Raw genomic sequence first — 144,179 nt, 5'->3', positions numbered from 1 at the left:
CAATATGGCTGCATGGGGTAACACATCAAGCGCCATATAAATTACATTTATATAGTGGCCATAAAACATTGCAGTTATACAATATATGAAAGAACAGTGAAATATTTCCACAATAACAATGCAAAACACACTGCGGCATTGAAATAAATAAATGATATACACTGGGTAACATAGACAAAAAAAGAGGAACATAACATACATTATTAATCATTAACAAACGCGCTCTAAAGAGGTGAGTTGAACGTGTAGCACGGAAAAGGGAATATATATTGGTACATTCCTATTTGTACTCTGTAAATAGCTGTAAGCCTTCATTAACTTTACTTCAAGTTTCCGCCGTTTAAAAAAAATGAACACGTGAAGAACCGCCTAATGTTGAGAAGCAGTTAAAGAAGCAAGTGAGGCGTGTAGAATCTAAGCTCCATTATTAGTTAAGTCCCCGTGCTACTGCCGAGCGTTTCTGTGAGGAAATGCGAAAATTCTATATTATACCATGAACTACTCGTCGTGAGCAAACCTGTTTTAGCGGAATAAAATCAACGTAACTGCTGTAGAAGTCATATATAGCCATCTTTGTGACAAACTTGTTGCACCGCGGCAGGTATGGTATCATAACTGGATTCCTATAGGCTATGCTCTTGCGATTGTCTATCCGCGTATGAAAAACCCGCAATGGGCTGGTCTGCGTAGCTTCGGCTGGCACTGTAGCGTTGCCTTCGAGAGCTGCATTGTTGTCTAAGAAATTAGCTCTGTGAATAAATGTTCGCAAAGTAAGACGTCGTAAAAATATATTTGAGACGACCACCATAAGTATACAAGCAGAGAGAACGAGGGCGAACAAACGAAAACACCGCAGAAAGCGCCCGGACAACGCCCGAACTGTAGCAGACGACAGGCGCGAGTCCGTGCCCTGACGTCACGCGAGCGGCGCTCGCAGCGCCGCTCGTGTTCGTTCTCGGGGCTAATAGCGATTAGTAAGAGGCGATTGCAAGATGGGTGGAAGTAGGGAAACAACAAAGAACGGAAACGTGCAAAAAACAAAGTTCGCAATAGGGGGTCAGAAAATTTGGTAATGAGAATTCATCGTGCGTTTTCTTTTTCTTTTTTTTTCTTTTTTAATCTAGGCATGACATTTGGCAGTATTCGCAAATCAACATTAGGGGGCGCTGCGAAGCCTGACCCGGTCTGGCTACACTGTGCAGTATGGCGGCTTTACGGAGGTCCCCGCGTACGCTTTCCTTGGTGAAAACTTTAAGTTTGTTGCACTGCGATGTTAATTCGCGCTGTTTTGTGGGGGGAGAACGGGTAGTGGACGCCGAGCACCTCATTTTAGTCGGTACCAGTGCTACAAAGAGTAATTAAGTAGAAGTGGTCGCGCGTGTGTGCAAACCTCCGGCGTGACAGCGGACCCGCACGAGATTGTGGTGAGAATCGCCGACGCATTCCGGGACCCATCGATCGTGGAGGCAAAGTGTTCGTGCACTGCTGGATTGTCGCAAAAGTGCAAGCACATCTCGGCTGTTTCTCCTGGCACCTTATCCTGGAACATTTGGTGTAGTTGTCAGTCCCGTTAATGTTTCATCTCTACATTGCGTTTCAATGCTGTTCATATTGCAGAGATCGTAGTAAAGTGAAATGTTCATGTGCGTGCACCGTTGTAAGCAGAAGAGATCCTATTATGTGCCGAACTGCAACTTAGCTTCACCTTGTGCTGTGGCGCTTGGGGTTACCTATCACAATATATATCCTGCTTTTTTTCTTTTTTGCCGACATGACTGTTCGTTTCCTATGGCTCATACGTTATTGTTTCACAATTTGTGCTCGAGCAACTGCGTGATATCAGTGGCGACTCAGGCAGAACTCATGAAACCAACTTTTGTTGTCTTTGTTAGTGCCCTTCTTAAAGGGGCCCTGAAACTGGCATGCCGCATAATATAGATACCACGACCCCCACAAGCTCTGTTCGCAGGACGATCAGACAGCCGTGTGTATTTATTGGTCTCTGTAAGTGATGTAGCTCCAGGCGTCCATCTCGCGTTTAGAGAGTGCCACACATGCCTGAACCACAAGTAGCAATGTGTAAAAAAAAAAAAAACTTGACCAGGACCTTGCTACCTTGCCATGCACCGTGTAGCTTCCAGCACACTAGCTGAGGCGAAAGGAGAAAGCAATGTATCAGTGCAATAACTACTAATTCCCCTTACAGTTCAATGATTCGAAAAATTTTTGCAGCAGGCGGTGTCCTTTTGTAGTGAGGTAACTATGATCAGTCGGAAGTGTTTCAGTGCCCCTTTAAGTGTTTGTTAAGTGCTTTAAGTGCATGTTAAACTTTTATGTCACTTACTTTCCATTTATTGATATGTTGATAGTAAGGACAGCTCTATATGCTCTCTGGAGGTCAATAATTGTCATTCACTGATGTTAAGTCTGCACAAGTGTCTCCCCATGTTGTATTACCAGTGGTTTAGTTATGCTTCCCAGGACAGCCATTTGGACTGTATTCAACAAACTGGGAAGGAGCATAAATTATGGTACATATACCAGCTGGGGTCATTTGAATCAAACCATTCTTTCAGAGTACTATACTCTGGTGGCCAAACTTTTTAAATACTCATCGTATGCAGGTTTGGCACTGTTCCATGTTACTTCTCATGTTCTGTTTGGCCAGATATACCCTAATATGCTAAAAAGTGCAACAAAAATGGGCTTGAGTAAAACGTATGAGGCAAGTACAGTGAACAAAATATTGAGTGCATGTGGTTTATTTTGGGAAAAAATACAAGTACGGAAAGGGACAACAAACAGCCATTGAAGAATAACCACAACTCTATGCACACAGATCATAAGTGAACTGCAAATATCTTGGAATACCATAAGATGAAAACTTGCATCAGAATGCGTAGTGTAAATCAGCACTTCAATGAAGAATACAAGTTGCAAAAGAATGTGCATTGCTAATTTACAAAAAGTGTGTTGAAGTTGAAGTCTGCAGGTTTGGCCAACGCAAACAAGTGCAGCATGTAGATCACGTGGCAACAACCGTGTCTGAAAAGTATGAAGTGGCTGAGTGGCATAAAAAATGCTGGATTTCCAAACAGAAGACCGCACTTACTCTCAAGGCCGCCACGCTTTGATGGAGCCAAGGTCACACGCACAAATGCCTCTATGCAGTACAGGCTACTTGCAATATCGCCAGCCATGGCACGACTTCAGGTGAATCACCTAATGCCGAATATGCAAACGTGCCACTGGAATTCATCTTTTGCTGGCACAGCCACAGTTACTTTTAAAATTTCACACATCAACTGAGCAGTCTCTGCAATTATGTTGCTACATGTAGTTAGAGAACAGTTAAAAAGGTGACTCAAGAATGCAGTGGTAATATGCTTCAATTTCACCAATGTCAATGCAATTGTTTTTACACATAACTGGTGCCGTCCTGAAAGTGGATGAATTTTTGTGTAGCACGTCACACGAGCATTCAGAACATCGAATGATGGCAGGCCTGTGAATGTATTTACGTTGCTACTATTTATCGTGTTCACAAACTTCTGTGGAAAAGTACCCGATGTCACTTGGGCAGCCTTGCTTTCTGTAAGCCTTGTCCGTGAAGCCATTTCTAGTAGGAAATTTGCCACGTCTTTTTCTTCTCTTGAGTACTCTGCCATTAATGTCCAGAGGCCAGGTTGGCAAGCACATTCCTGTCACAAAACAAAAGCAAGAGTTGTAATGTCTGACATATCTGACGCGAAATGCAGCTTCTTTTTGTCATTCCAATAATGCACGTCAATGTATTAAATTCAATGTTGGAAGTAGGAAAGCCAGGCTTTTTGCATCAGTTAATTTGCACCCATCACACACCACAATCCTTTCTCGAAGTTAATCCAGAAAACATGCTGCCGGCTAGGTAAAGACAGCTACCACATCACAAATATATAGAAAAAATAAATTGCCATATTTTCTATGTCCTTGTCCCTTATGGTGTTTGCAAGGCTTTGGTCCATGCTGTTAGGGGATGGGAAATCGTCCTGCAATGTCAGATAGAGTTCAGTTCTAGAAACCAGTGGTTAAGCAATGTGTGCACAAGTTGCAATTAATGTGCACCCATCACACACCACGTGCTACAATGCTTTTACGATGTAAATCCAGAAAGCATGCCACCGTCTAGGTAAAGACAGCTACCACAACACATACATATACAAAAAGAAATTACCATATTTCCTTTGTCACTAATTTGGTCCATGCTGTTGCGGTCAGGGGATGGGAGATCGTCCTGCAATGTCAGAGTTTAATCCCAAGGAATTAGTGGTGAAGCAATGTGTGCACAAGTTGCAGGCAGCCAATTTACCATGGTGGTTGTGCTGACAGGTGCATGGGGCAACACATTTGCTTCTAATGGAGAGGCAACAGTTTCTTTGCTTGATTCATTCTGTAATGCATTAAAAGGTGTTGACATCTATTGCATGCTTGTAGACATGGTGTATGTACCATAAGCATATAAGTGCTGCACCATGTAGTCAAATTAACTTACTCTGGCTGACCGATACACACGTCGGCGAAGTCTTGCCAGTGAAAGCTCTTTCATATGAGCATCCTTGTTCTCATCATAACATGACGTCCTTGGCAGGTTTTCAGTTGGTACTGCATTTTTTTCAGCCGCTGTCTTTGACATGCTACATCTGAAAAAATTAATGAATTGTTTATGCTTTATTGTGCCTCAATATGGGCTACACCCAGAATTTTTTTTCTTTTTACCTCAGAAACAAGGCCACAATATTTATAAAAAAACATTTGCAAGGAAATGAAGCACGGTTTGAGTGTGCAAGGCTATGCAACGTTGTACACCGAATGTAGCATCTGCAAAACGTAGTTGAAAGCTGCTCATAACGCAAAGTACACAGGTGCAAACACCACCACATGACCGGAGTAGTTTTGCCACTGACTTGGGGATGATTTAATAACACAGATAAAGCTAGCTTAGGTACTAATACTGCACATACATATGCGACACGTCAGTAGACGGCGGACGCCGTAAATTTTCCTCGAAACTAGCAAACGCGTGTAAAATTGACATGTGGCTGTCGCGTAAGTGGCAAACTTCTGCAATGAACGTGATAGGCTCGCCGTCGGTGCGAAATACCAGTGTCATATGGCCACTCTTGAGCACGTCGGAGATTCTAAAGTGCAAGTGGCAAATTCGTAATCAGTCGCGCTGGGAAGTGCCCGCGTGCAGTGCGCCTGTGCTGCAAGTTCATCCGCACCACGCATGATATTTATTCCGCTTTAGCATGCCACATACGTGGCACGTTTACACTCAACACTTCCCGAACTTGCTAGTACATCATTCGTAAACATTTGAATCTCCGACGCCCGTATAAGTTGCGCGAGACGTGCTGGGCATCAAAAGCCTCCCGAGTTACAGCCGGGTGTAGCCAACGAGCGCAGAGGTGACGTTGCTCGCAGAAACCGCTGTGAAGCGTCGAACATGAGCTCTAATTACAGCCATTGTGGTTAACGAGTGCAGAAGAGACGTTCCTCGGAGAAACCGCTGTGACAGGTCTCGAACCTGTGCTCGAATTTCGCGTTGCGGCTAACATATGCAGCAAATAATGCATAGCCCAATCGCCAGTGCCCGCAATGCGAAACGTGTTTACATAAGGTGACACAGCGACATGTATAATGGCCACGCACAATGGTCATGCATTAGGGTCGAGTTCACAAGTTCACAATAGTGTCTCACCTGGTAAGGAGAAATTATCCCGTGCAAAATGCCGTGAGCAAACAGTCACTGTAAGCGTCACAGCCTTGCCGATGCGGAGGTTAGCGATCCACCTGGTTCTCCGGATTCAGCCTTTCCACTCGGAGGGAAGTGCGTGAACGGAAACATCGCTGTCCTTCCATCTCGCTGGCACGCACCGAGGAACACAGCAGAACTGCTTGGCCGTTCGCTTTTTCTTTGCTAGCAGCTTCGTTCTTCCATCCGCGACAGCAGCCTCTACGGCACACACGGCGACTGGACCTCCGTATTTCGTTTCTTTCTACTGCCGCTAGGTGTCGCATGAATTGCTGGAGTTGCGAATAATGCCAAGAGCTTGTTGGCGCAACCCACCGCCCGTTCCAGAGAGGACGCTATAACATCCATCCCATCCATCCGTCGTGGCACATTCTCCTCTCTTGTTTACATTTCTTATGGTCCGTAGAATACTTACTAGTTTGTGTCCGCCGACCTGAGCGAGGGCTGTTTCCGAAGGACGGAGGCGCTGCGAGCAGTCCTCGTGCTACAGCACGGCCACCCGCTTGCGTGTTGGCGAAGCGCGCGCGTGTTCGGCGTAGTTTAGCCATTCCTTTCTTTAATTATTATTTTCAGCTGCGTGTACTTAAGCCGTTTTAGAGCAGTAGTTCTTACTGGTGTCATGAGAGGTTTGAGCTGCGTAAAGTGGTATTCGTTCTGGAAGTCTTTTTTTCGCTGAGCCGTATGAAGCGTGGTATGAAGCATGCCTTAGGAGTGGGGATAGGGCTCAGAACACAAAGCAATTTGCGCAGCCTGGAATAGGTTGAGCACAGAATTTATTGAATGCGAAGCATTTCTTGGCGAACATTTGCCCCTTTGGCAGTATCTATCCAGCCGCCTACGTCTTGGTGCTCTCATGGACGTTTCGTTAGCTTGTTGTGTGCCGAAATTGGCATAGTATGACAAGAGTATATGACGAACGTAAATGATAGATCGTGACATGAATGTCATGACATGCGTGTCATGTAGGTCGCAAAATGGCCGCCTACGTCTTTGTGGTCTCATGGTCGTTTCGCTAATTTGGTAGGCTCCCCGCACACTGCTTCGCATAACATCGTTTCCCACCGGGCGCGGGATCTGCCCGTTTTCTGTAATTCTGGAATCGAACGCATAATTTTACATAACGCGGTTTCTGATAAAGCACGTAAGTTGTCACTTGTTAATTTCCGCCTATTAAGTACATTTGGGAGACAGAAACGAAGAGTTTGAAGTCCATAATTAGTACGAGGACATGGCACATACCAATAGACGTCTCCCTGCTTGAAAACAGTGTGACGTCACTGCGAGTGCCCCTCCCATCTGCCGCAGCAGCGAAGTGGGCGCTGGTTGAAAAAAAAAAGTTCAATATACTTGTTCTCTAATGCATAAGAGCGCTGCTTGTGTATCAGCGGCTGCGATCGTCATTCCGGCTTATTGCTATTTTTTGCAATAAGCCGGACTATACTTCCAAGCCGGATTATACTTTCCATATACTTTCTATACTTTTTTATACTTTCTAATAAGCCGGATTATACTTTCCAAGCCACTGTGCTTGAAAAGTATAACCGTCCCCATTTTACCGGCGCAACAACGTGGCGTTGTTGTCGACTGCATGGTTCCCTTAAGTCAGCACGTAGCTATGTCGTAAGGGTGTGCCTCGTCCCTATATCAAACAGCCAGAATAATTTATTACTCTTCGAAAGCGAACATTTCATCTCAGAAGCTAGATGCACATTTTCACGGTGCAGGAATGATACTTCGCCTAAATGACTGGTTTTCGGACAAAAATTTGCATTGCGTTGTCGTGAAGGTACTCACTCGCGCCCCATTTACACTGTAGTGTTGCACAATATACAACATCAACTTCGTCTACAGCTATCAGCCATACCCATCACGGTAGCTCTGTGGAGCCGTACCAAGTAATGCCGCCGAAATTCAGATGACCGAGGAATGCAGAAACACTTGTTGCTATGCTTTAGGAGCACGGTAAGAGACTCTAGGTGGTGAAAATTAATCCGGAGCCTTTCTTTACAGTGCCCCCCATAAACCGATGTGCAGCTTAGGGATGTTAAGTACCATCATTTATTTTAATTATTCGTCATGGTCATGTGAATGCACAAAGTAAAAGCGTACATAAGTACATAATCCGTTACGCGGTAACTTCGCTATGCCTGATGCCTCCAAAGTGTCTGCCGCCTCCCTTTGCTGCTCTCAACTTTGAAAGACCCTTTTTTTTTCATGTTAGGTCCACCATCACAACACGAAGTCCGTGCCGTGAAGGTGAGTATAACGATAAAAAAATTAAAGTTCAATTTTACTTAAAACCCACGAGATCTGCGTTGAAACGCGATAATTTCAATGATTTGCCTTTTGTGCATTCCCCGTGGTGAGACGTACACACGCAGCTTCGGCAGTGGTCAAAACATGCTGGGAGCTCATTACCAGTCATACTTTTTAGTCGATAGATTATGCTCAGACGAAGATTTTTTTTCTTTTTTTTTACACACAGCGCAGAAGGCACCCAGATACATTCGCTAACTAATCATCGCGTCTCATTCATTCTCACCTATTCAATAGTTATAGGTTCTGAAGTTCAATCTGCGCCTGATCACTACGACTGGCCTTATTACACTCAACACGCGTCTGCAGCCTCGCAAGCGAGATGTATTGCCAATCGTATTGTACACCACGCACACACATAATGCGGTTCGTTTCCCTAACTAAAGATGAGCTGATATCGTCGCTGTTTTTCGCCGCACACTTTACCACAAGGAACGTAGCTCACTTCCAGGAAAACGCCAACATTCTTCAACCCACAATCCATCACAGACCACCACGTGGTTCACGTTCGTAAGTAAAGAAAGGCCAGAGTCGCCAGATTTTCGTCACGCAGTTTACCACACATCGACGTAATTAATATAATAAACATAAATAAAACAACTTTCCATAGGTGCTGTGCAGTTTACAATTGCAGTAACCGACGTAGCGTGGAGAGCTCGTACTTTTACTTGTCAAGCAGTCCAGCAGCTGTACGCCGTCCTGAAAATCGCAGGGTGGACTGCGATATAAGTTTAACTGGTTGGCCTGACGGAGAGGTTAGAAGGTTGCTTCGCCATTTTACTTTTGAATTGAGACAGTCTAGCGATTAATGCGATGCAGGAGATGTTAACGAATAAGCATACCTTTCAGAGGAAAAATTCGCGGGTCAGTTGGGTGCGGAAGGCCATCTGTGGCGACCCCAGAATAATTTTATGTATTAAAAAAGTCCGATGTATGCTCTCTATGATCGCACAGTTCATCATTCGCACTATTTTTAGAATTCAGGAAAGTTTTAGTAGGCACGAAAGTAGGCCAGCGGTGACATATTTTTTAAGAAAATAAACATTCGCTTTAATGCAGCTTTCAAATAAATACACATGCCAAATGGCCTTGGCCGCAGGTGGTTTGCTTCGTCAACGCTGAGTGGGACCCTTTGGCTTTGTACCTGAGAAGAGACGAGAAGGAAACACGGTTAGATCATGTGCATGTTCCTCTCATATATTGCATCTTTCGGGCTCAACACACCGCTATGGCTGTGGTGTTGGGCTGCTAAGCACAAGGTAGCGGGATGGAAACGCGGCCATGGTGGCCGCATTTCGATGTGGGCGAAATGCGAAAACGCCCGTGTACTTAGATTTAGGTTCACGTTAAAGAACCCCAGGTGGTCCAAATTTCCGGAGTCCCCTACTACGTCGTGCATCATAATCAGATCCTGGTTTTTGCCCGTTAAACCCCATAATTTTTAGCACAGCACTGGGGCGGTACAACATATACATTTTGACTCCCGCTGTTTTTGGTTAATTAGTGTTGAAAGCACTGCGAATAGACTGGTGCATCACACATAATGCTTGCATACGTTATTAGTCAGCTGTAAGGAGAAATACTCTTGGAGCAGGCCTGCATAAAAAGCAATACATGGAGCGAAAAAGGCACCAGAGTCTCAATGAAGTTTTGATATCAGAGTCCATAGCATAAAAAGAAAACTTATTTTAGCGTAGAGACAAGGCAGTCGTGGAATGAGCTGGCTTGCTGACAAGTGAAACTGATGATAATTAATGCACATTTAGTCGCTCTTCCCCCCGTCCCCTCCCATCCGCAAGAAACAAGGAAAGGAACAAAGTATCTTGGCACAGCCTGCACTTAACTAAATCAATGGTCTATGTCTACAATGGGTTCTGCATTGGTCATCATGATCATGAGGGAAGTTAAGAACTCTGTGCACCGCGTGTTGTGACTGAAAATATTTCTGGTGTTGAACGCTTCATTAACGTACATTGTAAGTCTTGTCGAGGAAGCAGTTTACCGTTAGAAAATGTTGGCTTGTTCTAGGTTGCTTCAACCGTGGTAGCCTTTGCCTCCCAGAAAACCACCGCCATAGCCTCCACCGTAGCCTCCGCCGTATCCGCCTCCATAGCCACCGCCGTAGCCTCCGTAACCACCGCCGTAGCCGCCTAAACCTCCGCCGTAGCCTCCGTAGCCGCCGCCGTAGCCTCCAGTGCTGACGAGAGCGTGGCTTACAGTCACCACAGGCTGGACTGTGTGCGAAACGGTGGCTACGGGCTGTTTCACGTAGCTCACCACGGGTTTGGTCACATAGCCAACACTGACGACAGGTTTCTTCACGTAAGAGACCGTCTTGACGGGAACGGCAACAGCGTGGCCACCGCCATGCCCGCCTCCGTATCCACCTCCATATCCACCTCCATATCCACCGCCGTAACCGCCCCCGACAAAGGCGAGGCCTCCTCCGTAACCGTGACCACCGTAGCCACCACCGTAGCCACCACCGTAGCCACCTCCATAGCCTCCACCGTAGCCACCGTATCCGCCAGCGTAGGCACACGCGACAAGTGTAGCGAGGACAACCTGCACATCAGCACATTTGATGTTATGTAGCGATCGACGTATTGGTGCAACAATTTTTTCCCACCTCGCAACGCCTCGCTGACACCACAAGTAAAAGGCAAATTGTCTGAGCACTCCCATAATTCCTTGCTAAGCCCTATCGAGTCTACCACACCTATATTTACGGCTGCAACTATGCGACAGCAAAAATAAAATTTTGCTGCACCGTGTGGTTGCGACAAATCAATACAGTAATAGCTACATTTTGCGTACATTTCTCTACGTGGGAAGCTTTCGTGGGCACCACACTGGAAATTACGAATAGAAAAGCATGAACTTTCATGTTATGTAAGTACTCCCAAAGCCTGCTAACGAAATTTATTACCCATCTTGAATTCCTTCCAGGTAGTCTATATAGGCTGCTTGAAGGGAACTTCTTAATGCTTTGATCCGTGAATCTTTAAACGTTTCGAAAATGATTCAAGATTACATACTTCGTTAAAAACATGATGTAGAGATTCGTCAAGAACAATAAGGTGCTTGTCAACTATATATAGTCGAATAAAATTCATTACTACAAATACGCAGAGGTTCGGTAAAGAGAGCTCCAGCAAATTGAGCGTGGTGTTCCAGGTCTTCATTGACTAAATATTTGAAAAACATTTTCTTCTGCCACGCACTGTGTATTCGACCAAATACAGTGGAAAAGAAAAGTGACTAAGCTCTCCTCCTACCCCCGCAACTTGGAGAATGCGATTCCCTCGTCCAGATTTGATTACTTCCCTTCAAAATCTGAATCCTGGGTAACCTTGGGCGTTTGGGTGTTGTCATTGCGGGATTTTGAGTGCATGAATAGCGTATTCATCTGTCCTGCAAGGCAGGTTGGCATAGCACCGTCATGGAAGTCACTGTTGCAAATGCGAGAACGGTGATTTGTTGGCGCTTTGATACGGAGCAGTGTGAAAGGAACACTTGAGAGCACAAATAAAATGCGATCGAGAGCGCATAATGAACCCTTCTTGTTGCGGATACTTTGCTCGTGTTTCGCCCAAAATAAAACTCTGAAGGCGAATCAAACAAGCAATGGTACTTAGGCTGTGATCTCGTTCTCAGCATATTTGAATACAAGATTCGCGAGTAATCGTTGCTTAAAAACAAACTCGTTCTCAGCAGACGGAGGCTTGCCTCCATCTACTGGGAAGGAGTTTGTTTTTAAGCATTGATTACTCGCGAATCTTGTATTGGAATTGGACATGCTAATATAAAACAAGTAGCCTTCGCCTTGCACCTGCGCTCTCGTGCAATAGTTTTACGCGGGACAAAATGTGTTTAGCCACTACGGTCCCTTCAAAGAAACTTGTACGTTCCGTTTTATAATTGCTCGAGGGGGTGCAGTGACTTGCTTGCAAGCCGCGTCAGCCACTTGCACGCGATCACCCTGCTATGGTGCATACGACATTCCAGGGCTGGTATAACAGAATGGTGACTTTGCCTGCTTCTATTCCTTCTTGCCAGCTGCAAAGTCAAATGTTTGATTCACTGCGACTTCTTTTTCCTTCGTATTTTTCTTTTCCACTTCCTCGCGAGTAGGCTAGCCAAGCGGGCGACAACTTGGTTACCCTCCCTACTTTTCTTTCTCTCTCTCTCTGGGGTTAATGGTAGCGACGCATATCTCGAGGAAATTACGAAGGTCAAAGTAACTTTGGGCTAGAACGGTCTAGAAGGGCGAACGAAGTGCTCTGGGCCTTCGGCGCACTCTTGGTTCAGGAAGTTCCAATAATTCTGCTTCGGGACAGTTGTAGCCCGTTGGTGAAGAGGCGGCAAATTGGCAAAAATCACCATCTGGTTATAAGTTCTGTTTTAGCAGTTACAAGGTGACAGATATGGTGGTACCTTGGAAAATTAAATAAATTCTCCATGCGTGAAGCACTGCATCAACTAGCGATTGTGCATATCCGTGAAAACACGAAAATAGCCAATTAACTTATAATAATATCCTACACACTCTTTGTTGCAACGGACTTGCTTTCTTAATACCTACATATAGTGTCCCAGTTAACGTTAGCCAAGCTGTTCAATGAAAGAAGTAACAATACAAATAACATGGTGCGATATATGATCTTAAAACCTATAGTGTTTGGTCGTCAGAGCACTGACGATCGAACACATTAGGTTTTATAATTTTATTTTGCACCCTGTTTCTCTAATACTTTTTTTCCGCTGAACAGCTTGGCTAACGTTAGCTGGGACGCACGTATATGTATATAAATGAAGGCGTCCCCGTTCTTTAAAATACATTAAGTAAAAACAAGCTTGGCAGTTATTTTTTTAAATTTTGATGGTGAATAATGGTTCTGTTTTAAACTGAAACAATTTGCCCACTTTTGTGCAACGCATATGTCCACTAAGTGTTCTCTTGTTGCCCTTGGCTGTTGAAGCGTCGGCTTTTGCACATTCGTGCGCTTCATAAAGTAAGGGTGTTGCTTGCCGGGGCAAGAGATGAAAGTCCCCACACAGAGGTAAAGATACGTTTCCGTAACAGGAGCTTGTTATGACCCTTGTGCAGGGAGGCAGAGAGCAAAATTACTTGGATTACTGGAGAGGTTTCCCAAGGCATACACATAACATGGGCCGTTAGGTAGTGATCGAATTGCACTTCGCTGTCATATGTTTCGCAATTGTCTACGTAGGTTGGCATGAAGTGCGAGCTAGGTACGCAACGTACAACATTTTCGTATATTTTCCTATTGGTTCAATGTGCTCGAAGAGAAGCACAAAGTATTGTGCCACCAACACAATACTTCGAGAGCAGTCAGTTCACTCTGATAATTGAATATGCATGCAATATGAGCCGTAACCTCATGGCCAAGGGTGTTTCTTGATTGGCAGAGTTCACTGAGAAACACGGACAAGGAAAGTCCACGGAGGTGTTATGAAACAGCTTCTTGGGCTTTCCTCGGAGAAATTGACTAACATCTCGCGGCTTCTACGATTCAACATCACCTCATGGTGCGGTGCATATTGTCTATACTCAGGGACTCACGGCGAGGTTCGGAGCTCAACTTCCTTCCCGAATCAAGCACACGACCGCATGGTGCGCATGCAGATGCGTCATTGCCGCATACTCGTCTTCCAATACGTAGCGAGAGCCGCACGTCGAAACGCGCAAGTCCGCACTTACGAGAACGTTCATGGTGATGGTATTCCTTGTGTCTTCGGTGCAAAGGAGAGAACCGGTGGGGCGTGTGGCACAGTGGAGGTGGACGCCGCAGTTTTATAGAGACAGGCAGAAATGGCGGGCGAAAGTTGACCCAGTATCCGGGGGATCACGCACCCCCCCCCCCTACTCCTCCCACAGTTTACCCCCCCCCTCCCCCCAGCCCCAGCCTTCAGCCACACGATGAAAGGAGGCTCACGTGCAACGCCTCCGGGACGGAGGGTTTCTGCGGTCTTCGCCTTTTTTTTTCTACTTTGCCTTCGGAAGACGGAAGTCCCGGTAAAAAATCATGCACGCGCACGTTACGGGCAAGGGACGCCTTATTACATCGCGCTCGCGCGCGCTCTGCACCACTTCGCGCTTTCAGAACCGAACCACGCGCTGAGGCCTGGAATCTGCGCGAGAAGCAAACCAAAGCGAGCTTCCTGCCAAAGACATACCCGCCAGTGGGACTCCGGGCGATCGCAGGAGCAATCGTGCCAATTGTTTCGTTATTGCCGCTTGCGGTCTGGTGCAGGACGCTAGGGGAGAGGCGATCCCCTCCGCGACCCCCCCCCCCCCCCCCCGCCCACTTCTCTATCCATTTCTCGCCCTATTTTGACGGTATACGGGGGCCCCGCTGGGAAAGACCCGGATTGTGACCGGTGTGTATTGAACTAGGCTAAAACAACCCTCCCTGCTCGCGGACGGCATGAATACCGTGGCGTGCGTATACAAATAAAGAAAAGAAGGAGAGCCTTTAGTTGCTCGTGGACCGTCGACTTGGAACAAAACCAGAGCACATATACCGCGCTCTCGCGTAATTCGAGAGCGCAAGAGGGCTGCGTTCATACAGAGCCAGTGACAGGCGCCACAATATCTTAAGTGCTTGATCGAATCTCTCTGTTTCAGTCCGTTTTGTAAAGCACCCGTACTCAGCGAAGTTCTTAAAGTATGTTGCAGGTGTACACAAGGAAGCGACTTGTCTTCTGGAGGACTCCATTTTTGGAACTTCAGAGTGGTTGTCGGGCCTCACGCCAACAAAGAAGTCGAGCAAAATCAGGGCCCCAATTAAACGTTTGAGATAAGTTTTCTCACTCGGGCGTGTTTTTTTTTCCCTGCTATTGAGGAGGGGGGCATCTGCACCGTTGATTGTTTTCTGTTCCCTTGCCCTGCACATCGCTGCGATTTCGTGACAGATTTTGTGGTAAAGGTAGTTAAAATTCGTAGCAGCTTATTTAAAGTAAAATCAACTATTCGTGTCTTTACCCAGGCGAGTCTTGGCAATTCTTCAGTCTTTCTTGTCTGAGTTGCATTTGATTTAGCTTTCGGGCAGTATTTAGAAGAGCCGACAAGCGTATGTGAATTGAGCGACAGGAGCTCTTTTTTTTTTTTTTAACACAGCACAGATAAATTTCGAAACATAAAAAATAGGCAAAACGTCGCCCGACTTTATTACAGCTATTATGTTCGGCAAAGTAACCCATTTATGTTCATCAGCTGAATGGTGCATGCAGGTAAGAAATGATTACAATTTGGGGGAAATGGCCCGCAACTATCTGTCTAGTAGGATGCAGAACGTAGAGATAAACGGTACATGATCTAACATTTTAAACGTGAGTTTAGGGTAACCACAGGTATCTGTTTAAGGCTCTGTATTGTTTCTGGTATGCATTAACGGTGGATCCTCCAGTATTAATGAGGACACCACTGTGCAATTATTCACAGATGATTGTTTACTTTGCCGGGAAATTAAAGATGAGAAAGACTAAAAGTGCTAACTGATGCTCTTCTTGCCATTGAAGATTGGTGTAAAGCTTATAAAATGGAGCTAAATGAAGAGCAAACAGTTGCTTTTCGCGTTACGAACAAGACAGAGCATATAGTTGTGCATAATTATATCATAAACTCCAAAGAACTTTCTTCAGTCGACTCACCTGAGTACCTAGGCATGGCAATGATGCAATATTTTAGCTGGAAGTCCTATGTAGCAAAGACTAAAACTGGCTTCTCAATGTGTGAAATTAACCGCGTTCCTAACTTATGTGAGACCATCTTTAGAGTATGCCGGCGCCATGTAGGATCCGTTTCAATTTGGATTAGTGAGCGAGTTGGAGAGGGTTCAAATGAGGGCAGTGCGGTCAATCTTTTCTAGATATTCATCCATGGAATCAGTAAATGCAGTTCTGAAGTTACTTCGATTACCGACTATCGTGGAGCGTCGACGAGCGGCTCGGTTGAAATACTTATTCTCACTTCCTAAACACTATTTTCACATTAACACTGCTGCCTACTTAACTCCTCAGCAAAGCAGTAGCTTAAGACGAAAGCATGGCATATTGTTGAAAGTTCACTAGCCAAGTTCAACACATATATTAATTAATTTCTTCTGAGAACTATAAAAAAGTGGAACGCCTTGTCGTTTTCTGGTCTGCAAGAACAACAGGAAATAGGGCAAAACTACAACTGGTACTTTATTGGAACAAGCAACACATATATAGGCTTAAGCAGCCAGTGGGAAGGCTAAGAAAGCCAAACACACAAAAAAAAATGGTAAGAAGAAATCGGACTCTCATCACATCGCCCTCTGTCCTTTACAAAACGTCATCCAGATAGTCGATTTCCTTTTTGAGAGCGTCACTGAAGGCGTGCTTACATTATTTCTTTTTATTTTTTTGGTGTTTGGCTTTGTTAGCCTTCCCATTGGCTGCTTCAGCCTATATATATGTTGCTTCCTCCAATAAAGCGCCAGTTGTCGTTTAGTGCTGTGCCCTGTTGTTCTTCTCTCCGTCGCCGTCCGTGTGCGCTGTTAACAAACTAGCCCCCCAGGTCATCCTTGTTAATGCTATTTGTAATTAAAGAAAATTGTTTTAAATTCATAAGATTGTATTGTCAGTGAAGTGACCTATAATGCTAATAGCAATAAGAACGTGGCTGTGGCGTAGAAGTTCTACAGGGCTCGAAATGCAATTTCGTTGGTTTGGTCCTATAGGTCAGATATACTGTGTGTTTCCACGACGACTGTCCGCAATTAATAAAAATATGGATTCGAGACACGATAATGCTTTTGGAAAGACAAGATTTGCAACAAGGGCGTACAGAAGAAAACTCCTCGTAGAATCACCGCGTATAATTAACTCTAACGTTCACTAATTAACTTTTTAATTAAGTTAGATCGCCAATGCCAACTGGACATTTGTAGCTAATGGCGAGCTCATAACAAATCGGCTTTTGAAATGGAGCGAAATTTCTTATTTAGAGCACGCTCACTTTAAACATTAAATATATTTAGACAGACACTCAACTAGGGCACAGCACGGGTAGTTTCTTTTTCTGGGCCGGACTCAGCCGGAGACCTAAATTGTCATGCGTTGACCCGCCTAAACTCGGCCCATTGGTTTCAAACTTGGCCCGTACCCGGTCCGGGCACGTAAGATTCGGGCACGGCCTCTACCAGTTTGGTCCGTTAGCCCTTGAGCCTAAACGAAGCATGGCACAATACTCAGTTACCAGTCACACAGAAATTCTTTTCTAGGAACAGAGTTCACTGCCATGTTTTCTCCTGAATTTGTTGCTGACAAATGAACAAGCAAAAGAGAAAGAAAAAATTGCACCCTCTGTTCATTATGCTCGTACATTACGGTGGGATATGCATGAACACCCGTACAACATTTGACAAATAGCTGTACAGCAATATATCTCGAAGAAATTGAATAAAATTGTTTGGAATGTAAACCTAAATACACTGTTCTATTGTCGTTCCAAATTCCGCAATCCACTGCCGATAGAAGCTCTTGTAGCTCCATATGAAGAGGTGACACACGAGAGCAACGCTCATGTGCGACAATATTGTCATGTGGAGGAAAAGAGCGTTATTGGTTCATTCGCTTTCATTTTGATGTTGTTATGTCGTGTTCAATGTCTTCATCTCGCGGGAGGGCAACCGGAGACTAGAAAGAAGAGAGAGGAAAGCGGTGATTGTGTGCACGTGCATGGATAGCACCGTCGAGTTAAAGGCGCTCACACAAACCAGTCGTTTTCAAAAAGCACAAAAGTGCATTCACTGCCTTCTGGGCCGGTGATCGGTGGGGAGGGTATTCCAGTAGCGCCTGTACGCGCAGGGGACAATCATCTATTCGCCTGAATGCATTGGACATTGATTGTTTTTAGAAGTTGCAAATGTGCTAACCGGGTCTATTAAAAGTCCGACTGAACCCTGAGCCAGACATGAGCCCGAGACCAGCCCAGCTCCACACCTTTCTTAGCCGGCCAGAGCCCGGGCTGCACCAGCCCAGTCATTTGTGTAAGCCCGAGCCTGTACCGTGCCCTAGTTCTGACTCACATGTTCATTACGAAACAAAAACGTACCGTTTAATTTCTACTAAGCGATTTCCTTTTCAAAACAGAAACGTACGCTCCTTGAAATTGCTTCAAACTTCACTTATTCCTTGGTTCCCTGAACTCATTTACTGTGAACAGAAATATCAAGGCCCCGGCTTTTAAGAAGCTTAACTCCCCCTTCACAGACTCCGTAACTTCTGCAAGTCACGGAGAGAAGGAGAGAGAGAGAAATCACTATTTTTATACGATGAAGAAGTTGCATCAATGCCCTCAGTCCAGGGCGTCGCTTCAGCGAGAGAACTCCAGTACCGCGGAAAGAACCCTTAAAGACTGGACAACCATTGAGGTATACCTGACAGTTTTCGTGCTTGATAATTGTTGCGGGGTTTTGCGCGCCGCGATGACTTTAAGAGTGCATCAATCTGTGCATCTATTCGGAGAAGCCAGCAGACGAAGACGACGTTGTTCTGTGCACATTGCGGAGAAGAAATTGTGCTTGATAACATGAAGACATGTTATCCTTGTGCAAGGGTAAGCCCTTGTGAAAACCTTCTGCTGTCGCAGCGAGTGAACTCGGGGCCCAAGCAATCGATGAAGTCTGTCGATATTTTTGCTTGCGTGCGTGCGTGTGTGTGTGTTCACTCGTCTCCAAAGTTATGCGTCCACGCTTTGTTATTGAGCGTAAGCCGGCTTTTCCTGCCGTCTGTCTTTCCGAAGGAAATAATATAGTAATGGTGTGTCAGACGCGAAACGCAAGTAACACGAATCATTGCGTGGAATTATTTCGTGAGACGCTGTGAGCTAAATGTCACGGGAGGAGACGCAAGAATAAAGAAACGAGAAAAAGCGCCAGAATCACAGCGTGCCTCAGGCGTGCCGTGATTGTTACTACAGGAGCACAGGTTTTGTTTTTTTGCTCAGCATTCAAACGACGCCAACACTGCTCGGAACACACGCAAAAAATGAATTAGCCTCAAACAGCAATGCTTCCGGCATTCTTCGTTCATTTTAATGTGTGGCCTTGTGGAATAAGTAGGCCACATGACTGAAAATGCACGGTGGGTTCGCATTGGTTCTTAGTTTTTCCTCTTTGCTGCAGTCTCGACTTAGGAGTAGTCTAACAAGCAAAAAAAAAAAAAAGGAAGAAACACACAGGAAGGCACGATAGTGTAGTAAAAGTACTTCACGCCGGGAAAACCATTTTAACGTGCTGATTGCAGTAATATATTGTTGTGTTTGACCTCCAGGCTCTGATTGCTACAATTAAGTGTTAATTTTTCTACTTTTTGTTTTCATGTTACTACTCCAGCTCTTGCAGGTACATAGCAAAAAAAGAAAAGAAAGACGCAGCTCTTTATTTCTTTAAGGCGACTTAGAAAGCGTGCAAGACTGCCGCAGTAAATGGAATACCGGTAAGTGGAATACGTATGAGTTTCCCTGTTCCCCTACGCAAAAACATGAAAGCAGTTTTTTAAATTTTATTGCGTTCTGTAGAGTATTACAGTTACGTTGACGTTAACATTGTACAAGGCTACAACTGATACTATTATGTCGGAATGAGGGCGTTTGACATGTGGTTAATAACAAATTAAGTCGTAAGTTTCTATTAGTGACAAGTTTGCCTAAATTATGTGAAACTTGATTGAGGACATTAACAAATGATTGAGCACCTTAACCGAGAAAGTGCAAGAGAGGGGTTGGAGATGCACATGTAGAAGACGGAGGTAATGCTCAATAGCCTTGCAAGGAAACAAGAATTCATGATCGCCAGTTGGCCTTTAGAGTCTGTACAGGAGTACGTTTATCTAGGTCATTTACTCGCAGGGGACCCAGACCATGAGAAGGAAATTACAGAAGAATAAAAATGGGTAGGAGTGCATACAGCAGACGTCACCAAATCCTGACGGGGAGTTCACCTCTGTCGATGAAAGTAACAGTGTACAATCATTGCATTGTACCGGTACCGAGCCAGAAAAAAAACTTGGAGGTTAACAAAGAGGCTTGTGAACAAGTTAAGGACCGCGCAAGGAGTGATGGAACGAAGAATATTAAGCGTAACATTAAGAGACAGAAAGAGCGGTGTGGATCAGAAAGGAAACGGGGTAGCCGATATTCTGGCTGACATTAAAAGCAAAAAATGGAGCTGAGCAGCCCGTGTGATGCATAGGGCAGATAATCGGTGGACCAATAGGGTTGCAGATTGGGCGCCAAGACATGGGGAGTGCAGTAGAGGACGGCAAAAAATTAGGTGGGTTGATCAAATGAGGTAATTTGCAGGTGCAAGTTTGAATCAGCTAACGCCAGCCAGGGTTAATTACAGATCGCATAATTGCAGTGGACATAAACATAGGCCGCTATTGTTGTTGTTGATGACGATGATCATGGTGGTGGTGGTGATGGTGAGGGGAAACTTGCAGCGCTTGTAGTATTTATCATTTTTCAACTTGCATATCTTAGCCATTCAATATCCTATGACGTTGGACTTGATGCGGTTCCTGTAAATGCATAAACTAAAGTGGACGAGAGTGACAAGGGCGTCGCAATGTGGACTTCTTCGTATGACATCGCAAAGTGTTGTGGCAGTTCAAGAAGTAACACGGACAAAAAGAAATGCATTGATTGCATATGCGAATTTGTCTGTTCTTGTGTGCGTGTTTCTTGCTTGCGCTACTAGAACGCTTTAGAGGATAAAATAAATTTTATCGTTCAGTCCTTTGGAGTTCGATTACTTAGGAGATCGATATTTAGAGGTGTCACTTTGTATAGTGGTAGTCACATGTGTCACTTCACCGTAAAGGAAAGCTTCTGTGAATTTCATTCATGCTCTGATATTTTCTTTCACCCTTCTTCACCAATCCTCAGGCCTACTCTTGCCTACCTCATCTTTTTCCTATTAAACTCCCCGGGGCATATTTTAAATTGGATGTCCTCTTGGATATCCATGCTTCCCATGTCCACATGGGGCTGACGGGAATGACACATTATGAAAACATGTTTGAGCTTTTTTGTTGGCTGGCATACAGCAGCGGCAAATATGGTCTTCATTGTCAAAATAAGGCACGAACAAAGAAAAACGCATTTTTTATGACAAAGCACCTCTTTTCGCCAATAACTAAGCCCTAGAGGCAAGTAACAGTAAATATGCCAATCAAGTAGATATTACTTACTTTGTGTTCGTTGGGGGGTGGTGGTTGGGGGGGGGGGCATACATTCTCCTAAATAAAATTGCATGACAGCTAAGGAAACTGTCGAAATTTCGATGCTCTTTAGTACAGAGAAAAATAATATTTGTGAGGAAACTACGCTGGATCGCTTAGAATATTCTAATGAATTGCCAATGCTCAAACGTTCCACTTTCCGCTCATAACAGAGGTTCCCGGAAAGACCTGAAAAGTGATCGCAAAAGAACTATTTCGTAAGCAAAATCAAACGCACAATTAGGTGTAAATCTGCTCGCCAGCCGACGAGCTCGTTAAGGTCGTGCCTTGCCTCAATTTCAGTTCGCCGATGTTTCGCGCACGAGGATCGTCGTCACGGTTGAGTCATCACGGGACTTTTAGAATAATAAAGGCAACAGTGCGGCGGTTGGTGACGGAGCAGCCAAGCATGACTCTAACTTCTCTAATTTTAATGATTATTGCCAGAATAATAAGCCTAGGAGCGTTACAATAATTGACCGAAATGGCTCCGCAAAGACAGCTGACTGCCACTAGACACAGCAGTTAACTTTTATCTGAATAACAATGAAAAAAAAATATGTCTTGAAGGCCTTTCACCAGGATTGCGCATTTCAAACAGACATTCTCAATGTACAAATCACGCGCTGACGATCGTGTATGTAATGTATTGCGCCGCGAAAACAGCTGATAATTCGCACGAAAGGCCGCGCCCGCCTTCCTCAGAGTAGGAACTCGCCCCTCCAGAGACTCTACGCGAATACATCGCCTGCAGCGCGCAAATAGCCGTGGCAGCAGCGCGAACGACTCGGGGAATCCCGTGAAACTCAAAGCGCGGAAAACCGCCTCCGGAAATGGGCCGCATAGCGAGAAAAATGAAAGAGGGGGAAAACGAAAGTATGGCGCATATTTTTACGTAAACGCCTTGTGGGTCTCAAGTTCTATATATGGGAGAAGGCAAGGGTGGAATTCCTCTTTGCGGGCGCTGGTCGAGACAAGGGAAGAGAGATTTTCTGCGGCGAGAAGCGTAGGCCGCCGAACATTTCGTTTGCCTCTGCGGTCTGCTGTTACCGAACCACGTGAATAATTATTGCAGTCAAATGCTCCCTCGGGGGCGCGTTGCAACCAAACTTTCCACGCAGGCTGGTGAGGGACACTTTAATGTCTGAACTATGCCCTTGTTGTATTATGGTGGAAGTCATTGTTTTTTTTTTATGTTCACAAAAATTGCTGCAGAGTGAAAATAATAATAATAATGATAACTGAGCTAATTGCAGTCTACACGCCAAGTATAGCGGCGGCTACATTTCGATGGGGGCGAAATGCAATAACACACGTCTACTTAGCATTAGGTGCAGGAACCCAGGATGGTCAAACGTAAGTCGGAGTATCCCACTACGGCGTGACCTAATTATGATATCGCGTTCTGGCACCTAAAACCCCAGAATTTATTTCTAACGCCCTCAAGTATCTCCGTGAAACAATTCCCTGGTATTAAATAATGTTAAGCTTGAGGAATAAGGTGCATAATCTGTGAAAACGACCAAAAGCTGTAAATAGGAAAAAATTAACTGAAACTTTGCAACCATGGTAATATTTTGTGGAAACAATCGGAAGATCAATGTGCATGTAATGTGACCAGAAGTAAGACCTGGGTGTCCAAAATAAACTGAAAACTTTAAATTTATTCTTCCGCGTAATTTAACCATTGAGACTGCTTGCGAGATGTCACTGCTGGATCTTTATGATTTATGATATTTATGATTCTCTGACAGCCCGAAAGGCGTGGTTGGAAATTCGTTTTCAAATACAACAGCTCAAATCTTGCTTTTTGAAGGACCCTGCAGATTCCCGGGAATTCCGAGTTTCTAGGCCTGAGAAATAGTCAGGATTGGAGAGCGAGCTGGTGGCAGGCCGCTTAAAGCTACTGCATGTTTGTGTTGGCACCAGGTGAACAAACCGCCCGGTGAAAAGTTTTCTTATTGCTGGCGTCACCGTTGGAGCAATAATAGAAAAACGATGCCGATGAAGTGCGGTACATCGCCAGCACACTGCTCCTATTGCTAGTATAACAGATAATCTGGAAGTAACTTCACCTCTCAGTAGCTTCATCCTACAGCTCTTCACCATATGACGTCTTCGGCACCTGAAAGGCAGTGTCAAATCGTTTCGCCAGTATCTCTCTCTCTCTCTCCATACATATATATATATATATATATATATATATATATATATATATATATATATATATATATATATATATATATATATATATATAGGCAACGTTCCCGCACACGTTCAGCGCTCAGCCATTTAAACGCTATATTCGGATCGCGTGGCGGCTGGAAATTTTTTTGCGCCACAGGTGAGCTGCGGACACCGATATGGTGCATTTTTCCATCAAATGAGAGCGAGTGCCTTGCTGGTAGATGGTGATGGACTGCATTCTGGACTCATCGACCACCCAGCGTTCACCGGTGGCGTACGAAGGAAAGGCCGCCATCCGGTCTAAGTATCAGATTTATTTTGCTGAGAACTGCGGTGTAATGCATTACCATTGCCATCACTGAAGAAGGTTTTCAGTGCGAAGAAGTGGATTTATTTACGTATTTGATTGGAAAGTGCAAATGTTGAGGCCTATTCTTTGTGGAGAAGCGGGCGATGCAACAAATTGTTCAATGGTTAAACGGGCGATAACGTGAGGTGATATGAAAAACAGTTCCCGCAAAACACATTTCATGGACGTGCCCAGACAGTCAATACAAAGAGAACGCAGCAATACGACACGTCCTGCAGTTTACGCATTTAGACACAAGTCAACAGGAGAGCTATAACGTAAACCTGGTTGCCATGAAGCAGAGCTATTTCAAATCATTTTTACTGTATGCATACAATGAACGCTCCACAATTGGTCAAAAATGTTTTCGGGCTATCCCCGCTTCGCCTGTCTGTCAGGCGACGTCACGAAAGCCGCGAAAACTTCCCATTTTATATGACGTGTGCACACTGATTATTCATGATTATACCGAACGAAAGAAAAAACATTTATTTCTCATTCAAAACCTTTTTTTGCCATTAGCCTTCCGCTATTAGTGAAAAGTTTTCGGGCTTAGCTCACATCGCCTTTCTGTCGCCCCTCATCACAAAACCGCGAAACCATACCACGTCAAAGTGGCGTCTATGCATTAAAGATGCGCATTATTATGGTGAACAAAACTGAGCTTTTTTTCAGAACAGCCAGAGATTGGCCACGTACCGAAAGGAATAGAAAACGTCTGCCTACCGATCGCTTTGGCACTGGCTGCTTGGAGCTGCTGGGCAGAACGGATTTTTTTGCGTATAACGAAAATTTTTACGTGGCAGTATAGCGTTGTCGAGCCCTTTGGGAACGTATACGACATCACTCTGCCAACTCTTCCTCGCTGACGATTCATTTTAGGACTTTTTAACCTTCCGCTGCACGCCGTCGCTATTTTCAACTAGCCACTGCAAGCTAGTCAAAGGGTCTCAGACGCCGGCAGCACCCTTCTGATCCGGTTGTTTACTTTCACTGCACTGGCCAGACCCCACTGAAACCCTCTCCACTTGAGCGTGCTCCTCGACCCTTGTCAGCCAATTAGATGAGAAAGACCTGCAAAGTAGGCAATGCTATTAGCTTTGAAAGCAAACAAAAGGGACCACCTATACACGAGGAGAGCGTTTGATTGGGCGGTTCAAACAACGCGGCGGGTCACCGCTCGATGCTTGCGCCGGTGGTGACGTAAATTTGACGTCATTAAGATTGGAACAGATGAGGAAGGCAGATAAGCGAACAAGAACAGCAAATCTGGTTTGCTACCCTAAACTAAGGGAGGGAAAAGGGGTCGCAGAAAGATAACGCGTACACAAGCACCCAAACGTATTAACATACGCCAGTAAACTGTAGCCATAATAAAGATGTCTGTGTCGGTCACGGCCCCTGTAACGTCAGTCTATTCCAATATCTGTTTATTTACTTAGTGAGCGTTGTCTTTCCACGACGCGTCAACGACAAGTTGTCAGAACTCTTTTCTTATAAACAAGGCACAACGCTGTCACGGGTGGGGCGCTCTAGATAAAGAGCCAGATCTGCCACTAACTGCTATGAAGTCATATCATCAGAAGCCAACAAACACTGACACCAAGACAACGTAGGCGAAATTACTTGTGCTTAATAAATGAAATAAAGAAACGATAAATTAATGGAAATGAAAGTGGTTGAAAAAACTTGCCACAAGTGGGGAACGACCCCCCAACCTTCGCATGCGAAGGTTGCGGGATCGTTCCTTACTTGCAGCAAGTCGTTTTCTCACCCACTTTCATTTCCATTAATTTATGGTTTCTTTATTTCATTTATTAAGCACAAGTAATTTCGCCTACGTTGTCCTTGGTGTCAGTGTTGGTTGGCCTCTTTTGACTAATAAAATCGGGCCCCTTGGTTAACCCCCTTTCTTCTCGTTTAACTGCTATGGAGGTTGTTTGAGGGCACTAATTTTTTATGCGGGTGGAGGGTTAGTCATGTGATATCCATTTTTACCCTGGCTTTCTTTATCAGTCGGAAACAATAAACGAGCAAAAAATACCTGACTGAAGACATGCCAGCTTTAAGTTTGTTTCAATTTCTCACATGGTCTCCATTGACAGTACGGCATTCAGAGCAGTAATTAAAAAAAGATAGGCAATTGCAGTTAATTAATAAATTGAACAGCATCGATGAAAAATTACTGGCGGCTACTCTACTCGCCTGTGAAGAATATGCACTTGGTTATCTTTGTGTAGAATGGGCCGTCTTTTTTTAAGAACATTACGCATAATAGCTGGAGTACCCTGTAGACCTTACCTTATACGACCAAAGGACAAGTCTATAAGAAGATAAATTAGTATACTATAAGAAGTCTACGAAAAATGCACGTGCTGTCGGCTCTCAACGTAATGTCGGCTCACAGAGTTTACCATAGCACACCGATTTCTTAATAGAATGGTGAACTATACTTTACGGATTTCTTCTTTAACTTTATTTTTTTGTTTTAGTCATTCAGTAAGTACTAGCGAGGAATGAGCTCGTTCTTGGTCAATCCTCCAGGATGGGTATCTACCGTTGGGATACAAGATGCACAGAATCACATAATGCTGCTTGAATGCGTCGTATTTGTATGTGAGTTCTCATGTCATCACCATTCTTCCCTCAACAAGCACCACACAGCGCCTTCGTCCTTGAAACTTCGCTTGGTGTATACGTCTTGCACTGCGCATCCTCCGCATTTGGAGTTTGCATTTCGGCGTAGCTTGAGAGGGCTGTTGCATAAACATAAGAAATTGCATGACACAAAAGTTTTCACGTTTGCGGCGGACAAACATAAACACTCACGAAATTGCACGGTGCATAGGATGGAAGTATTCAAAATGCTACTTAGCGCCGTTTGTTGTAAACCATTTCTTAACAGTTTTACTAAGGCCTCGCTTCACGAAGATTGCAACAAGCGTGTTGGATGTGGATTTTTTTTTATATTGCGGGACACCGTAGAGGCATGCTGCCATTAAGTGTATCAGCAAGAGGGAGGGAACTATGGCGTTTTGTCGCTCGTATCGCCGCAGGGCTTAGAAGTGCGTACTCGACCGCCGCGGTGGCTTAGCGGCTGTGCACGGTGTTGCGCTGCTAAGCACGAAGTCGCGGCATGAAATCCCTGACGCGGTGGACGCATTTCGATGGGGGCGAATTGCAAAACCACCCGTGTTCCGTGCATTGGGGGAAGGTTAAAGATACCCTAGTGGTCAAAATTATTCTGGAGTCCCCCACTACGGCGTGTCTCCTAATGAAATTGTTGTTTTGGAACGTAAAACCCCAGAATCCAATTCAATACGAAATGCGTACTTCGGTGAAGTTACACGCTAATCATTTCATGGATCTAGTGCGTTTTTGCTTTAGTAGCTTTAGGATTAAAAAGAACAAGAATATCTTGGCTTCATTTTGGCATTATGCGAAGTCCTTGCTGCTCGCTAGAATTTTTATTTTTTTCTCACAGCTCTTATCTTACAATAGAGGCATCTATGGACATTTTTTGAATTCTACAAAACTTTCTTGCAAAGGGCGCTGGTTTATTCCAACAAAACACAGCATCCCGACACACATCAGACTGCTTGTGAAGACTTCGGAACAGAAAGGACAACTGGCATAGAAACACACAACAGGGAATAGATGCGTGAATCATGGCAGGTTTTTATTTGTTCACAATAAATACACAAGTAGCGGGATGCTGCAAGCGTGGACTTTTTCGTGAATTTCGCCACCGATGTGCTCGCACCTGAAACAATAAAAAGAGTCATTTTTGTTCCCCCAAATCAATGTCACAGGTCCAGTGCGAGGGCACAGAGAGCCTTATCTTCTTAATTGTGTACAGTACTCAGTAGCAGTCCACAACTTTTGCCTAGTTAACTTCACCAAATTGCCGTTGGTGAAGTTAACTAGGCAAATTGCCATGGTGCTAAGCAAGAATGAGTAGTCTCGAGTACTCGAGGAAATACGTTTTTAAATCGAGCTGTTGCATGTCTAGTGACTTCTTATTTGATGGGTAAAATGCTTCACTCTGTTCTGGTGGTGTACTTACCTGTCAACTGGCCTGTGGGAAAGTTTTCGGTTTTCTAGCTTGCTTTGTGAGTGTGCGTGCGTGATTGATATTCCCCTTTTTCTTATCTTTCCATATTTCTTCTCTCTCTTTTACTGTCGTACAGCAAATTATATATTTTATTCTAGGCAGTCTCTAGTCTATTCCTCTTTTACTCCATTCTCTCCCCACGCCCAATTTTCTATTCTCTGTTTGTAACTTTGTGATTCAAGGCTATTTGGAGCGTGTGAATGATGAAATGAACTCAACAGTGCAAATGGTCCAAGAAACGGCACTCACCGCAGGTACAAGCAAGGTAGCTGTCGTAGTTTACGCCAGAATTTAGTGGTATCCGTAGCCTCCCTTGAGGTAAGCGCCGTGGCCGTAGCCGAGACCGCCATATCCACCATGGCCGTAGCCGCCATAGCCGGCGCCGGCAAGACCGCCGTAGCCAGCACCGTATCCGCCGTATCCTCCATATCCGCCGGCGGAGACGATGGCGTGGCTGACAGACACGACGGGCTGGACGGTGTGGGAGACGGTGGCAACAGGCTGCTTGACGTAGGTCACGACGGGCTTGGTGACGTAGCCGACGCTGACGACGGGCTTCTTCACGTAGGAGACGGTCTTGACGGGAACGGCGACAGCGTGGTGGCCGTGGCCGTAGCCGTGGCCGTATCCGCCATAGCCGCCATAGCCGTATCCGGCAAAGCCAGCGCTGGCGGCGGCGATGAGGGCGGCGAAAACGATCTGCGCGCGCCAGAACGAAAACCATCGTGAGTGCACACCTGAATTCTGGGTGATTTCTGTTTAACACGAACGGACGGTTGTGCACAAAAACGTCTTTCTATTGGTAGTAATCTTTAGGCATGCCTAATGGCTGCGCCATTGATGCTAGTTGATTTAGCGTAAATCAATAGGATATAATTTGTGAGCTTAATACCAAAAACAAGAATCGCCATGTTTTATGATTACTTTATACTCGAGAAAAGGCACACCTGTACCTCTGATACAGCTGTCGGGATCCTACTTGAACGCATGGTCTATTTACTCTAAAAATGGATAACATGACATCTGTATTATGCGATCACGAGGCGCCACAAAGGGATGAAGTTCACGAAAGAAGCAACCCGTATTTACCTCAACCATGCGCCTTTCGCTACTGACCACAATCTGTGCTTCCATCAACGCGTCTTGCTGAGCAGATATCCTACCAAGGTTCTACCGTACACTCAGCACACTTTTTTGGACGCAAGACTCGATTCACAGATTGAGGCCGCCACCATTGAACAATGATTTACTTCGCACGCGGCACCTCCATGTTTATTCTCGGGGTTATTCGCTCACTCTGACCTGAGTGGTCGTTATAGTGTTATAAAAGTAGCATTTAAAAATGCGCATTCGTGTATGTAACGGCATCTCGCTAATGTCCACTACACAGCGAAACGGAAACTAAAAACAGTCGCGCGCGCAACAGCCACGAAAAGTCTGCCAACCCCCACGCATTTTAGCTCTCCGGTCACGTCCCTTACGATGCAAATCTCGCATGGTGTGGACTCTTAAATGCAGGAAGCGGGGCTGTAAAACGCCTACTCGCTTCAGATACGATCTGAGTCAACACCTATTTGGCTCCCTTCTCCTTTTCCGTTACACGAGTCGATGTGCGATCAATGGGTTGCGATATGAAGGGGCGATCGCGGTTCGTCGTCTCAGTAGTGAGCACGCTTTTCGTTCAGCGGCACCGCAAACATTAGCGCTCGCTTGTGTCTGCAGGAAAGGAGCTGCGGTGTTTGTAGTGCTTGCTAAGCTGGTAACAATTGTATCTGCTTAGTGAACAACGCGGGAAAAAGAAGGATAGCTACAAAAGAGCTACAGGTTATTTGTTGGCTAGAAGCGCCCTGCTTAGTGGTGGCCATATTTGCGGTGAAGATAGGCAAGGTGTAAATCCGTTTGGAAGCAATGCGGCGGAGCCACCAACTACTGATGCAATATTTGGTGGCCCCACACACTGTCAACGACTTGTGAAGCTTACAATGGACAAAGTGGTGGTAAACGTTACACAATAGCAATTTCCCAGGGAACCTCCAAGTATGTAAACATACACGCCCCGTGCTAAGCACAGTATCACCAGTGCCCATGCAGGCATGAATTAGATGAGGGCAATGGTCAAAGAATTGAGCGTCGCGGTTTAAATGTCACATCTGAGGTCATTAGGAATTACGAGATAAGCATGACAAAGTCCAGATGCCAGCCATCAAGGCAAGGAACTTGTTTAGGAGCAGCGTCACGCTTGTGTCCGCCTTGGTGGCCGGTGCGATGCATGAATGCCGTTGGAGGAAAGGTTAGAAACGCAGCAGATGCACTGCGGTGTTGCCTCCACCAACACCTCAGGAGAAACGAATCCAACTCACGAGGGTGTTCATGGTGCTGGTATTCCTCAGGAGGTTCTGGCGAAACTCTGATGGCTACCTTTGCGGCGGGGGCAACTTATATACCCAGGCGACACCAAGGGCAAAATTGTGCCGGCCAACAGAGCTCGCGGAAAGGGTTGAAAAAGTAAAGCAAGAAAAGGTCCAGCCGGAGGGGAACGGGTGTCCACGCCTCTGCTCCCACTCTCTTTAGTTGCCCTCCGACGACAGAACCTCCCCTCCCCCCCCTCTCCCGCCAACCCTTTCACCGGAAATCAGATATATACAAGAGATAAGAAGCAGCAAATATTCCACAGCCTCACATTCCGCACCACGCGAAACCCACTTCGTCCACTGCGAAAAAAGACACAAAAAATACACAGAACAAGTGGCCGCCAAAATTCTCGCGCATGTGTGGCCGCAGTTGTTCTCCGACGGGAACGCCTCTAGCTGCGATCGCGGCGGTCGCGGCGGCGCTGAGTTACATGTGCAAGTCGAAACTTTCCAAATCGGTAGTTGCGCTAATTGAGGGTATACGTTCATCGTGTAGACAGCAGTGATGTCAAGTAAGAAAGCCGATTTTCATTTTGGCAGCCACGCAGTGCCGAAACAATCCCCGTTGATGGCGTTGTCGGCCATTTCGAACCAAAATCGGAGTCGTAGTCTCACCATATGATTTGAAGCTCCAGCTGGTGAATGTTCGGGGAGAAGTACTTTTTCTTTTGTATTTTCCAGCTACGGCAGCAAACTGCCGATGGTGTCATCTGTCGATGAGATTAAGCTTGCCCTACCTCTCTACAAGAAAGTTGTGACGTATACCGCGTGATATTTAAAATGATGGACCCAAAGGTAGGCACTCGCCCTAACCCACTCCCACTTTTTTTTAGTGAAATCTACAGAATGTACTTATGCAGCCTTATTAAAATTAAATGCAGCCTTATTAAATTAATAAATTATTATGCAGCCTTATTAAAATTATTAAAATTAAAAGAAGAAGAGGAAGTCTACTGGAGATATCCTTCGGTCACTGAGTCCGGATGACAGACACTGACTCAATCCAGTAGCTTTCAAATATCGCAGCAGCGCTTTTGTGGCCTTTTGTAGCTGCGTTATGCGAGGCCATGGTCCCAAGACCTTGTTCAAGGTGAACGGTGTTCTATCTAGCTGATTGAGAGCTGTGCAGAAGTCATGTCTTTCGTTTTCAAAAGATGGGCAGTAGCACAGTAGATGTTCTGTGGTTTCCTCGACACCGCAGGCATTGCGTCTCGGCGCTAACAGCCATTCCAATCAAAAGGGTATATGCATTGGTGAATGCGACGCCCAAGTGTAAGCGGCACAGCATTGTTTCCTCATTACGCGGAGGCGCTGGTAACAGCCGCAGTTGCATAGAGTGGTCGAGGGAATGCAATCGATCTTGGGTGAATTGAGGTGTGCCACTTCTCTGATGTCATACGGTGTGCTAGCTTGCTTAGGTGTTGGGCTGCGTCGGTCCGTGATAAAGGTACAGAAACAAGGGTTGCTCCTTCGTGTGCTTTTTTAGCAGCTTCGTCAGCGAGGTCGTTGCCGGAGATACCGCAGTGGCCAGGCAGTCACTGAAACATGACGTCGTGTCCTTTCGCTATCATACGATGGTGCATTTCTCGTAACTCCGACACGAGTTGCTCACAGGACCCGCGAGGAAGAGATGATAGAAGACATCGTAAGGCCGCCTTCGAATCGCAGAATATTGCTGCAAGACGGGAATCACCATCGACAAGATGATGGAAGCAGTCGGTCTGAGCGCTGAATGACTCTGTAAATTAGAGCAATAAAGTGTGTCCTATTCCTGCTTGCTTGTGTAAATTAGAGCAATAAAGTGTGTCCTATTCCTGCTTGCTTGCTTGCTCCTTATTTCAAGGCGCTTACCCACTGCGGAGGATTGACCAAGATTCGGGTGCTCAAAGGGAAGATGGAGAGACAAATTTTAACGCGAAAGTAAGTCAAGGTAACGTATAATTTTTTTTTAATTAGGAAAGAGACTTACTTGGCAGAGACAGAATGAAAATTAATTTTAATTATATAGAATAATTTCGAACACACCATCAGTGATTTTATGAACTATCCAATTTTTGATTCAGGTAATTAACATGGTATCCTCGTTGCGAACGCCTTCTTTCCTTCTGTTTCTTTCCCCTACAAGACCCAGTTACTATATCCCTTTCATACCGTCACTGCACTATCCCACAAGTGGAAAAGGTCAAGTACCTTGGAATTATTTATGATGGTAATCTTCATTGGCGTCAGCATATTGAACATATAACTTCAAAAGCTTCTCGTGCAATGGGGATATTACGAATGATAAGTAATTATCGATGGGGCATGCGCAGAGACACACTCATAATGATTTACCGCATGTATATTCGACCTATACTAGAGTTCGGTTGTGTGTTATTCTCCGGCGCCGCGGCTTACAAGCTACGCCCACTAGTTTTGCTGGAACGGGTAGCGCTTCGCTTATGTCTGGGGCTACCAAAGTTTGTAGCCAACGCTGTGCTCTACAAGGAAGCACGATTACCTCCCCTTGAAATGAGATTTAAAATACTTACCGTTCAAACATTTATAAGGCTCTATGAATCCCCACTAAGAAGATCCCAGTCCATCTTCATCAAACAACGAGACTAATTTTTTGGAGTCAGATGGCCACGGTTTCACACGCCACAAGTCATTGTATCGCAATCGTTATTGAATCCATTAGACGTAAATATAAATGATATAATCACGGAAAACAGCCTCTCAAATTCACTAGTTATTACTTATGATGACCTATACCCAAATAATGCAAAGCAGCTTCCCTCGCATATTCTTAACGGCTTACTCCAGGATCACTTGAATCAACTCCACACTAACGTAATTATAGCAACGGATGCTTCGCATAGTGAAGAAAAAGCAGGAGTTGGAATCTTCTCATCATCATTGGACTGGTCTTTTTCTATTTGGCTTCCCGACTTCACTCCAATATACCTTGCGGAATGCCTAGCTGTTGTCCTAGCTTTACGAAAGCTACTGTCTTCCAGGTCAACGGCGGTAATAATCACAGATTCTTTGTCGCTGTGCACCTCACTTACTGCTCCCGGCGAGACACACATATTGAAAACTTTGTACTCACTGGCTCCAAGTCATTTGAGAAGTTTACGATTAATATGGGTACCTTGGCACAGAGGCACATTTATGAATGAGGTGGCAGACAGCTTGGCCAAGGCTTCTATCAGCGGCCCAGTGCTTCCCCTTTTTTTAACGATGGGCTTTATCACGTCGGCCAGTTTCACAAGATACATCCTTTTAACATCTCAATCGAACCTCAAATCATCCTTGGAACTACGCCACTTACAATTCCCTTGGAGCAGGAAGTTTTGCAAAAGAAGACAAACGGAAGTTACATTAACGAGACTACGTTGTCGAGTTCCATCTCTAAATTTTTACATGCACCGATCTGGTCTGGCAATATCCCCATTGTGCCATTTTCGCAATGCATTAGAGACGATTGAGCACTACGTACTGGAATGCCGGCGTTTCTCCACCATGAGGAAAATGAGTTTAGAAATTCCAGTGCGACAGCTTGGCCTACCATTGAACACTCCGGTACTACTGTCTTTCGGAGCGTCTGAGCTTGGGCACTCACACAGGAATGTGTGCTTCGCCTTAGAAAAATTTATTATTGAATCAGACCGATTTCATTGTTGACCGTATTATTGTATTCATTCCTCCTCTATTGCCTCATTGATATATTATAGACAATTATTTTTTCTTTTCCTTTACGTAGCATGACAATCTACTGAACCGTTTCGATTTTCCCTCGCCTAAGTTCATGTAACAAAATTATAGATTTTTACCTCCATTTTCTCAACACATAAGCAAAGTCTGCCTGAATCTTCTCCAATCCCCGCGAGTGGGTAAGCGCCACACTCATCAAGGACATCATCATCATCATCATCATCTTTTCGTCTTCCTTTCTCGCGCCCGCTGCGCGACTGCCCGAGGCCAAGTGCTGTTCGTCTTTTTGCTCGACCACGCTGCCAGTTTCCGGTGCGGATCGCAACCACGCAACTTAGCATGAACTCAACTTGTCCAGGGAAGGACATCCCCATTGGTGACACGTCCAGCGTTTCTGTGGTAGGCGGCACTGACTGTTGCGCGCTGGTCGCACAACTTGCGGGCGATTATCCCGTCGCAGTGGGAACGTACGGCAGGATATCCTGTATATTGAACAGTATATCCTATATATTGCTCAGCCATCGCATGCGTGTTGCCGCTGACTGATGGAAATTCTCCGACGCTCTCGAATCGGCAGATGTCAATGAAATACCAGCTGATGCTGAGTCATCCTTTTTCAAAGGTGGAAGAAGGGCCAGCTGCTACGAAACCGATGATCTCTTGCGGGTCTGGTCTCTTGCGTGCCATTTGCGTGCTTGAGCGGGGCTCGAACCTGTGTCGAATGAATTAGTTTTCGCTTTCAGTTCGGGCTTTCCCAAATCCAACATGGAAATAAATTCAATTCAAGTCTATTTTGCATCTTGCGCGTCTTGGCAGGTCTTCGATGTTGATGACCTCAGCCGCGTTGGTCGCCATCGCTTCCTTGCATTAACGAGGCCTCACTCATCGCAGGGCGAACTTCTCTGCATTCGGCCAATGACTGGGCTAAAACCAGAGGACGTGGCTCCGATGGGCCAGAAAGCACCTCCTTGCGGGTATCCGCAGAGAGGTCAGGTTTCCTGAGTGGTAGCGCGTCAAATAATAGAGGAGACAGCGTGTCCATGTGCCCATGCGTTGATGACTTTGAGAGCCGCTTTTCTGACTGCAGTGGACGGTAAGAGGTCCCGGGCGCTCTGGAAGTGATGATGTGGTGTCGGATGCCGACCAAGTGTACGAGATCCGCGGCGGAAAAAAAAATTACCGACGATTACGTTACTTCCTAATGCGAAATTTGAGCGCAGCAAATGCGAGCCTTTGTTTGCGTTTGGCCTCGGCCTCGGCCGCGCGAACGGTAGAGTCTTCTCTGCGACGGCGATGAGCTTCTGCTTCAGCCTCGCTTACTGCTGGTTGCTCTCGACGGCGGCGATGAGCCTCCGCTTCGGCGGTGCGAACGGCAGGGTCTTCTCGGCGGCGGCGATGAGCTTCTGCTTCAGCCTCGCTTACTGCTGGTTGCTCTCGACGGCGGCGATGAGCCTCCGCTACGGCGGCGCGAACGGCAGGGTCTTCTCGGCGGCGGCGCTTAGCCTCTGCTTCGGCGACGCGTACTCCTGGATCATCTCGACGGCGGCGACGGTAAGCTTCTGCTTCGGCGGCACGCACCTCTGGATTCTGACGGCGACGGCGCTGGGCCTCTGCTCTGGCAGCTCGTTTAGCAGCAGCAGCAGCAGCAGCAGCAGCAGCAGCAGACGGAGGACTTCCATCGGTCGTCTCGCTCATGGCTCAGAAAGAACTGGCAGATAATTTCGCAGTGGCGAACGGCAGCGGCGATTTCGGCTCGGGCGGTGCACATATACAGATCCGCCGCCACCGATCTGGCTCTCTGATTGCCACCGCACAGGGCGAACGGCAGCGGCAATTTCGGCTCGGGCGGTGCACATATACAGATCCGCCGCCACCGATCTGGCTCTCTGATTGCCACCGCACAGGGCTTCCATTGGAGGAGGAGCGAAGAAAGGAATTAAGTTCGAGCCGGCGCTTTGACAACCGGAGACTCGCAGGAAGAGGGGGGAGGGGGGCGGCGTGTACACCCAGCGGCTAACGATGGGGGCAGAAGCGCGCGCAGCAAGCGGACAACACGATAAAGGGAGGAGGGAAGAGATAGCAGCGACTGACTGATGCCGCTGACGCCGATAGTGAGTCAACCCCAGCTGCGGAGTTGGTTTCAGGGACAACGCCGCCGATGCCGACACAAACAATATGATACCCTCGCTTCCGCAGCGCTAAGAACCAGGTCTAGCCGTGGGAAGGTGGTCACGTATTCGTCGACGTGCCGGGGCCTACGTGAAATAACCGGCGCGTCGGCAACTGAAGAGCACCCTATCCGCCACACAAGAACAGGGGGGGGGGGGACCCTTTCCTCCTCTTTCTGCATGGCGGCGACGGTGTTCTATGCAGTCACGTTATCTTGACTCTCTAGCGGCGTCAGCGGCATCCAGCGGTATCAGTCGGTCGCTGCTAGCGCTGGGGGGATGAAAGGGGGGCGGAGCTGGTTACGAGGCCGACAACAACGCCGACGACGACGCGAAACCCAGGAACGGACGCCAAAGAGCTGCGCTCTAAAAAATAGCTCGCAGCCGGGGTCTACAGCGGGCAAGCCCTCCTCGCAAGACCTTTCCGGGTGCAGCTGCAGCATCGAAATGGTGCTGCTCCCTAGCTTCGGTGGGTTGGCTAGAGCGGTAGCTCGGTTGGTATACACTCATGTCGAAGTCGCAGCGGGGGTCCACGGCGTGTTTATGGGTTGTGGCGTAAGCGATGAGGTCGGTTTGCGCTGCGCGGCCCGGTGGTGGGTGGAAGCGAGAGCGATGGTCGCCGTGACCTTCCCAACGTCTGGGGTGGAGCCGACGGCCTCTACGGTGGGGCAGTCTGCAGACCTCTTTGTCGGGGTGTTGCTGGACACGACTGCCGCGTCAAGGCGGTGCGCCTCACGAGCCCCAGTGGCGGAAGAGTGCTGGTCGGGTTCGTCGCAGGCATACGCTATCGTGCAGAAAAGAGCCACCGAAGCTGTGCTCCATTCTGCCTAGGACGGGTACCTGGGACCTGCGTAGTTGTCCCATGCCTTGGTGCCACTTCAACGCCACCCCGCTACAACCAGCCATGTCTTATTGTACGGCCAGGCATGGGCGAGTGCACAGCGCGTTGGCTAATAGCCCCCACAAAATACATTCATTCCATGGAACTCCGGTAGTTCCGAGACAGACAGCGATGGTAAGGTTGTAGGCGGGAAAGCACAGGTAGCCGAACTGGTTTAGTCCAGCTGCTGCGACAGCAGCAAGATGGTTCGCATGATGTCCGTCAAGCTGCCGGCTGAGCAGCCTGTTGAGCCAGGGGCGGAATCCGCGCTTAATTAAGCAGCCGCGGCTGCGGTACTCGCTGGAGCCGGAACCATGGCCAAGGAAGCATGAAAAGCATGCCTCAGAGGTTGATTATGTCTTGGGGAGGACATTCACGGCCAAGGAAGCGTGGAAGGCGTTCCTAGGCGACAATAAGCACACACGACGATGTATTTCCACAAGGACTGCCCTCTAAAGGTGGGCCGCTTTAGGCATCGTTTTCGTTGACTGCGCCATTTTCAAGGAAAAAGGAGACCAGAGGATGTAGATCCAGGCAAAGGACTTGCGCCGCCTGCAAACTAACACATACCCACACTTGTATCGTCTACACGCAATCTACCCAGACAGTTATACGTCCCGAACATGTCCCTGGTGTAGCAACCAACAGCGACACTCGCGCACATAACACATGAATGCACCGACCGTCCGGGCGACGCAATTTCGCCACGAGTCAAAACACACACACTCATTACGTGGTCTTGGGAGGCGAGACTCTCCGAACTGGACCTGGGAAGCCAACTGGCGACCCTTGACCAGGCCCGGCGAGCCGCGATCGCCAGTGGAGCCCTGTCAGAGGGAACCACCGAGGAATAAACCGCGCAACGGTTTCTGCAATAATAAAGTTTCTCCTCCTCCTCCTCTGAATGTAAATCCTTAGAAATACTTGCACGAGCCCACTCTGGGGGATTGACCAAGGTTCACAATGGAAACATAATGTAGGTCTCTGGTTCCCCTTGACTTAGTAGTCGGTACTACATATATGTTTAAATAATAATGGTTATAAATATCTTTGCTCATGTTGAAGTGATCACGCCAATTGTTGACGAAGCCGCTAGACTATGAAAAAAAAAATTACCGACGATTACGTTACTTCCTAATGCGGAATTTGAGCGCAGCAAATAAGCTGTTTCACCTTTTCGATAGATCGGGCGGTGCACATATACAGATCCGCCGCCACCGATCTGGCTCTCTGATTGCCACCGCACAGGGCGAACGGCAGCGGCAATTTCGGCTCGGGTGGTGCACATATAAAGATCCGCCGCCACCGATCTGGCTCTCTGATTGCCACCGCACAGGGGTTGCATTGGAGGAGGAGCGAAGAAAGGAATTAAGTTCGAGCCGGCGCTTTGACAACCGGAAACTCGCAGGAAGAGGGGGGAGGGGGGCGGCGTGTACACCCAGCGGCAAACGATGGGGGCAGAAGCGCGCGCAGCAAGCGGACAACACGATAAAGGGAGGAGGGAAGAGATAGCAGCGACTGACTGATGCCGCTGACGCCGATAGTGAGTCAACCCCAGCTGCGGAGTTGGTTTCAGGGACAACGCCGCCGATGCCGACACAAACAATATGATACCCTCGCTTCCGCAGCGCTAAGAACCAGGTCTAGCCGTGGGAAGGTGGTCACGTATTCGTCGACGTGCCGGGGCCTACGTGAAATAACCGGCGCGTCGGCAACTGAAGAGCACCCTATCCGCCACACAAGAACAGGGGGGGGGGGGGACCCTTTCCTCCTCTTTCTGCATGGCGGCGACGGTGTTCTATGCAGTCACGTTATCTTGACTCTCTAGCGGCGTCAGCGGCATCCAGCGGTATCAGTCGGTCGCTGCTAGCGCTGGGGGGATGAAAGGGGGCGGAGCTGGTTACGAGGCCGACGACAACGCCGACGACGACGCGAAACCCAGGAACGGATGCCAAAGAGCTGCGCTCTAAAAAACGTGAACTAATGTTAATAATGAGGAAAAGGTGTATAACGTAACAGTCTTCCTGCAGCAATGACGTACTTATGCACAATCTGACACAATTTGTTGCGGGCTTCACCTAGCGTACTTGCACCAAAACGTAAAATAATAAGCTATGAGAGAGGAAGGCCCATACGCGATAGGGATTGCTCTAAATAGGCCTTTCTTTCCGAATTGTAATTTCAGCAGTAGAAGAGGGAATGGTCCCCACATGTCCCCACATGACACACAAGGGTTCCATGGTGCGAACCCACACTTACTCATGTACAGATTTAATTGCGTTATTCGACAACGTAATAGGGTAATTGAAACTTCGCATTGCTGAGAGGGACACAGCCGGACATTTCATGGTCAGATAAATTTCTGTAGTTAGGTGCAGCGAGAAGGGAGCATTTTATCGACTGATGAATTGTTGTCAACGGAATGTTGTCACCGCCAGCAGTGTAAGTTTAGGTATAAAGAAACCTACTGGCCCATGAAGCGCTGTCTTTGCTAAGTTGTCTGCAATCCCATTAAGTGTTGGTCCACAATGTCCAGTTATCAAAAAAAAAACGGAATTACTTTAACATGAGGTGGAATGAAAAAGTATATAGCGACTGATGCAGTAGATATGTGCTTTCTAACAATATATGAACTGATAGTCTGCGAGCATTATTACGTTTGATTGTTGGAAATTTTGCGTGGGGCCAAGCGAACGACCGTGAATTCTGCCACAAGGATTTGAGTATAATCCAGAAGACGTATAGCAGTGCTCCATGATAGTGTTTAAGAGCAAATTCACATTGCCGATTTCTCATCTTTCCGTGAGGCTGAGGCGTCCGTGGACAATAACTTGTATAAGGGAAAACCTTTCAGATACTTATTCAAGACTCCGACTTGCGTCCGTGTATCTATGAACTTTGCATTCTTTGGAAAGACGTAACAAAACTTACTACACCCTTTTATTGAAATGATGCATTGAAGTGATCGTAGGTTAACGTTTATTTTTGGTAAAGGACTTTGCGTAAACACTACTGGATGAAGCTTGAATTTTGGACACACAAAACCAAAAATAGTGGCGGTTGTGAGACAAACACTGGGTCAATCGTCCTGGGAACATCTTCCTATGCTCTAAGTATGTCACGTCTCTGTCTTTTTGAACTGCGCTAAAGGTTTTACCATTATAAGTAAACCGTACCAACTAGCCCAAGAATCAGTCTTGTTGCTCTAAGAAAAGTTTTCTGTTTTAGTAGCTGTAAGCTCGGCCTTAAATCTGGAATGTTTGCTTCTAGATAAAGAACAGAATTAGCAACATACTTAGGGACAACAAGACACTGGCTTCGGTTGCGTCTCTCTATAATAAATAAAGGTTGCAACTTATAATTTGGGGTGCCAGGTATCAACGCACAACCGAATTCAATAACGAGCCGTACATAGGCACAATACATGTAGAGTAGATTGTCCCTTACGCATACCAAACCTCCTATTGTTTTTTTTTCGTCAATTGGCGCAGAGAAATTTCAGAGCAACCTTTTCTCACAATGTTTCATAGATGAGGACGGCACTCTAGGCTAGAGTCGGAAGTGACTTCCAGCTACCTAATAGTGCCTACCTGCGGAATCAGCTGATTGTGATTCAAGAGTGAGAAGGAAACCGATTGATGCGATGGGAATACAAGAAGGGCTCCTTTGGTAAAGTTCAGGACCAATCGAAAATTATACGCCCAAACCAGAAATACAATTAAAAATTTGAAGGACGCCTATGCTTCACCTTTACGAGTGGAACACGATAGCCTTCAATGATCCCTGACTGTTTCTCACTCTTCCCGGCAAGTGCAGCGTATGTAACCGTAATGTTTACCGGGAAACGTTGGCGGCGAACGCTATGCACGAAGGCGGGCTATCTGGTAGAAACACGGCCTCTCGCGTGGGCCGCGATGCGCTCGATGCGATGCACCGGAACCGAGAGCCATCTGGAGGTGTTGCAAGGAACCGGGCGCGCCGGTCCCTGGCCTCCAAGATTTGCTTGCGCCGGCGCGCGCAAATGGCGGACGCCCTGGCCGGTTTATGTTGGTAGAAACGCGGGAAAATGGGTTTGTTTGAGTTGTCGCGTAACATAATTAGGTTTTCTCTTATATTCAAATTAAAATCCGACACTATCATGTCTGTATGTTGTGTGTAAGTCGTACTTTAGGATTTTGCTACGTATTTTAGCTCGAGAAATTCAATTAGTTGAGCAACTTTCTTGCGCCACATGGAGGGCCTAGTGGAGGGCCTGGTGGTTCGAAATTCTTTCCGTCGTAACGACGTGCGAGGCTAGACGCCGGGCGCCGACGCGGAATACCGACGTCGGATTTTCTCTGACACAGGGCCCTTAACGCTAACGCGTTAAAGGTAGCTGGAACGCCAGTGCAATTCTCCGCGAGGTTCGGCAATTAATATCTCGAAACTGGTGTCACCCTGAGAATTCGTTCCCTGTGGATCTGCCTTGCGAACTCCGCGGCTAAAATTTGTAAATTGCAGCATGGGTCATAAGGTAATTAAGAACGTAATTAGCGAAATTTTGTTTACTAGTCCAATATTCGTTTCAAATATTTGAGCAAGTAATGTCCGCCTCTTCGAGTAGACCACCTCATAAACTAGAAATATTTATGAGCTGTTTATGGCTATCTGTCACAGGTAACCTTTGAAACGTTTTGAAAGTGTTCGCTAAAACACTCTGTATTAAATGTTAGTGGGGAAGCACTGAACCCTGAGGTGCACCTCTGGTCTATGTGAACCACTCAAAATGATGCCTTTCATCTGTGCAGCAAGATTTTTTTTCGTGCAAGAAATCCCCGATCCAAGCAGTGATATACGATGGAGGGTTTAAGGTCGCCAGTTTGTTCAGTAGAATGCAATACTCTACGCTTTCATAAGCTTTCGCGACATCTACAGTTACGAGGGCCGCAACTTCCACGTTTTGCTTAGCTATCGTATTCTTCTTTCTAAATCGAGATGCGTGGATCAAATAAAACAAACACTCGAAAGCCAATCGAAGTGATTAATGCAATAATTTTAGAAATCTGCCCTGATAGACGATTATAAATGAACCTTTCAATTAATTTTACCATGTTAGAAGTTACAGCAATTTGCCTAATGTTGTCGAAATCAAAGCCCCCTTCCGGCGTTCTTTATAAACAAGATTATTTTAGCTATATTCCACTCGTTAGGAGGCCATGTTTTCGCAAGGGAAATATTCCCAATATTTAACAATTGCCTGGTAAAGTTATGTGCCAAGAATCTGAGTATGGTAAGAGATATCCTATCGTAGCCCGGAGCTGCCGACCTCATATAAGCTACGACAGATGAAAGTTCCGGTGAGTTGACATCTTCAAAATCATTGCACTGAGGCGGAATTCTGAAAACTACTGATCAATGTGCCTGAAATCGCAACGCAAGGACGCATGCTATGCATTAAAGATTATGTTTTAGCGTCCACTTGGATCAGTACAACAGAGCTAAAAATGTGGCTGACAGAAGATTTCTTGTTGTGCGCCATGAACCTGTGTAGGGCTTTCCTATTTTTTCGGTCAGATAAGTAAGCGTTTACGTTAGCGTTACAATCATCCTTAGCATTGGCAGTTGTCCACCTAAATGATGCGGCATAAAATTTGTAGTTAAAGCAATTTAGGTGTCTCTGATTAGGAAAAAGGCTCTTCCACGCAGCATTCCTAAAGCGACATGCCCTTTCACATTCTTCAGCCGACCACGGGGAAGCTCTTTTGTTTTTAGTAGAAACTCATATAGTAAGTGAGCGCTACTCTGTTGTATCAGTGAAACATTTTAGAACTTGCTCCGCGCACTCAGGGTTATCAGGCGAACTTAAAGAGGTAATAGCAGAATGAACAATACTTTTATATGTATCACTGTTGGGATATCTGATACTTTTATCGTTGACTCTCTGCGGGGAACACATGATAGAAAAAAAGGTACAGGGAAATGGTCACTGGAAGTCCCACTATCTGGAGACGTTCTTGACGAGACATTAACTACAGCAGCTGCCACAGTTTGGTCAATCACGGAACTTGCATTTCAGCGCATTAATAAGTGTTACAACCCGGCTATTGTAGCAGCGCACATTTTTTTTATGTAAGCCATGACCACAGGGGCTCACCACTCGCGTCTGAGCAGGAACCCCGCGTGATGTGCTGGAATTTAACGTCACCTGCATTGACGACTCTGTCCGCTTTTCTCAATAAACCATCAAAAATATTCAGTTCTACGGACGCCGTAGGAAAGTTCTTGCGTGCTTTGCTTCTGTGTCTTCTTCTGGTCCTCCTATCTCGCGCCGCCGTGCGAGCACCTGAAGCCCACTATCTAGGGATGTCGGAAGCTACCGTCATTGGGGTACCGCGCGTGCCGCACCTGCAGTTCGACTTTACAATATACATAAATACATCCACATACGTATCTACACCTAATCATCATTTGTTTTTCCTTAAAGACCCCGATGGGACATTACATAAAGGGAGGGGGGGTCAGCATGATATATTACGGCGCGTGATATGACATAAATGACCAGAGTGAAGAAAAAATACGGAATTAAAAGACATAATGGATAATGTGGAAGACACGGGGAAGGCGGGACATGAAAATTCAAGGAAGGATGGAAGACCTTGAAAAAGACAAGTCCACTTGTCGAAACGTTGGCTCCTGCTTTTACCTTGTTTCGTTTTGCTTGTAATATACAATATATCATGAACCATACACGGAAAATGCATCGTTAAGGGAAGGACAAAAAGCACAGGAAATTAGTTCGATAATAACAAGATACTCGGACCGTGGCCACACCCGTCACTTGCACGAAAAGCGAATCGTGCATTACTGCAATACTTGAGGTACACCGGTTTAAGAGACCCTTTATAGTGTCCCTGTGCATAGTGTCGCGCCCACACGTACTCAGTGCTCACTCTCTCCCTTTCTCCTTTTTCTATTCCCCTTTCCACCACCCCCAGTGTAGGGTAGCAAATCGGATACTTTTCTGGTTGACCTCCCTGCCTTTCCTGTCCTTGCTTTCTCTATCTCTCTCTTCTATTATTGACAATAGACACGAGAATTTCGTTCCAATCTTCAATAGTGTTTTTCTCAGCGTGAAAGAAGCCCGCAAATGCACTCAAAATTGGCGCGCAACTGGTCAATCAAGGCACTTTTCGCGTATTCGCGGGCCTCTTTCACGCTCGGAAAAACTTTTATGTAACACGTATTGAGCACCAGAGAGCTGTATACGGAGTTTTTCATGTCGCTCTGCAATTTTCTCATTGACACACTTAATTTAAATATAATATTTGAGAAGTTCAATAATTAATTAAGACTAATTATGTAATTAGACAGAATGAGCAAATGATCTGAGTATCTCCAAGCGACGGCGAACAACATCACCTTGGTTCTGTCCAGCTACGTGGCGTTCTCAAATCTTTAATGTGTGGCTGAAGTTACGTGGGACACCCTGTATATTGACATGTTGTTGCGGATAGAGTGGCGTTCAGGGCATGGGATCCACCAAGCCCATCGACTGCTACGTCAGGTTGTAGAAAATGAAGGAAAATGGTTTATTAGCTTAGTTACACGGCTCCAGTACGGAAGCCAACTTCATGCAGGAGCAAGCTAAACGTCCAAGTTCATATCAGGACCCTCTGTCCTCACACTCGAAAAGTCTCCGCTTTTAATACCATCGTCTTCCCTAGGTGAGTTGACTAGAGAATCTGAAGACCGTCCAGCAGCAAATCACCATCTTTGACTCGGTTGCGATACCCCGCCCATGCTCGCAATAACCCTCAGTAACTCCGCCTCCGGAGAGACTGGTTTGGAATATGTGGCAAGAAAGCAATTTGCGCCTCTCAGGCCGTCGACCGTTGTTCCCCTCCTTTTCGTCCTTCACTCAGGCTGAGAGGTAAAGGGCGGGGTGTGGGCCTTTAGTGGGACCCGTCAAGAGTTGGCGTCCACGCGGTGTTGACCTCTGGATAGGCGCTGATGGATGGGTGGTGATTTGACTTGTGTTAAACGTCCAATTAACGCCTTTGTGGTGTTGAGACGTAACAATGTGTAATTTACTTTTCTCGGGTGAACGTTTCTTCACCGGCTTACACAGGTTAAACGTTATCGCTCAGCGCAGGACGCGCCTGAATATATCGGAAGTTTCTCCAGTGTTATCAACGGTTCTATCTCTTGTCTGTTGTCACCGGACATTGTGTAATATCTGATTGTATATGCGGCGCGACTCGTGCGGTACTTTCTGCAAGACACGCCGGCGCCATCAGTTATTCTGTAACCTTCGATGACTCATGAATAAAAGCCGCCACGCTTTCCCCGCAGATGAGATTTCGACGATCGCCGATTGTGTTCGCCGCTATCGTTGGGCTTTGAGTATAACTTGCTTGTTGTTACGACTTTGCACCGCTGCACCACTATTACGACTTTGTGGTCCCGTAGCGCTCGTCACCCGTTTCGTGACAGAGCGTTGGTAGCGAAGACTCCGAGCCAGGCGTCGATGAGAATAACAAAAGGGACTTTATGCACTATATACAGGTCATCATACAGGACATGAACGGGTCGGCACTGGGGCCGAGATCTCACAGCAAACGCGACTGTTCCCGCACGGCGACGTCCGGCGAAAACGCGTGACACATCTCACCCCAGTCGAGAGCGGCACTGTCTCCCGGTGGGTCGGCGGATCCTGTTTTTCAGGCGGCGCGTCGCGGCTTTTATAATCCCCGAGGAACCATTGTCACTCAAACGGCCCAATACAAAGTTAGCACTCGGCGGTCGTCCGAGAGGTCCAACCAGCGACCGCGCTGGCCACCCGGTTCAAAGTTCGCGCGCGCGGTGACCTCCATGCAAAAGGAGGTGCGGCGCCGGGCTGTCTGGCACTCGCTGACACGTCTGAACATGCTGCTCGCCGAGGCTTCTCCGCAGAACACCACTGCCTGACGGCTCAGCATCTTGACTTGTCAAGGGAGAATTTGGGCGCTCGCAGGATAAATTCTGCATCTTGCAGATTCGGAATCCGGGCTTGTGGTAATGGCACAACATTGTGCAGGCAGGCACAAGTTCGCCCAATAAAAAGTTAGTTTCGTCATTCACAGTTTTGCGACTTTTCATCGTCACTACAACGTCACAGTATATATATATATATATATATATATATATATATATATATATATATATATATATATATATATATATATATATATATATATATATATATATATATATATATATATATATATATATCCTCTGTGTGCAACAAAAGGACGTCCTTCATAAAACCTGAACACATAATGTAGGCTTACAGGCATCTTCAAAGAATACCAATCTATTAATGACATGAAGAAATATTTTTAACGCACTGATTTACTTTACTTTTTGATTTCGTCACTGAGTATGTGCCACATGGTGTGTGCCCATTCTTCGCCGGTCTTCCAGAATCGGTATGTCCCACCGTGATTCCTACGTGACACCTGTGGGAGCGCCTTCCAATTATTTCAAGAGCAGCCTCGTGTGTTTATCACGTGATGCGTAGGAAGTACGGAGAAGGCACATTCACAGCTCCCACTCCTTTTCGTGCCTTGCCGCAGCTACCGCAGCCAAGACGCCCAGTTCCCTCCGTGACCCCCCCCCCCCTTTTTTTTTGATTTGTGGCGGCTCCCTCACCACATAGCAGCTCGGTGCGAAACGTGCTTCATCCGTGGCCTTTCTGTCTTTTGCCTGAAGAGTGGGTGACCAGCCGCATCTCAACTCAACCGCGAAGAACGCCACCCGCCGTCGCCCCTGCAGCGCCCCGGCTTTTGTGTGCGCGGGTCCACGCTATGTGATCTGAACTATCATCAGCCTGTGGATGTATCATCAGCCAGCTGAACTAGCATCAGCCGGTTTACGCCCCAGCCGTGCGGGACGCTCGGTCGCTATGGTTTCTGTGTTTTCACCTGTTATTGTTACGTGTCATTGTGCAATTGAGGTGACCAATAAGCACAGTCAGTCAAAAACTCGTCCTGCTTCTTTGAACTGAGCCCGCCGTGGTCGCGACTCACCACATAACGTGGGTTACGGGTCACAGCTCTGACTGCTATAGGACTGCTGCCAAATTGATAGCGAGTGACTGCCGCTCTGATAGCGTGGTCTAATACAGATAAAGGTCAATTCCGCGCGTACTAAATTAAATAATACCTCAAGGAACATGAACATATTATACCTTCTCAGGGATCTCTCTAAAGGTGGCCAACCTGCTAACAGAATTGTGTGTTATCTTTGACAAATTCTTTGATTTGCTTCATCTTCTTTGATTTCGCCATTCGGCATATACCCATTCTTAGTCAATCCTCCAGAAAGAGTTTATCTCCCTGTGATACAAGAGGTGCAGGACCCCTCAAGGTTGCTTGATTGGTGTCGTATTTTTCTGTGCATACACCTTTCTTCACCATTCTTCTGTCAACAAGCATCATACATCGCCTTAGTCATTGTGACTTCACCGCGTATACATACCATAGTTTGCATTTCGGCTTAACTTGTGGGCGATATAGCGCATAAACGTAAAAATTGCATGAGAATAAAAGAATATTTTTTTATTACTTTTACGCTAGGCCGTAGAAGCACGCCGCTATTAACTGTTTTAGTAAGGAGGAGTGAACAACTTCGTAGTTACAGCGGCCAGAAATGCGCATTTCAATGAAGTTAGATGCTATTGATTGCATAAAGGTGCTGCGTCCTCGCTTTACTACCGAAGTATCCGGCTCACATTTCTGCCTAGCTAATAGTTTATAGACAAAAAAAAAACAAAAACAAAAATCAAAAGATTTGTTTATGCTTCTTTCTTTTATTATGCCAACTCCTTGCTGCTCGGTGCAATGTTTTTTTTTCACTGCCCCTATCTTGCAATATAGGCATCCATAGACATTTCTTTCATTGTTCGAAACTGTTCCTCGGAATGGGCGCTGGTTCACTGAAATAAAAACAAACCATCCCAAAACATAACAGCTTGCTTGCAAATGCTTCGAAGCAGAAAGGACATCTGTCAAGGAAACATACAACGGGAGATGCATGCGTCAATCATGGCAGCTTTTATTTGTACACAATAAATACACGAGTAGCGAGATGCTACAAGCGTGGACTTTTTCGTCGATTCCGCCACCGATGTGTTCGCACCTGAAACAACAAAAAGATACATTTTTGTTCCCCCCACACAATCTCGCAGGTTGAATCCGAGAGTACGGATTAGGAAGTAAAGTAGTTGCACAAGCAGATTCCACTCTTGTGCTCATGTTGTCACTGCTATGTAGGGAGTTTTTCGTTTTTTTCATGATTATACTTAATGCGTGTGCACCTCCTGCTGCAAGAGATAGCCTAAATTATCCACTTTCAATATTATTAGTCCAGAATTTTCCCCCCGACTTTACATTTATCAAAGCGCCGTTCTCGTACGCTACGAAATCATAAATTAGTCGCGAGAACTCGACAAAATGCAGTTTTAAATCCAGCTGTCAGACTTCCCTGTCAACTGGCCTTTTGACAGCCTTCGGTTCTTTAGCTTGCTTTGTGAGTGTACGTGCATGTTTTATCTTCTCTCTTCCTTATGTTTTCATATTCCTTCTCTCTTTTTTACTGTAGGACAGCAAATGATATATTTTATACTAGGCTGTCTCCAATCTTTTCCCTTTTTACTACATTCTCTCCCCACGCACAATTTTGTATTCTGAATCAGTAAATTTGTGACTCGGGGCCCTTTGGAGCTAGTGAACGATGAAATGAGCTCTAGGGTGAAACAAAGTACAAATGAGCCAAGAATCGACCGGCACTCACCTGAGGCACAACCAAAGTAGCTGTCCGAGTTTACGCCAGAATTTAGTGGTATCCGTAGCCTCCCTTGAGGTAAGCGCCGTGGCCGTAGCCGAGACCGCCATATCCACCATGGCCGTAGCCGCCATAGCCGGCGACGGCAAGACCGCCGTAGCCAGCACCGTATCCTCCGTATCCTCCGTATCCGCCGGCGGAGACGATGGCGTGGCTGACAGACACGACGGGCTGGACGGTGTGGGAGACGGTGGCAACGGGCTGCTTGACGTAGGTCACGACTGGCTTGGTGACGTAGCCGACGCTGACGACGGGCTTCTTCACGTAGGAAACGGTCTTGACGGGAACGGCGACAGCGTGGTGGCCGTGGCCGTAGCCGTGGCCGTATCCGCCATAGCCGTATCCGGCAAAGCCAGCGCTGGCGGCGGCGATGAGGGCGGCGAAAACGATCTGCGCGCGCCAAAACGAAAGCCATCGTGAGTGCATCCCTCAATTCCGGGTGATTTCTGTTTAACACGAACAGAGAGTCGTGCACATCACGTCTTTCTATTGGTAGTAACCTTTAGGCATGCCTAATGGCTGCGCCACTGATGCTAGCTGATTTAGCGTAAATCAATATGATAGAATTTGCGAGCTTAACACCAAAAACAAGAATCGCCATGTTTTATTATTATTTTATACTCGTCAGAAAGCACACCTGTACCGCTCTTACAGCTGTCTGGAGCTTACTTGAATGCATGGTCTATTTACTCTAAAAATGGATAAGATGACATCTGTATTTTGCGATCACGAGGCGTCACAAAGGGATGAAGTTCCCGAAAGAGGCAACCCGTATTTACCTCAACCATGCGCCTTCCGCTACTGACCACAATCTGTGTGCTTCCATCAATGCGTCTTGCTGAGCAGATATCCTACCCAGCTTTTACCGTACACTCAGCACACTTTTTTGGACGCAAGAGTCGATCCGCAGATTGAGGCCGTCACCGTTGAACAATGAATTACTTCGCGTGGGGCTCCTCCATGTTTATTCTCGGAGTTATTCACTCACTCTGTGCTGAGTGGCCGTTATAGTGTTATAAAAGTAGCATTTAAAAATGCGCATTCGTGTATGTAACGGTGTCTCGCTAATGTTTAACACCGAGCCTCTTAAAGCTGTCCACTGCACAGGGAAACAAAAACTAAAAACAGCCGCGCACGCGACAGCCACGACAAGTCTGCCAGCCCCCGCGCATTTTAGCTCTCCGGTCACGTCCCTTACGATGCAAATCTCGCATGGTGTGGACTCTTAAATGCAGGAAGCGGGGCTGTAAAACGCCTACTCGCTTCAGATACGATCTGAGTCAACACCAATTTGGCTCCCTTCTCCTTTTCCGTTACACGAGTCGATGTGCGATCAATGTGTTGCGATATGAATTGGCGATCGCGGTTCGTCGTATCAGTAGTGAGCACGCTTTTCGTTCAGTGGCACCGCAAACATTAGCTCTCGCTTGTGTCTGCAGGAAAGGAGCTGCGGTGTTTGTAGTGCTTGCTAAGCTGGTAACAATTGTATCTGCTTAGTGAACAACGCGGGAATTGAAGGATAGCTACAAAAGAGCTACACGTTGTTTGTTGGCTAGAAGCGCCCTGCTTAGTGGCGACCATGTTTGCGGTGAAGATAGATAGGCAAGGTGTGAACCCGTTCGGAAGCAACGTGACGGAGCCACCAGCTACTGATGCAATATTTGGTGACTCCACACACTGTCAACGACTTGTGAAGCTTAGAATGAACAAAGGGGTGGTAAACGTTACACAATAGCAATTTCCCCGGGAACCTCCCAGTATGTAAACATACACGCCCCATGGAAAGCACAGAATCACCAGTGACCCATGCAGACATGAATGAGATGACGGCAATGGTCAAAGAAGTGAGCATCGCGGTTTAAATATCATGTCTGAGGCCATTAGGAATCACGAGAAAAGCATGACAAAGTCCAGATGCCAGCTATCAAGGCAAGGGACCTGTTTAGGAGCAGCGTCACGCTTGTGTCCGCCTTGGTGACCGGCTCATGGTGCGATGCATGAATGCCGTTGGAGGAACGCTTAGAAACGAGGCAGACGCACTGCGCGCATGCCTCCGCCGACACCCCAGGAGAAACGAATGCAACTCACGAGGGTGTTCATGGTGCTGGTATTCCTCAGGAGGTTCTGGCGAAACTCTGATGGCTACCTTTGCGGCGGGGGCAACTTATATACCCAGGCGACACCAAGGGCAAAATTGTGCCGGCCAACAGAGCTCGCGGAAAGGGTTGAAAAAGTAAAGCAAGAAAAGGTCCAGCCGGAGGGGAACGGGTGTCCACGCCTCTGCTCCCACTCTCTTCATTTGCCCTCCGACGACAGAACCTCCCCCTCTCCCAACCCTTTCACCGGAAGTCAGATGTATACAGGAGATATGAAGCAGCAAATATTCCACAGCCTCACATTCCACCCTCCGCGCAACCCCCGCTGTCCACTGCGAGATTAAAGAAAAGGTACACAGAATAAGTGGCCGCCAAAATTCTCGCGCATATGTGGCCGCAGTTTCTTTTCCGACGCGACGCCTCCAGGTGCGGTCGCACCGGCGCTGATTTGAATGCATTAATTAATTCTACGGTTTTACTTACCAAAGCCAGTATTTCTTTGTTAGACACGCCGTAGGGAAGGACTCCGGATTAATTTTCACCACCAGGGGTGATTTAACGTGTCCTCAAAGCACGGGACCACGGGCGGTTTTGTATTTCACCCCTATCGAAGTGCGGCCGCCACGGTCGGGGTTCGATTCCGCGACCTCATGGTTAGCAGCGCAACACCATAGCCGTGAAGTCACCGCGGCGGGTCAGCGCAGAGTTAGATGTGCAGGACGGAACTTTAGAAAGAACTAGTTGCACTCATTGACAGTATTCATCGTGTGGCCAGCAGAGAAGTCAAGTACGAAAGCTGGTTTTCATTTTGGTAGCTACGCAATGCCGAAAGAATGCACCTTCACGGCAGCGCTGTTCCAAACCACTGGAGGAGTCGCAGTCGCAGTACATGATTTAAAGCCCTGGCAGGTGGGGGAGGACTACTTTTTTGTATTCCCCAGCAACGACACCCAACTGCGTATGGTGCCGTTAAGCTTGCTCTACCTGTCCATACGATTTAGGCGCACGTTAAGGAACTCCAGGTGGTTTAAATTTCTGGAGCCCTCCACTACAGCGTGCCTATATATATATAGATAGATAGATATTTGCACCAACATCGGTGTAGCCTCCACGCCGCACCTACATCCGCATCGCAGCCGGGTGTCGTACGTTTCCTTCTCTCGCATGTACCAGATAATGCGTGACATGCACTAACTGAAGCTTTAATACGAAACATTCCTGCCTCTTACTATACTACACACTTCGGAGTCGGTAGGAACCTGTTCGCCTCATTGGGGGTTTTTCCTTTAAGGAAACATGCCAGGAAGGGGGAATGGGTTTTGAACCAGGGTCGCCGAGCGCAGCAGCCCAAATGCTCTACCCATTATGCTACAGACACGCTTGGCACGAGAGAAGAGCCTTACCACACTCTTTACAACGGGCAAGCTAGCCGTGTTCGAGGCAATTGGAGCCTGCGTCGCCCCCTTTTCGAGGGCACATCAGATTCTCCCATCTTTCTCTCTTGAGAATTACTGCTTTTAGACGCGGTGAAATTGCGCCGCCTTTTGGAACGCCCTATAGAATAACGTTTTGTTGCCGTAGTGCAATAAATGAATCGTCTTGCCATCGTCATCATGGCGTCACCTTGTCGTTGTCACAGGCACACACGCAGTTCCTACCCTCCCCCCCCCCCCCCTTGCGGTGGCATGTTGTGCCATCTGGCAATGATTTGTGACGCCTTGAACGATCCTAGATGGTTTGTCCCTCTCCCATAGCGCATGGGATATGTATTAATCTTCTCACCCTATGAAAATGGGAGCGCGTACGTACATGTGCTCGAAAACGTTCCCGCAGGAAAGCCTTGAGCTCGAGTAAATGCCAAGTTGTGTAGAACATGCGTATATTGTGCCTAGCGATTCAAACTCGAGAATGGGACCGCTTGGAGGTTGGCGCTTTTTACATTGCCGGTGTGTGCTTGGTCATCGAAGGGGGGGGGGGGGGGCAAATGCTATCACAATGCATCACAAAGACTCTCGTTTTCATCGTATATATCTACCGCCCAACAGGTAAAAAAAAAAACGCTGGCAACCATTCACTCCAAGTATCGCGTTTGAATCACTGAGCACTCTGCTGAAATCACTATGCCAGAAAAATAATCCAACATAGTTTACATACAACCTCATGCTTTTGCAAATCAAATTTTACAGAAGTGCTTTATTCACATGCCCTTACTTAGGTTTAATAATTGCGAAGAAACCCGCTCGTCAATGCAGACAGATTCACTTGGGATCTCATGATGTGCATAGAGTCAAACTCTCTTATATGGTATAATCTCAAGCATTCTAAAATAAACGAAACTACAGGTGATGGAGACTCACTTGTGTTCACTTAGACTAAACAAAAGCTCCGTTTCACAGGAACTCACGGTGACTCAGACAAATGCACCTACTTCAGTTCACTTTGACTCGCTCGCTTCCACGACCACTCAGGCTCAGTTCGACTCATTCAGGCTCAGGCTCGCGGATGGCGCTGATCGTAAGTGTGTCAACTCATGAGAGAGTTCGCCGACTATGGTCCGAATCTCTGAGCACAGGCACACTGGGCCCGGGTGTCTGGGAATCCTACCCAGCGACCTCGCGCTCACCACCAGAACGCCACAACCAGTTTGTCACCGTGGACGATATGCACGTGTTTGCTCCAAAACATTGGCAATATAAGCGGAAAATTTGTCCTTTCTCTGTCTATCCAACCACGAAACCGTGATGGCTGTTTTAAGGCGAAGCTTCCTTTGCCTACTTTACCGGGATTTTCATTGCGGGCTGGCCAATGGGTGCTGGTTGGTGGGTCCTACCTCGGCATATATATTTGTGAATATATATGCGTATAGGTACAAAGATTAAACGGGCGCCGAATGAAAGCACCAGCGAACTGGCTTATATAACCATTGGACCAAGTATGCGCACTTTTGTTCTGCGCAACAAAAGATAACTTCCTACATAAAACCTGAACACGTAATGTGGGCTCACAGTCATCTCTAAAGAACACCAGCAGCCTGTTATTGAATCAATGAAATATATTTCACAGATTCTTTTATTAGTTTCTATCCTTTGAGTTAGCCAGGCGGCATGCGCAACCGGGTATGTGCCCATTCTTGGACAATCCTCGAGGATGAGTATGCACCATAGTGACGCAAGAGGTACAGAATCCATAAATCATCATCATCATCAGCCTGGTTACGCCTACTGCAGGACAAAGGCCTCTCCCATATTTCTCCAACTACCCCAGTCATGTGCTATTTGCCACCATGTTGTTCCTGCAAACTTCTTAATCTCATCCGCCCACCTAACTTTCTGCCGCCCCCTGCTACGCTTCCATTCCATTGGTCCCCAGTCCATGAACCTTAATGACCATCGGTTATCTTCCCTCCTCATTACAAGTCCTGTCCATGCCCATTTCTTTTTCTTGATTTCAACTAAAGTGTCATTAACTCGCGTTTGTTCCCTCACCCAATCTGCAATTTCTTATACCTTAACGTTAAACCCATCATTCTTCTTTCCATAGCTCGTTGCGTCGTCCTCAATTTAAGTAGAACCGTTTTCGTAAGCCTCCAGGTTTCTGCCCCGTACGTGAGTACTCGTAAGACACAGCTGTTATACAGTTTTCTCTTGAGGTTTCTCTTGAGATCTTGAACCTGCTGTTCATGATCTGAGAATGCCTGCCAATCCATAAGTACTGTTTGATTTATGTCGTATTTTTTTCTGTGCATACTCCTGTCCTCACCATTCTTTCCTCAATAAGCATCATAGATCGCCTTCGTCATCAGGCGGTGCATCAGTCTGATTTGAGTTTGCATTTGGACGTAGCTTCAGAGTGGGGTAGTGCATAAAATAAAGATTGCGTGATAATATAATGTTTTGACTTTGCATTCCTCGAGATTACACGTTGTATGAGATGGATGTATACAAAATTGTATGCATCTCCATTATTTCTATTCCAACATGTGCGTTGGATGTGCATGCTTTTTTTTCTTTCATTTTGGGGGACATCGTAGAGGCTCACCGCCTCTAACTACATCAGTAAGGGGGAGGGAACAACTTCGGCGTTCTGTCGCGCACGTTGTCACAGTGGTCAGAAATGCGTACTCAGTGAACTTGAACGCCATGGATTACATAGAGCTACTGCGCCCTTGCTTTTCTTCCGATCTATCGAGCTCGTATTTCTGCCTATTCTAATAGCTTACGCATTAAAAAGAAAAAGAAAAGCTTTGTGTGCCAACTTTAAAAAGCTTTTGTGACAACATCTTGCTGCTCGCTAGAACTTTTTTTTTTATTTTCCCTGCTCTGGCTTCCTATAACGTGTTTTTATTCCAATCTCCTGACGTTAAACTTACGAAACTGCCGACTCAAGCATCGGGCGGTGACCTGCAGCGTTGCCTGAACAGCCCTATGAAACGCTCTCCTCGTTTATAGGAGGTTAGTTTTGTTTGCTTTCAAAACGAATAACATTGCCTACATTGAACGGTTTTTCTTATCTAATTAGCTGACAAGAGGTGGGGGCACGCTCAAGGGGAGAGGGTTTCGATGGGGCCGAGCCAGCACTCTGAAAATAGATAACCGGGTGAAGAGGGAGGTGCCAGCGTCTGCGGTTTGTCCGCTTTCCCTTACTTAGCTTGTGGTGGCTTGTCTAAAGTCGCGGCGGCGTACAACGGACAGTCAAGAATGCCGCTAAAACGGATACTTAGCAAAGGTGCGTTGGCAGAAAAATGTCGTAAACGCACCGAAAGTTCTCAAAAACGTTACGCGGCCACGCCAAAAGTTCGATTGTACGCAAATAAACCCATGCTCTTGTGCAGGTGCGAGTAGCCAGTGCCTGAGTGATCGGCGGCAGCCATCTTCTATTCCTTTCGGAACGGGGCAGTCTCCGGCTATTAAAAAAAAATGAAATCCAGTTTTATTCGGCGTATTAGTGCGTCTTTAACGCGTACACGTCACTTTGACGCAATGAGTTTTCGCGGTTTTGTGGCGTCGAGTGACAGGCAGGAGAAGAGCGTGCAGCCTGAAACCTATTGACGAATAGCAGATGCTTAATGGCGAAAAGGCGTCGAATCAGAAATAATTATTTTTCTTTTGTTCGGTCGAATGATACATAATCAGTGTGTACACGCCATGTCACATTGGGAGCTATCGCAGTTTTCTTGACGTCGCATGACAGACAGGCGAAGTGGGGGTGGCCCAAAAAGTTCTTGACCAATTGCGGAGGGATGACTGCAGAATTGGAAGAGAAAAGTTTCGAACACCTTTGCGTTTAGCACCTCTGATCTTGCAATATAGCCATCCGTAGACATTTCTTTCATTGTTCGAAACTGTTCCTCGGAATGGGCGCTGGTTCACTGAAATAAAGACAAACCATCCCAAAACATAACAGCTTGCTTTCAAATGCTTCGAGGCAAAAAGGACAACTGTCAAGGAAACATACAACGGGAGATGCATGCGTCAATCATGGCAGCTTTTATTTGTACACAATAAATACACGAGTAGCGGGATGCTACAAGCGTGGACTTTTTCGTCGATTCAGCCACCGATGTGTTCGCACCTGAAACAACAAAAAGATACACTTTTGTTCAACCCACACAATCTCACAGGTTCAATCCGAGCGTATTGATCAGGAAGCGATATAGTTAAACCTGCGGCTTCCACTCTACTGTTCATGCTTGTAAAGCTATTGACAGGCAGCTTTGCGGCTTAGTAATTACATTAGAAGCTTGCTGTTGCAACAGAGAGCTGTAACTTCTTGCCCGCGTACGGTATTCAGTAGTTGTCCACAATTTTCGCCCACACATTACATTTACCAAAATGTCATTCTCCTACGCTACGCAAGAATACAGTAGTCTTGAGTACTCAAGGAAGTACTTTCTTAAATTGAGCTAGTGCCGATCTACTGACTTCTTATTTGATGAGTATATTGCTTCACTTTGTTCTGGCTGTGTACTTCCCTGTCAACTGGCCTGTGGGATAACCTTCGTTTCTCTAGCTTGCTTTGTGAGTGTGTGCGTGATTTCTACTTCTCTTTTTCTTATCTTTCCATATTCCTTCTTTCTCTTTTACTCTAGGACAGCAAATTGTATATTTTATTCTAGGCTGTCTCCAATCTTTGCCTTTTTTACTCCATTCTCTCTCCATGCCTAATTTTCCATTCTCTACGTGTAACTTTGTGATTCAAGGCTTTTTGGAGCGTGTGAATGATGAAATGAACTCAACAATGCAAATGGTCCAAGAAACGACACTCACCGGAGGTACAAGCAAGGCAGCTATCATAGTTTACGCCAGAATTTAGTGGTATCCGTATCCGTAACCTCCCTTGAGGACAACACCGTGACCGTAGCCGAGACCGCCATAGCCGCCATAGCCACCATAGCCGCCATAGCCGGCGACGGCAAGACCGCCGTAGCCACCACCGTATCCGCCGTAGCCACCACCGTATCCGCCGGTGGAGACGATGGCGTGGCTGACAGACACGACGGGCTGGACGGTGTGGGAGACGGTGGCAACGGGCTGCTTGACGTAGGTCACGACGGGCTTGGTGACGTAGCCGACGCTGACGACGGGCTTCTTCACGTAGGAGACGGTCTTGACGGGAACGGCGACAGCGTGGTGGCCGTGGCCGTAGCCGTGGCCGTATCCGCCATAGCCGCCATAGCCGTAGCCGGCAAAGCCAGCGCTGGCGGCGGCGATGAGAGCGGCGAAGACGATCTGCGCGCGCCAAAGTGAAATCTGTCATGAGTGCATACCTAATTTCTGGGTGATCTGTGTTTCAAACGAATGGATGGTTGTGCGCGACAAATCATTTATGAGCATCAATTTTTTGGCATGCCTATTCTCCCCATTGATGCTAATTGGGGTAGTGTAAATCAATAGAAAGAAATTTGCGAGTTTATATAGTAAACGCAAAACGCCGTATTTTATTACCACTTTATATTCGCAAGAAGGCGCACGTGTACCTCACTTTTAGCCGTCGGGATCCACCTTAAACGCAAGGCCTATTTATTCCTAGAACAGACTTCATGACATCGGTTTCATACGATCACGAGAGGTCTCGAATCGACGAACGTCACTAAAGAAGAGGCCCGTATTTATACGAACGACGTGCCTTTGGCTGTTGACCATAATCTGTGTTTTTCTATCAAATCGCCTTGTTGAGTAGATATCCTACCAAAGTTGACCTCAGCAGACGTCTTCGGGCACGGAATCGATTCGCAGAGTCACGCTGTCGCTGTTGAACAGTGATTAACTTTGTGCACGGCTCCTCTATTCCTATTCTCGTAGTTATTTGTTTACTTTGTCCTAAGTGGCTGTTTTAATGTTAAAACCTTATCATTAAGAAATGCCGAATCTTGAGTGTGACAGTGCATTGCCAATATTTCACATCCAGCCTATTAAAGCTGTGTAGTAGACAGCGTAATCAAAACGTAAAACTGCCGCGTTCGCGACAGCCACGAGAAGTCCGCCAGCCTCCGCGCTTTTCTTTCGGTCACATTCCTCTCGATGCAAATGTCGCATGTGTGGACGCTTAAACACAGGAGGCGGGGCTTTCAAGCGCTTACTCGCTTCATATACGATTGGAGTCAACAAGTTTTTGGCTTTCTTCTTCTTTTTGATTGTGAGGGTCAATGTGCGATCACTTAGTTACAAGATGAATGGTTCGTCTTTTGAATCGCGGTTCTTCTGAATGCCGTACACGCGTTTTGTTGAGCGGCACCGCGAACATTAGCGCTCGCTTCTGTCTGCAAGAAAAAAACGCCGGTTTTGTAGTGCTTGCTGAGCTGGTAATGATGCTTTCTGTTTTGTTCATGCAACATATACAAAAGAAGGAAAGATGCAAGAAGAGCTGTACCCTCCGTGGTTGCTTAGTGGCTATGGTGTCGGGCTGCTAAGCACGAGGTCGCGGGATGGAATTCCGGCCACGGCGGCCGCATTTCCATGGGGGCGAAATGCGAGAACACCCGTGCACTTAGGTTTAGGTGCACGTTAAAGAGCCCTAGGTGACCGAAATTTCCGAAGCCCCCCACTACGGCGCGCTTCATAATCAGAAAGTGGTTTTGGCATGTAAAACCCCATAATTAATTTTAAATAATTAACGAGAGCTGCATGTTTCTCGTTATAGGGCCTACTTGTTCAGCCCTTACTGGGTTTGTGGTGAGGATAGACGGCCGAGGTGTGAATTCTTTCGTTAACAACACGGCAGAGCCACCAACTACTGAGGCAATATTTGGTGACTCCGCACACTGCCAGCAACTTGTGAAGCTCAGAACAAGCAGATGGTTTCTGTTATAGAGCAGGAAATTCACAAGAAACGTCCCAGTAGGTAAAAATACACGCCGCATGGTAAGCACAGAAGCACCGGTGGTACATGCAGAAGTGAATACAATGAGCGTAATTGTCAAAGAAGTGAGCATCATGGTTTAAATGTCATATGTGAGGTGATTAGAAGTAACGAGAGAAGCGCGGCAAAGTCCAGATGCCAGCCATCAAGGCAAGGGAGCTGCTTAAAAGCAGCGTCGCGCCTGTGTCCGCCTTGATGACCGGCTCATGGTGCGATGCGAGCACGCCGTTGGAGGAAAGGTTAGAAACGCAGCAGATGCACTGCGGTGTTGCTTCCACCAACACCTCAGGAGAAATGAATGCAACTCACGAGGGTGTTCATGGTGCTGGTATTCCTCAGGAGGTTCTGGCGAAACTCTGATGCTTGCCGTCTTGGTGGGCTCAACTTATATACCCCTGTGACACCGAGGGCAAAGTCGTGCGGCCTGACCCAGCGCGAACAAAGTGTTGAAAAAAAGCAAGAAAAGGTCCAGCCTCCTGAGGAGAAGGGGTGTCCACGCCTTTGCTCCCTCTCTTCATTTGCCCTCCGACGACTGAACACCCCACCACCGGAAGTCAGATGTAAGCGATAAGAAGCAGCAAATATTCCACAGTCTTGCGTTCTACCGCGCCTGCAGCCCACGCTGTCCACTGCGAGTGTAAAGGGGGAAAAAAAAGAAAAGAAAAAGCATGCACAGAATAAATGGCCGCCAACATTCTCGCGGATATTTGGCCGGAGTTTGTCTCGAGGCACCTGTAGGAGAGTGGCTCGATTATGTACCTTTCTAGGTTTTCCGATATGGGACTCGCGCTCAAGGTTACATCGTATTTTTTTTCTTCTTTTCTCCCCTCTCCCCTTTCTCTTTCTTTTTCCCTACCCGTTTTCTCCATACGCACAGTGCGGGTGCCGTATTCTATGCCGTGTGTTTCTAGGCTCATTTTCTGGTTGCTCATTTGTGTTTAATTTGCTTGTCCCTTGGGCGATTTAGCTGCGCCTCTCTTTTTTTTTGCTCGCCCCCTGTGCGGCCGCCTCAGCCAACGCTCACCCCGTTAGCGTAAGCGTGCGCCGTTGGCCTGCATCTTGTCATGAATCGCGTTTCACTTCGAGACCCCCCCCCTGAGTGACATGTTTCGCGTTCCTTTCTTTACGTATTATTTTAATGTCCGCCTTGTTTCTTCACCTGTCCATAGACCGGAGATCGTAAAAGTGGAAGGGGGTCGCAATTAGGCGGCCCCGGTCTTTCACAACGCAACCTCGCCGTGGCAACGTTCTCGCACGCCGACGGCCACTCCTTGTTTCCTGGCACCTTTTCTTTTTTTTTCCTCCCCCCCCCCCCCCTCTGTTTTCGTGTGTTCGGTTAATCGTGTGAAATTGCCGCTCGCCAGTATATTACAATACGTGGTTTTTCGACCGGCCCTCTTTCTCGCGAGATCCGAATGCGAGGACCGCCGGGAAAGCGCTGCTGGCGGGCGCGTGCGTGCGTGTATGCAGGCACGCGGTGTAATTGCCCTCGACAGCGAAGCGGGCGCAAGAAAACGAAGCCAAGCTGGACGAGCGTGTCCGCAGTGTGATTGGATTTGTGTTTCCTTCCTGCGGCTCATTACGTTATGATGTGTACTTTCTTTTTTTACTCGCTCGCTTTGCGACACTTGCGGGCTGCAGGGACTGCGGGCCGCTGTCATCGTGTGCCGGCGCGAAGCGAATATCGCCGCTTAAAGGACAGGCCAGTGTAATTTATTCAAGGCCAGCGCGAACAGTAAGCGACGCGACGCCTTTTCTTGTTGCTGTCGTTGCCGTTTCTTTGAGATGGAAAACGTGAGCGGCCAATGAAGGGTGGGCAGAAAAAATTGGGCCCGGACTTTGGAACGCGCGCCTTGCCGTACGGGCCACTGGCTTCCAATGTTTGTCAATGAGCGGCAGTGTGTGCGGCGAGCCGGTCGCTGCGAAGTACGACCAACGCCCAGGCTGGCGTCGCGGGGGCTGGCCTCGCCGCTGTTGCTCGCCGATTATGGACGCCACACACGCGAAGTTCGCATACAGTTTCTGCGCTCCGGTCGCCAGCCTCCGGCGTCGTTGCATGCTAGGAAACTCGCGGGTTGGCGTGATGTCGGTCGACAAGTAATCGGATGGTGCACGTTGTTTCGCATTTCGATGGGGACGCAATGCAGAAACACTCGTGACCCGTGCACTGGGGCCACGTTAAAGATCCCCAAGTTGTCAAAATTAATCTGGAGTCCCCCACTACGGCGTCGTTCGTGGTTTTGTCACGTAAAACCCTAGAATACAGAGCACGTTGTCTCTAAATGGGAATGAGTGCCAAAGACCTGCCGACCAAGATAGGACAGATCGTATGTTCTTCAATGATAGTTATTATAATAGGTCACATGCATGCTTTACAAACGACTCTTTCGGTATATCTGTTGTTACCGAAAGTAAACTAAAGCAACGAACGTGCGGCCTGCGTCACGCGTATTCAGTTCGGCTTACCAATAAAAGGAAAAGCGTGTTCTTATTTAAACCAGTTTGGAATGCTTTTGTTTACGTCTGCTTTTCACTTATCGTAGAAGCCTTTCTTTTGTTTATATCAAATCCCGACCGCGGCGGCCGCATTTCTATTGAGGCGAAATGCAAGAAGAAAATAAAAAAACGCCCCTCTACGTAGATTTACGTCCATGTTAAAGATCTTCAGGTGGTCGAAAGTCCCCCCCCCTCCCCCCCCTATGGCGTGTCTCATAATCAGATTGTGGTTTTGGCACGTGAAACCCCATAATTTAATTTTTGTTTCATTTTTCTTAATCGCGCACGCAATTAGGTGAAGGTTAGAAAACAGAAGCCACGAACCAAAGCTGCTTTCATTTTTCCTAGCGGCTACTCGGAGAGAAATCCTGCGACCGCCGAGCGCTTACGTTCACATGCTCGTGCGAGTTACATTTTCCTCGTTCTTTTGCTTTGGTTGCTTGTCTTTCGCTTTAACTAAGCGCACCTTTTCCGCTTCCGGGCGTGCTTACCAAGGCTTATCGTGCGTAATGGCTGCGGTTATAATTACCGGCTACGCTCCTTGAGTCCGGCTTGCATTGTTCACCCATTTTACTCTGTTTATTTTTCCACTTTGTTATGTTTCCAGGCTTCTCGCTTATATGCGTCACCTTGAAGTACACGGGTTTGAGCTGGAAAGCAATCTTATTTCCCTGCGGCTGGCGTTTCTGCTTAATAAAGAAAACGAAACCTTACTGTTCACTGTCGCAATGTTTATTTCCTGCTTTTATGTTACTAAACGACCTTGACATTTGAATACGTCGGCTTGCATGCGTGTTGGAATTGCAGGTGCGCCGTTAGAGTAACGACGTAAGAGCAACAGCTTACGTTCAAGTGTTTCTCCGAGTAGCAGAGTCGGGTTGCGTGAAATCATACGTATGGCAGAGTTAGTCGTCTGCGATTATATTGCCGCATTTAATTTTCTGGTAGCTTGAATTATTAATCGCGGCTCTTCGCAAAGCATCCTTTCGCAAGGCTTTTTCGGTACGCCAGAAATGTTTCAGATAGCATGTGCAGTCACGTGCAATATGACCTGCAACGTGTTCGTGGTCGAAGGGGCTCCAAGACTGTACGGCTGCGCAGACACAGGATAAGTTCCAGACCTAAACACAGCTTCAATTAGTGGTATTTACTAAACCGTTATTTCGCATGTCAGAGCCACCGCGCAGCCCTGGAGCCCCTTCGGCCACGAACAAGGGTGTTTCAAGACATATTGCACGCGGCTGTACGTGTGTCTGTGCTGGATTTGCCGATGCAGAAGCGGTTTGTTTGTTTCGCTGTCATTTAGCTTCGTTTCTTTTAAAGCGAAGCTTTCTTTGCGAACACTCCTGACCGTAGCTATACTGCTCTCTTGCCGAAGAGCTCACACCCAAAGAGAAACACTGAATTACGTGCTCGACGGTGGGATTGAATTAAGCTACCTTGTCCCCCAGCACTGCATCCCGATGCTAAGGGCTCTACGCAAGTTCTTTAGGGCTCGTGAAATGTGCGACCGACTTTGAAAATTGTGGCGCGTAGCATCACTTTATTGTGCGAGTTTTTCTGACTTTATTTTTTATTGTTCCTCCTCTCACCTGTTATTCGCTTTACCCCTTTCCGCAGCACAGGGGAGGCAGCCGATACTTACACTGGCTAACCTCGCTGCCTTTGCTTCCCTTTTGTCTCCCTCTCTTTCCAACCATGAGGCCACAATTGCACGTATACTTCTCGTACCAACGCGAACTAGCTCTTCGAGATGATCGCCGCGCGCGTCACATTGCGTAGCGCCGCTATGCGAGCGTGCACATGCGCGCTTGCCTGCATTGTTTTACGCCAACGACGCAGGAATGAAAGGGGAAGATTTATAGCATTTGATTTGTCGCTTCTCTTCACAAGTTTCGAACATCCGAGTTGGATCTGCATAGTGTTTGTAGGTGGAAGGTTTTTTTTCTTCTTTTATTAATTTATTTTTCGGCGCAGTTTCCGGCTTGTTGGGTTCAGCGATGCCAGACACTTGTTCTAAATGGATTTGTGATCGTGGCTTGGTGTAGGAGGACTTACGCACCTACTTTTAAGGTAGAACTGACACAATTTTTCGCTGACATTTTTTTTTCTCGTAGATAGCCCGCGCCTCCCGAATCATTGTATGAAGCCTGAATTCCTCGAACATACAACAACTCATGAACCATAACAAACTTTAATGTGACAAGTTCAAGCAGTGTGAGCCAAATTTCTTGGCGCAGGGTTTGTTTACAAGGCATTTCTGCACGTCACGTAAAGGAAGCAGAGGGGGGGGGGGGGAGAGCACGTGGTCTCACTGATGCGTGGGTCGGTGCAGTAGTCGAAGCTGCATTGTGACAGCCTTGCCTAATGTTTTAGACAACGGGATATTAGGGAAGGGATGGACGACAGGTTCTGTGCGTTCTGACAGAAGCGACATCAGGGGACCAGGCTCAATTTCTCTTGTGGAATGCGAAGAAACGCAGAATGAAAGAGCAAATATTCGTTTATAAGGCGCGCGTAAACCTTTCGGCGAGACACGGTCCGTGGGCGGCTTGCGAACACTTGTACAGGCTGACCGGGGCGTGCTTGAGTGGTTTGTGACCACCACCACCTCCGATTGTCGTGTTGAACACAGATGCTTTGTAAACAAACCCTACGCCAAGGTGCCTCGCTCTATTGGCGCGCATTTAAATATGGTCGCCTTAAAATACGGTATAATTGCGATTTTTCGCATGGTCAAGAATTATGCGGGCGACAGCTGTTTGTTAAAAAGGGGAGGAGGGCGGGGGATAGAGAAAATTGGGATGCATTTTTTTTTTCATTAGTACCTCTCTAGGCAATAAATCTGTTCTAGTAACATCTATAATTGTTGTGGAGAGATTCTCTACATGATCACAACACTAAAGAATATTTTCTCAACTTTTAGAGATCCAATCCCCCGCGTCATTCACCGCAAATTTTTTCAGCGCTCTCACTGACCGTTGTTTATCCTGTTCAAAGCGCATCGCCACGTTTAAATGGACACTGAAACAAAACACGAAAGTGATCAAATTCTGGGGTTTTACGTGCCAAAACTACAATCTGATTATGAGTCACGGCGTAGTGGAGGTCTCCAGAGTTATTTTGGCCACCTGGGGTTCCAAAACGGGCAGCTAAATCAATTAAACGAGCTTTCTTTCTTTTTCTCTTTTTTTTTTGCATTTCGCCCCCATAGAAATGTTGTACTGCGGCCGCCACGGCCGGGAGCGAACCTGCGACCCAACTATGCCAGAACCCACGACCTTGAGCTCGGCAGCGCAACACCGATGCCACGTCATGGCTTGCATGCGGGGCGTTAGCACTATATTAGTTTAGGCTGAGAAACTGATATTTCGAAACATTATTTCCTCTGATCTCGCAGTGAGAGGTTAATTACTAAGAGAGAAAAATGAAGGCCAAAGTACCATTATTTGTTTTAAATTTCGACCCGACACTCTTGTACGTCAATGTGACGTCACGAATTTCGAAGCATCCCATATATGAGCCGTTGTAGGGCCGTAAATGGTCTCGAAACTATCTAAGTTTTTGCCTTGGGTACAATGTAGAACACAGTGTAGTTCATCTTTACCGATAAAAAGATAACTAGGCCCGAGCAGACGCCATCAAAATCTAGGACGTCATGGAGAGCCTGCGCGCGGCAGCTTGAAGGCGGCGTCGCCGCTCGCCCTTCGTTTCAGCATCTTTTCTGGCCAATCAAGCCTCCTCTCTCGATAACAGCACATTTTCTTTGTATGTGTTGTAGACCTGTAATTTACTAATGCAGCTAAATTTATTCGTCTTTTTGATGCCACTTTCAGGCACTTACCTTGCGAAATTACTTTGTTCGTGAAAAACATGTTCTGAAGATACACCATTCCGAACTACTAGCTATATACCAGGTCCTTTCTGTTGATTACGTTCTATCTCGCCTGCTACTGCTATCGACCTTGAAAACCAGTACTGATTGCTTCAGTTGAAAGTGGTTGGAATATCTTTGGACTGTTGACTTCACATCTATGCCATCCCCTGTTGTCGGTAAATGTACTATTTGCAGTCGTTCAAAGACCTTCAACAGCCGAACTCTGTCGAGTGAGGCTAGCTTAGCAGGACTCTTTGAGGAGCTATCAGGCATTGTTTGGGACATCATCGGCCTTAGTTAGATTAGAAGAACTGGTGAGGCTTATACATTGCTAAATAACGGCCATGTCCTCTGCTATAGAGGTCTCCCAGGTAAGAAGCAATACGGGGCGGGATTCCTAATCCATAAGCACATACCGGGCAACATTGACGAATTCTACAGCTTTAATGAAAGGGTAGCAGTGGTCGCAATAAAACTTAATAAGAGGTATAGACTAAAGGTAGTACAAGCCTACGCTCCTACATCCATTCACGATGATGAGGAAGTAGAAAAGTTTTATCAAGATGTTGAATTAGCGATGAAAAAAGTGCAAACTCAGTAAGCTGTAGTAATCAGCGACTTCAATGCAAAAGTGGGTAAAAAGCAGGCTGGTGAACAAGCAATTGGCAACTACGGTGTCGATTCTAGGAACGCTAGAGGAGAGATGCTGGTAGAGTTCCCAGAAATGAATAAGCTAAGAATAATGAACACCTTTTTCAAGAAGCTGAGCAACGTAAAGTGGACCAAGAAAAGCCCTAATGGTGAAACAAGAAATGAAATTGATTTCGTACTTTCTGCCGATCCCAGCATAGTGCAAGATGTAGAAGTGATAGACAGGGTAAAGTGCAGTGATCATAGGTTAGTGAGGGCTAGGATTCACCTCAATTTGAAGAGAGAAAGAGTAAAATTGGTTAAGAAGAAACAGGTCAACCTAGATGCAGTAAGCGCAAAAGCAGACAAATAAAGGTTGGTACTTGCAAACAAATATGCAGCCTTACAACAGAGAGATGAAGATGACATAGAGGTAATGAATGAAACCGTAACTAAGCTGGCTTCAGAGGCAGCAACTGAAGTGAGAGGCAAGGCCCCAAGGCAACCAGTAGGCAAGCTCTCCCAAGTAACAAAGGACCTAATAAGGAAACGACAAAGAATGAAAGTCTCTAACTCAGGAGATAGAATTCGCGGAGCTGTCAAAATTGATCAACAAGGCGAAAATAAGTGATATTCGAAATTATATCGTGAGAAAGACTGAAGAAGCCGTAAGAAATGGGCGCAGCCTGAAATCAATGACAAAGAATGTTGGCATAGGACAAACCAAGATGTATGCACTGAAAGATAAGCAGGGTAAAATCATCAGCAATTTCGAAGGTATAGCAAAAGCAGTGGAAGAATTCTACACCGACCTGTACAGTATCTAGAGGGCTCAGGGTAACTTCATTCGAAAGAGTAATGAACAGGATACAGAAACACCTCCTATAACTAGCGATGAGCTCAGAAGGGCCTTGCAAGCGATGGAACGGGGAACAGCGGCAGGAGAAGATGGAATAACAGTCGATTTAATCAAAGATAGAGGAGACAGACTGCTTGGAAAACTGGCGGCTCTTTATACGAAATGTATATCGGCGGCAAGGTCCCGGAAAACTGGAAGAATGCAAACGTTATCCTAATCCACAAAAACGGAGACGGTAAAGAATTGAAAAATGATAAGCGTATTAGCTTACTCCCAGTATTATATAAGATATTCACCAAGATAATCGCCGATAGAATAAGGGCAACACTGGACTTTAGTCAACCAAGGAAACAGGCAGGTTTCAGGAAGGGATACTCTACCATGGATCACATCCATGTCATCAATCAGGTAATCGAGAAATCCGCAGAGTACAATCAGCCTCTATACATGGCTTTCATGTATTACGAAAAGGCATTTGATTCAGTAGAGATACCAGCAGTCTTAGCGGCATTACGTAATCAAGGAATACAGACCGCTTACGTAAATATGCTGGTAAATATCTAGAGAAATTCGACAGCTACCTTAATTCTCCACAAGAAAAGTAGGAAGATACCTATAAAGAAAGGGGTCAGACAAGAAAACACAATCTCTCCCATGCTATTCACTGCGAGCTTGGAAGAAATATTCAAGCTATTAAACTGGGAAGGCTTAGGAGTAGGGATCGACGGCAAATACCTCAGCAACCTTCGTTTTGCCGATGACATTGCTCTATTCAGCAACACTACAGACGAATTACAACAAATGATTGAGGACCTTAAGAGAGATAGTATAAAAGTGAGGTTGAAGATTAATATGCGGAAAACAAAGATAATTATGAATAACCGGGCAAAGGAACAAGAGTTCAGGATCAGCAGTCAGCCTCTAGAGCCTTTGAAGGTGTACGTTTGCCTAAGTCAATTACTCACAGGGGACCCTGATCATGAGAAGGAAATTTACAGAATAATAAAAATGGTTTGGATCGCACACGGCAGACATTGTCAGTTCCTGACAGGAAGCTTACCAATATCATTAAAAAGAAAGTTGTACAGTCAATGCATTCTACCGGTGCTGACATATGGAGCAGAAACTTGGCGAGTGACAAAGAACCTGGTGAACAAGTTACGGACCGCACAAAGAGCGATGGAACGAAGAATGCTAGGCATAACCTTGAGAGACAGAAAGAGAGAGGTTTGGATCAGTTAGTAAACTGGTATAGCCGATATTCTAATTGACATTAAGAGAAGAAAATGGCACTGGGGAGGTCATGTAATGCGCAGGTTAGATAACCGCTGGACCATTACTGCTACAGAATTGGTACCAAGAGAATTGAAGTGCAATAGAGGAAGGCAGAAGACTAGGTGGTGTGATGAAATTAGGAAATTCGCGGGTGCTAGTTGGAATCGGTTGGCGCATGACAGGGGTAATTGGAGATCGCAGGGAGAGGCCTTCGTCCGGCAGTGGACATAAAAGAGGCTGATGATATGATGATGATGGAGCGCGTGGTTTTTTTGTGCAGCCCAGCTAAAATCAAAGGCCGTGGAGATGACCGATCAACTGCCATATGCGAGAAGCGGAGTCTGCGATACTTCATAGTTACTGACACCAATGCATAAAAACATCTCATAAGCATCTTCTTCAGCATGAGTTAAATGCTTTTAGAGACAACGTAAAAAAGTGAGGCATATTGATTTCTCACGCCCAGTCAGTGGTTCTGCTGCTCACAAGAAAGTAAGCGAAGAACTTAAATCCTTTCGTAGACGACCAGAGGGAGGCATTGAAGTCGCACGCAAGCATCGCTTCCATGGTATGACAGTAGACTGGCAGCTTAGATGCACCCAACACGTATCTGCTCTTGGAAGCCAAACCAACGCAACCATAAATGTTCTTCGCCGCATTTCGGGTGCGAAGTTGGATGGAATATTTTTGTTACCATCCAACGACCACTGCGCCCTCACTATTTCTTCGCAACATATCTCAGATTTCACTTCACTGAGTTTAACTGCTAAAAGCGCGCAGTCTGCATATATGCATGGGAATTACAAAGCAACATCAAGTATGAGAACTTCTCTCCCCCCCACCCCCCTTTGCTGATCCAAAACGTGGAGCCACGTCGCCAGCTTTTTCGACTAGTCACCCAGCTCTCTCCACAGCCACTCGTTTCCATAATGAGAATCGTCCTAGAACACAGTTAGAAGGTGTCTCCCAACAGTACGTTGGGACACTTCCTAGGTCGACTTTCTGACATCCTGATTTGAACGATGCTTCCTGGCGTCTGGAACTGCCGACAACTGAAACATCAATACAAGGCCTTCGCAGTAAAAATGAAGTACGAGCCGTCGCAACGATGTAGTTGGCTTCACATCATCTGTTTGAAAGATATGAAGACTTCATTCATGTGTAAACTGCTGGCTCTGGCGATACCACGGAAAGTTCCACATCGGCATTTGACATTCCATAGTTACGCGAAGAATATGCATGTCGGTTGGGTCATACTTCGTCTTCAAAGTAATCAAAGCTTGTATCAAAGCTTGTAATCAAACCTGTCGAAGACGCGAAGAAAATGGATCGTCATAACTGATTATTTGGCTGCTTTTACGTGCGTTGAAAATATCACTCTGAGATAAAAAAAACGCACGTGAGCCCTACGCTCGCTTGAAAGAACATACTCAAACTGCAGGGTTAAAATAATATGAGGAGGTATTCCAATGGGTTTCAAGTCACTTCGGAATCAAAGGAAATGAAATGGCGGATACGCGGGCAAGTGTTGCTCATGAAAATTCGGAAACCCGCCTTATTCCGATGTCCTTATCTGACATACTGCGAATATTACAAGCCTCATGAGAGAACTTGAATGTGTAATGTATAGTAATGTATAATGTTCCCGCTCCTGCTATAGCCATATATTGGGCTGCAGTATAAATAAATAAATAAATAAATAAATAAATAAATAAATAAATAAACTGTGTGCGTCGAATTGGTTCACAGCGAAAACAAAGAAATCGGTGTTATATATGCAATTGACTCCCATCTTGAGAACCCTCAGTTTCCAAGACGCATCGACACACTTTGCCTCGGAACTGCTTCAGGCACAATTAAGCTTGTGTCCCCTCCAACATGTTCAGGTGGCCACGATGAAGAGGACGTATACCAGCTCGACTGTCCCAGACACATTAGACATAGACAACGTCTCGAACAAGAACTCCGTTTAGTTGATTCCCATCGAACCTTTTCACTGGCCAAAGTGTAAGGTCCATGGCCAACAAAACTACCGCTTTGCAAAGCGATGAAAGCACTTCAATGCTTCTTTTGTGACGAATGTGGACTCCACCATATCGTAGGCAATTGTGTCTCATGCGTCTATCTGGAACTTGTGTACCCCAGACATTGGCGGACTTCGTTTCAAAGAAAAACTTCCAGGAAGACCTTCGCTCAGTGTTATTACATGTTCTGTTTTATTGAAGCATTGCCTAAAGAAAGAATCTGGCTTATTTATATGTTTTATTGTATGTTGTTAACCAAGTGAAAAGAGGTAGCCCGACATACAACGACAACTTATCTGTTTGTTTTTATCTCAATTAAAAAAACTTGCAGTTCAACCAGAAAGGCGACGCATCGAATGCCGTAGCAAATTAGTGGACAGCTATACAAGCATGACAGTTTTTTCGTCCGCATAAACTTGAAAACATAAGCATTCTAACTAAATTAACAAACATGATGTCACCCGCGCACAAGCAAGCATGAACACATCTCACTCGATGACCGGGGAAGCTCGCTGTCGAAACGCTGGAGAGAGGAAGCGCGGCAGCAGCAGCGAGCAAATAGACCTTCGTGCTGCGTCTCGCGTCAACGCGAACTTAGCCGCGGAAACAGCGCGCGGCGGACTCTGCCCCCGTCGCAGATGACTTACAAGATACGGCGGCCCGGGCGGGCGCGCGCGGCCACCTGGGCCGCCCGAAGTAGAACGCGCTCCCCCCCCCCCCCCCCCCTCCTTCCCTGCGCTACCCCCGGAGCCTCGCGCTCGACGGAAGACGGCGCGCTTGCTTCCCGCCCTCGCACGCGCGAGATTGAGCCGCGATCGCCGGCTCACCTCGCGCGCTTTCATTCGCACATGCAGGATACGGCGCGCGGCGATGATGTTATGGCCGTTGGACTTTATGCGAAACTTAAGGGGCGGTGGTGACGCCGACCGCAGAAGTGTGCCGAGAGTGTTCATATAGTTGCTATCGCAATAAAAAAAAAAAACGCTTCGAACCCGAACAAACAGTGCCACAGACTTGAGCGAACGCAGTACTGGGAATTATGAAGTATTTTTAATAAATGTGGCAGACTTAATCTTCACTTGTAAAATAATGTTCCAGTCAACCTTGAAAGACTATTGCGTTTAGTTGGTCATTCCGCGGTGTTCTGGCGTGCAGTGGTGGCAATATATCAGAAATTCTACAAGAGGTTGCGTGGGATCGCGTGACTGCGGAAACAATATTAAGTGGTCTCATTGGGACCAATTTGGGCAGGGGTGTTTACAACAAATGGGAGGCATGCAGCAGAAAGGAAAACCCGCTGCGGTAGCCCAGCGGCTAAGGCGTTGCGCTTATGAGCGCGGGGTCGCGGGTTAGAATCCCAACCGCGCCGGCCACATTTCGATGGTTGCGAAATGCGAAAGTGCTCCTTTATTTAGATTTAAGTGCACGTCAGAGAAGCCCGGTTGGTCCCTGTTAATTCGGAGTGCCACACTACGCCGTGCCTCATATACAGATCGTGGTTTTGGCACGTAAAACGCCAGAAGTTAATTTAAATAATAACATGATGACGAAACCACGGATGTTTATGCCGCATCGGTATAGCAGCGGTAGTGACAACGACCGCAAACTCTTGCTCCAGGCAACCCCCAAGGCGACAAGACGAGCGTAACTGGGTCGCCGCCATCATTCGTTCGTGTTCCACAAGGCCTGGATCGCTATGCGGGTATGTACTTCTGCAGCTGCGAGCGGACTTCTAAGGACCCGGCGAACTATGGCGTGCGTGCATTTATGCATATATTCTGGTCTACTGACAAACGTAATGCTTTTGCTCGTAACCTTTTTAGTGCTGCTGTGCGCTCGTTAGCGCAGTCCTCTGGTCAGTTGTACGCAAATAAGCGACCTGTGTTTACTGTACTGGTACGATTTGTGGGAGCAGAGAGGGCTTTTCATTTTCTATGTCTTTTTTTGCTACCGCGTATCTTTCGAACGTGGCCTGTGGCGTTGTTGTGTAGAACGGCACGGCTAAGTACTGCACGTGATCATTTCAACAGTCTACACGGTAATGCAAATTTTGACTAGGGGCTGGCATCCACCGAAGCCATGCGAGTTTTCTGGGTTAGGTTGAAACTCGAGCAGAGCATTCACGCGACGGTATGCGTTGTTCAATAAGAAAGCAAAATCCCAAACTCGGAACTACTTGCACAAAACACTTTTTATTTCGATTTAAGCGTGTGTCCTGTCCAACATGTTCATGCGGCCACGACGACGAGTACGTATGTCAGCTCTTTCACAAACTGCCTGAAAAAGTGTGAGTTATGCAGGGTGTTCCCAACGATCATGAACCAAGATATCATCATCATCATCATCATCAGCCTGGTTACGCCCACTGCAGGGCAAAGGCCTCTCCCATACTTCTCCAACAACCCCGGTCATGTACTAATTGTGGCCATGCCGTCCCTGCAAATTTCTTAATCTCATCCGCCCACCTAACTTTCTGCCGTCCCCTGCTACGCTTCCCTTCCCTTGGAATCCAGTCCGTAACCCTTAATGACCATCGGTTATCTTCCCTCCTCATTACATGTCCTGCCCATGCCCATTTCTTTTTCTTGATTTCAACTAAGATGTCATTAACTCGCGTTTGTTCCCTCACCCAATCTGCTATTTTCTTATCCCTTAACGTTACACCTATCATTCTTCTTTCCATAGCTCGTTGCGTCGTCCTCAATTTGAGTAGAACCCTTTTCGTAAGCCTCCAGGTTTCTGCCCCGTAGGTGAGTACTGGTAAGACGCAGCTATTATACACTTTCCTCTTGAGGGATAATGGCAACCTGCTGTTCATGATCTGAGAATGCCTGCCAAACGCACCCCAGCCCATTTTTATTCTTCTGATTATTTCTGGCTCATGATCCGGATCTGCCGTCACTACCTGCCCTAAGTAGATGTATTCCCTTACTACTTCCAGTGCCTCGCTGCCTATTGTAAATTGCTGTTCTCTTCCGAGACTGTTCAACATTACTTTAGTTTTCTGCAGATTAATATTTAAACCCACTCTTCTGCTTTGCATCTCCAGAAGAGCAGGATTGGCCACCCTGGTGCAGTACTTGGCCACAACCTCCTATATGAACACAACAATCGAACCAAGATATAAAAATATACAAATGCCACGTAGCTGGGCAGAACCAAGGTAGTTTTGTATGTCGTCGCTTGGAGATAGATTACTTTCTGCGTTCCGCCTAATTACATGATTAGTATTAATTAATTAATCAACTTCTCAAATATTATTGCCGCGAGACCGGTCGCTCGAGGCACTTCGCATGTATTCACGGGCTTTTTTCATGCTCGGAAAAACACTGTTATATAACACTTATTGAGCAACAGAAAGCTGTATCGGGAGTTTTTCATGTTGCTCTACCATTTCCTCATTGACACTTGCCGTATGATCATAATATTTGAGAGGTTGATTAATTAACACTAAATATGTAATTAGGCGGAATGCAAAAAAAGTAATCTGAGTAACTCCAAGTGACGGCAAACGACTATACTTTGGTTCTGCACCGCCACGTGCCATTTGCATATTTCTTAATCTTGGTGCGTGATAGTTGGGAGAGCCTGTATATTATACGCTAGCGCACAGTAAAGCACGCGAGTGAAAGACATGCCAAAAGCGGTTTCCTCTGAGCTAGTTGTGGCTTACTGCAGCTATACAGCCGACGATAACGGACGAGACAGAAAGGAGTGGAGGGAAAGCTCTTGCACCTTAGCTGTATTACAAGTTATCATGGGTTGTACGATGCAGTAGACGGACAGCCGACTCTTGACAGTCGACCTTTCCTTTGTCTGCGGAACTCTTATTGGGCATTCAGCGGGGCTCTAATTGTATCTTGCGAGCCAAGGGTACTTAGAGGCACAAAGCAGACTGAAAGCTATAATTAAGCATGTCTCGTCTCATGCTCCCATCTCTGTCCTCATCGTGTCTATACCGTACATGCCTACTTATATTTCATCTCTCCTCTTTTCCCTTCTTTCAAGGCATATGCTTGCGGGCTGAGTATTCTGCCTCAGGGCAGATTGCTCTGGACCTGACCTTCAGCTGAATATCAAGCTGCTGGAAGAATGCTCGGCTCTGAAGCCGAAGTCTCTCTATGAACATTATCGCTTTATCTCTTTCATTGCGAATTAACCTTTTCTCTTCCTGAACACTAGCGTTTAGCGAGTACAACAATCCTGAGATCGTCCTTAGGCTATATACAATATTTATTGTTGCGTCTTACGCACAATACTTAATTTGAAAGCATTCCACATACTTTACCGTTTATCGATCGCTGTTCGTGCCGTTCGTGGTGGCATCCGTAACTGTTCGGTGTACTTTTGAATTATGTATTTTGTTTAGGCGAAATTTCTGATCCCTATAGTCATGTCTCGTGTGCATATGAAGCGACACACATTCGCGCGACGCAGTCTTCTTGCAGCTTCCTACGTCATCCGCTCATTCTTTCCACCCGCATGCACCCTTCATACCATGGAGTTCACGGTACATTTCGGTGTGTCTTTTATGGGTGTGGATACACCGAAGTGTTGCTTGCCTTTTCTTCTTTATTACTGTGAACTTGCCATGACTCACAGCAATCAGGACGCGGAACTCGCCAACGCGCAATAATCCATTCGTAACAGGGCTTCTTTTTTTTTTTCCTTTTTTCTGCATTGCCGTTAGGGCTGCCGGTATCGTCTGATGTAGTGAGATTGGCGCGAGCGTTACGTCAAAGGGAGGCGGCAACAACTGTACAGCGCTGGCAAAAGGACCCGGACGATGGATGCGATGCGGTTCGCAGCTGTTATCCCGCATTGACAAGTTGGGCCCGCCAAGATGGAACCGTCGCGTGGGTGAGCGTTGGCAGGTCAGTCGTCGAGCGCACCGACTGCCGGAGCGCCGGTGCAAGATGGGCGTGGCGGCCTTCTTACGCAGCTGGAGCCCGTCAACGATGAGGGGTAGGCGGCCAGTTGCCAGCGCAGTCGGTTACCAATTTGGCTGGCCCGAGGCGAGACGGCCCGCCGCCAGCGTGACGACGAGCACGCTGCCGCGTGCGAGCCCCCCGCGGGCAGCCGACCCACCCCACCGTTGGGGGGGGGAGTAGTGGATTACGCAATGGTCCTCGCGTGCGTCGCGCGCCGACCGAACGAGGCCAGGCATTCCGACTCGTGGAGCGTGCGATCACAACCGCCTTCCGCATATCAGCACCCGCGGCTACCTCTAGCAGCACGCGCGCGGCCGCTGCTCGGTCGTCGCCGCGCCTCTGTGCGGAACGTGGCACAGTAGAGAGAGCGGTGCCGTTCACGGCGACTACGCGGCGTCCGCGCGCGCACGAGCGCGTTTCCCTTTTGTTGTCGCCCTCACACCCGCCGGCGCGTCGCGGGTCGTTTTGGTCTCTCGGTAGCCCGCCGCTTTCACGCCGACGAAGGAGTATCACGTTCGCTCTCCGTTGTCCGGTATAACGAGCGTGAAAAACTCACGAAGCCGCGTAGGTCTTCGCGTTATTTCCTTGTTCGCGCTCTCCTTTACTCTCTATATTTCGTAATGTTATCTCTGTCATTCGAAAATAAATCTTCGGCAAGAAAAGTAAAGTGGCTAGGAAGAAAAGAAAAAAAAAAACTGGAGCCTGCCAAGAGCCAGAACGCGCCTTCGCATCGTGCGTTAGTCGTTAATGCACGTGCCTCTTGCCGTTCGTAGATACAAGCATTTCGTAGCTTTCTTGTCTGCATCGGCGATGCGAAATGTATTCGTACCAAGAAGGTTTCGTCTAAACTATGCGGCCTTGCAAGTCATAGCTAGCGGCATTCAAGATGCCCGAATGATAGTACGCAATGCTGCACTACTGGCAGTGTTGTTTTCAGTAGGCCTTCTAGGGGTTATATTTGCAGTTATTTACTTGCACATTTAACGTTTATTTTTTTGCGTGATTGTATACGTAAGTCTTGCTAAGCACCCTTGTTTCAATGCCATGCTAAGGGTCACTGCGACATATTATTAAATAAAGAAAATATTTTCACCTTGCGGTTGAATAGCGCCCACTTAATAAGTGAACCACCTCTAAAGGTTTTTAGTTGGTCGATCAGATAACGTACGTCGCTTTTTGTAGTAGTCTACAGTGCATATGCTTGTCTCAGAGTGTTATGCCAGACCACAGCACAAAAGGCTTCATTTATTGCTCGGCGAGATCACGCATAACTGAATCTTGTACAGTGATCTACATATGTCTGTCACAGGGTGCGACGTCTGGCAACAAAACACATGTTTCATTTATGGATCGATCAGATCACGTTCGCAGCACTTTGTAATAGTCTATGTATGTTTGGTGCAGCGTGCGACGTCAGACAAAAGAACAAAGGCTCCATTTATTACTAGGTCAGATTGCGCTCACGGCCTCATTATAACAGTCACTATAAGCTTGGTAAAGGCTGCACATTAGACAACAGAACAAAAGGTTTAATTTATTGCTCTGCGAGATCCCGTTCACCTCGTTTTAAGCAAATGTCTACATGCCTGCATAGGGTGCGTTGTCAGAAAGTAGAATGGTTCACGTCCGTAATTCACAACACGAGTTGCCGGAACAATGCATCGCCGGAGGTGCCTGCTCAAGTCGCCGTGCACTTACTCTGCTGCTGCGACGCTGTAACTGCTCTCCGCTTTGCCACATGCCGTCACTCACAGCGGTGTCCAGTACGCCTGGTTTTAACGCGCGACAGCGTTAAGGGCCCCGTGTCGCATAAAATCTGGTGTCGGCGCCTTGCGTCGGACGTTGTTTAGCGAAAAGTCATTCCGAACCACAACTACCAAGGCCCTCCGCGTGGCGCAGAGGCGTTACTGAACTAATTGCATTCATCAAAGTAAGATGCGCCAGGAAAATTGTAACCTACAAACTTAACACAACCTACAGACATGATAGCGTCGGATTGTAATTTCAATATACCAGAAAATTATCCTGTAAAGCGCAAACTCAAAAATAAACCCTTTTTCCCGGGTGACCTGAGCCCGGGCTGGCAAACTCGCAGGTTCTTTGCTCATTAAAGTTTTTTCCGTCCGTTCTTTTCCAGCGTTTCTACCGTTCGTATGCGGCGCGCTGCGCTCGGTTCCTTGCAACAACACCATCCAGATGGCACTCGCCTCCGCGTATCCGCGGCCCACGGAAGAGGCCGCGTTTCTACCAGAAAGCTCGCCCGCTCGCCTTTGTGCATATCGTTCGCCGCCAGCGTTTCCTGGTAAACATTACGATTACATAAGCTGCAATTGCCGGGAAGCATGAGAAGCAGTCAGGGATCTTTGAATGCTATCACGTTCCACTCTTAAAAACGAACCTTGAGCGTCCAGCAAAATTTTTTGGCGAACTCGGACTGAGCCGGTTGGTGGCACAGCGACAGAAAGCGTCTCGCTGTTCTTTACAGTGTTACTGCAAACTTAGAGCGTCGCGAAAAAGTAGCGGTGCCCTGTGTTTAGTAATCGAGGTTAAGAAGTGTTATTGGCGTGCCAATTAACTACGTCTATGTAACAAGAAGAGTGGCAATTTAAACAGGTGAATAAATGAAAACTGGAGGAAATGTTCGCAGTGCCGGATGTCCCTCACCCCTGACGGCGCTGGCGTACTGATGCGACTGAAAGAATCCCTTGGTGTGCATATTCTTGTTTTTCCTCAAGATTGTGGGAATGATGGGTGGGGTTCAGGCATCGATACTTTCGTGCTCTCTTCTAAACCTTGTATTCAGTAACTTGACGCGTTAGCTTGAATTTAGGGGCTCTTATTTTTCATGTGGATACTTAAATCGATCGATGTCGCCTATATTCGAATGGTTCTCCGATTTAGTAATAAAACATTTTGCCCTCAGATATGATTGCCACAACCTAGAATGCTTTGACTGGCGAATGCTTGAACGAGAAATTTTCTTCAACTTTATCATCAGTAGTAATCTGCGAACTTTGAGACGCTCATTTCTTTTAATTCTTTAGTGTTCTGTATCTGCTCGGGAGTATTCCTTAAAAAAGCGAAAGTCTTCATTTAGACTGCATTGCCACCCGCAGGTGTGTGCAAAACCGAGTCTGTAGAACAAAGGGTGGGAAAAAAGCTGGGCTATAGTTCGAACACATCCGCGTTTCTTGTATCGACCGCGACAGAGCGTATATGGAAGGCGGATTTTTTTCTAATGAACAAATACGTGGCAAGAATAACAAATCGAGCTGTTTGTGGTGGATAAATCAGCTCCGCATGCAAAGCTTACCACCCGTCCTGATAAGCCAGAGTACCCTTACGAGACTTTTTTCGCTTTCTTAAGACCGACTTCTTGCATGAAGGGGGGATCACACTAAATGCCGTGGCCTGCGGCGTGGTCTAAAGAAATAAAAGAAACGGCAAAGGCTCGTAAGCAAGACATTCCTGAGTAGGGCGCACTCTCGTCAACTTCGGCGTCCAAGGGTCGCTACTGCATTTAAGCAAATCAAGTAATTGCATCATTTTGGCGTGCAAAAGCAACTTCAAGCCAATAGGCATACGCGCCAAGGTCAGGAGCTCGATATTCAAGGATACGCGAACATTAGTCATTACTGTTTCCCAACACTTGCTGGTAATTGTCCTCGGCCGTAAATGAGATTCGAATTTCTTGATGTTCTCTTGGCAAGTGTGCTCGAAGCACGTGGACGAAAGTGACGCTAGATTCTGTAGTCGTTCCGACTCTTTTGCTGCGGAAAGAAGGCGATAAGGAAAGAGCCACATTCTCACAAGCATCGTTGTTTTTCGCGGAGACAAAACACAAGTTTTTGTTGGTACAGAAGTCTCTGATCACTCTGACAGCTGCTGACTTTCACGACCTCTTGTACGAGCTGTTATGCGCTACATGAATCTGCCGTCGTGCGCACAACATTGCCCAGTGGTGAGACTGAAAGAAACCAAAAAAATATTTATCTGGATTTGCAAAGCTTTTCTTTCTCATCAGCATTCGTAAGTCGTGCGGTTGGTAATAGAATTTGCTGCGATAGATAACACGACGCAGACAAATGCCTACAGGACGAGCCACATGCACGTGTGGCGCCCCGTTGCATGCGATTGTGCAGCGTTAAAATTCGCAGCGGATTCTACTACCAAAGATGCGCCAACTGAGGGGCCCCAAGAGCTGTTCTACTAAGGAAATTTTCGTGACATTTATTGTGTAAGTGAGTCAATTAATTGTGACCGCCTTGGGTTCCTTAACGTGCCCCTAAAGCACAGTAAACGAGCGTGTCTGCGGTCCGCTCACATCAGAATCAAGCCACCATGGCCGGGATTCGAACCGGCGACGTCGGGCTCAGCAGCAGAACGCCATAGAAACCTCGGCGGGTGACGTGTTTTCGTACACGCGACGGATGTGCTTGTGGTGCAGAACTCATTACGGACCTCGTTTGCATCTTATATGTGAACCCTGGAAATGGTCTGGCTAACCTTCTTCATTAATGCGAAAGTATTATGTGCCCCATCAAGCGAAAATCCGGCGTTGTCGGCGGCGTGACCGAAAAATGGTGCCAAAAATGGCCGATGGCGCGACGAGTGAAAAAATGCTCGGTTTGACGTAAAATCTGCCAGGCAGGCTTCTGTAAACAAAGTCAATCAATGGAATTGAAAAGAAAGTTTACTACATTTCGGTCTGCATAAGAATCGAACCCGCGTTTCCGCGGGGCGAGACGAGCACGCTTCCCCGACGCCACGGTGGCTCTACGGTTGTGGCTGATTAAAGCTGTGCCTAGTGCGTGCGTCATTGCACGCGCCCCGTCACTGCCTCCGTCATTGCCTCCCACGTGTAACTTGCTCTTCGTATTTCATCGTAGCTGTGTCTACTGCGATGCACTCTCGATGCCAGATCAAGAGCGTATAAAATGAGGTGTGCCTATAGTGCGTTCATCATTGCACACGTCACGTCGCTGCCTCCAGCGCTTGCTCTTCGGATTTTATCGGTGCCGTGTATACTGGGATGCGCTCCGAAGCGTCTACCACAGCGGCATCTGTGAAACGTGGTCGCCCGCGGAAGCACGCCGCAGAAGACGAAGCAAGGGAACACAAAAAGGAATGCCGTGCAAGTTTACAACGCGCACGAAGACATACGGATGAATACCTAAGCGAAAACTTTTCCCCAGAGCGACTACGATGCTTTCGCATTCCCACACGTAAGCAATCTTAAGTGTCTCTGCCGAACTTTTTACTTACAGCGGTATCAGCTTGCGAGCACACGAGGGGTATTCGCACCATCCCGTCGCCGCCGCGCTCTACCGGGTGCGACGGCGCATGCGCGGCCCGTCTGAGTAGCCCGCGCGCCGAGAGTTGGTCACGTGATCTGATGCGGGTGCGAGCAGAGAAGGCTGGTGTCTTGATGCTAGCAGTTTACCCGCGCGCCTTACGTTGGTCACCTGACCTGCTGGGTTTACGAGGTGCGAAACGGTGAAATCGTAAAGGGAGCGGCAGCACGGAACGTTCGCTTTCTGACAAGCACGCGCACTCCTCGCTGCCGGCACACCTCAGCACGCCAGCGTTGAAGGCGCGAGTGCACGTTCCCGTCGAGTGAACCCTGTGCTTGAGCGCCTTTCCGTGTGTGACATCATGCGTGTTAAGTTAGTAAACGAATATTTACTGCAGTTGATACTGCCCACGAAATTATGAGCCTTACCTTGCCTAATATTCTAATACTTTGCTATCGCTTTATGTAAGGGTGCTACTGCGATTTTCTTGCTTGTAACATTTGCCGAGGCACTCGTTTTTTTTTTTAAAATTTAGCTCACAAGGGAGCAGGAGTAGCCAGCGCCCTCAAGTTAACCAGTGTACACCTAAGTATATTTGAGAAGATTAGCAGCATTCTTGCTTCATACGCTTACCGAGGGGAAAAATCAATTACCCTCCTCGGCGTTGTATTTCTATTGCCATGCAGAAAACGCGAGAGAAGCGCAATAACTTATGCTGTTTTTGTAGATTGCATACATCATGTCACAGATGCTCTCGCGTTGATTGGCTAAGTCTTTAAATGGAAATCAGCATGTTAGATATGGGGCGGCAAGATATATTCTTGTTTCCTGTGTCACTATTGAAGACACACTGGCCTGAGCAATATATTACTGGAACTTAAGGCACAAATTCATTTTCCCCTTCAGCTCGGTTACTGCACTAAGTTTTTTACTTGTCCAAGGAAGATGGTGTATTCAAAACCTGTTATTAGAAGCTTGGACTTCACACAATGTTTATCATGGTACAGTCCGTGTTTGCATCCAAGCAAGCCACAGAGCCGATCTTCCTGTTGTAAAAGCATTTGTCTACAGTGTGCCTAAAGCAAGTATTATGTACATGCTTGGTGGCGCGAGACCACATCCACTGAGACCGCTGTGACAGAGAGACAGCTCTTACGCACACAGTCGCACGAACCCAGAAGATAAATCTTGGACACCTATAACACAGCGTGCAAAAATTTGACGAATGCTTCTTTCTCTTCAGGCTACCCTGCTTTCGAACTATCTGTCTGTACCTATGATATCTCACTCACTTCATCGGGTATTTTCGCATGCTGGTCTACATATTTGTAGCGGCGCTGCAAACCGCCACAACGCGTATCGAGACAAACGACGATGGCAGCAAAGGAGAGATCGTCAAGCTTACAAACCACGACACAACCATTGGCTCCGACGGGCAGCCTGCGCTCGCGCCGTTCCGCAGTTTTCTGCTGATTAAATGTGACCACGGTCGCCTACTCGGCGAGCTCTACGTATTTCTATTTATAACCACATGCTCTAAAAGCAAGGAATAAAAAAATGCATTTAGGTTACAGCCATGGCCGCACCGCCCGGACGACTCTGTAACCTTCTCACGGAATTCCCACGCAGCAATCTGAGACTGCGCATACAAGGTCGTCTCCGTTTCCGACACAGGTATATTTTATCCCTGACAAAATCTTCTGTATACCCTGAGTTATGCCTTGTTAAGCAAAACTGCGCCGCATGAACGGCGCTCTAGTACATTATCTCTGAATGACCTTTGAGCTGGTCGAATTTGAGGGCTGAATCTAAAGTGGTGGTGGTGTTCGTTCGGACACGAATGTAATCTCTATTCAAATGAGACGGCATATAGAGGCGCACGCGTGTGCGAATTGTGCGCGTTTGTGTCCTGTATCTATAAGCGCGCATTTTTTACTAGAACTGTGGAATAGCCGTTTTATCTAGTGGAATAGCCTACCTGTTTTATCTGGTGTGCCACAAGGTTCGGTTTCAGGACCAATTTTGTTTCTATTATATGTAAATGACATTGCTAATGACTTGCATCTTAACATTGAACTGCGTCTATTTGCGGCTGATTGCCTTATTTACTGTCGAGTTAAGAATGCCCAGGATCAAGTGTTGTTGAACGAATGCTTGCAAAGAATTTATGACTGGTGTGTTACGTGGGACATTAAAATTAATTTCGGTAAATCAGCTTACATGACCATTGAACACATTTATGGTTCTGCTCAACGCAAACTCGGTCTGTTAAGGCGAAAGTTGAAAGATGCTACACCGAGGTAAAGCTCAAGGCGTACAAAACAATTGTACGGCCCACACTGGAGTACGCAAGTATAGTCTGGGATCCGCACCAAGTGGGCTTGATAAATAAACTAGAATGGCCGCACGGTTTATCTTTAATGCTTACCAGAGAATGCAGTCTGTAACTTCGTTATTACATAGTTTTAGTACTGCGTACGTAGCATACGCAACGGCGTTGCGTACGTAAGATCGCTACGTTCTGCAAAGTGCGCATGTAAGTACAGAACTCAACACGAACGGTACGTGATGTGTACGCGGCCGCTGCATACGCACGCATCCGATTCTTGCGTGCGTACGTAGGGAGCCTTGCGTGGTGCTCTCGTGGTTCTCGTTTGTTCGGGAGCGCGCGAGACAAAAGAGTTTCCCAAAATGGCAGCGTCAAAGGCGACCAGCGGAAGGCTGTACTTTTCAATGGCCTACGATTTGGCTTTGCTGCGTGAAGTGAATCCGGGAAGTGATTCCCGGAAGTGATTCCGGGATCCTGCACGGTGGGAATGCACAGCAAAAATAGGAACATTGTTTTTGAGAAAGTGTTCAGTGTGTGCTGTTTGCGCGAAAGGCTCGACCTGCTTTTGGCGCAGTTCGTCGCGAACGACCATGCCAGCCTCAGAAAGCAAGTACTCGGTTTTTATTTTTCTCGATATGATTCGTGTATTTCATCCGTATTAAAAGTTCTTAAAGGCCTAAATATAGTTCGACGAAGCGGGAACGCGCCCACACGGTACATCACGTTAGCGAGATCAAGAGCGTGTAGGTCGGCCGACGGTTCGACGTATACTGGCGGACGCGGCCAATGCGCTCCGACGCTCCCGGCGTCTCGCAGTACTCTTGCCGGCGTCTCGCAGGCATTTTACAGTACTAAAAAGCCCAAACGCGACACGCGCTCCTACGTTCCGCAAAGCACTTGCGTGTTGCGTACAGTGTCGATCACACTTGTCTATAGAGTGGCCCGAAGGCTGCTCCGCACTGCGCCTGCGACGCCTAGCGACAAGCACCGGGTTCGAGATGTGTTGGCCGATAGCGCCACGCGCGTGGACGCTGCGGCATTCGCTGGCAGCCAAGATACAGGCCGCAGCATTCTAGCTGTGTCACGCTCGCAGCTCAGCTGGCAGTGCTCGTCCAGTGATAAAAAGCCGGTGCTCGCGACCCGCAAATCACGCAGGCCTGTATCTTGGCCGCCCGCGAGTGCCGCAGCGTCCACGCGCCTGGCGCTATCGGCCAACACATCTCGAACCCGGTGCTTGTCGCTAGGCGTAGCATGCGCAGTGCGGAGCAGCCTTCGGGCCACTCTAGACAAGTGTGATCGACACTGTACGTATTGTCATAGCGCAGTACTAAAACCGTCCATTAGGTCGTGCCGGTTTGCCTGAACTCGCAACGCGCACAAATATAGCCAGGTTGAAATTCTTGTACCAACTGTATAACAATAAGTTCAATTTCGACTCCAGGCTATACTTGCGTCCCCCTGGACGAGTGTTCCCACGTATAGGTCACCCTCATGCTGTAATGCCCTATGTGTTACGGACCCGCCGTGGTTGCTCAGTGGCTATGGTGTTGGGCTGCTGAGCACGAGGTCGCGGGATCGAATCCCGGCCACGGCGGCCGCAATTCGATGGGGGCGAAATGCGAAAACACCCGTGTACTTAGATTTAGGTGCACGTTAAAGAACCCCCAGGTGGTCGAAATTTCCGGTGTCCTCCACTACGACGTGCCTCATAATCAGAAAGTGGTTTTTGGCACGTAAAACCCCATAATTTAATTTTAATTATGTGCTACGGGATGCGTGGATGCCTTCAAATTTTCCTTTCTTGTGAAAACTATAGTCGATTCGAACAGCCTTGACGCAGATGTACTAATTGAAAGGCACACAATTGAATGACTTGAGCGTAAACTGTCATTATGTGTTTGCTGAATGCATTGTTTGTTTATGGCGGAACCGGCGTTGCGTGGTTGTTGAAAATTATTTCTCCCCACCCCTGCAACAGCCCGCGAGGGCTAACAGTATTGGAAATAAATAATAAATAAATACTCTGAGGCAACATGTCACGTGATCGTGCCAAGTGGCCGTAACTTATTATGAAATCTATATCGCTTGGTTCTTTCCATGCTCGTTCGAACCCATGACTATTCGGAGTATGATATGGGTTCTGTCATAAGCGTATATTTGAAGCACACTTATGTTTCGTGTGAAGCATGGTCTTGTTTGGTTTCGCTGCACTGAGGGTACTCCTCCAAATAAATATTCTTCCAAATAACCGGCAAAGATACAACAACAAAACCTTCCAGTTTCGCGTTTTTTATTGGTTTCATGGTATCTTCCGAATTGACTTGAAGAGGCGATGGTTTTACAGCAGACAAGAATTTTCATCTACGTAGATCTGTGATTATATACGCCGGGGAAAACATAAGGAACATGTGTCACGCATGCGGAATCCATACAAATGTATGCGTAGGGCAACAAAGAGGACAAACATCGGAGGGATAAAAGAACAGTGTTGCCCTCTGGGTTCGTACGACGTCATTGATGTCGAGTGTAACCCTCTCCTTTTCCGTGCAATCCTGCAAGAAATTGTGAAAAAGCAATAGAGTTGTGCAAAAAACATGGGACTTGATATGCTTCAGCAAAGCATTAAGAAAAACTAAAGTTGGTTCAGATGCATTTTTGCGCTAAGACGCACAAGTATGAAGTACTATGTTGACTATTCCTGAAATAGGCATTTGCAGGCCGCATTATATTTGCGAGACAAGCTGAACATTCTTGAAATCCGAGATCTGTTTCTAGATAATCTCTAATGTTTTAGATTTTTGAGAGCGAAAACTTGTCATCCACCCGACAATAGCTCGAAGCTTTGTAATTTTGTGATGTTAATAAGTACATTTTTTGAATGCTCATGGTAACGAGCGGTTGAAGGCTTTTTTTCTTCTTCGGTGTGCGTGAAAGACCTGTACCCTGCCAGACGATGACTTGTTAAGATGTGTTGTACATAGTATAGAAGAGATCCGCGCTTTCAAACTAATTATGAAATAAATGTCTTTGTAGCATATTTTTTTAGAACTGCATAGTTCTTACTTGTCCCCGACGTTTGAGCAATGAAACATTTTTTTAAAGTTTTGTAATATAAATGGTATGGTTACTGTATAATTTTCTGCTTGGTATTGGTTTTGATTTGTATCTTGCCCTGCTAAACTAAGAGTATTCACTGAATCTCGACAAATGAAATTTATTTAATTTTTTTAATATATAAGTAAGATTTTATGGCGTTTATTTACTGCACATTTTAATGCTTCCAAAAAGAAGGCGCTGACGTTGTCGCTATCTTACATGATTGCTTTTGTGCACTTGAAGGGACAATTGAGAATCTAGTAGATGGAATCATTAAATTGCTGGATGTGAAATGATTGAGTACCGATTACTTTATACGTGCTGGTGTTACATCAGTGGCCTAATAAGCCACTTCTCTTGCTTAGCTCTGGCCATTTAAGGTTAGATAAGAGGACTGTAACAAATGTGTGTGTGTGTGCGTGTGTGTGTGTGCGTGTGTGTGTGTGCGTGTGTGTGTGTGCGTGTGTGTGTGTGTGTGCGTGTGTGCGTGTGTGTGTGTGTGTGTGTATGTGTGTGTGTTTTAGCACCCAGTCTCTTATCAAAATTATACGATCACCTGTCAAAAACTGCATTTAATTGAATCAAAACTGCTAATTTTGCTAGTTTGAATGTTGAATTCATGGTCACGCTCATGAAGTGCATTTCCTTATTTGTCCCTAGTGTTTGCACTGCATTTTCTTAACCATTTATTTAACTGTGTATCATTTATAATTATATAGGATAGACCGATCGATGTATTCTGTGACTGCGTGCCAAAGCTAACGAAAAGAAAATGGCAAAGAAAACGCCACGTGACTTGTTTATCACTCTACATTGCTATAGGTATGTTGTCGTCCCCTCTTTGATAGCACTACTATATTCAGCAGAGCTGTGACTGAGGTCACCCGCTAGGCCATAGAGGCCGAGCATATCGCAACTTTCTGTGAAGCGCACATAAGCGAACCTTCAGTAGCATTTTTGTTACATCGAAGATGTTTCATATTATGTCTGGCTGTTCTGGCACTTTTTATTGTTTTATTTCTGTTGCTGTTGAGTCGGATGGTGCACTTGGTCTGTGTCTAGGTTGCGGAAAGGTACTTTAGTTTGGGGCTTGCCGATGACATTAAAGACTGTCGTTGAAGGCAGCGCTTTGTGTGCCCAATGTACCTTCAGGTGTCATCGTTTTTTTTGCGCTTAAATCATTGATATAATAAAACAATAAGTCCATATCGAAACGATCATCAGACCAACCGACCGACCAGCCATCCATTCAACAAACAAACCATGACATAAAATTCACGTGCTCTTCTCACTTCAATGTAATTTTTCATCTTTCACCTCAACTGTTTTTCCTAGTGGCTCCAGTGTTCAATTACTTGCGGTATCCCCCGGCGGTTACCATCGTGTGCACCAAAAAAGCGTATCTCACCAGGAATAAATAAGCGTAATATCTATTAATTTTCAAACTGTTGCAAAAGACAGAAACACGAGAACAAAACGTATACCTTGTGTTCAGAATATTTGCAAGGCATGCTAACTGGTAATGGAGAGAAAGAGGTGATGTTCAAAAAATGCATGTTTAGGAAGAAACAACACTGAAAACCTGACAATAAAATGAAGACAAAAGACGGTCAGTTTTTCTTGTCCCGTTTTTAATGCTGCTTGCAATATGCTTAAAAAAATATTGCAGATTCCACGCGCTGTGGGACCTGGCTTAAACGAAGCTTTTGTTGGTGTTTACAAAGAGCGCTGTTTTTGTTTAACGACCATATATGCCAGTGTAGAGCACACGACCAGGTTTGACACACATTTTCATCGCATCGAAAATGCCTAGCTTGTGGCACTCGGACTTGTGGATCGCGCGCATGACGACGAAATAGTGATGACATTGAAATGGCGACGTTGATATGACGACGCCGGCACGAAGGCAATGGGTTTACAAAAGTGGAGTGACCACACTGGAATGGCGACGATGGAACGACAACAACGGCATGACGACGATAGCGGGAGGAATATGGCATGACCACGCCGGAGTGCAAACGATAGAAGGACGAAGATTGAGCGGCCATGACGGCATGAAAGCGACGCATTGACGACGTTGGAATGTCGTCGATGGAACGATGAGGACGGTATGACGACGACTACATTTCTTGAATGATGACGATGGTATGACGGCGTGACGAAAACGACATGACGACAATGGGAAGGCGACGACTGTATAACGATGATGGCTTGACTATAAAGGCATGATGAGACTCGGATGACGAAGCTGGAATGACGATGTTGGAATGAAGGCAGCGACATCACGACGACGATGTGACCACGGATGCGCGACGACGACTGTTAGATGATGGCGCAATTAATAACGATGATGGCATGATGACATTGCAATGACTACGGCAGCAGAATGACGACAATTGGACGACCATGGCAGCATGACAATGACTGTATGACGACGACGCAATGACGACAATGACGACTGTAGGATGACGATGACGTGACGATGATGGCCTGACAACGCTGGAATGACAATGGAATGACCCCAATGGCATCGCGACGATGGTAAGACCATGAATGCATGGCGATGACTGTTTGACGACGACCACATCACAAAGACGGTAGGACAATGGTGGCATTATCACGATGGAATGACGACAGCGGGATTACGGTGACCTGATGACGACGGTATGGTGACGATGGAATGACGATGACGGTGTTGACGACGGCGGTGTGATGATTTCGAAATGACAACGCAGGGACGGCGGGAGAACGAAGCTGTCTGGACGAACAGGAAGGCATCACAGCGAAGGAATGAAGGCGATGAAATTGCGACGACTTAATGACAACGGCGACCTGACGATAACGGTGTGTTTATGTTTGACTTCAAGTCCACGCTTACGTACATCACTTGCCACCCCGGGCCGCCTCAGTTAGCATTAAATCCAGTTCCGGTTGCACTATGCCCGGTACTGAACAATTGTGCAAGACACACCGCTATAACCAGAAATATATTCCCCGAGTACGAACCATCCCAGCAGCCACGCCAAACCCGGGAGGTTCGTCAAAGAAAGCTGCGCTTTAAAAAAAAAAAGTACTTTGAGTGCTCCTTATTCGGTGAGTGGAAAATGCTGCTTTTTATTTGTGAAAAATATTTCTCGTAAATTCCATCTTGTGATGAAAAGGAACCCTCCGCGCTGTACAGCGCCTGGGTCTCTTCAGCCCTTCGTTCAGTTGGTATGTGCTGATCACATCGTACACCTCCACGGCAAAGCGGCGAACTTTATGCCGAACTGACCCCGGAGAGAGCAGCTACAATATAAGCCAACTGACGGGGCCCAAGAAATTGACTAAACTGAAACTACGTTCAATGTTTTTGACTGCCACCGCATTTATCACGTAGTGTGGGAATTTTCTAGTGGTATTAGCTAACGTGTTATTTTACGACCCTCAAGAAAAAAAGTAACATTACGCAGTTTTAGTTTAACGTATGTACGTACGTAATTCGCAAGGCCGTTGCGTCTCAAAAGTGCGCAAGCGTATAACGTAACCTCAACGTTTGGCCTTGCGTGTGTATACGCACGCATCTCTTGCTTGCATGCGGGCTTTGCGGGCTCTTGTGGTGATCTCTTGCGAGGTTCCGTTGTTGGTGAAAACGCCAGATGTTTTAGACAATGGCGGGCGTGAAGATCAGCGATGCTAGCGGTTGCTGTGTGCGCATGCATTTTTGAGTAGCGCTGCTTCATTGAGGAACCCATAAAATAAGTGGTAGCTCTGCTCCACGTTGTTCTGGCTGCAAATATGTTCCGAAATTGCTCGCAGTGACATCACATTGCCGTCAACTTGAGATGGGGGATGACAGCCCGGGCAGCGGGCAAGCGCTGCGACTTGTTGCTTCGCATGCGTCGGATGTTTCTTCGGATGGCCGCGACAGCCTCAGAAATGAACTTTCATTTACTTTGAATTCGTATGTCTCGCAGTGTGCCCATACGCTATGTTAAAAATGGCCAAGACTCAGCGTATTGTGCGGGTGTCGCCTGTTGTTGTCACTTGGCGCCGAAGCTGAGACAGCCAGGAAAGCCGAAACGCTGGGGACCGCACAGAATCACGGCGCTGGAGTTGTGTTGGCATCGACGCGTAGCGAGGCGACACTGGCAGAAACATTGACTCTGATTCGGTCTTCGTGGGATCGGCGTGTGCAATTCCTCCGCCAGATCAAAATTGAACAAGATTACAAACAGCAGGGTCACCTGCTACAAGAAGTGCTTGGTTTAGCGCGGGAATTGAACTATACAGTTTTTTCACTGCTTTTAACAGGTCATTGATCTCGTTTCAGGATAGCACCGACAACATTTCACCGTGAACGGTTCTTCGCAAAAACAAAAAAAAAACGAAAAAAAAGGTTCCCGTTGGTGCGAACGTACCCACACATTCAGAACACAATCTGCGCACCAGTGCAAACAAAACACGGTAAACATAAACACATTTACAGGGTATACATAAAGCTAAATAGAAACATAAACAAACAAGTACAGGGCGAAACGCGGCAGACGAAAAAGCTACAACTTGACCTGAGCTGAAAGGACTTCGTATTTTGCGGAATTTCTATAACGCTGCTGGAGATGGCGTTGAGGAACACGCTGAATCAAGTGACAAAAAAAATTTTTTTTTGACGTTGTCCCTATCGCGACGCACAGGGAACGCGCAACTAAAACCTGCTGAAATTTAGTCAGACGAAAATTCTTTTTGCGTACTCAGGGCAGCAGCTCACGCAGCAGCTGCCGGCGCTAAACTAAAATCTAAAACGGTATATTATTGCGTTGAAGCGTATGGTGGTAGCGCGAATCGTTGGCGTGACGTCACCACGCTCGATAATTTTGCAGCTCCAGCATTTTCTCGACATTACAGCCAATACATTGTCGTCACCAGCTTAAAAAGTCCATTGTCATTTAAAACGGTGACCCATAGCTCTCAGATAAATCCTGTCCTGCAGTCAAAATCAAGTCAAGTTATGGAATTTAACGTCCCAATGCAGCAGAATGCAAACGCCACTGCGCCGTGGCAGGGGGTCCTTGACATGCAATAACAACTCCTACCAGTCCTTATGATACCCTCCTGACTGCATTTCTCTCCCTTAGTGTAGGCGGAAGTCAAGGGCGGTTGTCATTCTCTTTACTCGTCACTCAACATAAAACGTGTAGGTCACCATGCTTCATATACCGCTAAGCGACCCCCTCCTCCTCATCCAAGACCAATCTAAGCATGTCGTAACGACGTGTTTTTTGTAAACGGGAGCCGTCGTTCGTAAAGAGGAAAAAGAGAGAGAGAGTGCCGCTTAAAATGGGTATCTTGTCACAACTGTGATTCCCGGCATGCTGACCCCACGCTCAGAAAAAAGGAAAACAATTAAAAAAATTAAGAAAAAAAATCGGCCTCTGCCTTGGCTTCTTCCATACCCACAGTGTAACAGGACACCAACTGCGTGTTCAACCAAAAATCAACCAAAACTAACGTTGTCCACATGTTGCCTGTCAACATTACACATTTTCTGCAACGCAGTTCAATGTATGGTATGTTTAAGTGTCGTGAATTGAATCCGATGACGACCCCGGTCTGCGGATGAACAGGTCTGCTGTTCGAAAAGCAAGAAAAGCTGCTCGGCGCCCTTCATATAGTGGCAACCTAATATAAGCGCGGTGGTAGGTTTGTTACAGGTACTCAACGAAGAAAACACACATAAAGAGGGACGTAATTTGCTGTGAACATATTTTTTTTTATTCTGAATATCAAAAATACAAACGCCCGCAAAAATTTGCGGGCAATGTGTAGATTGCTTTTTATTTTCCTAGCCTGAGTATTTACAATGGTGGCTGTATATATAATATATGTTTAGTAGACGTAGCATTACTTCTGTACTAGTCACATATGCAGCGATAAAATAATTGACAACACTTTCGTTCGGGGACAGGAAGGACAGCTAATAACGTTGGAGCATATTCTTGTGGTCTGAACACGACTAGAAAAGAGTGACATGTACCTTCACTTCTCGCACATTCGCTCTTAGGGGTAAGTACATTCTTATTAGCCATACAGGCTTTGTAAGACCGCAAAGATCTTTCCGAAAAGTGGGAGGTAACGCTATGAAGTCATCTGAATAATATTTCACATGCCCTGATAAAAATGAAAGGGGCACGAATAGCATGGCTACCTTACGTCATCTACCCAAGGACCTAAACATTCAAGTCTGTGTTTTTCATATCCGTGAACATTGATTAATAGAACGGCTATCCGCCACGATTCTCAAGGGAGCATCATATTTTCGTCTGTGATGCAAAAGAGATACCCGCTCCCATTTTTCCTTCCCGACAAGACACACCTTGGCCCCTTCTCCGCCTCTATTTCTTGTACTATGACTATTGCGTCATCTACAAGGGCTATTGTTGACCTTTGTCGCTCATGATGTAATGCAGTTTGTAAAAACGATCCTAGAAATAAAACAGCAGTCCTGTTTTTCTTTCCGTGTGGCGAAAATTGAGCCTAGTACGAATGGTGGGAGCTCCTTCCTTTTGCACTTGAGCGTGCCACTTACACCGAGGCTGTGGCTGTCGCCTCCAGTGGTAGCATCCCTTATTTTTTTCCTTCATTCTTTCTCTCACATTATCTCCTAGCTATAAGGCGACAAAACAAAAATCTCACTGACAACAAAAGCATTTAGATTCGCTTGCATTCACCCTAGCTTCAGAGACAGAGCCCGAAAAGCGCACTCATTAAAACCACACTATCGCAAAACCGAGGTAGCTTGAGTGAGCGGATGTTTTTTTTTTTTCTCTCGCATTTTTGGTTACGTAACATAAACCAATGGACCAAAGTGCAAATGATTCCACAAGTTTCTGAACTCTTCAAAGGCATACCCGCGAGCAGGCGAAGAATGATATCTTAAGAAATGAGTGGATTACTTCTCGTAGCTTGCACCACCAGTATTCGTAGAGCTAAGCGAAAACATGTGGTGCTTACATAACGGTCGCGATCCGTGAGGTTGCGTTCCCTGGCGAACAAGGCCGGCGCTTTTTTAGTTTAGTGAGAGTTTCGTCATACCATGAAAGTTAGTTGGTGAGACAGCCCAGCGGTCACATGAGGGATCCTGCACGAAAAATCAACGTCAAAGTGTGGGCCATTCACTTCTTCCAACCGTAGTGCGCTCCTTTAAGGCCTCCAGGCCCGGGTCCCACTCCGGCTAAGGGCACGTTGGAGCCGATCAGCGCCTCTCGCAGATTGACGACAGGCCTGATGGTGTGGCTGACGGTTGCCACCGGCTGGTGGACGTAAGTGACCACGGGCCGGGTCACGTAGCCTACACGGATGAACGGCTGCCGCACGAAGGTCACCGTAGTGGCCAGAGGCACAGCGAGCGCGGCTCCCGGCGCACCCAGACCCAGGGGACCCGCGCCGAAGCCGTCGCCGAAGCCACCGCCGAAGCCACCGCCTAGGCCCGGTCCACCCGCTCCGCCGAGGCCGCCGAAGCCGCCTAGTCCTCCCAAGTCCCCGGGGCCCAGGCCGCCTGGGCCATCGTCTCCGCAGCAGCCCAGTTTGACCGCGAAGCACAGTACGGTGACGCACAACACGCCGAGCTGTGAGGCCAACGACGGAATAGAGGCGTCAGCGTTTTCTCGATATTGAAATCATTTAACCGCACAAAATTAACGCCAAAAGAATATTCAATGCGCTGACTTTGGTACTTAAAATGGTGATTTAGGCGCGGTAAACTTACTACGAAACAGAGAGCAGCATTTCTGGCACCCTGAAGTGAAATATCAATTGTGGATAGCTAAGTAGACCAAATACTTGGATTACTGGTTAATTTATCACTAAAATATTTCGTGTTCTTTCTTTCTTTCTTCCTTTCTTTCTTTCTTTCTTTCTTTCTTTCTTTCTTTCTTTCTTTCTTTCTTTCTTTCTTTCTTTTCCTTTCTTTCTTTCTTTCTTTCTTTCTTTCTTTCTTTCTTTCTTTCTTTTCCTTTCTTTCTTTCTTTCTTTCTTTCTTTCTTTCTTTCTTTCTTTCTTTCTTTCTTTGTACGGCTGTACTCTCTATGGCCGGAAATAAAAAGGTAAAGTTGTTTTTATAGTCTTCTGTGGTGCGGAATGGTATTTGGGCTTTGTAGCGTTAAGATATTGAAAGTTCAATGACAATAGATGTGGCAGTGTCGCCCGAAGGGCGAATAATTCACAATGATAGCAAAGCTTATTGATGCACTTCGACTTCTCGAATGCTGTTCTAAATATAGGGCGATCATTTTAAAACTTTCTGCTAATTTTTAAAATTTGCCTGTGGCAGATGACATTATTCTTGTCTTTGAGCTGGATTATTCGAAGAGGCTGGAATTACTAGCACGCAAATCGAAACACACATTCAAGTAATTAAAACAAATTGACTAATTAACTTCCTCATTAATTATGTTACGGCACATGTTGCAATTTACTGATTGTAGTCAGTGCGTTTGCAAGACGTATCCACTTGAATCTCCAGGATGATACCAGTTTCTAGATGTTATTTCGCAAAGTGTGCGAGAATATACATGGGCGTTCCAATTACTTTTGTGCTTCAACGCATAAAACAGCGTTTTGTAGAAAGGTAAGTGGAACAACAGTGCATTTTTACGCCAATTTTGATGGCCCAAATCTACAAACTGGTGTCTTTCTGCAAATTCATCCCAAGTGGTTACTCGTTGCAATCTCACTGGATATAATTCGTAAATTGCAATGTGTGCCGCAGAGTAATTGACTAAGAGGTTAAGTAGTGAATTTTCGTTGATCAGTTGAATATGCTTTTCGATTTCTCGAGCAATTAAGTAATGTCCGCCTCTCTGACTAATGCAGCTCAAGGACTAGAATTAAGTTATCTGCAACAGACGATTTTCAGAAATTCCGGAAAACTTAAATATGGTCACCCGAATACGCGGATTGGGCATGCTGTCCTAACTGTCAAGGTGATCACTGCGCCTCTTCCAAAGACTGTCCCCAGATCAAGAAAGAGTTCACCATTCTTAAGCAAATGGTGAGAGACAACTCTACCCACAAAGAGGCCGCTGTGAAAGTACGGCGAAGACGACGTCACCGCCAACGGTCTTCACGGCGGAAAACATCAAGCTTTCAGGAAAAGTCCCCTCGTCAAGCATCATCATCAGCAGACGTTTCCAGCACTCCGATCACCAATGTTGGAAGGGAGCAAACTGCCAGATCTCTCTCCACAAAGGAATGGCCGCTACTTCCGCGTACACGACCGCCAGAAGTGCCGCAGAAGAAGCCGCCCCCAGTACAGCAAGGTGCTGTATCCGAGGAGTCGCGGAAAACAGATGAGCAAGTGATAGCACTTATTAGGCCTTTAATGAATGCCATTCGCGTGCTGCTAAGCAACATGCACACACCGTCTGCCAGAAGTGCGCTTCAAGTACTGGACGCTCTGAGTCCGGTGCTTGCAACCCTTGAGTAGATCATGGCTCCACAGCCACGGTCTTTTAGGGAAGAGGTCCGACAAGCAGCTATATTTCAGTGGAATGCCCGAGGACTCAGAGCGCGCCTTTCGGATTTCCGTCGCTTCGTGTTCGCCAATATGTTTCCCATTATCGTCATTTGCGAGCCGAACTTATTGAACAAAATCAGGCTTTCTGGATATGAATCATTTATGTCGTCAGCTGTTTATGAAAACAGTAAGGTTTTGGTGTTCATTCGCCGTTACCTCACCTACACTCATCAGCCTGTACCACCTAATGACAGTAATCAATATATATGCCTAAACGTAAGGAAAAAGAATCTGGCCTTCACTTTTGTAGGCGCCTACCTATCTCCGTCAAGTCGATTTGATTACAAAAGACTACGAGACATCCTTTCCTCAACTTCCAATCCCTGGGTAATCACTGGAGATTTCAACGCCCATCATACACTCTGGGGAAGTCCGATCATCAACGCAAGAGGCAGAGCTCTGGTATCTTTCGCCTCCAGTAATGAACTTTGGCTGCTGAATGATGGAAGTCCTACGTTCTTACGTGGCTCCACGTACAGCAGCTGTCTTGACTTGGCTTTCGTCTCACGAAGCCTAGTCAGACATGCAGGGTGGTTTGCGGACATAGAGACGCACGGAAGCGACCATATCCCCACGTACATCAAGATCAGAGGATTGACCGCTTCCAAAATACGGGATACGATCCAAAGAGTGGACTGGCCTAAATTTCAGTCTATTATGGAAGAACACTGCGACGCCAATCCATGTTTCGACTTGGAAGAGGCAATCAAGAGCGTGGTGCAGGACACTATGCGTACTCTAACATGCTCCTCGAAACTTAATGATTATGATGTGGAACTAGAACGACTTCGAGCAATCCGACGACGTGCTGAACGAAGGTACCGACGTACTAAAACAATGGACGATCTACGGACCGCCAGGCGCACGCAAAAGAAGATACAGCGCCGGTTAGACAAGCTCGAATCGCAACGTTGGGCTGCCTTCTGTGAGTCGCTAGATCCACGCAAGCCTTTATCGCAACTATGGAGAACGGTGCGCGGACTGCGGACACTTCCCGTACAGCGATTCCCATTCAAGGCACTTGCCCTCTCTCAAAAGAGATCGGAGATTGACGTGGCAGAGGATTTCTGCGCCAGATTATCCGGCCAACTCACAGCTACCAACATTCCATCGCCTTCGAGCAGCTGTCCGCCACCACGTGATCACCGGTTGGATCTACCATTCTCGATCCACGAACTTAAGGCAGCATTAGCTTTGTGTAGCCGCACATCAGCGCCAGGACCTGACGGAATTTCCTACCGAGCTTTGTGTCACCTGGGGGAGCGAGCGAGAGGGGTTCTTCTTGAGGTGTACAATGAATCTTGGAGAAATGGCACGCTACCAACAACCTGGAAGACAAGTCGCCTTGTTCCACTGCTGAAGCCTGGCAAGTCGCCGTTGGAGCTCTCCTCATATCGCCCGATCGCTTTGGCGAGCTGTGTGGGCAAAGTAATGGAGAGGATGATCCTAGGACGCCTGGAGTGGTACTTGGAGTACCACAACACCTACCCAGATGCCATGGCGGGCTTCCGACGCGGTCGATCATCGATTGATAACGTCGTCGACCTGGTCACCTACATTCAACATGAGAAACGCCGCAAGCGTCTCTGCGCATCCTTATTCCTCGACGTTAAAGGGGCGTATGACAACGTTACGCATGAAGCCATCCTCTCTGCTCTCGCAGAGGTAGGAGTGGGTGGTCGTATGTTTCAATGGATACGGAGCTATCTATCCATGCGATCCTTCTTTGTAAGCACCGAGGAAGACCATACTTCTCTACATTATAGCTACCGCGGCGTCCCCCAGGGCGGTGTACTTAGCCCCGTGTTATTTAATCTAACACTAATTGCTCTCCTTGAGCACGTGCCAACCACAGTCAGGCTATCAATGTACGCGGATGACATCTGCATATGGACATCTGCAGTAACACGCCTACAGCTGCGAGCGAGAATTCAGAAAGCCGCGACACAAACTGCTGTCTACCTCCGTAATCGAGGCCTCGAAATTTCCTCCGAGAAATGCGCACTAGTGCCATTTACGCGCAAACCCATGGCAAACTACAGTGTAACGATAAATGGCCAAGTAATACGACGGGTCCGATCGTACAAGTTTCTAGGTGTCATAATCGACAGGGACTTGTCATGGAGTCCACACATATCTTACGTGAAAAAACGGTTGACAGGCATATGCCACCTGTTCAAATTTTTCGCTGGCAAGACCTGGGGAATGTCGCCTAGTGCCATGTTACAACTGTACAGGGTGCTTTTTCTGGGATTTCTGCGATACAGCTTGCCAGCAATAAACAACACAGGCAAAACGAATCTACGCACTATACAAAGTCTTCAGGGTCAAGTGCTCCGGATCTGTCTAGGCCTGCCTCAGAGTGCTTCAACAGTGGCTACGATAGCAATCGCTAGAGACCACCTTGTCAAGACCCACATTGAAATTGAAGTACTCAGGACCCATATAAGGCATCTAGTCAGGACTCCTCGTCACCATTTAGCCTCTCTACCAGCGGACAGGCCACACACATCTTTCAGCCAAACGATAACTGCATATGATGAATCATTGCCAGCTTGTTTCACTCCGGCTGCGAGACCTTCGATCCCTCCATGGTGCCTCGCTCAGCCGAAAATCAACCTCGCAATACCTGGTATCTCGAAAAAAGCTGATCTGTCATCACCAGCCCTTAGACAGCTCACGCTACTATATTTGTACGAGAACTACCGTGACTCTACGCATATTTACACTGATGGATCTGTCCTTCCAAGCAGCTCCGCGGCGGCAATCGTCATACCAGCGAAAGCCACAACAATCAAATTTAAGACGACCCACGCGACAACATCGACAGCAGCAGAGCTCGCAGCGCTCTTTACTGCTCTTCATCACATTGGTGATGAACCGCCACACAAATGGACAATATTCTGTGACTCGAAGGCGGCACTGCAGTCTCTACTGTCACCTTTACGACGCGGACCGCACGAACAACTAATATTCCATATTACAGAGACATTACACCATATAAGTGATGCAGGCCACGACATAACCTTTCAGTGGCTTCCAAGTCACTGCGGGATTGTCGGCAATGAACGGGCGGATCACGCTGCCCGCTCAGCCCATACTGAGGAGCGCCACGTCCCCATTCCTCTTTCTAGAACTGACGCTGCACGGAAGCTCCGCCTACTTGCTCGGCAGTGCACCGCGTCGCAATGGAATGAGCCACATTTAATAAATCCGCGACTGCACTCACTTGATCCAACATTAAGTCTTCGAACGCCATCACAGCTTCGCCGTAGAGACGCCACGCTTTTATATCGACTTTGGTTGGGCGTTGCCTTTACTAAAGCCTATGCCTTCCGCATAGGGATGACCGACACCCCAACCTGTGACCACTGCGGCCATGAAGAATCAATTGGCCATATTTTGTGCACCTGCCCGCAGTACAGTCCACAGAGGGCATGCCTCAGCCAGGAACTAGACCAACTGGACGACCAACCGCTATCCGAAAAAAGAATTCTGCAACATCGAAAGGACCTACCGTCACAGAAGAAGGCCGTGCAAGCGCTTTTGCGCTTCTTGCGATCTACCGGCCTGTGTGAACGACTCTAACTGGAACGCCTTTTGTGTGTGTGTCTCCATGTGTGCGCGTTCGTTTTTTTTTTTTTGCGTTTCCCTCTCTGTCATCTTTCTAACCCCTATCCCCCATCCCCAGTGTAGGGTAGCAAACCGGAGACTCATATCTGGTTAACCTCCCTGCCTTTCCTCTTCATTCTCTCTCTCTCTGGCACAGCGCAGGACGCGAGACAACTCATGCTGGGTAAAAGGAACAGTGCTCTGGCAGCTACCAGGCGTCTCAGAACGCTGGCGTGACGAGGAGCGTCGCCAGTGGCGTTGCAGACGTCGATCTTCTAGGTGCACGAGATGAGAACAACCGGAAACCGTCAGTGTGAGTCAGCGCCCAGTGAAATATTCGGTAATGTTAGCTTAACGTTTACTGCCCGTTTCGCTCAGAGCAGTACATGCACAGCAGCTCAGTAGGAAAGCTATATATATAGCCTGTTTATAGTGGCATGCGCACGATGCGAATCAGTCGGCCCCAGCGGAAGGCAGAATTAACGCTACACTGGCTCCGCCACCGAGGCGATTCAGCGTATAGCGTTGGCGGTGCGTCGACTTCTCTTTCTTCCAGCAAACCGCATTCCGTATTTTTGAAGACCCTAAACCTCGGCGTGCGAGCTGCCCATGCGCTATCGAGCGGGACAACATGAAAACGGCGGCGCCGACGGCATTTTAGCGTCTCAGGCGTCCGTGCAATATCTGTCCCTATAAAAGCTGCACGGCCTGACCAGGACTGAGCTTCGTTGATCGCCCTGCTGCGTAAGAGAAGAGGAGATAATAAACATAAATAATGAGCGCTGCGTTCGTGTCTTTCCTTTCCAGTTTGTCGCGCGGTCTTTTTTAACAATGACCCCTTGCCACCGAGCTCACCTTTGTATTTTACTAGATATAACAAAATTTACAAGAATGGCAGAGCGCAGGAAGTTAACCTGGGCGTACGCACACTTCCAGTTAGAGAGCTCCGAATTCAGTGGCCTACTTGGAAATTCTTAATGTGCACCTGAATCTAACTACGCGGACGCTTCCACCACACGCTTCCACCAAGTGCTTTCACCAAATGCTTTACGCTTCCACCAAATGCGGCCACCGTGGCCGCATTTCGAGCTCTCGAACTCAGCAGCAGAGCGCCGAATGTGCTCAGCCAACGCGGTGGATCCCTTTGCGCCAGAGCAGTACGCCTGGGACCATATGTTTTCACCAACTCTGTACTTAAAAGGATGCAATGTGAAATGGTAGACCATCCACCTCGTATGCGGGAAGTACTAGGTTCCAATCCCGGTGCCACCGGAAACCGACAGTTTTTTTTTCTAATGGGTATACATGTACTGGGACCTGGCGCTCGGTTGTTTAATGGGTTCTGACCTCGAAAGGGGGCCCTATAGCCAGGGTCTCTGGGCACCCGTTGTCGCCACCACAGCTTTAGGCAGGCGAGTGCAGCCGCCAGGTACATACCACAGGCGCGTTTCTGGCCTGGCGCTCGGCAACTACGGCAGTTCCAAAAGCTTGGAAGGACAACCGCCTATTAGGAAGTTGGTGGCATGGTACCGCCAGACTCCTTTTTTTTTGCCATAGGCCATGATGAATACGCCGGTTCTCGTCCGACCTCCGAAGTCGGGTCAAGACCGGATTCGCGGTCGCGCTTGGCAAGGGTACACCATCCCGCGAATGTGTGAGGCCAGTAGCGACTGTAAGGCTACTGGCTGTGCAGGAACGCCTTATTTTTGCACAGCCATTTCCACAGCCATTTCTGCCACAGCCACAGCCATTTCTGCACAGCCATTTCCTGTGCAGGAAATGGCTGTGCAGGAACGCCTTATTTTTGCACAGCCATTTCCACAGCCATTTCTGCCACAGCCACAGCCATTTCTGCACAGCCATTTCCTGTGCAGGAAATGGCTGTGCAGGAACGCCTTCTTCAGCGAGCATGTTACGAAAAGTGAAGTCATGCCGTAGAGAGGGTCTCCTGATTATTTTCATCATCTGGCGTTCTTTAGCGTGCATCTACTGCATAGTAGACGGACGTTTTTACATTTCGCCCCCACCCAAATGCGGCCGTTGTAGCCGGTATTTGATCCCGCGCCCTAGAGCTTAGCAGCGCGACGCCACCATTCAGACTGTGCACTGTGTTGGCAAACACCCCATTCATTGCAGATAGGCCACGTTCTCCTACAGAGCTGGCCTTGACCAACTCGTACTCTTTGCAGTATCGACAAGTGTCGCCGGCTTCACGTACAAAGGGAAGAGGAAGACGACGCTGTTCGCTCTGTTGTCACCTCAGCTCTGTAATTTTTGCATAGGTTTTGCTATTCATTAAGTGAGTTATTTATATCCTTGGAAGACGGCCGCATCTTTAAGGAGGTACTGTCCCTATGGGAAGGGTACGGCTGCTCCGGCGCCGGCATCTTTAAAGGGACATCGCCATCCGAAGGAAGCCGGCGGGGCGGAGGCGGCCATGGCCTCGCAAGGTGTGGAGCTGCCAGACATCAGGGACGATAAGCAGTCCAGTGCGTCATCATCGGTCAGTGGGGACGACACAACTATCGTCGACCCTGACGAGGAAGTGGCTGATATGGCGGAAGTGGACAGCGACGGCTTCAAGGTGGTGAGTCATCGGAAGCAAAGAACGGTCGGAATCCCAGTGGTAGTTTTGCCAACAGAGAAAGGTGTTGATTTGAGAGAGCGGAACCCTATCAGGCTCTTTGAAGCCATTAAGGAACTGCTGGGATCTGCCCCGATTCGCAGCCGCTTCACATCGCAAGGCGCGCTTTATTTAGATGTCGCAACGGAAGAGCAAGTTGACATTCTGCTCCGGTGCTCTCAGATTGGGGACATAAGAGTTAATGCCCGGCTGCCCCACTCCTACATGACTAACACATGTGTCATTAGAGGAGTACCAGTGTGGTATTCGGAAAGCGACCTTCTTGACTACTTGAAACCGCAAGGGGTTCTGCACGTGAAACGTCTCATGCGCCGGGTGGAGACTCAAGAAAAAGAATGGGCAGCGAAACCTACTAACTCTGTTGTGATAACGTTTGCTCCTAACACCGAGCGCTCCGAAAAAATTGACCTCGGTTTTACCAAGCATGCAGTCAAAGAATTCGTTGAACCTCCTCCCCGATGCTTTAGGTGCCAACGCTTTGGGCATGTAGCTAAAGTTTGCATCAAAGATCAACGTTGCAAACGATGCGGTGGCGCCCACGATTACAAAGCCTGCAAGGCAGATTTTGCTTGCGCTAATTGTGGTGGTGACCATCCAGCGAGTTTTGGTGGCTGCCCCTTCCGTGTAAGCGCCTTACACCGCCGAGTGTCCTTCATTAGTGCTCCCAAACCACAACCTACTGAGAAGCGGATACCTGGAAGTGACGAGTTCCCGGCGTTAGATTCGGAGGTTGAGTTCCCTGCGTTAGAGTTGGACGTTCGTAGCGTGGTAACCAGCAACGTCAGAGAGCGACCTGAGCCTAGCAAGACGGCAAAGTCCTCTGTGGGTGAGTCGGTTGTTCGATCTGCTGCAGCAAAAAGTGTCCAAGTTTCTCAGCGACCAGACTCGACAGCCAGACAGCCGGACAAGTTGCACAGCCAGACTCGACAACATGGAGGACATTCCCTCGCCTCAAAAGAGATGAAGACACCAGCTGAAGTGGCCAAGACTGGGTCCAAGTCCGCAACCTTTGTTGACGTTGTGAGGCAGTGCGTACAGCAAAATAAGGAGCTCAAAAATCAGGAACTGTCCGACCTTCTGCGAGTTTTGTTTGAAGTCCTGCGTTCATATGTTCAAGTGATGCAGACTGGCACCCTGAAGAACTTTCTACAGCTCGTTCTTTCCTTTGAGCCCATGATTACCACCTTCGCAGCGACCTTCACCTTATAATATGGCTAGTCTTCTTCAACCTCGTGCAACAAAAAATCACCGAAAAGTGCCGTTTATTATGCAATGGAACTGCGCTGGAATTATAAGTCGATTAGCAGAACTTAAATTATTTCTGAAAGATACGTGTGTTCCAGTATTAGCCCTCTCGGAGGCTGGCCTACCAAGCGGGAGATCTTTAACTGGATATGTCGCCCATAAGAATTGCAGCATAAAATCATTTCCCGCGGGAAGCGCTGCCCTTTACATACGAAGAGAGATTCCTCATGTGGCTTTGAACGTCACCGATCTTTGCACCGACAGTATTGAGGTAGCGGCTGTGAGGATACGTCTTGGCTTCCGAACTCTTTCTATTGCATCCGTATACGTGTCTCCGCGGAAGAAGGTAGCAATGGACTTGTTTCTGCAGCAGCTTTGTGACCGTTGCCCGGCGCCCCGAATTATCTGCGGGGACTTCAACGCCCACCACTCTCTCTGGGGTGACAGGAACACAGATTCCCGCGGACGCAAACTTGTAGAAGTTATCGATAGTTTGGACTTGTGCGTGGCCAATGATGGAAGTCCCACTTTCTTCCGGCCTCCAGCCTCAGCCACATCAATAGACCTAACCTTGCATTCATCTGACGTCCGCGTGAAGTGGTCAACTGCACCTGACCGCATGGGAAGTGATCACTATCCAATTTTTGTGTTTACTGCCGACTTCCATTTGCGCGGCTCTAAAATTAGCCATCTTGTTAATTGGGACAAATACAGGGAGCAACTTGCATGTGTTTCTGGTGATGTGATTGACAAAATGATTTCTGGTAAGATGGCTGCTACCACAGCGGTCAAGTTGCCTACTCATTTTCCGACTCCGGATTTAAAACTCAGGAACCTTTGCGCAGCGCGCAGAAGGGCGGAGCGACAACTGATGCGGAAGAAGGACGACAGATCCTTGAAGACGACCTTCAATAGGCTTAACTCTGCCATTCGACGCCATACGAACAAGCTCTGTAGGTCGCAGTGGGCGTCCTTCTGCGCTAGCTTGACGGTTTTCTCACCGATGACGAGGATTTGGCGAGTCATTGGCAGTCTTGCTGGTGATTCTCGTCCTAGTAAACCTTTTGAAGCGCTTGCACTGCGCAAGCAGAAACCTCTCATGTGCTTGGCAGAGGAATTTGCAGATGCATTTGTCAGTGCAAGTTCAGGAATTCCTCCCTGCACTCCACCTGCAACATCTACGTCTGTGATGGACGCCCCGTTTACACTTCGAGAGCTACAGACAGCACTCAGCGGCCTGCGGCGTCGATGTGCACCAGGTCCTGACGGCATCACCAACCAGATGATGCAGAACCTACCTCTGGAACACCGAAAGATGCTTCTAAGCTATCTCAATCGAGTGTGGGAGACTGGCGACGTTCCTCCTTCATGGAAAGTGGCTCGCGTTGTCCCAGTGCTGAAGCCCGGCAAAGAAATGACAGACTTGGCCTCGTATCGTCCTGTATCACTGACGTCGTGCGTGGCTAAGCTTATGGAGAAGCTGGCAAGTAAGCGTTTATCTTGGTGGCTCGAAGATAGAAGGGCTCTGCCAACATGCATGACTGGATTCCGAACAGGTTTAAGCGCGCAAGACAGCGTCTTGGACTTGATAAGCCATATTGAACATCATAGAGCTTTCGGCCTTTCAACACTAGTTATTTTCCTAGACGTATCAAAGGCTTATGATACCATCCTTCAGAGCTCAATACTAAACAGTTTGCAGGCCATGGGCGTACAGGGCTATCTTCTGCGCTTCATTCACTCATTTATCAGTGATCGGAAAATTCAAGTGCGGTTAGGAAGTGCCACAAGCACCGAAAGGGTGGTATCGCGAGGTGTACCTCAAGGAAGTGTTCTTTCCCCAACGCTCTTTAACGTTGCAATGGCTGGTCTTCCCGCTGAAGTGCAAAAACATTGCAGGCATGTCCATATGTCGATATACGCGGACGACATCTGTCTTTGGTTAACCGGATATCAACACAAGCGTTTAGCTCTGATAGCTCGACAGGCATTACTTTCAGTTCAAAATTACCTTCAAGGTGTGGGGTTGACTCTCTCGGTGGAAAAATCTGGCTTCATAATGTTTCCAGGTAGAGGAAGAAGGTATGCGCGGCTGAAGATAGACCTTAATCAATCTTGTCTTCGACAATTTAAACACAAGCGCTTTTTGGGCGTCATTATCGACTACCGCCTACAGTGGCGACGAGCTGTGGACTCGGTTGTGACATCGATATCTTCGCGTCTCAATGTAATCCGTAGAGTTGCAAGTGAGCAATGGGGAAATCACCCTTCTTCAATGATCAGGTTGCACGATGCACTAGTGACGAGTCGAATAATGTATCAGCTCCCTTTAATTTCCCCATCGATATCACAGCTGGAACGACTTGAGGTTCTGCACAGAAAGGGCCTAAGAAGGGCTCTTGGCGTTCCGCAGACTGCTCCTAACAATGCAATACTTTATGAATCTCTATCGAGACCTCTTAGCTTAGTCGCTTCACAAAGGTTATTGATGCAACTTGGCCGCCTCAAACAGACGGCAGCCGGCCGAGCCCTTCTACAGCGCCTTCGAAAGAGATCCGAGTCCCGAGCGTACTTGGCCCTTAATACTCTTGGTTACCTGGGTCTTGACGCTAGAGGTCGAACTAAGAGGTCGAAACCACCTTGGTCTTTCGCGAGCCTCGATAGTTCGTTGGCAGTTCCTCACGTTCGTGCTAAGCGGAATTCTCCTTTGGCAGCAACGCGTTCGCTCGTACTGGAACATCTTGAAACGGAATATGCACGTCATCTTCAAATTTTTACTGATGGCTCTGTGGACAAGGTCAGAGGATCTAGTGCAGCTGCTTTTCACATTCCCTCTTTGAACTTTGATTGGTCCGTTCGCTTCACTGCAGTCGTGTCCTCCACAACGGCCGAAAGCGTTGCCATTGAGGCAGCTCTCAAAAAGCTACGGTTTTGTACGCCTCAACCTGTGGTCATTCTTACAGATTCGAAATCCGCCCTTCAAAGGTTAGAGCACGGATTCCCTACTGATGCCTTATCTCTAAGCTCCCTACGTTCGGTGCAAAATCTCAGTGTCAAAGGCTTCTCCATACGATTCCAATGGGTGCCATCACACATAGGTATCATAGGCAACGAGATGGCGGACAGCCTCGCCCATAGAGCGCTGTCTGGGAATCCTTCAAGAAAAGTGCCTCAAGAAGACGGGAGACTCTTCAGAGAAGCGGTGTCGTGCCACTTCAGTTCTTTGTGGAGCTCACCTCACAAGCCATGTGTGATCAAGGGTCTCCAAAGAAACCAAGCAACCTTACTGCTCCGCATTCGCACAGGCTCTGCTCATACCCCTGCGTGGATGTTTAAGACTGGCCTGGCGTTATCACCATTATGTTCAACGTGTGGTGTGTGTGGTGACATAGAACATTACCTAATGTGCTGTACAGTGTATAACGCGGAAAGGAGGGTGTTATTCGGGTCCCTCAAGAACACAGGACTTCCTCACAGTTCGCTTCAGGACATAGTTTTCCCGCGCGGGAACCGGTTGTGTAGGAAGGAGGTCTCTCGCCTTCTGTTAAATTACCTACAGGACACGGATTTGGCTTCCACATGGTGAACTGAGGAGTGCACATTTGTAATTGGGAGGTCTGTGTCGGATTACGTGATTTAATTATTTTAAGTGTCGCTACGGTGGAGCAATTGCCGGCAGCAACTGCAAGGCTAATCCCACCAGTAGCCTACAACAACTCAACTCAACTCAACTCACGTACAAAGGTGCAGTTCATATTCAGTCCTCAAACGAGACCGTCGCTATGCGGGTGTGCCTCGCCATCATTATGATAATGCATTCATTCTTCAAAATCAAAACGCTGCATTTTCTTGTCTATAGCTCGAAGTACTGCCACTGCACAATGGCTAAGGGGCCGTCGAGAGACAAACTGTCTAAGTTGACTACCTCTGCACATCTCTTTTGTTTCATTTCTTTTATTTCTTTTCTTTTTTTATGTAGCATGTAAGCGTGTTTAGTGCGTGCGTGCGCATGGATAAACGTCCGAGAGAGGTAGCGTGCGCATACCGCGCTGGTAGGCATGCCTGCTTGAAGTTCTTGTAGATCAAATAGCCTATTTACATACGTGGTTGAAAATTAGCGCGTCAATTATCCCGCCTCCTACGTGGGAGACCCGTAATTTAGCTCAGGGTCCTTCCGAGTGGGTTTGTTTTTGTCTGCTGGTATATGACATCTCTCCTTCTCTTGCGCTCGATCTGTATGATTGCTTTTTGTCATTTCAGGCCGCCGAGAGGTTCCCAATGTGCTCTAGAGGCTTGCGTAGGCTGCGTGTGCGAGTGTCAGCTCACCTTTATCCGCCGCCCCATCTGTCCTTGCAGTATAATATTGCTGTGGCTGGCTGGTCTTTTCGCGCCTACCCCCCAACCGAACGACCTCGGCGGATCTCTCCCAACATCAACGAGAAAAGTTCACGAGTCGCGTGAGCCAGTCCGCAGAAAAAATACAACGTATACATGGTGGATGGAGCGACGCTCATTTCAATACAACACACGCACGCATTTATCAATACAAGCGCTCAAACGAAGACGGCATCTGATATGCGACAACATTCCTGCCACCCTCGCAAGTACGCAGCCTGTTCTCATAAGGATAAGGCAACCTTTACCGAGCAATTTCCTGAGCAAGAACGGTCAGCACTGACCGTTCCTTATCGAGTACTATAGGCAGAGACTGCGCGCGTCTACCGCCGTCGGTTACAAGACTGGACCGAACTGCCACTCTTGAACGTGGTCCAAAATTTCACTTCAAGGTGTGTCCCGGCGGCCAGATTGGCGTTCTGCACGTTTGCAAAGTGGAAGGCGGGCGGCTCGACCCCAGAGCGCGCGCATGGCACGCATCAAGGCTGATCTGCACGTTTCTTCTGGAATGCGTTCTCCGATCAGCGTGGACTATAGAGCGACCGGCGCTGTGGGTAGCTAATGGGGTGCTCTGTGAAGCGGAATACATTAAAATGTTTGCCTATTTGTCTTGCTTATTTGTCTTGCCTAAATGTTTGCCTATTTGGCTTTTACTTATTTATTCTCGGGCGGGTCACATACGATAGGATCGAATCCTGCTTCGTGGCACGGAAAATTATATAAGGGACTAGGAATAATAAGGAAATGTACGAACTCAACCGTCTGAAACCTTCGCAGGTGGCAGATTATATTTTTTAGTATTGATAGCGGGAGCCATCTAATTCAGAACGAACGCTTCATTCTAATTTTATGCAAGACTACGCAAGAGAACAACGCCGTCAGTACACCTCGGCTGAGCACCGTGCATGGTCCTGCTGCTGTTAGTCCATGGAGGTCGCGATAACAAATTCGGGAGAGCACCTGCTCTAAACGCCCGTGACTTACAGTCGGCCACATACTGTCGGATGCCCAGGACTAATGTAGCTGGCATCTTGCCTCGAATTCTTGTCTGGCGCATACACATGACGCTACGTTCGGAATTAAAGCAGTCCGAGTGCACTTCTTGTGCTTTCTTCAGGTGCTTTTACTTCCGAAGGTTTAATTGCTGCCATTGTCGTTGACGCGCTTTGGCGAATCGGCGCTTGGCGTGCTATAAATTTTGGAACCACGTACCTGTGTACCGGAAGAAATGTACCAGTAACGCTCTTTTCTTCCGGCAAGAAGTAATGGTGTCCAACCGTAACCACTTCGCTCTAGAGCACTTCAGCGACCGGTTGCAGTACGCGGTATCCCGAAGGCGCACGACAAGGCCCAACGAGCCAGAATGCGCGGTCCTCAAAGACGGTCACCTCCGAGAGCGGCGCGAGCGAGCACGAGGAAGACACACAGGGAGCACGAAGAACACTCAGGGAGCACGAAGAAAACACACAGGGCCGCCTCGGCGGTAGCGTACTCACAGTGTTCCTCATAGTGTTCTGAAGGAAGCGTCGAGTGGAGGTTCCTTGGAGCGCACTTGGCATTTATAGTGTGCCTGTGCGGTGGGCGGCCACTGTGGCGCTGACCCCTGAAGCCGGTGGCACGCGCACAGGGGCGCTCGGGGAAAGTTCGAACGCCACTTTGCCAAGGTCCATGCGACCCGTCTTTTTCCCGGTGGCTTTATCGTTCCGCTCGCGGAAGTCGGGCACGACCGCCGGCAGTGTACATACAGCCCCCGAGTTATAGTCGACGCCGGTACGAATCCGTGTCGCGGATGGCCACCCAGAGATCGGGCGACGTGCAGCTCACAGATACCCTTCAATGTCACGTCGGCGGCGACGAGTGGCCGTACATCTGCGGAGATAGGCATCGCGTCGGCGCGATGCGAACGCACTTATATATAGCTGGAAATCTCGAAATCGAACGAGTCGCGGCAAGCCTATAGTTCTCGCATCCCGCACGAGACAGAGCTGCGGTTTTTACTTCCCTCTTTGGGCCCCGCGCGCGAGCGTTTGTAAAGTTTCCCGGCCACATTCTCGGCGCGCAATATAGCGATAGCAACTCAGGTCGTGCGCCGATTTTACTGTCTCTTTCTGCCTTAGACTTGCGAGTTTCCTTCTGTTCGAAGCTGCCTGCAATCATGCCTAATTCTTATTCCTCTCTTCGCTTTCGTGTCGTGCATTGGGAGCTAACTTTGTTCTTCAAGAGCGCAAGGCTGACCCCTTAACGCGATCCCTTTGCACCTGCGGGACCCACTACAACTTCAGTCGCAACAACAGGCACGTGCGGCCGTGTTTCGGTTCAAATGCCGAAGATATGATGTAAATTGAGCAACGTCGCTTTACATCTTTTCCTTTCATTGCTCGACTTCGTTTTTTTGCTTTTATCATACACTTACTTCAGAAGACACATATTCGTTACAGCAGCAGATGTAGCTGCTTCTCGAGCTGCACACGTTTTTTACGTAACACTCATCTATAAAGACAAACAAGCATACAGATGCAAGTAATGTGTTATGTACACATATATTTACGCTTTCTCATCCTCAGCTTGCCGCATTTATTATGTAGGTAGAATTGAATATGAGATAAAGTGGAGACCTTGGAAGCGCTTGATTTCCTGCAATTCTTTATTGCGCTTCTGAAGAGACACAGGAAAACAAAAGGCTTAGGCGGATCCAACACGTGCGTATACCTTCGAAATGCGAGCAGTAAGGTGCTATGAATGATTTCCTTCCTTGAAAACTTGAACTCGAGCTCGAGTTACGAAAATGAAAGAAAAGTCATACAGCGACAGAGAGAGAGAGAGAGAGAAAACTTTAATTTTATGTTGGTTGGTGTGGTGGAAAGAGTCCAGAGCCTCGCTCGCGGCATTTTTCAGTGCAGCACTGATAAACGCCGCAAGGTACCGTTCGTCGTCTGCGCTGGTTGCTTCTGTCAGCGACCCGGCATGGAGTTCAAGGGAAAGTTTTGTAGGGGCAGGCAGGGGAGGTGGGGGTGGTCCACAGGACCAGAAGATATGGGATGTGTTCGGCCATTCGCCACATTATCGGCAGGGTGGGGGATCTTCAGGTAAGAGGCCGCGGAAGAGATGCATTCGCGCTGGCGTAGGGAGTGTTTCAATCTGGGCCCGGGTAAGCACTTTGCTGAGGTTGGGGAACTTGCGCCTTGCCTCTTGATAAGGCCGCAGAAGCAGGGAAGCCCACCTTTTCTTCAGGGCTGGTCGCGGAATGTAGGGTGCCTGGTTCAAAGTCTCGCAGGCGAGATGATTAACTCTTTCATTTCCCGGCAGCCAGTCATGACCAGGTATCCAGATGATTTCTAAAGGACTCTGAAGGTGCTCTTGTATAAGTGTCGAAATGTGGGCCGCGAGATCGTTTTGCAACAATTTCCTGCATGCTGCCATGGAGTTTGTAAATATGTTTCTTGGGTAGGCCGAGTTGCTGTGGGGCACGGGTTTGATCGTGATTGCGATGGCTGTCAGCTCCGCTAAGGTCGGATCTGTCTCTGGGAGAGCCTCCGTTTGTATAGTTTGGAGGTTGTTATTCACGAATACTATAGCGGAGCCTCGTGCACCAACGCTAGCATCAGCGTAGAAGTAGATGCCGTCAGGGTGTCTTGCCGTGTACCTCTTGAAGTAGGCAACTCACTGGCGTCGCCTCTCCTTGCCTCGTTCTGGATTCATGTGGCATGGCAGTGGAGCTATGGTTGGGAGTTCGCGTTGTTTCGGTGGTAGTGGGCGCGTGTCCACAACAGGCGCAGCTTCTGGATGTCATACAGCGAAACCTGGCCAGCCAGGTTTCTAGTTTACTTCTTTTTTTCTCTTTCTATCTTATCCGGCGCGCAGGCTACGAGACAAATTCTGCGCTGAGCAGAATATCAAAGGATGTCCAGAGAGCATAATAAACAGCGTGTACTAAGAATAATGTTGCGATGTAATGGTCCATACCAGTTATAAAATAACCTCGCCCCTCAGAGGCAGCGACCTCGAGACGTCACGCATTTCAGTTTGGCGGCGGCTCCGTCAACGTACTCAAAGTCTTATATCAAGCTCAGCTGGAATCGGTGTTGTCGTGGGACAGCAGGACAGCTACCTGAATCTCCAGTATGCGCATCGCCCGTGAAATGGCCGTGTTATACTTATGAAATGCCCCAAATCTTGCGCGAGATGGACTTGGTAGTTTGTATGTGCCACTGGTGTATTCGCACTCACGGGCGCGTTCGCAGTTCGTATTCCAAAAGAGTGAAACTCACTGTTTCGGTTAGTCATCTAATGCTTAAAATCATGTTCAATCGCGAATACTGGTTATTTATCTCTTTCATTGTGTTAAGCACTATTATGCGCGCGGAAATGTCATAAAGCATCAGAGTTGCGGACAGGCAATTCCGGAGTTGGAATTATTCCGGAATCATTCCATGTTTTCAAATGCATAGAATGGAAGGAGAATGAAATGATGGTGCCAGTCGGGCAGATGGAATTTATCTACCTGTAGGCGACTATCTATACCACGGCAATAAAAAAAAAACTGCTTGTCTATACATTCCACTCTTCGTAAGACCTAAAAACTTTCCTGCGCTACAAGGTTTAAATGCGTTTAAAGACAGAAAGTTTTAGTTGCCAAGAATGATTCTATTTATCAAGTACTTGGTTTACGACAGATCTAAGGATGGAGGCTAAAAACAATGTCGCAGATGGTGTCACCCTCCGCCCGTCCATGGGGATTTGGAACACGCGGCATGATTTTTCGCGCAGTCTAGTATCCACAAGTCGCGATAACGGGGAGTCACTGAGGTGCGCTTGAAAAACAACGATGCCGGTTCAAATATGCCAGAAAATATGAAAGAAGAAAGATTGTCCTGCAAAACATAGCAATGCGTTTCGCTTTTCAATGTGACACAACAATAGTATGAACATAAAATAATAGTACGTAACATTATTTGTAACGTTGCTAAGGGTTCAAAAATATGTTTTTGTTAGGAGGCACGCAAGCGCAAGTACTAAATACTTCGAAGAAAGCACTCCATTTCCTGCTATTCGAGGAGCAGAATGAATCAGCTCAGCCATTCCAGGAGTGGGAATGGTCCAACTCTCATAATTTGTCCAAATCTCAGAATGAACGGGAATTTTCCTCTCTCTGGAATGAAGTAGGAATGTAATGGAGGCTCCCATTCGCACCTCTGGAAGAGGTTACGACATACAACATGGCGTAGAACGACATTTACGGTCTCAGCCCTGGTTACTTCCGAATGATGTGGTCACAGTGAGGCGTTCAGCGTTGAGAGGAAGCAAGTTTCCTGCCTGCGGTACGGCTCGTACATACTTTTTTTTTCCAGTGCTGCCGACGGCGAGCTGCATTTGCAACGTTTCCCTTCATTTTTTTTTATCGTCATAAATCGAGCGGTCGTCCTTCTGCACGCGTTTCACTGGTTTCCCTATTACAAGCACGGCATTGCGCGATACGTGCAAACCATACAAAGAAGGTGATGGAAAATGCGCACCGCACGTCACAACACGAGTCAGCTGCGCTGCTCACTATCACACGCAATAAGATAAATTTCATACGTGTACGTACGAGGAAATTTTCTAACCATTCCACATTGAAGCAAACGTACGCACAACATCCGATCGTGGGCGAACAACGAGAACTTACGCTACAAGGGGAACGCTATATTAGCTAGTGGCGTCTACTTTACGTGATTGATGCATCCCTGACCTACGGAGATGTGGTAATGCCATCAGAAAGCATGCCACAATCAGTTAAACGCTGTTCCCACTGCGAACTATCAATAAACACGACGAACGCACTCCACACTGTGCTACGGCGGCTACGCCGGTTCGGGATTTTTCCTCTACCAAGATGGCACTGACCAGTTTCACTTTTGGACAGCCACCTCCACTCCAGAAGTCTTGTAACCTCCTTGTACGGGACGCGGTGGTGTGGGCTACGTGATATGGGCTATGGATATGTGCGGATCGCCGTTTCTCCCAGCAGCAGCTTGGAACGGTAGCGGTGTCATTGAGAATTACTGCGATTATAACCTGTTTCGTGTGTGATTGCGGCGATGTCAAATGACTCAAGGTATACGGGCTACCACTGTGCTGTATTCGGCTGAAAAAAAAAACTTTCCAAAGCGAATGTGAAGTGCATCTTCAGCTGTGGCGAAATGGTGGACTCCGCCGCTATGGTTGCAGACAAGCGTCGGCTTTGGATTGCCAGCATAAACAGAAATGACTTGATGCCATCGGCTTCGTAGCGTGTAAGTTAAAAAAAAATTTTTCTAGTGAGCGCACGGCGACAAACTCGGCACCCATGATTAAACTGGGATGTGAGCGAAAGGTGCTTATTCGAGTCGGCCAACTAGTGCGAATGGACCAAGTCAACTATTTCGATCGCGCTCACACATTAAAGTTATTCTGTTGAAATGTGTTCTAGGATTCTCATACTTGGCAACCAATGTTATAGTGGTAGTTGACCGGCGACATATTATGAACACAAAGTACGGGCCGGCGAAGAAAGTGAATGTGTGCTCTTTTTCGTTGTGTAACCGAAGCCATCCCAAGCGTGTGCCGGCTGCCTCTCGTTCACTTGGACTTCCGCATCTCGCCCACAAGCCGTCTGGCCTATGTCACGCATCGCGCCTTGTATCACGTCAGATAATACAACCTACCCTTCTAGTCTATCATACACACACTGTCGAAGACGCACGCACGGTCATCCTGACAAGTACACACCTCATAACTATCAACCATGCCTTCATATACTCTAGCATCGGCCATGTCATTATCGAAATTGTGCCTAGAGACCGTGGTGATCCCATCATCTAGGTTCTCAGCGTCTACACCGCTCCGAAAGACAACTTATACCTCGTCGACCGCCTCGTTCGCCAGACCAAACAGCTAGCGGGCCATTATAGACTGCTCATCTTAGGTGACTTTAACGCCGCGCATGCCGCATGGGGCTTCACCAGAAACACGACCAAAGGCACCACACTATACAACGTCATATAGCAACATCAACTCACTATCGTCATTGATTCGCAGCACCCTACGTGAGTGGACAACATCATCAATCAAGACACGTGTCCTGACTTAACACTAACCTTCTGACTTCCGCAAGCCGAATGGTGCAACAAAAATGAGACGCTCGGCAGCGATCACTGCATACTTTATACCACAATACAGACAAGAGACTTCCCACGCCGAAGAATCCACACAACCAAGCTAACAGACTGGACTGCCCTCAGACAATATCGTCTGACCACTGGTCTTGCCACTAATGATAACCTTAAGGAATGCCTCAAGGGTATCCAAGCGACAATTGATAACCACTCCAGAAACATAGTACTCACCACGGACAACCCAGCAGTTCATGTACAATTCCTGCCCTTTTGGGATATCCAACACAGTCTCACCAGAAGATGACACTTGCAGAAATACAAGAAACCTCTGAAACTCCGCATCGCAGCCCTCACCGCAGCCGCTGACAAATACGCCGACCAACTCACTCAACAGAACTGGGATCAAATGTGCACTTCTTTACAGTGTACTCTGGGCGCAGTAAAGAAGTGGCATATTCTCTGTTACCTTCTGGATGCCACGCAAAACAAGCAAGACAGCCAGCACATCATGAATTCTTCACGACTATTCTTGAAGCAACTACACACTCCTTCAAGATCTTAAAGACAAGTGCATCAGAAACCCAGGCACAACTGCCTAAATGCCTTCCGAATATACTGGCTCTCTAAGTGAGACAATAGACGTATACCAAACACTTTATCCGAACTAATGCAAGGTCTCAACAAACATAGTCGCGCCACGAAACGTGGCCGCGATCGAATCAATAGAATCATATGGAACAGCTCTGGCAGCGCCTCTGGACCAGTCGCCGTTTATTATTGCGGCTATATAGAAGCTAGAGGCTTATTACCGACACGTTAAGTACTTTACCAATCGTAAAAAATAGTTGTGACCTCTCAGGCAAATGATAAAACTTGTAACTTGTCGTCAAAAGCACGTTCACTTTTCACCCTCCAGCGCGATACCACATACCAGCATGGCGGCGTAATGTGCCTTATGATAGACGGCGCTGTAATCGAAAAATTGCCGAGCGCTCAATGAAATGGTCTACGTATAGACCCACTGCAAATTTACCAACAATGTGGGCACTGGTGTCTTTAGAAAACAACACTTAGCATAATATTTGAAAAGGTCCTTGCTCTGGCATCCTGACGTCACAGTGAGCAGCCTTCGCAGCGCACTCGGTGACCGCACTCGGGGTTATACCAAGGTTTAACCGTTTAATGGTTCGCGAATTCTAGAAATGTTGAATGAAGCCACGCACTTTGTTTTTATTGATATCACACACATAATGATAGTGCAGCTTCTCGGTTTGCTTATGCTACAAAACCTGGTCACTTGCACTGGTGTATATAGCACATGAGCTTTGACACTTATCTTGTTATTGTTTGCTGCAATCTTTCTACTTTATTTTTGAGAAAGTTGATTCTTAAGAGTGGCGTAATGCTTTTATTAGGAAATTTTGTAGAAGTTAAGTTTTCTTGACACAAACTTCCTCAGCTTGTGCATACTACAAGTCAAGCGGGTACGACACATGCGCTAACTTCAATAAATGATGCATCTATGACAAGGCTCGAGCATACTATATACACACAGAAATGACACCCGACTGGTTTGGATGCCGAGCATGGACTATTCAACATTTAAAAGCCATAACTCCTTCTTTATACCGATATAGTCCCTTCCCCCCTCCCACTGAAAATGCACCTTTGTGAGTGAATTAATGAGAGTGGTGAGCGATGCATGGTGGTGTTGGCATTGCTATGTTCGTGTGTGTCATGCGATCCGGGTAAGTGAGCGAGATGAATGAGCGAAACCGAGTGGCTTGTTTTCTAGTCCCGTAATGATCTTATGACGCCAAGAAAATCATCGGAGAAATCAACGCTTTCATATTAAAAAAAATATAGCCTCCAAATATATGGAAACAAAGGCTAAATTTATTATCATCATATTATGTTAAACGAAGGAAAAGAGAGGGGTAAGTGGAAGACAAGGCAACGTGCCAGAGAGGGAAGTCGAGCTCACATCCATTTGTTTGTAGGAACGTAAAAAAGTGGGCGGAGGCACAGCCACTGCTTTTCATTTGACAGGTCATTTCCATCGACAGGCCTATAGGACGTGTGTTCCGATATTTTTATCATTAAATGTGACGCTCAGTTCTCTAATTTAGCATTCAGAGGCGAGTGCCGACATAAAGATTAGCCTCCATGTGACACAGCCGATTGTGGGGGAAGGGGAAAGCTAATCTTGCTAATACCAGCCGATAACAGAAGCAGAGCTGTTAGCAGCCCTGTCCAGCTTCTAGACTGGCGGAGTACACGGAATCAGCTGCATCAAATGGAGGTTGATCTTTGCTTGAGGACTGCCGCCTCTGAATGCGACATTAGCGTGCCGTGTTTCAAATTTCAGGATCAATATCTCAGAACACACAAATACGTCAAAGAAAATGTAGTTGTCCTCGAATAAGATTGTCATCATTTGACTAATAGCAACATATACCATATACGCGAAATTTCTTCGGTTAACTAACAATGTTCTGTGAATTATACACTGTGGTGACTATTTTTTCGTCGGGAATGTGACAGGTGGTGACGATATATTAATGAACACTGAAAAATAAGTTTCGCCCGAAAAGCTAAGCATTGAAAACAATAGCAAAGCATCAGACAACCACATGAAATAAGTTTGATAGTTTTATCGACCATATAGATTGCATACACAATCGCTTACCAATTAAATTATCAAGCATGGTGTTGAGCGCACACGGTGACACATGAACATATCTCACTCGATGACCGCATACAGTCGCTATTACTATGTTGGTGTGATGAAGAGCGTAATCCTTCGTGCTGCCTCTCGCTTCAACACTTGGTCGAAAGTTGAGATCACGCTACCTGCAACACTAGGCGCGCGGGAAGATATTAAGCTACCAGCCATCTGGCTAGCCATGCTATGCGCCCGCCGCAGATTATCTTCGACGTAGGCCTTGCGAGCCGCGAAAGAGAAAAGGCCTACCGCCCCGTCCCCACTCCCATCCCTAGCGCACGCTTGATTAGGTTACCGCGCGATCACTTCGCCCCCCCACTTCTAGCGCGCGCTTGATTACCTGACCTCCAACTTTGGGTGCACGGGAAGATGGCACGCACAAGCCACCATATTGCGGCGCGTGAGGCGCGATAGTATCCTATCGCACTTGGACTTATACAAAACATCACGGTGACGGCACCGACGACGACGACGAAAATTCACCTGTCGTGTCCCCACAATCGCTAACGCAATAAAATGAACTATATCATACAGCCCAAATACACGGTATGTACTGTATACACTCCACACAGAGAAAAAAGTCTACTGAAAACGCGCTCGCTCAAGTACATTGCACGACACCCACATACTCACGAACATACGCCGTCATGAAGTTGAGGGTATGGCGAGATCTCGTCTGGTCGGGAGGAATCATGGCGAGAACGACAAACAGATCACCGACCAAGGTGACTTTTTTAGCACTGACGTTTCGGCCCTTCACGGGAGCCTTGTTCACAATAGATCCATGAACTTGTGCTTGTCCATGAAAGCTCATTTTCGTCATACCCGTGCGTGTTTAGAAGACACTTGTTTAGAACGTGCCTGCCGCGTTCTCCCTACTGCGCTGGGGACATTAGCGACAACACAAGTTATTTTGAGCACAAAACCAATAACCAATGACAGCAAATGATTCTCAAATAATATATATATATATATATATATATATATATATATATATATAGGGAGAGAGAGAGAGAGAGAGAATAATTTCCGCGCTGTGACTACAAAATGTTTGAGGTTTTGTGCGATTACAATTTTGCGAGTAGAATCTTCAATAACAGTAAAGAATGATCCCTAAATATCCCTTGCTGCTTGTTCAGCAGGTAGCAAAGTATGCATAGGAAATGTCCTCAGAGAAACTCATTGTTACAAGGTGCATTAAAAATTACCAAGAATAGCCTGATTTCGGAGCTTGTGGATCAAAATCACAGTTTGACATATTTGTTTGTGTTGTGAGCTCGCGCAAACAGTTGAATTAACTTTATTTCCATTAGAAAGTTTTATAAATAAGGTATGAAAATATGCAAGCATGAAAAGCTTTTTTAATTTCTTCACACTCTCAGATTATAGGAACGTTGCATATGCCGCATTTCCCACCTTGCCTCAGCACTGATTTCACTCATGCAGAAACGATTGGAATGCACTGTGAGAATAAGCGCGGCTCCTATGTACGGATAGAGTTTGCTATCTCGTGTATAAAATAGAAGGCACTCCCCTGCGACTGTCCTTCGCTGAACACGAGCACCCATGATCCTTTCATCGGAGTCGTTCCAGCGAAGTTTCATACAGAAGAATTGTTGTTAGGACTTTTGTAGATTTTACGAAGACGTGCGCAGTCCCAACTCGACCCTGTAGAGACACGCATTCGTTACAGACATAGGCCTGCTGAGTGTCAAAGAGAGATCGGCGTGGTTGTGCGACGTGCATGTTTAACAAAGTGGTCTTCGCAGTTACTAAAACTTTTAACCACCTACATTTTATTACTTCTGTAATTGTAAGCAATCTCACAGCGGAGAGGGTAATCTAGCTATGTAAAAAGTGTTTTAAAAAATTGTCTTAAACAATGAAAAAGCGGGTGAATAACGATAACAAGTCTTTAGGGTCAACCCGAGAGCTTCTACCTGAAGTATGTCACGTAAGGCGATTGTGTTTTAAATAAGTCTCGTATATGCGTATTTTTTACACGCAGCAAATAGGACAGGGAAGTACCGCCTAAAGCGATGGTAAGACGCCAACGCGATATAAGGGCTAAGTTTTTTATATCTTACAATATCTTTCTTATTATCATTACTGTTAATGAAAAGGAGTAGGCGTCGCCGCTAGAGGGTCTTGGTTATTTTTTCCCATAAAATAAATAATAAAAAATGTAACACGCAGATGTTGCCACCGCCTTCTTTCCTTTACACCGCCATCAAGACAACCATCCCTCGGTCCCGAATTTGTACAAACGAGAATTGACTACAGCACCTCTGTCTGAATCCCAGCACGTGAATGCGCCCAACATACAGTGGCCTCTATGGCCGGACCCTCAATTGGCGCCTCGATTTCCAGGCAAAGAAAAGTGGGCAAAAACCGAATTGTCACGGCCGCTTAATGTCATGCAGGGGGTCGCGCTCACCATCAGTTCGTGATCGAGGCGGCGTTTTTTTTTTTGAGCTCTTCCGGTGCAATTAACTTTAGGCTTGTAATCAGAGCCGCCGCAATTGCGTGTTCCCACGCTGCTGCTCTCATTCGCGCCTTAACGTTCGCGTCGTTTCTTGTTTCTTGCCTTGTTTTATTTTTTCTTCGTGGTACTGTAGGCGTGTGTAGAGTGCAAGCTTATTTGCCACCAATATGATGTCAACTCCGTTTAATGCAGACTCTGTCCTTTTGTACGCGCATAAGGTCGAAGGTTCCGCTGGTATAAATGCGGGTGTATAATGCGGGCGTATTATGTCAATAGCTTTCTAGGCGGACTTCACCCAATTTGTGGGTGCCTAACAGAAAATATGGGCCGATGCCGAACGCAGTGCCGTCTAACGTGACGTCTCAAAGCGCTAGCTGTCACGAGGGAACAATGCGAGAAACTGGCGCGTGACGCATACGCCAGGCATTTCAAAGAGCGGCTTTGGCACGAGAGCGTCATGCGTACGATTGTGGCTTAGAGGTTAGAGCATTGGGCTGTCGTGCTTGAAGACAGAGGCTCGATCCCACCATCGATCACGCATTTATTTGTAGCATTATAGGCGGACATCACCCTCTTAGGAAGTATCTAACAGAAAACTCGAGGTGTGTCGAGCGTATGCGAGCGCGTCACTGTGTGCACGAAATCGCAAATTTGTCACAAATTCGAGGTATAGAAATGTCAATTTGACAAATGAGAGTGTGCAAGGTCGCCCATGATACTCGCGCGCGCAGCGGTCGATATGTCCCAATCATCACCATTTAAGTAGAGCTCCCAGCCGTATAGATGCAATCTCGGTCGAAAGCCCAGAGTACGTGTTTTCATTTAGATCTAGGACAACCGGACAGTAGGAGGACCGGGTCATGGAGAAGGTGATTACGGTGCCGACTACGATGACTTAGATATGAAGGCGGGCTTGAGCGTGCCTGTTCATACGAACTGTGGAATGCTTATCTTGCATGTCGATCCCCAAGTGCATGTTGGTGTACGGTGGTTGGAGTCACTTGCGAACTGCCTCTGTCTGAAGGAAAATATGAGTGTTGGGTTGCAAGTCCATGAAGGGGAATCGGTTTTGCGTTGACTTCTGTCGCAGCTATAGGCGGTTGCAAATAACGTTGAAAAAGTCTTGTAAGCTCTTAAGATAAGATGTAGTATCTAGCTTGGTTTCCTGGTAGGGCCGTTGCAAAATCAACTCAGTGGGCAGTCAAATGGAAATCCCATAAACCAGCTATATTGCAGATCCCTGAAGGGGTTCCTCCAAGGCATTGCTTTTACCGAGGAGGATGAGAGGCAAGCCGTCGACCCAGCGCACGACATCACCCTGGGCCATTAGAGCCGCTTTCAGTTGCGTGGGGAAAAGCTCCACCAGCCCATTCGCTTTTGTATGGTAGGCAGTCGTCATCTGAGGATGGATGCCTAGTAGTCTTGAAGGATGGCGGGAGAATGCAGATTCGGAGTGGCTGCCTAGTGAAGTTCCAGATGAAGTAGTAATAGGCCGAGCTCGGTATACAACCACTCCTTCTGGAACTCTAGATCGCGATACCCACGTGTTGACAAGTGCTTTAACGATGGTTACAGCGTGATGTCGCTAATGGGTGTTCCCTAATGGGTGACACGGTGAATCGCTCGACGATTGCGAGGATTTAACGGTGTCCTCTCGAGGGAACGAGTGGTCCGACGATGTGAAAAAAACTAAAAAACTGTCTCAGAAAAAACTGTAAAAACGCATAAACCTGACTGGCCCCTGCGGGTTATAGTATCTGAGAAGGGCACTTGGCAGAAAACGATTGCCCTGTTTTTGCAAGAAAAACTAAAACTACTAACTGTTGACGATCTTTTCCAGGTGAAATCCTCAGACGATGTAATAAGGTATTTAAAAGACAATTCTAGCACTGACATTGCAGCATGCTCTGTAGACGTTAAAGATTTATATTATTCGATCCCCCAACATGAAATTTTGCAGTGCGTGGAAGAATGTATAGTTGCACACGGTGCTGTCGCTTTTCAGAATGCCTCCGGGGTGTCAACTGGTGGGTTCCTGGAACTCCTTTCTGTACATTTGAAGTCCACTTTTGTTACGTGGGAAGGGAATGTGTACCTCCAGAAACGCGGCGTCTGTATAGGGTCATGTATTGCGCCAGCACTTAGCGATTTGTATCTTGCCCAGAAAGATAGATTACTTCAGAACGCCCTAACCAGAACAAGCGTCCGTGGAGTCTTTCGGTATGTTGACGATTACTTGGTTCTGTGTGATGGCTCTGGCACAAATTCAGATGACGCAGTTTCGGAGGCAGTAACATGCTTTAGTCATGCGCTTCAGCCGCTTGCTGTTACCCACGAGGTCCCTACGCAAGGGTCTTTGAGATGCCTTGATCTCAGACTCGAGTTCTCCAAAGGGAAGGTCTGCTGGGCCTATGAACCCAGAGGCGACAAGGTGCCACTGCCATTCGAATCAGCGCATTCAAAACTAGTGAAGAGAGCAATTGCAAACCTTTGTTTAACAAATGCGCTCAAAAAATCGTGCATCCACGCAATGGAACAGTTTTCGTGGGCAGGTTGACCGGCTTACTAGGGCTGGTTACCCGTCGCACCTTCTTGTGTGCGTTGCAGAAAAAAATGAGCGAGAACCTAAAACTCGAGTGGGCCCATTGCGAGCCAGGTGGTGAGAAGCCAAAAATGAAAGATAAGCGACGGACCGTGGCCCTGCCATACGTGCGCAACTTATCTCACCGCTTGAAAAAGATTGGGCGCAAAGCTGGAGTTAATGTAGTGCTTACTGCCCCGAAAAAACTAAAGAGCCTCTGCCGACGCGTCAATGATGAAGAGCCGATAAACCAGGCAAGGTGCACCATAAATCACCAGAATCGTTTTGTGGAGTGCACAGAAGTCGGGGTGTATTCAATACCTCTGAAATGTGGAAAAAGGTATATAGGGCAAACTTCGAGATGCACAAATGAAAGACTAAGGAACACAAACTTAGCGCCGAGCAGGCTAACAGGAATCTAGGCATCCATATCAGGGATTGCCCCTCAAAAGATTGCGCCGCAGAATTCAGACGCTGTGAAGTGCTTAAGAAACACAATGACCAGCTGGTCCGGGAGATAATTGAGGCAGCCGAGATTACCAGACTTCGTGACCAATGCGTTAGCACGCCGTCCTTGTTACTGACAAAAAAGAACTTGAGCTTTTGCATGTGCAACCACTATCTTGAGTGCAAAAAAGAAAAAGTGCATGTTTCACATGATGTGCGATCACGTGACTGCGACACGTGTGGGCAATGGTTATTAGAGCCCGTGTTTCTTTCGGAATAAACGTTGTTGAAAGTCAGCGTTTGTGGTGTCTCCTTGTCTCGTCTCTTGTCTACTTTTTTGCGCCGTTACTAGCAGGCTCAAATTTCGCATTAGGAATTATCGTAATAGTCGGTGAATTGTTTCTTTGCAACACTCTCGACAGTGCTTTCAAAGAGCGAAGCCCACATGCCCATAGTAAAAAAAAAAAGAAAGAAAAACTCATGCGCGTGCTTTTGTCTACTTTCAGGGTCGTGCAGCCTATCGCTTATCGCTTTGAAGTGTGGTGGTTCTACGACTTCACAGCGGGTGTTGGCGTGTATGTCGCTGCTTGGACACCGCGGCCGATCGTTTTGTCTTACAACGAACATATGCGCTCGCCGTTCTTTAGATGCATGGTTAAGAGCGCTGGAAACCAGAAGCGCAAGCATGCAGGGACGGTTTCCTTTCTATTTAGAGCGCAGCTCTTACGCGCCCGTTCCTGCGTTGAGCGTCGGCGTCCCTCGGCGTAACCAAGCGGACGAGCGCAGCGAAGGATGAAAGAGCGAACATGGAGCGCAGCGGGGGATGAAAGGCGGCCATATCGCAGAGAGCGCGAGGAGGATAGCGGAGGACGGTATGGCGAAAGCGTGAGAATAAACGCATAGCGCCGCGCACGAGGGGCTTTGAGGCGACGATTTCCACGAGATGGCACCAGAGTAGCGCACGTCGTCTGTATGGAAACAAAGTGTTGCATGAACGGAGGTCTGTCTGCGGCGGCTACTGTGAATGCGCGCCCACGTGTCACTCACGCGCTGCCTCTCGCGATCTCCCGATTTGCGAGGCATACATTCGCGCCACATTTCGCTCCGTTCGCAGTGCGCCGCACGAGACAGATTGTCCGCGGCAACCATGCAATATATCGCGAAATGAGAATACGTATACAGCTGTGCCCAAATTTCGCGTTAAGTACTATCGTAATCGTCGGTGAATTTTTAAAGCGGAGCTTTCTATGGCTAGGCGAAACTAAAATCCGTCTATCTATGCCTGTGTACAGAAAGCTATCATCATCAGCAATGGCTCGAGCGTCTTCGTCTTCTTCCACAGCTGCCTCCGTTGCCGCTCATCATTCCAGCGTAGAATTTCACTTCTCTTCTGTCGCCGTAATGGGGAGGCCGCGTTTGCGGGGGAATGAGCTATTCATTGTCTTACGTGACGAGCAGATTTAATTTTGAAGAATCCCCAGCGGCAATGGCGGGCGGAAGCCGCTAACCAGGCCGCCGAGCAAACTCGAGGAATCGAACGCAAGCGACAACGGCGTACTGCGGGCATATGCACTGTCACTGACGTCGCTCTCTCCTTCGCAGCCGAACGTGTGTATAACCTCATTAAGAAACACAAGGACGTCACCAATAATTGAGAAAAACTTTCATGAACCGTCTGGATTAACCCAGGGATAAACACCGGGGCCGCACGTTTCAGCTTCGCTGGTTATAACCATCTGTACGGAGCACTTGGGTGGTAATTATTTTTTTCTTCATATAGCTTTTTTTTCCTGAATTCGGAAAAATAAATGTAGAAGATAGCGGCATGTCACACCTTTATTTGGTGTTTATGAGCAAGATCTACAACATTTATAACTGCAGTTACGCCTTAAAACGAATATTTCAAATTTTGCATGATGGAACTTAGTTAATTAGCCAACGAATCTTCAAGAACAGTCTATTTCGAGCGTACTGCAAACGGTATGCCATTGGTCTCATTCGCCTAAGGTGCTTCACTTTTTTTTTTCATGCTTGGTCCAAGTTACGTGAAACACCCGGTACATTTCGAAGCGTATCTTACGAACGCCTAGCTCTATCTGGGCGCGACTATCACGAGTTCTGGTGCATGGGCGTGACTTAATTGCTGCTCGGCTTCAATTTATTTCTGCAGTTATGTTCTTTTACCTGAGAGCTTACGTTGCGGCCGTTTTGGTGAAAAACAATGCCTCGTGTGAATTTATCTAAATGATATACTGCACAACAGAGGTATTAGACAGTTTTAGCTGTTTAATTTTAATGCACGCAAGGGCCTCGCGTCAAACCAGTTGCGTAACAACAGTGCGCACGCGTAGAATGTAACCGCAACGTTTCGCTTTGCGTGCGTACCGCACGCATCTCTTGCTTAAGTGCGGGTTTTAGTGGATCTCGTGGTGCGCTCTCGTGAGATCCCGTTGCTGGCGATAGAGTCAGGTGTTCTGCAAAATGGCGGACGTTATGGTGAACGATGCGAGCGGTTGCTGTTCGCGCTTGAATTTTTGAGTCGCGGTTGACTGTAAAATAAATTGTGCTTCTCTTGTACGATGTTCTACCTGCAAATACGTTCCAAAGTAAGCTCGCAGTGGCATGACATCGCCATCAACTTGCTAACGGAAGCCGGGAAACATGGTGACGACCAGGGCAGCGGGCAAGCGTTGTTTCTTGCTGCTTCGTGTGCTTAGGATTCTGATTCGGAACACCATGCCAGTTTGAGAAAAGTAAACTTAATTTCTGATGACTGGAGGCGCGCCCCGACGCGCTGTTGAAAACTACCAGTATTCAGCGATTGTGCCGGCGTCGGCTGGCGTTGTGCCACTCGGCGTCGACGCGCATTCCGCGCGTTCCTACCGGCGTCGACGCGCGACGCCGGTAGGAACACTGAACCTGGTTCGGTCTTTATGCGGCCAGCGCGCGTACTTCCCCCAACTGATCTTGAACAGAGCAAGAGTACGAAGAGAGGGTTCATTTGCTACAGGACCTGCTCGACCTAGCGCGAGGATTCAACTATGCAAGGCTCCTTGCTGCTCATTACATCTCATCGATCTTCTCCCATGGACACGACCAATAGTATGTCGCACTCTCCACCCTGCCCCATCGCAATAACTAACTAACTAACTAACTAACTAACTAACTAACTAACTAACTAACTAACTAACTAACTAACTAACTAACTAACTAACTAACTAACTAACTAACTAACTAACTAACTAACTAACTAACTAACTAACTAACTAACTAACTAACTAACTAACTAACTAACTAACTAACTAACTAACTAACTAACTAACTAACTAACTAACATAAATAATAAATACATAAATAAAGTCGCAATAAACACTCCACTGGTCACAAAATTAGGCTCGCACGCATGCATTACACAATCTGCGCACCAGTGCAAATAAAACACAATAAACATAAACAGGTCGGCTAGCACTTGGGCTAGGGGAAACGCGGTAGGCAGAGCGTAGGCTGTCAATGGACCTCCTGACTTGGCTTGAACGGTTTGAAAATACGACTTGGATTGAACGAAAATGACTCCGGTATTTTGTCAAGGTTCTGCAACGCTGCTAGATATGACGCTGACAAGTGCGCTGTAATAAAGGAACCAATCCTTGAGAGTCGTTCGCATCGCGACGCATACGGAACGTACAACTAAACGCAGTACGTATATATGACGAAGAATTTATTTGCGGACGCAGTGCCCATGGGTACTGCGTACCGCTATAGCTACCGGCAGTAAACTACAACTGTGTATTACTTTTACGCTCATAGCGTTTTGTTGCATTCAGTGCACGGCGTTCAGCCTTTTCATTCAGATGTGCTTTGTGTTCTACCGATTAAAGCAAGCGCACCGCTTTTTTGCTTGGTTAGTTCTCCGCGTGAGGCTATCATGTGCTTCGCGCAATTGACGTCATGCAAGCGCTCTTTGCATCCACCAAAAAGGCCGATTGCATCATGCGCCCCAAAGCTGGAGGCACAAAAGTGCTATCAACCGAAATTTCTTGATGACCTATTTGAGCATTGTCGTTGGAAGCGAAAGTAATATCGGCCTTTAAAAGTGCAATTAGCTTGTAAACGCGGAACCGCGCTACCTGCCACAAGCATTTTTTAAAGATATGTGTTAAATATACAGAACGAGAAATAGGAACAAAAATAAGACACGATATAGTACAAGAAAGGCTAATAAGCTTTAGCTAGCGGCAAATGGCCATAGCCGCGATAACCGTAACAACAAAAGTAAGACTAACATTGAGCAAAGCAGTCCATTGCCACACACTCAAATAAGGTCAGTGCGTGTGAAGGAGTAAGATGAAAGATATAGTAGGAATGCGTTGGACACGCAGCCACGCAACTTGGTGTGCGCGCGATAACGAAAGAAAAGTACCATGTACTACGTAGCTAGGTAGGCGGCACTGCGCCGAAGTGAAATCAAGCCAGGTGGAGGGGGGGGGTACGAAAATAAACAGTTAGCGACGGCAGAGTGCAGCCGCGGCAGCGACCCGGCCTATTCCCGATGCGGGGTCCGATAGCCGGCACGCATCAGTTGGCAGCGGGCCACTCGCTTGCGCTGCAACCAAATACTCGGCACGCTAAGGACTTTCCTTTTAGTTTGTATCACATGCGTGCATGAATGAGAGCCCGGTTCTAAAATTTATGCGGACCAGTATCACAGTTACTAGCGCACACTGCCGCTTCGATTTCTCTTGCGGCGGACTACATGGGACGATCTTTCCTGGTGCTACTTGTTGCGGAATTTTGTCAAACCGCGACAAGTACAGAACTTTAGGCGGTGTTTTGTTGCAGTGCACGATTCTTATTTCGCATCTTAGGTCCATTCTGCCTTCTCTGTTTCTTCATTCAAATTTCAAGTTTATTGCTTCATTCATTAGGGGTACATATATGCAGTAGAAGTCATACAGAAAGAGATCCCACAGTTAGAAACTGCAGTAGGACCTCTTGTTTTTAGTTACGTAATAATATATAAAGAAAAAGGCGTCAATTGCGGTTATAACCAAAGAACGGATTACACAATTTCTACATCGTTAAAGTAATAAAACCTATGGCGAAACATCACAAGATACAAAAAATGTACATAATAAGCAACATAATAAATGCTTCAAAGAAGAGATGCAATTTGCAAGGTATTAATATAAGCTCTCAGCGAACGTTGGTATGACGATAATGTAGGTGAGGATTTCACGTGAGCAGGCAAATTATTCAACATTTTCACACTAGCAAAACCAACAGTTAGTTTGCCATACTTGCTGCTTGATTTAGGAAGTAAAAGGTTATTTTGTAAAGAGAACCTGGTAGTATTAGGATTGGCAAGGCTATTCCTGCCAATGATATAATGTAATTGTGGGTTTTTTAAGAAGGCGGTAAATAACGATGCTGTGGTTGTACCAGATAATTGTATTTATTCTGAGGATACTTAACTCAATGAAGATTGGGGTGACATGAGCGTTATAAGGAGCTGAAGCGATGATACGGACAGCGTTATTTTGGATGTGCTGCAAGGGAGCTACATAACAGCGATATGAAAGACCCCATGAACTGATACAGTAATTTAAATGGCTATATATAAAGGCATAATACAAAGTCAGCAGAGCGTGCTATTGAAAGTACTGTCTGGCCTTTAAAAGCACCATGATACCATAGGCTGCTTTCTTTTTTATGAAGGTGACATGCAAATTAAACTTTAGAAAGGGGTCTAATTGATCACCTAAAAATGAGCACTCATATTAGATGTAATATTGGGTGAGAAGCTATGTACACTGGTGGAAGATTAAGTCGAGCTTTATTGTGTGAACCAAAAACCATAAACTTTGTTTTCTGAGGGTTAATTAGCAATTTTTTTGCAACAACTACTGATATTATTTAGTTCATCTTTTAAACGCTCAGTTAGCGTAAAGATGTCGTTATGGGAGGCGTAACCAGTGGTGTCGTCCGCGTACAAAAGACATTCTGTAGAAGTTAGGCAGTTTGGGAAATGATTAATGAAGATTGGAAATAATAGGGAACCGAGTATGGACCCCTGTGGAACGCCAGTGTTAATTATTTTTGTGTCAGACAGCACTCCCGAAATGCAAACCTGTTGCTGTCTGTCGTGTAACTAGCTTCGCAGTAGCTCTAAAGATGGACCTGTTATGCCATATGCGCTGAGATTAGAAAAGAGAATGTTGTGATTAAGGGAATCGAATGCTTTCGAGTAATCGATAAATACAGATCCTACGAATCTGCCCCAATCAATTTCCCCTTTGATTTTGTCAGTGAGGGTGATTAAAGCTAGGTTAGTAGAACATCCAGCAGGAAAACCAAACTGTCTTGGTGTTAATAGTTGGAACTTGTCCAAGTAGTTAGATAGGCGCTGTGCTATTAGTTTTTCTGTTGCTTTACTGAAACACGGCAAGATGGATACAGGCCTGTAGTCTGCTAGTAAGGTGACGTCTCCTTTTTTGTGCACAGGATTTATTTTTGATCTTTTCAAGTCACTAGGAAAAACGGCAGTTTTAAAGATTAAATTGACAACGTGACTGGAAGCTTCACATATGCTGTCAACAATTTTTTTTGATATGATATGAGCATATGGAATCAAAACCTCCCCCTACTTAGGTCCATTCTATTCGGCTGCTCTTCCTGACCTAATTGAGAGGGACTCCACTTCGCATTTACGTTCACCTGTTCAACATGGCGGCATCTGCACGTCTCCATTCGTTTCCCAGTGTGCAGTCTTTGTGCAGGACAAGTTCGCAGTGTCCCCTGCACTCACCACAGATATAGTGCAAGGCTAGTGCAGTTGGTGCCTGGTCGGTTCTGCACGAGAATTAACTGGCACTGAACTGGTGGGAATTAGGTTCACAAAGTTCAGGGAGAATCGAATGGGCCTTTTGTGCGTGAAAGTGACTATCTTGAACTACCTTCTGGTGGTGGTATTTTTAGTGACCTATGTCCTATATAGAGGAAACTGCGGGATGTTCTATTTATTTGTCGTGTGTCTTCTTTTTTCTTTGCGCAGCTGATTGCACACTCGTGTTCTGTACAAATTTATTGCTGTAATGCGTTTATTTCTCCTGGAGATGTCACCATTTCAACGGTCAAGGATATGTAGTTCGTCAAAATTTGCAGTTTTGTTCAAAACAACCAGTGGAACAGGTTCCCGTATGTAAACATTGTTTGTGCGCTTGAGTTCATTTGTGTATGTAGTGCGTACGTGTTGATATTTTGTTCCTGTTTTTCTTCTTTTTTTGGCTGCTTAAGTGAGTGAGTGAGCGAAAAATTTTATTGAGTCTTTCAAGAGTTTCGCGGTTACGAGGTCTCCGTCGTCTTCATCTTCTTGGCGCTGGCGACTTGAGACTTCTCTTCAGCAAGGGTGGGCCCCTATTCCAAGGCTCCACTGAGTCGTGCTGCATCGCTCGCGTGCTGCACTAGGGCCCTCTGGGCCGTGAGCTCGCTGCTGGTGAGCCGACTCTCCCATTGCTCCGCACTCGGGTGTTCGTGTTTGTGGAATGCTTTGTTGCGTTCGCACTCCTAGGTGATGCGGCAGAGTATAGGTGTGGCACCGCACCAAGGGCAGGTGGCCCTGTATTGTTTCGGAAACATCTTATTGAGCACGTGTAAGTTGGAGAAGGAGTTTGTTTATAGTCTGCGCCAGCTGGTCGCTTCCTCCTTTGTGAGGGCTTTGTGTGGTGGCGGATATCTAATTCTAGTTCCTCTATATAAGTTCAGGGTCTCTGCGTATCCCCCCTCGCAAGCCTGTAGGTGGGTCTCCGGGGCATTAGACCGCCCTGCTCGGAACGCTTCGCCTCAAGCTAGGCTGTCTGCCCTTTCGTTCCCCCCTATGCCTACGTGACCCGGGATCCAGATTAGTTTGTGCCTGGGCTTTTCCTTCTCGGCGGAGGTGGCTCCGCTGAGTATTCTGAGGGCAGTTTTGGTGATTCTGCCCCTCGTGGCTGCTTAAGTAACGAACTTGGGATAGCCTGTTCTAACTTAGCCTACAATCCTATGCTCCTACATCTAAAAAAAAAAGAAAACAGTACATGAAGCACACTGGCGTCTATTGCACAGTTGGGCACAGGTGTGCCTGCACAGACATGAGAAGAAACGTGTGGAGTGTTTGCCCTGCGTTAAATCAAGGAAACAAAAAAGTATCCTACTTGCGTCTTAACGCCTTGTGTCTTGCTTCCTGCCTGATATTATTGCTTAAGTTTATTTACTTTGTGATTCCAGCTTGGGCGCTCCAGCCGCTCAGCGGATTTTGCGTCACGCAGCTGAGCACGAGGTAGCAGGTTTAATTCCTGGTTCCGGTGATCGCATTCCGCAGGATGCAAAATCAACCTGCGTTCTTATAAATGCATGGTAAGTAATCACTGGATAGACAAGAATACTTCAAAGCCACCCACCACCCGCCTTTCTTACTACGGTGTCGCTAAAAAACCCAGAGTTTGTTTGGGACGTTAACCCAAATCAGTTAATGAGCTTGGTCGCAACATTGGTGCGCGCGCATCTATTTATTCACCTTTTGTGATATAGATTCCCAGCTGTAATGGCGCTATTGTGCTGGTAAATTGGGTCTCAAAAAAGAAAGGCAGTCAAGAAGACAGATTAATAATGGCTTTTCTCTTTGGTGCACCTCCTTCCAATGCCAATTTACGTTTTCTGCGCCTCGGCAGCACGCTGTTCAGGACAAAGGGGATATTGTCACGCTTGTCAGGAACAAAGAAAACGAACACCACAGGTGAAAGAAGTGCCGACGTGCCCCCCACGATACGTTAAATAAATCCAAACCAAAACCAAGAAGCACCGAGACAACACAGCAGCGAGCAGGCGCAGTTGTTTGAGCGGTTATGCAACAGTCATTAACTTTCAGCCCGTGGCCACTTGAGTTAGCTTGCACGCTTGCCGTGACGAACCCTTTCTCCGCGTAGGTTGTGTATACACGGCGCGTGCGAGTAACGCCGCCCACCGCAATTGTGCACGCTCTGGTGCATACGGGCGATTGTCTGCTTGCTATACTGTCAGCGCATGCCTCTCCTTCCCGCTTACCTCCTTCTTATCCCTGCCCAATTTGTAACCAAGTTCTTTGTGCACAGCGTTTTTAAATCGACTGCCCTTCGGGTACGGGAAGAAATAGCATGTAGCGCACGTGCTCCCACGTACGTGCTACACACATCCTTGTTCCGTATTCATCCTTCCGCAAGGCCACATTTTGGCTTGAGGGCGTTTTTAACGAACGTGATTTATCGTAGCCGTGTTTTCCATCATAGAACCACCGATTGATGTTCACGAATGTGGCAAACAAAGAGCCAGAGAAAGAAAGGTTAGAGAGAAGGTGTACGGAGATTAAAGGAGCTGTGAACCACCCCTTGAATTCCGTGAGTAATCACATTCCGAGGGCACGGAGCCGCGAACATGAGAACTTGTGGCCGGCTGTCAGATTACGTCAGGCGGCAGCATCGCCTAGGCGCCAGGCTTCGGCGCTTTTGACTATTCGCGCGTATAGCTAATGCCCGCATGCCCGCCCTTCCAGATATTCAAGTAGCATTGTGCGCGCTCCGGACTTATGCAACAAATTCCTCAGTCCTTTCACTAGACCTTCCGATATGAGGGAGTAGACTTACCCTGTTAATTACCGTGTCTAGCCTGTTTGTACTGCTTCCGATCATAGTTGCCGTGGGACAGAAGTAGTGCATGCTTTTTTGTGGGCAACTGCAAAAACTCGGTGCTTTTCATAATACTCCCGCGTGGCCAGGCAGTCGTTTCCGAGACGAGGCAGAATTAGTGTGAGTGCTACATGTCACTCCCATCCTCCTCACCGGTAGATATCAAATCATCACGCGTAGATCTTTCTCCTCTGCACATATCATCATCAACGCCCATCGCATATTCTTCGTGGCCATAGCTCGAGCTCCACTTGAATAAAATGGTTCCTTACGGTCTATGCAGCAAAAGGCAGAGAGGACAGCCCGAGCTTGTGTGCTCTAACCTACAACAGGGTGGAAGGTAAAACGAAAAACGAAAGGGGGATGTATGATGATGATGACAAGAATGTGGTACGATGGTGCTGAACGGCAACACAGCAGCATTCTTAAAGATTTATATGCGCTGTATCGGGGACAATGACACAAAACGTGTTCGATAGTTTGCTCGTCACCGCAGTGGTCACACGCAGCGCTATCCTCCCGTCCGACGCGGAAAGCAAACGACTTCGTAAATGCGACGCCAAGCCACAACACCCAAGTACAGTTATCTCGGGTCGGGATAGTCCAGGAGGAGGATGAAGTTGCAGGATCCAGTCGATGTAGACGTGTGGGCTGGAAACTAGGTGTATTCCCCAACGATTGTAAGGCATCATATTCAAGCACTCAAAGCTTCGCTGCTGCATCTGTTCTTGACAGTGGGATTGGTTCCTGCACGCCGTCTTCATGAGCAGATTGAGCAGCTTCATCGGCATGTTCATTGCCCATTATGCCACAGTGGCTAGGCAGCCTTATGCCACAGTGACTAGGGAGCCGTCCGAATGGGACGTCGTGTCCTTGTTCAACGAGGCGATGAAGGAGCTATCGGATTTCTAGCACTAGTTGTTCGTATGGTCCACGACGTAAGGCGGAGCTGCCTTGGAGTCACTGGCGACCGAACTGGCGCGTCTCGACGACCGCCCGTTTTCGGAGCAGACAGTCCTGGAACGCCGACCTACACAGTCGTCACACCAGAAGACAGTGAAGGCACTCGTAAATTTTTTACGTTCGAGTGGCCTATTGGGGAGACTAGTTCTCATGGATGTTCACGAGTTTCCCTATCCTTTTTTCTCCTTTCTTCGCTTTTTTCTGGGCTGTTCTTTCCGTCTTTCATTTTCCCTTACCCTTCCCTCAGTGCAGGATAGCAAATCAGAATCTTATCCGGTTAACCTTCCTGCCTTTTCATTTTTCTCTTTCTGTTATAATATTGTGTCCAGACCTGCGTTATGCAAAAACTGTACCATGGCCCGTACTGTTCTTGTATAACAAATCTAGTGTGAGACCCCGCCGTCTCGTCGCCATTCCTTTGTCACTCTCCGGCTGTTTTGTTAGAGGCGTGCCTCTATACGCACTCGCTAACCTGAAGCGAAGTATTCAGGCGTGACTTTAAGCTATCGGCGTGCAACACCCTATATATATAGCGTAGCACCCGTTCTGCAAACATTGGGGCGCTGCTCACGACGACCTAAGCGTAGGTAGAGAGAAAACAACAACGTTGCAGGTAAGTGATGCATGCGCGATAGGCGGCGTATTGCTACCACCCCAGTGGAACGGATGAGTTGAGGAGGAATGCGAAGCGTAAAAGTTGCAGTTGTATTATTTTCGTGCCTGTAAAATACTTGGGAGTACATTCCTTGGAAGGCGCTATAATCATTCCGGTGCCTTCACCATTACAGCGTGTTGGGTTGAGCTATAGTTGGTTAGGTTTTACCACAACCCGGAGGCCCGCTGCACAACGACAGCGGCGAAGCGCATACTGAAAACGATGCAAAAGACGCAGACGAATGAGAAGACGACGGAATAGCGTTTGTCTGAGCTCGCTGGTTACACATAGCACAATTGATTTCCAGCAGAACGTACTGACACGCCGTGTGCCGTCGTCCCTTTCTGTCCGGGTCGCAGTACGCTCTGCTGGCAACCACGCGTGAGAAGACGACACAGCGCCGCGTCACTGCTTCAAAGAACCGGAATCCGGGGGCCTTCGTAAGAAACCGAACCTCCGACCACTGCGGCCACTTGAAAGCCACATTTTAAGACAGCATTTAGCACATGCGGATCTCACTGGAGTTTTTCCGCTGCAGCTGACACTTAAGAGAGAAGTGCGCTGACAGTAACAGGCAAAATCACTTCCGAAATTTACGTCCGACTCTTGCGACTGCTGATAGACAGCGCTATGAACAAAGAAGCGGGATAAGTGGGCGAAACTTTAGTTTTAGGGTGCTATAGGTTCCTCCGCATTGTCGATTGAGTTACGATGACCTTTGTCTTGTATGTGGGTTTCAAACTAGGTCTATAATTTATAAAGACGCTGGTATGCGCAAGAGTGGTTCGCATTGTGCGACTAATGTAGATAGTGGGCAATATGACGGCGAACGCACCAGTCCGTGGTTAACAGTTTTCGCATACGAAACGCTTTCTGATTGAGGCCTTTCGTTTTCATGTACGTTGCTTAATTTGCACTCAAAAGCATATATATTTCTGCTTCTTTTAATTTTTCGCTTTAACGTTTAACAGATTTCTTGTTTTCAAGCTTCCGCCGGTTGGCGTATACACGTTAATCATCGCGCTATACCTCCTGCAGCCATAGTCGAACATTGTTGAATGTCTCCACTGGTTTGCGCAACGTGCGACGTCCTGCTTTCTTTCTCTCTCTTTTTCCATACGTGCGCGCTCGTGAAGGCAAGGTTGGCGCAGATTTCTGCCAACATCTGTTTACGCAATTAGCCTACAGGCTGTTGATGGCGTAAGTGCCACTGCATTGCCCGAGAGCGTTTTTCGTGACACGGGCCGTTACCAGAGCGCACACCGTTAATGCGTGCTCGTATTGAGCTGGAAAGTTTCCTTTGCTTGCCAAACAGGAAGGGTGAGGCCGTTTTACTTTGTTTATTTCTACCCTTTTCTCTCTCTCTTTCTCCGTCTTTTACCTCGAAGCGAAACGCAGAATATGGCTAACCAGCGTTACGGCGTGTCTCGTACAGCCCCGTTGTCAATTAGAGAATGTTCGACGTCATAACATATATATATATATATATATATATATATATATATATATATATATATATATATATATATATATATATATATATATATATATAATGAAAAGCCAACAAACACTGACACCAAGTACAACATAGGGGAAATTGGATGTGCTTAACAAATGAAATAAAGTAATGATAAATTAATGGAAATTAAAGTGGATGAAAAAACAACTTGCCGCAGGTGGGAAACGAACCCACAACCTTCGCATGTCGCGTGCGATGCTCTACCAATTGAGCTACCGCGGCGGCGTTTCCCCATCCACTTTCTTGGGTATTTATGTGTACTAGTAGAACCCTGGGAGTGTTAGCCAGCGCCCCCACTCACAGACCTTGGCGGCGGACGTGGAACGTCTTTTTTGCCGCAGGCGTCACGAGAACGTGATCTTTTCGGGTGAAGGCAACTGGTCAATAAACCCACATATGCTACCTGAAGGCATCAATGTTGCCGGATTCGAGACCCTCGTTATGTAATAAACGAGAAGAAAGGGGGTTAACCGAGGGACCCGATATTATATGCCAATTTCTGCCAATTATATATTATGTGCCAATTTATAAATATCGGGTCCCTCGGTTAACCCCCTTTTTTTCTCGTTTATATATATATATATATATATATATATATATATATATATATATATATATATATATATATATATATATATATATATATATATATTCAGGGGAAGAGTAAGAAAGTATACATTGCCAATGAAAGAAATATAGGTTGTCGGCATCGTCACCTTTCAATTTAGGCAGCAGTGAATAAATGAATGAATCCATCAACATTTATTTTATTCAACATTTACACCAGTAAAATGGGGGAAGGACGAAAAAGCTGTAAATAATGCAGCTTAACCAAGCGCCATCTACCCAATAGGAGCAATGACACCAAAAGAGCATTACTTGCATCGTAGTTCTATAAGCAAACTGAAAAGGAGTGTACAAAGTATAGAATAGCATACATAATATTTGCCATTACAGACACACACACACACACAAAAAAACATTTCTGTTGCAGTGGAAGTGTTTCGATTTCGATACCTTACTGTACATATGTGCTAAGTCTGTTTGGTTATGTGTGGCTTCATTTTTGTAGTCCGTAAATAATGCGTGATAATGGAGTTTTCCAGGGGGCCTGATTGAGATGGAAGTAAATACTCAGTTTTTTTCAAGTTTAGCAAGTGTCAAAAATGTGCCAAGCTTACCGCGATTCGCACTAATGTAGGACCCTATCAACCTGTACGTGTAAGCTCCCGTAATAATTTTATATTTCACGAAAAAAACTATCTTGTATGTTGAAAGTATGGAATGTCCTCGATTGGGGGGGGGGGGGGGGACCTACCATCGTTATTTTCTGAAGTATTGTTAGCGTATTCAATTTTGTTGATGTAGTGTTTCCCCTTTATTAAAGCACAGTAGTTCAAGTGGGTGTGGTAGAGAGCTTGTTACATCAATCACCTTGTCGCTACAGGCAACCAACGACGACTACGACTAAAATCACCGACCCCTCGTCTCAGGTTGAGACAAATGTAATCCAATTATGCTTTCCAAGATACATGCTTCATCGAGAATCACCGCTAGCTTCTTCACTGATTTCGAGCTACTGCGATTTTGTATAGACCTTGGGTAATGTAGGGTAACTGCACAGATCTGCCAATGGCTCGGAAAAGGACAAATTTAGTTGTTTTTTTCTTTTAACACTAGATTGTTCATTTTTGTGAACAAGTCTTCAAGCTTATAGCAGATCTTAGATCATTATGTTTCAAGAGCACCAAAATATTTTCCATTAAAAGTATTGTGCAGTCATCGGCATGGATAATAAAGTTGTTTGAAGTACTAACATTAATGGTGCCAATAATGTAATATAAAAATAATACAAGACCTACAATACTACCTTGCGGCATACCGGTGTTAATTGATTTTGTCCGCCATCTACAGACATTTATCGCAACTTATTGAGACCGCGCGCTCAGGTAGGACTAAATAGGTTTGAGTGAGATTCCCACTGAAGCACTTAAAGGGACAAATTCCTATCAACCATTTAGGTGGAAGACAATATAAACAGACCTGCTTCGGCTAAAATGTAATGGCTCGTCTACGAACTGCTCACACCAGAACCACAGTACAAGATCATCATTCAACGAAGCAAAGAAAATAATCAGAAATACAACTCTTCCTCTTTCATTTGAACTGGATAAACGTATAAAGAAAGTGTTTAAAATTTTCGTTAATCTTGTTATTCCAAATAAAATCAAGATGAAAATATATGAAACGAATAATAATTCCAAATGAATCAATTGAAGAATCAATAATTCCAAATAAAACGAAAATAAAACGACAGTGAAGGAAAACACAACTTGACGCCGGTGGGAACTGAACCCACAACCTTCGCATGACGCGTGTGATGCTCTACGATACGGCAGCGGCTGTACCTGGATGTGAGTGGATATGAATTCGACTTCCCTCTCTGGCAAGTTGCCTCTTCTTCCACTTACCCTCTCTCTTTTCCTTGGTTTAGAATAATGTGATTGTAATAAATTTAACCTCTGTGCGCACATATTTGCAGAATACATTTTTTATGTTAGGAGTTCATTCTTCCCATGACTTTCTTGGCGTCATAAAGTTGTCACGCGACTGGAAAACAAGCCACTCAGTTTCCCTCATCCATTTCGCTAATTTACCTGTATCGCATGAAACACACGAACAGAGCAATGCTAACAGCGGCATGCCTCACTCACTCACTCACTCACTCACTCACTCACTCACTCACTCACTCACTCACTCACTCACTCACTCACTCACTCACTCACTCACTCACTCACTCACTCACTCACTCACTCACTCCTTCACTCACTCACTCACTCACTCCTTCACTCACTCCTTCACTCACTCCTTCACTCACTCACTCACTCACTCACTCACTCACTCACTCACTCACTCACTCACTCACTCACTCACTCACTCACTCACTCACTCACTCACTCACTCACTCAAATGTTGAATAGTGCACGCTCGGCATCTAAACGAGTCGAGTGTCATTTCTGCGTGTATATAGTATACTCGAGCCTTGTTATAAATAGATCATTTATTGAAGTTAGCGCATGTGTCGTACCCGCTTGACTTGTAGTATGCACAAGCTGAGGAAGTTTGTGTCCAGAAAACTTAGCTACTACAATATTTCCCAATAAGAGAATTACGCAGCATTTAAGAATTAACTTTCTCAAAAAATAAAGTATAGAGGTTGCATGAAACGATAACAAGATAAGTGTCAAAGGTTATGTGCTATACACCAGTACAAGTGACCAGGTTTTGTAGCAAGGGCAAACCGAGAAGCTGCACTATCCTTGTGCCTGTAATATCAATAAAAACAAAGTGCGTCGCTTCATGCTTGTACAACTAAGAATTACAAAGTGGCGTGCGACACCAGTTTCCAGGCTTTGTGAAATGTTGTGTGAGACAGCTGTACCTCCACGGACAGCTACTACACAAACATGGACAGCTGTGCTTTCACCTGATTTGCCCTCTCAAGTGAAGGATTTTCATTGGCAATATCAGTGGGGCATTCTACCTACAAGAGACAGGCTTGAACGCTGGCATATGGTAGCGAATGATAAATGCATATATTGCGCACAAACAGAGACCAACGCGCATGTAGTAAAGGACTGCGTTGTAGCACGCACCTTCTGGAAGCTAGTTGCAAGAATGTTCGGAATATCCAGCGTGCGGCCACCACAGCGCCGAGATCGGTTTGCGAGTCTCGTCTGCTACAGCGCTAGCTACATTTTGTGGTACTTCCGTAACATCGCAGAACGATCTCGGCAGTCAAATAGAGCAATGTACCCCAGAATGCGGAAACTACGGGTGATAAAACGGGGTCATTTTGAAGAAAAGTTGTTCAAACTCGGTGAAGCCGAGTTTCTTCGCCGTTGGTCTACGCGGTACATAACCGTCTCCCGAGGCAAAGTCTTTCTACAGCCAGAATAATGCTCAATTCGGTTGCCCAAGGTCAGACTGTATCTGTATGTGCCCCGAGTACCTTTCATAAATTCGAGGCCGACAATAATGCTTTTGCGTGGATGCGGTAATGAGTTTTGTTGTTGTTGTTGTTGTGTGTGGCAAAGTCAGTGTCAAGCAGACACCATTTATTATTTCATTTGTTAATCTGTTTTGTTTACATCAAGTATGATGTATTACATGTGATGTACCTCATATTGTACTTTCGTTCCTACCACACTTGTAAGCGTGCCTACGGGTGAATAAATTCCCTTGTCAGCAACACTTCAAAGAGAATTCGCGAACCATTAAACGGTTAAACCTTGCTATAACCCCGAGCGCGGTCACCGAGTGTGCTGCGAAGGCCGCTCATTGTGACGTCAGGGTGGCGTTCAGGGCGCCCATGCTGGGGCTAGGACCTTTTCAAATATTGTCGCAATAACTTTTGCTTTCTGTCGAAATATACAGTATTAGCTATTTTATATGTGCAGCGTCTACAGCACCAGCCAACGCAGCTGGATGCAGCGCGGCGGGGTCTTTTTCATGCGTGTGCATTCCTCCAGCGGCACTTCATGGGGATAAAGAAGGCATAAACAGCAAATTATGAGATGGAGCATCACAATAAAATTATAATTTGCTGGGTCTGAGCTAACATGTAATCAATGCTGGCCACATTGACCTTCATTTTTAACTCGCCGAAGTTTCTTTATTGCGATTAGTAGGCAGTAATACAGAATACGGAATTTTCGCACTTCTCGGTGGAAACGACTGGCAGAGTAGCATGAGGACTGAAGTAGCACTGCCGCCTTAACTCTTCACATGTCGTTTTCTCTGTAAACTGCTTTACAAAAGCAGATTTTTCGCCTATGGTTTCAAGCGGTGGTAAATTAAAGTGAAGCGAATTGAGGCTTTCAGCTGTTTTCAGCATACAAATATGAAGCAAGCAGCGTTTATTCCACTGAAGTGCTACATGTTTGACTAATTTCCTAAATGATTCATAGCATTGTGTTGCTTCCAGATCTCATTATGCGAAAATGACATACAGCTCCCATGGACGCAGTCGTCACTGAAAACTACTGTGCGTCTTTTGTCGGGATGGCCCATTTTGATTCCAACGTGTGGGATATATATATATATATATATATATATATATATATATATATATATATATATATATATATATATATATATATATATATATATATATTCTTCAAATATTGCTACGTTGCAGAGGTCACATATAAAGGTGTATTTACAATGTTTACAAGAGAGACAACGATACATAAACAAGACGGCTGTCGAGACCGATTCCACCTTCACACGTCAAATCGTCGTCTTCTAACTGGTGCCACTCTTGGTTGCACTGTAACGTAACTCCCGCCTGTAAAGACGTCGTCTCCGCGCTAACTATAAGGGAGGTGAACTCGCGGCAAAGTGAGGCTTCAGTCTGGACACATGCACAACGTCCGTGGGGACATGCGAGTCCAGCGGAGCGCTCTCGTAGTTGACATCGCCAAGCTGACGCAATATCGTGCAGGGCCCTGTGTAGCACGGCGGCAGTTTTTCGGACAAGCCGACGCGGCGACGTGGTCTCTGTAGGAGGAAAACGGAGCCAGGAGAAAACCGAACGTCCCGATGTTGGCTGTCGTACCGGATCTTCTACGTGGCCTGCATGCGACTCGGTGAGCCGGGAGCCGGCAATCTTGCGTGCCGTGTGAACCCCGGCTATGACGTCTTGAGCATATTCAGTGGGCGTGTTTGTCGAGGAAGGAAGCAGTGTGTTAAAGGGCAAAGAAGGGTGGCGGTCGAACAAAAGGCAAAAGGGTGAAAAGCCAGTGGTCTCGTGATGGGACGAATTATAGGCGAAGGTCACGAAGGGAAACGTGCTGTCCCAGTCACTCTGGTCGTCAGAAACATACATAGACAGCGTTTCTGTCAACGTGCAATTGAACCGCTCCCTCAGTCCGTTTGTCTGCGGGTGGTAGGCGGTGGAAAGCTTCTGCTCGGCAGAATAGGAGCGAAGTAGGTGTTCAACCACTCGGGACAAGAAGGTGCGGCCGCGATCAGTGAAGAACTGCCGGGGTGCGCCGTGATGGCGAATGATGTCATGTAACAGGAATTCTGCCACCTCCATTGCACAGCTTGTGCGCAAAGTTCGCGGTATCGCGTACCGGGTCGCGTAATCAGTCGCGACAAAGACACACTTACTGCCAAATTTCGACATCGTAAAAGGGCCGAGAATATCGAGACCAACGCGAAAGAATGCTTCTGAGAGCACATCGCTGGGGTGAAGGCGTCCAGCGGGCAGCACAGCAGGTTTTTTGCTGCGCTGATATAGAGCGCACAGGCTGCAATGTTGCAATGGACAAAGCGGTACAGGCCTGGCCAGTAGAAGCGGCGCCGTACGCGGACGTAAGTACGCGAAACGCCGAGGCGGCCTGTAATAGGGGCGTCGTGAAACTGCTTATTAAGAACTGATGTCCGAAGATGGTGTGGTATAACGAGTGAAAATTCTGGTCCTTCAGGACGTAAGCTGCGACGGTAGAGAACGTCGTCGTGGAGCACGAACATAAGCAGCGTGGGCTCTGAATGTTCAGTACTGAAACGATCGACGAGAACACGTAAGCTGTCATCACGCCGTGTTTTAATGCGGATGTCGTGCAGATTAGAAATGACCAGCACGCAAGAGTCGGTGTCATGCGCATCATATTCATGGCGGTCAACAGGATGACGGGAGAGGCAGTCGGCATCCTTGTGTAAACGGCCTGACGTGTATAAAAGCGCAGATTAATAATATTGGAGCCGTAGCGCCCCTATAGCCGCAGAGCCGTAGCGCCAGTCAGAAGACGACGATTTGAAGTGTGAAGGTGGAATCGGTCTCGACATCCATCTTGTTGATGCATCGTTGTTTCTCTTGTCAATATTGCGAATGCATCTTTACGTGTGGCTTTTGCAAAGTAACAATATATTCGGGCCTCCTTATTGTCATGCATGAATGGTCACTCTCACCCTCCGATCTGTCCGTTCTGTTGCCTCGACGTAACTGCGTACTGTCGCTTTGCTATCGACGCCACAACGCACACATACCCAGGCGCGAGTAGGGAGAACTTGTTGGAGTACAGGATACCATTGTGTTGTTTTTGTCTATTGCACCGAATGTGCACTCATTCGGCAGCGTGCACACGCAAATGGCCGGGGGAGCTTTGTCGTTTAAAAATAGAGACACGGCATAAGCAGAACGCCTTTTGCGTTGGCATTCCACACGTGCGCGGAAAGCGACCGAACGGGGAGGGCCGTGCTTCCTCCAGAAACCCAGAGAGCTCGCTCACGGTGTCGCGGGCTCATTGCGTGATATTCTAAAATAAATCGCTCGCGCCCGCTCGGGAAGCGCTCGCCGCGCGATCTTCCAGATTAGACGGCGCTACCCGCGCGCTCGTCCGTAGAAAAACCGAGCGCGCATTGCTGCTCGCGAGGCAAGCGAGAGAAAAAAAAAAAACTCGCTCTGTCCGCCTGAGGAAAACCGCGGCTCCTTCCCCAGACCGGGTTAGCATGCCGCTGCCGCCCGGATGTCGCCGCCGCTAGACGCTTGCCTGTCGGAAAATTCCGAATTAGACGGAGACGCAGGAACGGCCCGGCATCAAACCGTTCTTTTAGTTTTTTTGGTTTTTTTTTCTTGTTCCTGCAGCAGGAAGGTTCCGGGGAAGCGGGCCGGCTAATTGCACTCGGCGAAGATGCATTACACGCGGCTGTGGTCGTATTTGACCACTCTTAAGCCACAACGCGAGACGCAGACATATATTTCTGTGCACTTTATACACTTACGTGGCGCCCTGCTTGCATGCCACAGACATTTGCTACCGCAGCCGTCTTGCTCTGGCCCGCGTGGCGAATGGCTGCAGCCCGAAAGCTCACGCGTGCGAATGTAGTTGCATCTGTAAAAGATATTTCGGTTACTCGGTGACCAAGACGGAAACCACTGTCCCTGGTAGACTATTCTGATGTATTATATGCAACTGGAGCATCGACGTTTTCTCACGCTACGCACAAAAGAGGTCGACCGTCACTGATTCCGTGCGCTTAGAGGTTTCCCCTTTCAGTGATTTAGTTTTTCGGTTTCGCCTCGACAAAGTTCGGGCGCCAGAACTTCCAGTTACCCACCGCGGTGACTTAAGCGTCTAAGACTTTGCTCTGCTAAGCATGAAGTCGTGGGTTCGAATCCCGGCCGTGGCGGCTGCATC

General features: G+C 47.0%; 5 protein-coding genes and 1 long non-coding RNA gene across 7 annotated transcripts; 1 reads left to right on the top strand and 5 right to left on the bottom strand.

Moving 5' to 3' along the window:
• Positions 1–9,135: 9,135 nt before the first annotated feature.
• LOC135911778 (acanthoscurrin-2-like) lies at positions 9,136–13,895 on the bottom strand. The gene is made up of 3 exons (XM_065444113.1): positions 13,836–13,895; positions 10,113–10,675; positions 9,136–9,254 (listed from the first exon to the last, which is right to left on the bottom strand). The coding sequence occupies exons 1-2, from the start codon at positions 13,845–13,847 to the stop codon at positions 10,145–10,147; spliced, it is 543 nt and encodes a 180-aa protein (XP_065300185.1). The 5' UTR covers positions 13,848–13,895; the 3' UTR covers positions 9,136–9,254; positions 10,113–10,144.
• Positions 13,896–27,578: 13,683 nt separating this feature from the next.
• On the bottom strand, positions 27,579–30,555 carry LOC135911777 (cuticle protein 64-like). Its single transcript, XM_065444112.1, has 3 exons — positions 30,399–30,555; positions 28,288–28,737; positions 27,579–27,687 (listed from the first exon to the last, which is right to left on the bottom strand). Exons 1-2 carry the CDS (start codon positions 30,408–30,410, stop codon positions 28,330–28,332), a joined length of 420 nt encoding a protein of 139 aa, XP_065300184.1. The 5' UTR covers positions 30,411–30,555; the 3' UTR covers positions 27,579–27,687; positions 28,288–28,329.
• A 17,687-nt stretch (positions 30,556–48,242) lies between these two features.
• On the bottom strand, positions 48,243–51,300 carry LOC135911812 (glycine-rich protein-like). The gene is made up of 3 exons (XM_065444150.1): positions 51,144–51,300; positions 49,005–49,445; positions 48,243–48,350 (listed from the first exon to the last, which is right to left on the bottom strand). The coding sequence occupies exons 1-2, from the start codon at positions 51,153–51,155 to the stop codon at positions 49,047–49,049; spliced, it is 411 nt and encodes a 136-aa protein (XP_065300222.1). The 5' UTR covers positions 51,156–51,300; the 3' UTR covers positions 48,243–48,350; positions 49,005–49,046.
• A 5,314-nt stretch (positions 51,301–56,614) lies between these two features.
• LOC135911811 (shematrin-like protein 1) lies at positions 56,615–77,324 on the bottom strand. Its single transcript, XM_065444149.2, has 4 exons — positions 77,300–77,324; positions 59,819–60,138; positions 57,418–57,879; positions 56,615–56,722 (listed from the first exon to the last, which is right to left on the bottom strand). Coding segments are annotated over exons 1-3 (741 nt in total). The 5' UTR covers positions 77,301–77,324; the 3' UTR covers positions 56,615–56,722; positions 57,418–57,459.
• A 3,226-nt stretch (positions 77,325–80,550) lies between these two features.
• Positions 80,551–108,375, top strand: LOC135911808 (uncharacterized). Of its 2 annotated transcripts, XR_010567459.1 has the most exons (3): positions 80,551–80,826; positions 99,643–99,798; positions 107,635–108,375. It is a non-coding gene; the product is annotated as an uncharacterized lncRNA (long non-coding RNA). The 2 variants fall into 2 exon arrangements; XR_010567458.1 differs by lacking the exon at positions 99,643–99,798.
• Positions 92,152–109,705, bottom strand: LOC135911807 (PE-PGRS family protein PE_PGRS18-like). The gene is made up of 2 exons (XM_065444148.1): positions 109,266–109,705; positions 92,152–93,924 (listed from the first exon to the last, which is right to left on the bottom strand). The coding sequence occupies exons 1-2, from the start codon at positions 109,326–109,328 to the stop codon at positions 93,472–93,474; spliced, it is 516 nt and encodes a 171-aa protein (XP_065300220.1). The 5' UTR covers positions 109,329–109,705; the 3' UTR covers positions 92,152–93,471.
• Positions 109,706–144,179: the final 34,474 nt, after the last annotated feature.

Source organism: Dermacentor albipictus, chromosome 1 (genome assembly GCF_038994185.2).
Source record: "Dermacentor albipictus isolate Rhodes 1998 colony chromosome 1, USDA_Dalb.pri_finalv2, whole genome shotgun sequence".
Taxonomy (NCBI): Eukaryota; Metazoa; Arthropoda; class Arachnida; order Ixodida; family Ixodidae; genus Dermacentor; species Dermacentor albipictus.
The sequence above is the reverse complement of the archived record's forward strand: the minus strand, read 5'-3'. Positions and strand labels throughout refer to the sequence as shown.

Coding starts and splice junctions, on each gene's coding strand:
- LOC135911811 (XM_065444149.2), bottom strand. Junction 57,880..59,818: donor CCAGCACCATGAACACCCTC/GTGAGTTGCATT, acceptor TGGCGCGCGCAG/ATCGTCTTCGCCGCTCTCAT.
- LOC135911807 (XM_065444148.1), bottom strand. CDS start 109,328: ATGCCAAGTGCGCTCCAAGGAACCTCCACTCGACGCTTCCTTCAGAAC. Junction 93,925..109,265: donor AGAACACTATGAGGAACACT/GTGAGTACGCTA, acceptor TTGGCCTCACAG/CTCGGCGTGTTGTGCGTCAC.